The sequence below is a fragment of the Coffea arabica genome, chromosome 10e (assembly GCF_036785885.1).
Source record: "Coffea arabica cultivar ET-39 chromosome 10e, Coffea Arabica ET-39 HiFi, whole genome shotgun sequence".
NCBI classification, from domain to species: Eukaryota; Viridiplantae; Streptophyta; class Magnoliopsida; order Gentianales; family Rubiaceae; genus Coffea; species Coffea arabica.
The window spans coordinates 46,177,490-46,296,193 of record NC_092328.1 but is presented as its reverse complement, the minus strand read 5'-3'; the positions used below and the strand labels follow the sequence as shown (position 1 = coordinate 46,296,193).

General features: G+C 35.2%; 11 protein-coding genes, 2 long non-coding RNA genes and 1 other non-coding gene across 26 annotated transcripts; 10 read left to right on the top strand and 4 right to left on the bottom strand.

The window, feature by feature from the left end:
* The first annotated feature begins 34,328 nt into the window (after nt 1–34,328).
* Nucleotides 34,329–36,857, top strand: LOC113711109 (NAC domain-containing protein 41). Of its 2 annotated transcripts, none has more exons than XM_027234269.2 (3): nt 34,329–34,791; nt 36,215–36,432; nt 36,573–36,857. In XM_027234269.2, exons 1-3 carry the CDS (start codon nt 34,578–34,580, stop codon nt 36,660–36,662), a joined length of 522 nt encoding a protein of 173 aa, XP_027090070.1. In that variant the 5' UTR covers nt 34,329–34,577; the 3' UTR covers nt 36,663–36,857. The 2 variants fall into 2 exon arrangements, with proteins under 2 accessions (XP_027090070.1, XP_027090069.1); XM_027234268.2 differs by having other exon boundaries at nt 34,337–34,791; nt 36,167–36,432.
* Nucleotides 36,858–38,375: 1,518 nt separating this feature from the next.
* LOC140015396 (uncharacterized) lies at nt 38,376–40,612 on the top strand. The gene is made up of 3 exons (XR_011822044.1): nt 38,376–38,757; nt 39,467–39,752; nt 40,102–40,612. It is a non-coding gene; the product is annotated as an uncharacterized lncRNA (long non-coding RNA).
* Nucleotides 40,613–40,780: 168 nt separating this feature from the next.
* Nucleotides 40,781–42,156, top strand: LOC113711945 (uncharacterized). Its single transcript, XR_011822045.1, has 2 exons — nt 40,781–41,538; nt 41,764–42,156. It is a non-coding gene; the product is annotated as an uncharacterized lncRNA (long non-coding RNA).
* Nucleotides 42,157–47,737: 5,581 nt separating this feature from the next.
* On the top strand, nt 47,738–52,271 carry LOC113711767 (uncharacterized). The gene is made up of 3 exons (XM_027234962.2): nt 47,738–50,923; nt 51,300–51,747; nt 51,944–52,271. Exons 1-3 carry the CDS (start codon nt 48,121–48,123, stop codon nt 52,137–52,139), a joined length of 3,447 nt encoding a protein of 1,148 aa, XP_027090763.2. The 5' UTR covers nt 47,738–48,120; the 3' UTR covers nt 52,140–52,271.
* Nucleotides 52,251–62,629, bottom strand: LOC113711768 (uncharacterized). 6 transcript variants are annotated; one of them, XR_003453156.2, is made up of 10 exons: nt 62,363–62,629; nt 61,977–62,042; nt 58,209–58,289; nt 58,044–58,097; nt 57,894–57,962; nt 54,144–54,206; nt 53,867–53,949; nt 53,694–53,759; nt 53,495–53,591; nt 52,251–53,069 (listed from the first exon to the last, which is right to left on the bottom strand). XR_003453156.2 is itself a non-coding variant. In XM_027234963.2 (10 exons), exons 1-9 carry the CDS (start codon nt 62,594–62,596, stop codon nt 53,524–53,526), a joined length of 759 nt encoding a protein of 252 aa, XP_027090764.1. In that variant the 5' UTR covers nt 62,597–62,629; the 3' UTR covers nt 52,251–53,069; nt 53,495–53,523. The 6 variants fall into 6 exon arrangements, 5 of the variants coding, with proteins under 5 accessions (XP_027090764.1, XP_027090765.1, XP_027090767.1 ...); XM_027234963.2 differs by having other exon boundaries at nt 53,495–53,566; XM_027234964.2 differs by having other exon boundaries at nt 52,251–52,855; nt 53,495–53,566.
* A 5,539-nt stretch (nt 62,630–68,168) lies between these two features.
* On the top strand, nt 68,169–71,017 carry LOC113711739 (glycolipid transfer protein 3-like). The gene is made up of 6 exons (XM_027234931.2): nt 68,169–68,586; nt 68,793–68,848; nt 69,314–69,444; nt 70,035–70,170; nt 70,430–70,573; nt 70,683–71,017. The coding sequence occupies exons 1-6, from the start codon at nt 68,412–68,414 to the stop codon at nt 70,716–70,718; spliced, it is 678 nt and encodes a 225-aa protein (XP_027090732.1). The 5' UTR covers nt 68,169–68,411; the 3' UTR covers nt 70,719–71,017.
* A 232-nt stretch (nt 71,018–71,249) lies between these two features.
* On the bottom strand, nt 71,250–74,060 carry LOC113711568 (endoglucanase 9-like). The gene is made up of 6 exons (XM_027234726.2): nt 73,596–74,060; nt 73,178–73,485; nt 72,598–73,086; nt 72,382–72,514; nt 72,138–72,310; nt 71,250–71,968 (listed from the first exon to the last, which is right to left on the bottom strand). Exons 1-6 carry the CDS (start codon nt 73,987–73,989, stop codon nt 71,567–71,569), a joined length of 1,899 nt encoding a protein of 632 aa, XP_027090527.2. The 5' UTR covers nt 73,990–74,060; the 3' UTR covers nt 71,250–71,566.
* A 1,954-nt stretch (nt 74,061–76,014) lies between these two features.
* Nucleotides 76,015–79,630, top strand: LOC113711093 (uncharacterized protein C57A10.07-like). The gene is made up of 3 exons (XM_027234243.2): nt 76,015–76,964; nt 78,498–78,622; nt 79,093–79,630. The coding sequence occupies exons 1-3, from the start codon at nt 76,352–76,354 to the stop codon at nt 79,408–79,410; spliced, it is 1,056 nt and encodes a 351-aa protein (XP_027090044.2). The 5' UTR covers nt 76,015–76,351; the 3' UTR covers nt 79,411–79,630.
* Nucleotides 79,631–79,992: 362 nt separating this feature from the next.
* On the bottom strand, nt 79,993–81,284 carry LOC113711631 (pathogen-related protein-like). The gene is made up of 4 exons (XM_027234785.2): nt 81,049–81,284; nt 80,794–80,926; nt 80,405–80,706; nt 79,993–80,290 (listed from the first exon to the last, which is right to left on the bottom strand). Exons 1-4 carry the CDS (start codon nt 81,181–81,183, stop codon nt 80,135–80,137), a joined length of 726 nt encoding a protein of 241 aa, XP_027090586.1. The 5' UTR covers nt 81,184–81,284; the 3' UTR covers nt 79,993–80,134.
* Nucleotides 81,285–83,131: 1,847 nt separating this feature from the next.
* On the bottom strand, nt 83,132–84,351 carry LOC113712876 (pathogen-related protein-like). Its single transcript, XM_027236488.2, has 4 exons — nt 84,141–84,351; nt 83,892–84,024; nt 83,521–83,822; nt 83,132–83,422 (listed from the first exon to the last, which is right to left on the bottom strand). Exons 1-4 carry the CDS (start codon nt 84,267–84,269, stop codon nt 83,282–83,284), a joined length of 705 nt encoding a protein of 234 aa, XP_027092289.1. The 5' UTR covers nt 84,270–84,351; the 3' UTR covers nt 83,132–83,281.
* A 3,087-nt stretch (nt 84,352–87,438) lies between these two features.
* LOC113711131 (protein LAZ1 homolog 1) lies at nt 87,439–94,946 on the top strand. Of its 3 annotated transcripts, XM_027234299.2 has the most exons (10): nt 87,439–87,821; nt 89,391–89,974; nt 90,140–90,196; nt 91,204–91,312; nt 91,716–91,900; nt 91,991–92,079; nt 92,310–92,565; nt 93,923–94,168; nt 94,268–94,599; nt 94,683–94,946. In XM_027234299.2, exons 2-9 carry the CDS (start codon nt 89,759–89,761, stop codon nt 94,559–94,561), a joined length of 1,452 nt encoding a protein of 483 aa, XP_027090100.1. In that variant the 5' UTR covers nt 87,439–87,821; nt 89,391–89,758; the 3' UTR covers nt 94,562–94,599; nt 94,683–94,946. The 3 variants fall into 3 exon arrangements, with proteins under 3 accessions (XP_027090100.1, XP_071923784.1, XP_071923785.1); XM_072067684.1 differs by lacking the exon at nt 89,391–89,974 and having other exon boundaries at nt 87,440–87,821; XM_072067683.1 differs by lacking the exons at nt 89,391–89,974; nt 91,204–91,312.
* A 1,442-nt stretch (nt 94,947–96,388) lies between these two features.
* Nucleotides 96,389–99,497, top strand: LOC113711750 (uncharacterized). 2 transcript variants are annotated; one of them, XM_027234942.2, is made up of 2 exons: nt 96,389–96,562; nt 97,493–99,497. In XM_027234942.2, exon 2 carries the CDS (start codon nt 97,534–97,536, stop codon nt 98,401–98,403), a length of 870 nt encoding a protein of 289 aa, XP_027090743.1. In that variant the 5' UTR covers nt 96,389–96,562; nt 97,493–97,533; the 3' UTR covers nt 98,404–99,497. The 2 variants fall into 2 exon arrangements, with proteins under 2 accessions (XP_027090743.1, XP_027090742.1); XM_027234941.2 differs by having other exon boundaries at nt 96,390–96,562; nt 97,507–99,497.
* A 4,093-nt stretch (nt 99,498–103,590) lies between these two features.
* LOC113711664 (uncharacterized) lies at nt 103,591–112,722 on the top strand. 4 transcript variants are annotated; one of them, XM_072067898.1, is made up of 5 exons: nt 103,591–103,743; nt 105,124–108,890; nt 109,777–110,310; nt 110,394–110,619; nt 110,684–111,260. In XM_072067898.1, the coding sequence occupies exons 3-5, from the start codon at nt 109,777–109,779 to the stop codon at nt 111,130–111,132; spliced, it is 1,209 nt and encodes a 402-aa protein (XP_071923999.1). In that variant the 5' UTR covers nt 103,591–103,743; nt 105,124–108,890; the 3' UTR covers nt 111,133–111,260. The 4 variants fall into 4 exon arrangements, with proteins under 4 accessions (XP_071923999.1, XP_071924000.1, XP_071923998.1 ...); XM_072067899.1 differs by having other exon boundaries at nt 103,591–108,890; nt 109,786–110,310; XM_072067897.1 differs by having other exon boundaries at nt 103,591–108,890; nt 109,771–110,310.
* LOC113713142 (small nucleolar RNA Z221/R21b) lies at nt 103,694–103,784 on the top strand. The gene has a single exon (XR_003453470.1). It is a non-coding gene; the product is annotated as a small nucleolar RNA Z221/R21b (small nucleolar RNA).
* Nucleotides 112,723–118,704: the final 5,982 nt, after the last annotated feature.

Genomic DNA, 118,704 nt, shown 5'->3' with positions numbered 1-118,704 from the left:
AAGTAAATATAATTAAGTTTTTTTTTTCTTATCTCATCGTTTAAGAGAAGAAAGAAAGAAAAAAGTTCTAGGATTTGTTCAAGGTTACAATATTTTCTCTCCTTGCAACAGTTGCATATTAGTAAAGAAGCTTTTATTGAAGCAAGTTCCAATTTCCAAACATAATTAGAAACTATTACAGGTGTTTCTTCGGTAGAGGCTAGTACAGGAAATACAACAATATTCAATGGCCAATGGCTAGGGAGCGCCTCCCGCGCGCACTAGGTACGGGATTCAAACCCCACCTGTTATATTACAAAGAAGCATTGTGCTTTCTTTGTTCAAAAAATCAATGCTTCTTTTGTTTGAAAAATCCAGAGAGTGTGGAATGTTGTATTTATTTGGTTTGGAGGTTCACTCCACAGTCTCCACACACGTCCAGTTGGATTTCTTTTTGCACATAGTATAGGAGTAGTGTAGATTGTTGACGTTGGACGAAAAAAAATCTCTGCCTAGAAACTTATGCTATGAACTCATTACAAACAATTTTGTAAAAGTCGCTCTTTTATTCTGCTATTGAACAGTATCCGTTTCTGCTTTTCTAACTTGTGCATTATTTAGCGTCTTCTTTCATGAACCTTAGTTAGTTGTATGCTCCACGGCCTGCCGTACTGTACACATTGAGAAGTCTTCTTCCTGCATCAACCACTATTCGTCGAATCAATAGCAAAATTAATGTTATATCAAACAGCAAATGAGAAGCAAATTTTACTGTATATATGACTAGGGCAGTGGTAATATTCTTCCAACTCTAGCTTATATATGGGAGTAATCTTATAGGAAAATATCCATCAAAGAAGCTTAAAATCTTGACTATTCAGAGAATGAATGACTGAAGAGAAAACTACTAAATAGAGAGAAAGAACATCAACTAAAGTCATCGCATACCTAGTTTAATTTCTCATCGGGACCTTATTTCGTCTCTAAAATCTCAAAGCTTGTTATTTTCGCCCTCTGGAATTTCATTTTTTACTTTTTATTTTGTAAATTTATTTGGCGAAACTGGAAACTTGTTTGCCAAACGACTGTCTTGGTACTAAACTTCAGGACCTGCATCTTTTCATTTAATGTGTTTTTTTTTTTTGGGTAAGAAATATGTGGGACTTTCACTACTCCATGTGATAATATGGGTAAAGAAAATAAGATGATTGATGCTAACTTAATTGCACTGGAGCTACAGCAAATCCTCGATGTAGTGATGAAAAGTCTAGCAAGAAGCCTTGACCACTCGACTACCTTAACTTTATGGGATTCCACTAGTTTTTATTTTGTTGAATCTCGAAAAAGATATTATGCTGTAAAAGAAAAGAAAATAAGAACATTGAAAATGTTAGTCAATTTTATACCAGCCTGCCTAAGTATTTTTTTTTTTTTAAGGGATAAACAACAAATCTCTTCACAATCCCCTCAATCCAGCTCACCATTTCTGACATCTAACCTCTCGTAGTGCCTTTTTACTGAATTTTTTTGTCACATGAAAACGCGTTATAAGCAAAACATCAATATTTGATTTAGTGAACAGTTGTAGTACATGGTCATGATTTTGGTGAATGCATAAAATTGATAACAAACGTAACTTACATTTTCTGAGGAAAGCTTGAATAATTTCTTTTGATTGTGTTAAACTAAAAAATTTGTCTTGGGGCTAAAATAATACATGTCTATTCAAAGAATGCAAAGTTTGTATATTAACGGAATAGAGGACGGAGAAATAAAACATATATCCAAATCAGTCTATTAGATGGTAGTGTATTACTATCATCTCACAATGTTATTAGTCACATAGAAAGTTGTATTACTCCTGATTTAACAACTTGTCCTCGCAGTCTCTTTACTCCTACTTTTTATGTTCTTTCATGTATTGGCGGCCAGACTTGAAATGCCATGTCCTCGCTAATAGCATGGTGATCTCTTCAATAATTTTAGTATCATATGATGTGGGAAAAGAGCACTTAGCGGGTTGGGTTTGGTAAACATATCATGGTTATAGTTTAAACTAGAGTTCAAGAATTTCAATTCACAAATATATATTTTGCAGTCCTCAAGTATTGAATTTATAACAGTTTGTTTTGGAACCCAAACAAAACATTAGGAATTTAGTTGAGAAACAATTACTGTAGGAATGAGGATGCAAACCCAAAATAGTTAATCTTGATCAAGTTGACAAGCTAATATTTAAAAAGATATTACGAAGATTGCCTTTTCTTTCTTTATCTCATTGACTCTGCCTGGAACAAGCTAATATTTAAAAAGATATTATGAAGATATATTGCCTTTTCTTTCTTTATCTTGATGAATCTGGCTCGAATACAGAATGCACCATTTTGGCTCTAATGTACGCCTTTATACTCCAATTTGCTCAATTGCCCATATTTCCACAGACAAGGTTTATCTCAAATGTATCCTTAGTTAGTTTTCAGTTTCATTGACACTATACTTTGGTAGAAAAATTGCACTAACAGCTGCGTTAAAAAGGCTTGATAGACTCTATTATGTAAAGGGAACCAATTGAACAACCTAAGGTAGGAGGATGCAGCGTAGTAGGAGCCAGAGAAAATAAGCAACAATTTAGGCTCCTTGACAACTATTTTGGGGTGCATTGACTAGGGATTTTTGAAAGCCGTTTGACAATTCAAAATGATCAGATCCCACCTCAAAGTATAATCCACACATAACACAGGTTGTAATATTTCGTTCTAATGTTTAGCGGCTTGAGCAAAGAAATTAATGAATGTGACAGCATGTACCATGAGAATGGGAATAATTGATTGATAAAGAAGCCAGTAACAGTCCTTTGATTGCTATTTTTGAGTCTATTTAATCATCCATGAGCTTGTTTAAGTAATTGAATGCACAGATCCCTCATGCTAGTTCACTATATTCATTCTCAAAGAAATCCCATTTCGGATCTTTGATCCGAAACTTTAGGTTTCAAGAACATAACTTTAATCCTGTATGCAGGTCCACTTATTTTCACCAATATTCTTCTCAAGGACTTAATTTCATTTCCAGAACTGAGAAGGAAGTGTACTGAGTTGTACAAGCATATGTTGTTAGAACACTTTTGTGTGTAGAACATATGGCTACGATAACTCAGGATCAAGTGGTAATTAACCTTAGAATGCAAAGTGCATAAAATAATATGTCACGGTTCAATAAGAGCAATTGACAATTTTAATATACAGAGTGTCCAAAATGATAGTTAATAGAAGTACGAAGCAAGAATATTTGATGCATCAAGAGTAGAACGTGGAATTCATTATTGAAATCAGACTTCCAAAACTATACAGATTAAAGATCTCTTTTGATTATGTTGATGACTTATAGCATGAAAATAAGGTTTTAAAAAGAAAAAAAGTGAGATATTGTGAGATGTAGTTTGCTATATGACAAAGCGAGTTTATCTCTGTTGCATGTTTGATGTATTTTTTGCTATTAATGCAGATATATCACAGTTAAATTATGTAATTTGTCCAAAAAATTAATCCTCTAACTTCTCATATTTCAATAAATTTTTAGTCTCCTATACTTTGTTCTTGTTCTGATTAATATGGGACCTTCTCTCTTCTAACTTCAACTTATTTGCAACTTTTTTTTTTCAATTATCATTCTAGTATTTTCTGTAAATTCTATTTAAATATCATCGAATATATTTTTATGTAAGAAAGACTAGAAACTATATTTACCAAAGTTGTTTCTTAAGGGAAAAAAAAGAAAAAGAAAAAAGTACTTTTATTAAGATAAGGGGATAATTTCACAAACCTTCCTTGAGGTTTCTAACAATTTCATTGAACTTCCTAAAGGTTTTAAAAATTTCACTTACCTCTCTTGTTCGTATAAAATGACAATATTAGCCTTAACATTTTAATAAAACTCCCTTGTTGGGTGTGTATATACAAAAAATGGAATTTATAATTATTGTTTCTTTTCCTTTACTCTTCTTATTCCTTCTTTTTATATTTTTGCTAGTGAAACCATAGAAGACTATAAACACTGACCCTAAATGTTAAATTACTGACCTTTTTTTTTAACAACTTTGGATGCAGTCCAATTTTATTTGTCGATCTTTTTTTTTTTAATCAAAAGGAACACTAACTCCAAAAGAAATTGTCAAAACTACTACCAAATTACAGTAATTCCAGCAAGTTAAAAATTCACAAACTCTAAAAGCAGTATGACCATGCTTTCTTCTCCAATTTAGAAAGAATATGTATCCTCTGTAAAGTACCATTAAAAGCATTCTATCATTGACGGGTATTTTACATACGTGCAAGCTAAAAAATACCGAATTACACCCGTTCACTGCAAGTATACAGATCAACTAGTAGTTTAGGGTATATATCGGGTCGATCCCACAGGGAAGAGTGAACAATTACCGGTATTACTAAAGTTTCTTTATTATTTAGACTATCAATTAATGATAAGAAATTTAACCTACTGCACTTATACAAGAAATTAACAAATAAAAGCTCCTTAGGTTGTGGTATCCCTAACTACTCATGCAAGTGTTATATTTGGATCATTGAATACTACATCTAGGCTAATTATGGTGTAATTTCCTTATGCATTTGAATCCTACTTTCGTAGTGAATCAATTATACTTATAACTAATCCATACCTATTTTCATGGTTATGAAATTAGCTACAAGTTCATTTCTTCAGTGAAATTACATGAAATGAATCACTAAAAACCACATAGGTGCACCTCTACTCTCGTGAGTGTACTCCCTATGTTTAGCACTTCTTGAACTAATGTTAAATCTCAATTTTCATTGCAGAAATAACACCTTAGATAATCAGAATTAATGGTACCAGATTAATCATGATTTCAAGAGCTAAAGTGCTAAATAACTTGCTCAAATCATAGCAGTTAAATAGCCAAATAATAAACACTAACAATTATAGAAAGTTCAACCAAACCCAAGGTATAAACTTTAAAGACACATAAATAACATAAATTCCAGAACTTGTATATTAACTATATTTAAGAATCCAATACAAAAGATAAAGAGTTGGAGAAGAGATAACCCATGTCACTTGAGCTTCAACTTCTCTTTCTTCATCTCCATTTTCATCCTAATCTAGCCATTATACAAGAATGGATGAACTACACTTACTACACTATCCTACACTAAGGAAATGGAAGAACTACATTTCTGCACTCTTCAAGCTTCTCCCGTATATTTCCCCTTTTTTAGACCACCCAAAATGTCTCTGCATATAAACTGCTTAAGAGCTCCATTTTTCCAAGTCAATTTCCACATTTTGATTCCCAAATCTCAACTTTGTTAGGATAGTCAATAACAAATGTTTTTGACTTGAAAATAAGCCACCTTGTCTGCCCTTTTGTCTTCTGAAGCATGTGCACCGAATTCTCTTGCAACTTATAGCTGGAAAGTGGTATGAACACAAGAGAATTGACTGAGCAAATTGCAGAATTTCGGCCAGAAAACGCGCCTTTACAAAACGCGTCTAAAACTCGCGTTTTGTGCACTCGCGTTTTCACTTTGTCCTTACTTCAACTGCGATTTTCTCCATGATGCAGGCCGAACTGGCTTTTGTGCAAAACACCAAAGTTGTAGATCTTTGAGTTAGCTTTCGAATGCTTCAAGAATCATCCAAATCGGAGCTTTGTAGACTGAGATATGCTCAAAATACTAAACACTGGTCGGAACTCTGTTTTCCACTTTGGACAGCTGAGTTGAATTTCGGTATTTCAACTTTTGGACTATGAAAACGGATGAATTGGACTTTGATGTCTTCATACCAAATGTAGATATATCTCTTAGCTTCAAAATGGTACCAAGATCACCTTGATCCGATCATTGTAGCTCCTGATATAGTCAAAATACGAAAATGTGTCTGAGTTGTCAAAGCTGACTTTTCTTGATTTTTGTCCTCAAATTGCATTTCTTCCTTTTACACTTCATATTTTATTTTCCTCACTTTAATCCATCTTCAATCATCCAAATATCTTCTCAATGCACTTCATTTGATGATTGAATCATTAAACCTACAAAATATGAAGTTTTTCCCATAAAAATCCATAAAATGCAATATTTAGCCACTTTAACATAAAATGTAGATTTTAACCAAAACCTTAGTTATTTTAGTTATAAAACTAAATAATCAAACCAAAATTAACTAATAAAACACACTAAAAATACGTAAAATAAACCCTTGTCAATCATAATGTAGAACTATCATCATACTTGTTTATCAAAAAATAAATATGGTATTGAAAACTTGACATTCTTTCCTTATATTTGTGTTATCAATTGCTTTGTAAAGTAACTAAACTTTATAAGCTGATGTTATTTTGGGGGTATTCATTTAAAATTATTGATCAAATCTAAGTTTTGATTACAAAAGCGTCAAATCAAGAAATGTAGATGTAATTTTGAAATCTTAAGAAAACTCAATGAAATTGTCAAAAATCTCAGAGGAAGTTTATGAAATTATATTAAGATAAGACCAAAACACTAGCAAACGTGACGTGAAGTGATACATCCCCATCCCCCATCCCCCATCCGCATCTATAAGAAGCACCAATCCCCAAACATTTGTGGTACGGTACCCCTATTTTCATCAGCCATCCGTTCTCTCTAGAAACTACAAACTACGAAAAAAAAAAAAGAGAGAGAATTAAAATGAGATCTTTTTCCCCCGCCAAAGTCATAATATGTTTATTGGTCATTTTGGGCCTTGGGGTCCCAAGTATGGCCAACGTTCCTGGAATATACCCAGTTGTTCTGCAAGGACTGAAGGCAGCAGAACCGTCCCTAGCCGTTCCCCCGGAAGTTGCTGTTGGTTCTATTCTTGGTAAGAACACCTGCCGCGCACTTGTCCTTTTAAGGGCGAATTGTATTTTAACTTACATAAATGTTTCGTTTTGCTCACGATTTTATTTTTTATTTTTTATTTTTTATTTCTGGGGCTCAAACTGGTCATACAACTATTATAAGCGCAAGTAAAATATTCCCACTTTGCTCAATTTCATTTATTAGCCAACCAAACTTATGGCCACATGTATAAATAACTATGCGTTTCGAGATGTTTTTGACTTTTGGTTGATTTACTCAACGTAAATACTAATTTCTCATCAAAGCCACATTCTGTACACAATTGAAATTGGTATATGCATGATTGAATTGACGAAACCGCCTTAGACGCGGGGAAATGTTAATCGTGCTCTACTTTTTGTTGATCGCATTATCACTATCATTTTTATTATATAATTTTCATTTGTTAGACTATATAATAAAACAAGTAGTGATAGTGTAATTAACAAGAAGTGGAGTGCGATTAACATTTTTCCTAAAAGTAAGAGTGGATTTAAATGTGAGATTCTTCCCTGACTTAGCTAATCCGAAAATTTGGATGATATAGGCAAAAAGAAGGCAACTATAGATAGTTGGATGACCAAATTCAAACGAAAATAGCTAAGTGACCAAAACCAAGAAGTCAAGAACGTTCACCATTTTAAATTAATCCAGAATATATATATATATATATATATCTGTAATTAAGCTAATCTCATTGTTGTTGTTGTCTTTCAACTTGTATAGTATTCGAAGACCTACGCAGTTGGCCGATTTTCCTGGTCAGTCAATATGCGTACGATTATTGTCTCGTCGATCCTGAAGCCAAACCTCTCTCGCGCCAGGCAGAATTCAAATACTACCTAGCCAAGCCCGGTGACTACTACTTCATAGCTGATCGCTTGAACTGTTATGATGGGGTGAAACTTCATGTTCGTGCTGTTTGATCCCTGAGAAGCTAGCAGCACCGTGAATGAAGTCAGTATCTGTGGCATGCGACAGTTTGTAATGCATTGGTTATGGTCAGTCGTGGTTAAGGGTTTGAAGAAAAAAAAAAGTCGATATATATATATATATATATGTATATATGGACTGATGTTAATTTGGATTTGGCTGCTTGTTAGCCCCTTCATTAATTTGTTCCTGCCTTCTGTAATGTTCTTCTGTTATGATGTATGTTGTTACTCATCTGCTTCTAGTAATGGTTCGTGGTTTTCTTTATATATTAGTCCTCCTGCTGTTATCTTTCTTTTCCATACCCTCATAAAAATGGGTTTTTTTTAATCCCTTAGGAAACAACTTTGGTAAATATAGTTCCTTGTCTTTCTTACATAAAACCATATTTGATGATATTTAAACAGAATACACAGAAAATACTAGAATGATAATTGACAAAAAAAAAAGTAGCAAATACGTTGATGTTAAAAGAGAGAATGTCCCAAATTAATTAGAACAAGTACAAAATATAGGAGGCTAAAAATCCATTGAAATACCAGAAGTTAAGAGGATTTTTTTTGGGACAAATAATATAATTTAATTGCTATACATCTGCACTAATAGCAAAAAATATATCAAAAACGCAATAAATATAAATTGGCTTTGTCATATAGCAGGCTACACCTCACACTATCTCACTTTTTTATTTTTGCAAACCCCATTACAATGCCATAAGTCATCAACTTAATCAAAAGAGATCTTTATTCCATATAGTTTTGGAAGTTTGTTCTCAATAACGAATTCCACATTCCACCCTTGATGTATCAAATATTCTTGCTTCGTACTTCTATTAACTATCATTTTGGATACTCTGTATATTACAGTTGTCAATTGCTCTCATTGGACCTTGACATATTATTTTATACACTATGCACTCTAAGGTTAATTACCATCATAGCCACACATGCAACATGCGAAAGTGTACGAATAACATACGCTTGTACAACTCAGCACACTTCCTTCTCAGTGCTAAAAATGAAATTAATTCCTTAAGAATATGGATTCATCTTATATATACTGTCAGTACATACGTACACTATCACCATTAGATATATGACACACGTGTAAAATTTGAATTTAAAATTTAAAATTTGCTCGTGTGTTATGACTGTTATCTATCTAATCATGATAGTTTATACATTGATAATATATATATAAAATTTACTCTAAGAATATTGGTGAAAATAAGTGAACTCCTATGTTTTCGTCCTAGTACGTGCGCCATTAAGAATCTTGGTGAAATATTTAGGAGAAGACGTTGCAATTTGAGAATGTACCTAAACAAAAGGACTGGAGATGCAAGCAACTAGGTATTACTATAGTATCTTCTTTTTTCGTGATTCAACAACATTAAAAGTAGTTGATTCCCATGAAATTAAAGAGGTCAACAGCTATAGCCTGCTGCAATCTGCATGACCATATATGCCTCTGTGGTCTTGAGGATGTGCTGCTCCTTACCTTCACGGGCCACAGTAATTGATTAGTTAACCTCTTTTTAATTACTGTTCCCTCCGTCCCACTTTAATATTCTTATTTTCTTTTTTTTTTACTAATTACTTTTCAATTAAAGAATATGACTAAATTATAACTCCTCTAAAATACCCTCATTTAGTGTACTTTATTATCAGTAAGTGTTATCTTATTCATTAATTGCTTAAATTCATGTTTTGAATAGTGCAACTTTTCATAGTATTGTTGTTTAATTAATATAAAAGTATAGTGATTAGTCATACTTCTAATATTAATGTAAGGATGTTTTAAAAAAGAATAGCAAGTTAGATTTATTCTTCTAAAAAAATTAACTAAATTTTCTTAAACTGTGTGGAAAATAAACTAAAACTAGTAAAGTAGAACGAAGGGAGTAGTTTTCAGTTTTCCCCCGGTACTGATAAGAATATATTTTACGTATTTTTTAGTGTGTTTTATTAGTTAATTTTGGTTTGATTATTTAGTTTTATAAGTAAAATAACTAAGGTTTTGGTAAAAAACTACATTTTATGTTAAAGTGGCTAAACATTGCATTTTATGGATTTTTATGGTAAAAATTTCATATTTTGTAGGTTTAATGATTCAATCATTAAATGAAGTGCATTGAGAAGATATTTGGATGATTGAAGATGGATTAAAGTGGTGAAAATAAAATATGAAGTGTAAAAGGAAAAATGCAATTTGAATCAAGAAAAGTCAGGTTTGACAACTCTGACACATTTTGGTATTTTGACTATATCTGGAGCTACACTGATCGGATTGAGGTGATCTTTACACCAATTTAAAGTTAAGAAAGAGATCTACATTTGGTATGAAGACATCAAAGTCCAATTCAGCCGTTTTCATAGTCCAAAAGTTGAAATACCGAAATTCAACTCAGCTGTCCAAAGTGGAAAACAGAGTTCTGACCAGTCTTTAGTATTTTGGTCATATCTCAGGCTACAAAGCTCCGATCTGGATGATTTTTAGAGCATTGGAAAGCTAACTCAAAGGGATACAACTTTGGTGTTTTGTACAAAAGCCAGTTCAGCCTTTATGATAGAGAAAATCGCAGTTGAAGTAAGGACAAAGTGAATACGCGAGTACACAAAACGTGACTTGTAACCGCGTTTTGTGTAGGCGCGTTTTCTGGCCGCAATTCTGTAATTTGCTCAGTCAATTCTCTTATGTTCAAACTACTTTCCAGCTACAATCTGCAAGAGAATTCGGTGCACATGCTTGAGAAGACAAGAGGGCAATAAAGATGGCTTATTTTCAAGTCAAAAACATTTGTTATTGACTATCTTAACAATTTCAGATTTGAGAATCCTTAGAGCAGCAAATTTGGACTAGAGAGGAGCTTTTCATCAGCTTATATACAGAGACATTTGGGAGGTCTAAGGACATTCAGGGTCATACGGGAGAAGCTTGAAGAGTGCAGAAATGTAGTTCTTCCATTTCCTTTGTGTAGGATAGTTTAGCTAGTGTAGTTCATCCATTCTTGTATATTGCTAGACTAGGATTAAGATGGAGATGAAGAAGGCAAGGTGATGAGCTCAAGTGACATGGGTTACATTCCTTTCCAATTCTTTATCTTTTGTACTTGATTCCAAATTTAGTTAATATGCAATTTCTGGATTTTATGTTATTTATGTGTCTTTAAAGTTTATACCTTGGGTTTGGTTGAACTTTCTATAATTGTTAGTGTTTATTATTTGGTTATTTGACTGCTATGATTTGAGCAAGTTATTTAGCACTTTAGCTCTTTAAATCATGATTAATCTGGTACCATTAATTGTGATTATCTAAGGTGTTATTTCTGCAATGAAAATTGAGATTTAACACTAGTTCAAGAAGTGCTAAACATAGGGAGTACACTCACGAAAGTAGAGGTGCATCTATGTGGTTTTTAGTGATTCATTTCATGTAATTTCATTGAAGAAATGAACTTGTAGCTAATTTCATAACCATGAGAATAGGTATGGATTAGTTATAAGTATAATTGATTCACTACGAAAGTAGGATTCAAATGCATAAGGAAATTACACCATAACTAGCCTAGATGTAGTAATTAATGATCCAAATATAGCATTTGCATGAGTAGTTAGGGATACCACAACCTAAGGAGCTTTCATTTGTTATTTTGTATAATTTCAGTAGGTTAAATTTGTTATAATTCATTGATAGTCTAAATAATAGAGAAGCTTTAGTAATACCGGTAATTGTTCACTCTTCCCTGTGGGATCGACCCGATATATACCCTAAACTACTAGTTGACCTGTATACTTGCAGTGAACGGGTGTAATTCGGTTTTTTAACTTGTACGTATGCAAAATACCCGTTAGGTACAACCGAATTTGCAAGTACAAAGTAGTATGTGCAAAAAACCAATCGGGATGGCAATTCGTGCTAATCCTTCTTTTGCCACCAAAAAAAAAAAAAGAAAAATTTATCCTCCTCAGGGGTTTCGCAGTGCCGAGCTTTGCTGAGACTCGGTATTATTTTGTTTACTGGAATCAACTTTAAGGCCGCGGATCATATACTCGTGGAGTTGTCATGCGGACAGAAGATATTCTCGGTAATTAGGTTGTTATCATGTTTGACTGTTAATTACTACTGATTACACTTGAATAAATGTCCCGCTTGATTAAATAACACTGTCAAATTGCTTATCCTTGGGAATATTTCTTGTACTAAAATAAATTTGACGGATGCAATAAATATAAATACGTGCATTTATATAGTAAGTTAGGTGTAAGTGTACTAATAAGTGCCCAGAGCACCCATTAGAAAAATTCTCACTCCCTCTATTCCACTTTGATAGTTTTAACTTTTTTTTTGTCACATAGTTTAAGAAAAATTAGTTAAATTTATTGGAAAAATAAATCTAGTCTAGTATTTTTCTAAAATATCGTTACATTAATATATGGAGCATCACTAATTACTATAACTTTACATTAATTATAACAACAATAATGACTGTATATTGTACCATTCAAGACATATATTAAAGCATCACTAATTACTGTACATTTATATTAATTATAACAACAATAGTGATGGTACATTACACCATTCAAGACATGGAGCATACTAAAGCAATTATTGGTATAAAAGTTAACTGTATTAAATAAGGTAGACTATATTTACTGACAACGATGTATATTATACAAGGATAAAGTGGGACATAGGAAGTAATTAAATAATCCTATCAAATTGCTTATCCCTGAGAATATTTCTTGGAGTAGTATTACTTAATTTAATTTGAGAAGGCGGAACCGTCATTGTCCAGGGTTTTAATTTACTTGCCTCGAGCGCCATAATACAACTGCCCTTTCCGTTCTTCAAAGATAAAGTCACTTTCATTTTATGATTGTCTCAAATTATAAGCCTATTTTCTTTTTAAAAGAATAATTAGTTGATCCAATTTACTACCATACTCATATTTAATGTACATCCTTAGCTTCAACATTTTAAACACTTGGCTGATGGAAGCAATCTTATAGAAAAATTTGGCATATCCAAAAATACCCATCAAAGGGGTTTAAAATCATGACTATATATATATTCAGAGAATGAATGACTGAAGACAAAACTACGAAATAGAGAGAGAACATGAACTCAAGTCATTTCATACCAAGTTTAATTTCTCATCGGGACCTTATTTCGTCTCTAAAATCTCAAAATCTTGTTAATCTTTTCCTTGAGGTTTTTATTATTATTTTTTATTTTCTAAACTTATTCGGCAAAACTGGAGACTTAATTATTTGCCAAACGACTATCTTAGTACTAAACTTCAGGACCCTGCATTTTTTTTATTTAATATTTTTTTGGTAAGAAATATGTGGGACTTTCACTACTTCGTGTGATGATATGGGGAAAGAAAATGTGATGATTGATGTTAACATTATTGCTCTGGATCGAGGAACAGAACATCCTCGATACGGTGATGAAAAGCCAGCAAGGAGCCTTGACCACTTGACTACCTAACTTAACTTGATGGGATTCCAGTAGTTTTAATTTTGCTGTATCTCGAAAAAGATATTGTGCTCTAAAAGAAAAGAAAACAAGAACATTGAAAATGTTAGTCAATTTTATAACAGCCTGCCTAAGTTTTTTTTTTCTTTCTTTCAAGGGATAAACAACAGATATCTTCACCATCCTGACATCTAATTAAGCTCTCATCTCATAGTGCCTTTGTACTGAATTTCCAAAACTAAGACAGTTTTTTTGGCACATGAAAGCACGTTATAAGCAAAACTTCAATATTTGACTTAGTGAACAGTTGTAGTGCATAGTACAATTTAAGAAGTGCGGAGGGGTGAGTTTTTTATTTTATTTTATATATATATTTAAAATTTTTTTTCTAGGAAGAGTGGGATGAAATTTAAGATGTGTGTATGGAACATAAGAATTTAAATCCAAAACCTCTAATTACTGACTATATAATGAGTCATTACCCACGAGTCTGTTTCAAGGGTTGGATAAATAGATCTCAAATTGTAATTCAATACAGATTATGGCCAAATTTTTAACAAGGACACCACAAACAAGTTTGTCTTTGTTTTTCATTGATAAACTCAAGAATTTAGATCATTGGGTAATTTTCAGATACATTGACGGTACGCTTTGTGAAAAATTGCACAAAGAGCTATCGTAAAAAAGGATTTTTGAAGGACAATGAGCTTGATATATAGACTCTACTATGTAAATGAAATTGATTGAATGCCAAAAAAAAAAAAAAAAAAAAGATCTAAGATCTACTGCATGCCACTGCACATAAGTAATTCCTCATGCTCTTTCACAACTTTTTTTTAGAAATCCACGAGATGCAGAATATGTCATTTTCTACTGATCAGAAAGATGCTCAAAATATAATTAAACTTATATTTACTAGAGATTTAAAGTATATTCACCATAAAATTCTTCCCCTAGAATTAATCCTACATCAGATCTTGGATCTAAACTATAGGTTTAATAATATAATTATGTATCTTAATCTGATGCTTCAGATGAAACGATAAGTGAAAAGTGGTGAATGATAATGTTTGGGATGTAAATTGTCAACACTATAAGGAACACCTTCATAATCAAGCATGCAGGTCCATCATCCATGCAAGATGCAGGAAACCATGTTTAATTAAAAGCTGTAGGAATTAGCAATGAGCCTCTTCATTACTCCCAATGTTTATAACTAGCCTAAGATGTTTATTTAGTCCAATTAAATTTGAAACAGAATGCATAAACGAAGACGTTTTCCAACTGTGACAGTCGTTTCATTTTCTTCGGCAAATGCATGCAAGATTAGGCTGAACCAGTCACATGTAACTGACATTTATATATCATGGCAGGAAAAAATTGCAGTTTTTGTACCTCGTTTTTGGCATGTATGTCAAATTGGTCTACAATATTTTGATCAGAATTAACGTGGTCCATATAATAATAATTCTTGATAAATAAAAAAATTAATGAAAAAACTATCACGACTAATGCTCCAAATCGAATTGGTGTTAGTCAAAAGTCTTGATATCACATTTTTGGTTCTTAATGTCCAGAGTCTAGATCAATGTGGTCATTTAGATTTCAAATAATTATATTTAGAGTTTTCAAATGAAATAAAAACGAATGGGACTTAATATATAACAAATTTGTTCTGAAAGCCCTATAAAAATCTCTAAAAACATTCACATCAGCACAACACTATCTTTTTTTTTTTTTTACAATTAAAAAACGTAGAGAATTATGAAAAAGAGTATTAGTGAAAGAAAAGAAGAGTTCTGATGTAGAAACATTGCCCTTCGGAGCTTGGTCTGGTGGTTGAGGTTGCTGAAAATGGAGCCTTAGGTCTCTGGTTCGAACTTTGTTGCCAGCAGGTTGTGGAGGGTGCAGAATAGCCTGCGGGATCCATTCCCTGCGGAACGAACCAAAAAGCCAGGAGAAAAAGAAAGGCAACAATTTGGCACTCTTCTGTCTTCGCCGCTAACAATTTAAGTCCTTAGTTTTCAGCTTCATCGACGCCATGCTTGGTAGAAAAATTTGCACTAACAGGTTACAGATATCATCAATGCAAGATAAAGGAAATCAAGTCCAATTAAGTTTGTAGGAATTAAACATTAACCCTCTGATTATTCCCCATTTAATAACTTGTCCTCGCGGTTTACTCTTACTATTTTTTTGTTCGTTCATAGATATATTGGTGACCATACTTGAAATGCATGTCTCGCTAATAAAATGAGTGATCTCTTCGATTTTTTGATATCCGTTCGATAATTTTAGTATCATATGAAGTGGAAAAGGAGCATATAGAGGGTTGGATTTGATAAATGTGTCATAGTTATAGTTTAAACTAGAGTTCGAGAATTTCAATTCACAAATATATCTTTTGCAGTCCTCAAGTCATGAATTTATAACAGTTTGCTTGAAACTCAAACAAAACATTAAGAATTTAGCTGACATACTAAATTTTACGGTTCTGCTGAGCTAAAATTACTGTAGGGATGAGAATGCAAACCTCCAATAGTTAATATTATTTCAAGAGACAGCTAAATTTAGTGTGGACAAAAAAAAGAGTTAGTCTTATAAAATAGTACAAATCAAATTAGGCAGATTGGCAATCAATAAGACATCAAATTATTACAAGTGTCTACAATATAACTTACATCCAACTTTTTTTTTTTAATAGAACGAAGAGATGACTTACAAGACAAACATAGAGTTGAACTTCTGAGAATGAGTAGTCTGGTTTTTTGATTTTCTTTGTGATAATAAAGTCAATGACAACCGATAATCATGAACTTAAGATCCATTTGTTCTGAAGTCATATTTATTTTTTTACTTTTTTGAAACTAATTGGTAGAACTCTCAATGCGCCTAAAGTCATTTATTCGTCAAGTTTCATAATGCAATAAGTGACAAAACTTGTTGGAGTGGAAATTTTCTCGATCAAACTAACAATTAAGCTAATATTCTAAAAGATATTATGAAGATTCACTTTTTTTTTTCTTTATCTTAGTGAATCTGCATGGAATATTTTAAATGTTGTTCGACAAACATAAAGAAGCTTAGGCGCCTTGACAACTATTTAGGGGTGCATCGACTTAACAAATGATTAGATCCCACACCATGAAGTGTAATCCACACATAACACAGGTTGTAATATTTCATTCTAATGTTTAGTGGTTTGAGCAGAGAAATTGATGAATGTGACAGCATGTACCATGTGAATGGAATTAATTGATTGCTAAAGATGCCAGTCATGGTTCTTTGATTGCTATTTTTGGGTCTATTTAATCATCCATGAGTTTGTTTAAATAATTGAATGTACAGATCCCACATGCCAGTTCACTATATATATTCATTCTCAAAGAAATCCCATGTCAATCTTGGATCCGAAACTTTAGGTTTTAATGATGTATTTGATGCTTCTCATGGAACTATGAGTTATGAGAAGCAAGTAAAAATGTATGTGCAGTAAATAAAGGTCAACTGTCTAAAATAACTTTAAATCCTGGATGCAGGTCCACTTATTTTCACCAATATTCTTAAGAAAAGTGAAAAAGCCTACCCAATCAGCCGATTTTCCTAGTCAGTCAGCATGCATACGATGGTTGTCTCGTCTATCCTAAAGACGAACCTCTCTCACGCGAGGAATTTTTCAAATACGAGCTAACAAGACCCGGCGACTACTTCTTCATAGCTGATACCTTTGACTGTATTGATGGGGTGAAACTTCATGTTCGTGCTGTTTGATCCCTGAGAAGCTAGCAGCACCGCGTGTGAAGTCGGTATCTGTGGCATGCAACAGTTTGTAATGCATTGGATATGGTCAGTCGTGGTTAAGGGTTTGAAGAATAAAAAGTCGATATATATATATATATATATATATATATATATATATATGCATGGTTGTCATATATATAGTATATGTCTGGCGTCCATATGTATATATGGACTGATGTTAGTTTGGATTTGGCTGTTGGTAGTCCCTTCATTTGCTCGTGCCTTTTGTAGCGTTTTTCTGTCATGATGTGTGTTGTTACTCATCTGCTCCTTGTAATGGTTTCATGGTTTTCTTTATATATTACTCCTCCAGTAGTTATCTTCTTTTTTTTTCCATACGCTCATAAATATGTTTTTTATTTCATCCCTTAGGAAACAATTTTGGTAAGTATAGTTCCTCGTCTTTCTTGCACTTGATGATATTTAAACAGAATTTACAGAAAATACCAGAATGATAATTGGAAAAAAAGAAACAAATACGATTTTAAAAGAGGGAAGGTTCCAAATTAATTAGAACAAGCAAAAAAAATATAGGTGACTAAAAATCCATTGAAATACAAGAAGTTAGAGGATTTTTTTTGGGCATATGACATAATTTAATTGCAATATATTTGTACAAATCGCAAAAATTACATAAAAAATGCAACATATATAAACTGGCTTTGTCATATAGTAGGTTTCACCTCACACTATCTCACTCTTTTTTCTTTTTTTGTAAACCTCATTTTCATGCCATAAGTCATCAACTTAATCAAAAGAGATCTTTATTCTGTACAGTTTTCGAAGTCTATTTTCAAAAATGAATTCCATATTCTATTCTTGATGTATCAAATATTCTCGCTTCGTATTTCTAGCTATTAACTATCATTTTGGATACTTTATATATTAAAGTTGTTAATTGCTCTCATTGGACCTTGACATATTATTTTATACACTCTGCACTCCAAGATTAATTACCACTTGATCACGAGTTATCATAGCCATATGTGATATATATATATATATATATATATATATGTGTGTGTGTGTGTGTGTGTGTGTGTGTGTGTGTGTGTGCACGCACACGTGTGCAAACAACATACGATTGTACAAATCAGTACACTTCCTCAAATAAGGAAGAAGGAGGGAGGACAAGAAAGGAGGGAATGGTAAGGAAGAAGGACGTGAGAGGAGCGGTGGTGCAGTGGAGGAGGAAGGAAGGGAGGGATGGTGCCAGTGGCGGGTGGTAGTAGGTGATGGTAGGGTGGTGGGTGGTTATGGTAAATTTTTTTAAAAAACCTCAATAAAATTTTAAGTACCCACAAAATACATTTATAGTGAAAGTTTTTGATATATAAAATTATAGTAAAATTTTTTTAAAATACCCTAAAAATATCTAATCAATACGGATCTGTAGAAATATCTGTTGGAAGTAAGAATTGCATACAGTTGATTGCTTAGTTGTTGATTGGCCCAAAATAAATCAATTGGATTTTCCCTTATAGTAGATGGCAATGAGGCCACAACTACCCCGCAGGAAGAGGTATGGGGCGGGACGAGGGCGGCGATGAGGGGAATGTTTCTCCACACCACCTTAAATGGGATGGGGAGTATGGGAGCATAACTATGCTTCATCCTCACCCCATCCCTCATATTAATTAAATATTACTATTGGTAGTAATAACGATGATAATATTAGTCTAATCTAACAATAAAAACACTAATATAATTAAATTTCTTCTCCAGTTCTCCTCATTCCTCATCTTTCTTGTCAAGTTATTTCATCCCATTGGTATACTCGCAATGGATTCTAGGATGCTTTTTGAAAGATAACTGAATGCCCTGGGGATTGGTTTGCATTCAAGGGCTTTTTTAAGCACTTTCTGAGGAAGTGAAGACAAATAGTTGACTCTACCTGCTTGACTCAAGCGATAGCTTTCTTCTATCAAAGACGGATCTAGTCACTCTTTGGGTTGACCTTTCTCGATCCACTAACTGGCTTGGCAAGATAGCAAGAAGTTAGAGCCTTCGCATCCATTTCGAGAGAAGCGTCAGTGAATTGAATCCCAGTCCATTAAAAAAAAAAAGAAAGAGTGCCCCTTGGGCACCTACAGGAGAATGGGGTTGGTTAGAGGGAGCGGGGTAGGAGTGGGGCCAGAGGGAGTCCTCCACTCCAAATTCACTTCGTTGCCATTCTTACTATAGCTAATTGGACTTTGGTCAAGGTAAGTGTCAATTCAGGTCCTATGCTATAATACAATCCTGCTAAGACCCACTACAATTCTCTATAAAAGATGCTACAGTTTCATTTTAATTCAATTTACTTTACATACAAGATCAGCCTGTTATCCCTAGAGTAACTTTTATCCGTTGAACGATGGCCCTTCCACTCGGCACCGTCGGATCACTAAGGCCGACATTCGTCCCTGCTCAACGGGTGGGTCTTGCAGTCAAGCTCTCTTCTGCCTTTGCACTCGAGGGCCAATCTCCGTCCGGCGTTCGAGTGAATATTGAGAGATTCTGATAGAGTGTAAAATGTAGTATATGCATAAGTTACTAGTTAACTCTATTATTTGAATTTTATTTTGAATGAAAACTACTTATTTTTATACTTATATTGTTCTAATAGATGAAAAGTTTAATTAGAGAGAAAATAGACTAAAAAAGTGGCGCGACAAAGCAATGGTAGAAGAAGAAATGAAGAGAAAAGGAATTGGCAGGAATGACATATTTCAGTATTTTGGTGATAATTTAAACTACAAAAATTAGATTGGAATGATTCTTAATACATTTTGAATTTAAGAGAATGATCTACAATTCTTATAAGACATCAAAGTTTAGTTCTCACTTTTTCATAGTAAAAAATCCAAATTACTGAAGTATAATTTCACTATGATGCTCTTTTGACTAGTTCTCAATAGTTTAGGTTTATCTCAGCGTCTAAACCTCCAAATGATATGATTTTTATGGCATTAGAAAATTAATTCAAAGGCTACAATTTTTATGTTTTTGTGCAAGAGATGATTCGGCCTCCTTCATAGTGTAATTCGGCTTCGAAAAGGATCCATGCATGGATCCTTATAGATCCGCTTGCAGATTCGTCATGTCCAGCTTAGGGATGTTGCGCTAGTCTTATTCTATTTCGTGCTTGGTCCAATGATCAGGCCCAGACTTTGGGCCGATTTTCATTGGAAATACGGGCAAAACGTGATTTTTTTGGTTCTAATAAGTCCAATCCTAACCACTGGAATTGTGTCATAGCACTCTCTTTGGTCTAGTTGAGTCTGTATGCCCATTAGCCCCTGCCACAGCTTCCTTAGGCTCCCCCTCCCCCCTAGATTAGGATAATTGGGTTATACAAATGTATCGTTGTTGACAAAAAAAAAAAAGAAGTCCAATCCTACCTTGTTTGGATTACTACTTTAAAAAACTATAAATAGGAGTATTTTAAATCATTTTTAGAAACTAATAAATAAATAACCCCTTTTGTAATATGGTTACAACTAATTCACAAAAAAAAAAAAAAAACTAATTCACAGCGGTGGTATTAAAAAATAAACTTATACATTCAGACAGGGGCACTTGAAATTGGGACGGGTAGACCTTAAATAACTTAAAAGTTGCATTTGATACTTCTTTATCCTTGAGTGACATTGCACATAAAAGTACACTAAACTTTATGTTAGTGATATTTCTGTAATGTCATCTAGAGTAGATTTCCTTAGAATTTATATTATTTTTGTATGAAGGGGAACTATAGAATTCTGAGAATTGCGGTTTGAAGGACTCGAACTCTCACAAGTTGAGCCTGGTAGAGGTTTAAGGATTGTAAGTGCCATATCATATGGGACATTACAAATGGACAACAACCTGGTGGGTTGTCAAGGTCTAGAGCCCAATCTAGTCCAATTAAAGCCTACTACAAATTGTTCGCCATTAAGAAAGCCCATCATGTCAAAAGTTTAATATCAAAACTGGGCTAGATCCACAAATAAGCCTGCGTTTACTGTCTTGAAGAAAAGTCGAAAACAATCTGCATGCAAACAACTGGAAAGACCAGTTAAACCTATTCGTGTTTATCTAAGCAATTTGATAATCTCTTCTTTCTAACAAAAGAATAAAAAGAAAATGTTAAGTTGTCGAATCAATAATAAACTATGTTTATGGTTTATGGCTTGGTGGGGTGGGAGGTGAAGATTTCAAACCTTGCCTCCCATCAATTGCCATAATAAGTGGCTCTTTTAAAACATCCATACTGGTGCGTTATGCACCCGTCTGGTCCGGTGGTGGTTCAGTCCCTACCAGTCTCCCGTAGGTTTAGTTGGATCTCCTCCTAAATAGATTAGGATAGAGTAGGATATAGATAAAATGACGATAAAAAAAAATGTACCCATTTTGTCGAGCTCAACCAACAGAATGGGAAAAAAATGGGAGAAAAGATTTTTGTACTTTTGTCATTCAGTTTGAAATATGTCATTTTTTTTTCATGTTATTGTGCAACTACATCGTCAAATCAAAATTATTTTGAATATTTACTAACCAGTTCTAGACCGAAATGATTTAGTTATTATCCTAAATTGAGATGAATCTCGAATCTCAAGAGACAATGAATATTTATTTATCGATTTATATCATTTTCACTCAATTTCACACATTTTAAAAAAAAATTTCTTGGATGTCATTATTTTTTTCACCCGATTTTGGTTCAATTTTTTTTTTGTTGGAAAAAATTGAAAAAAAAAATACATGATATAACGCGTCGGTGTTACCTACACTTGCAAGCTGCAACCAAAAGTTGGCTCAACAAAAGGAATTCACTACCTGAAAGAAACATTAAATAGGATTGCACTCTTCAGTCTCCACCACTCATTTTCTAAGTTCCAAAAATGAAGATGTTGAGTTCCCACATTCCATTAAATCACCACTTAGCACACACGCAACAAATATTTCACCATCAATGATGCCATAATTATAACCTCCTAATTTCCACAAATAAAAACGTGATAAAATAGCCCAAAAACCCAACTCCTAATTCCCACGTTGTCATCATCATCAACCTTTGCCTTAACCTTTGACGTTAGAAGAAAATGGTGAATCAAGAGGAGGAGGCCACTATGGAATGACCTAGAAATTGCAACAAGTATTAGAGGCGTGGAAGCCATTGGTCCTTGTGTCTCAACATCACTCAAGAAATTGACGTAAAACGCCCACATGATAACATGATATGTGTTGTTCTCATCAATTCTAGGACTTGAAAAAGATTACAACAAGTAACAGATCACCAAGATGTGGCTTACAAAAAACCAAAAAAAAAAAAAGATATGAAGATGTCATTAATAGTGTCAATTAACATTTTAGCCAATTTGAGTTTGAGTTTAAGATGTCTAAAATTTAAGTAATGTTAGGTACACCATGGTTACCATGGTTTTTGGTATCAAGGTCTTTCAATCACTTTCTTTGCTTTGGTTGGAAAATACTATCATGGATATCCTTAGTATGGTAAGCACAAATTCTCTGCTTTGGACAACTTTGTATAACTAACAATGGTTTTTCTACAAGTGTTAATTGGACACTCATTAACATATTTAAATTTTATATAACCTATATATATATATACTCCCTCCGTCCCACTTTGATAGTCCTGTTTTCCTTTTTCATCTGTCCCAAATTGTAGTTCACTTTCCAATTGAAGAATGTAGTTATATTTTAATTTTCCTAAAATACCCTTATTCAGTGTAAGTTGTTATTACTATAAATCCACCCCATTTAATGAGAGTTGATTCTTTTTTTACCATCAATTCAAATTCCCATAAAGTTGTACTCTAATTAATATGAGGGTATTTTAGGAAAATAGCTACCTAAATTGATTGTTCCAAAAAAGTTAACTACTTTTTCTTAAATTGTGTGAAAAAAAAATCAGGACTATCAAAGTGGGATGGAGGGAGTATATAATAACAATTATTACCATTTCTTGTATTTATCTACTGTCACTAATTAATTTTACCTTTTCAAAAATTTAACACTTAAAATTACATCTTAACAAATGTAATATATTACAAAGAAGCCCTGGTGATCTTTACAAGTCTAGAGAGCAGTTGCATATAAGATAAGACAACCAAATTGATAAAGAGGTTGGTCTCAGTTGCTGTAAATTTTGCAATAAGATAAGAATTCAATTTCGTTTAACCAGTAATTTGCAATTCATTAACAACTAAAAAAAGTGTAGATACCAATCCAATTTGCTTTTATTTTTAATTCTTCCAAAGCATATATATTAACTCAACTTTGACTTATAAACCAACATCGTATGGTTGAATCTTGATTAATCCTAGAGGTTGACTTCGAAGCAAACGGATTTAATATACCAACTTTTCGAGAATGACGTTTGGAACACCCCATCTTCTTCCGAAAGATGAAGGATTTGTTAAAATAATCTGAATCCATTATATATAATCTACTTAGTTTAAGGATAATCAATCAATTAACTATTTTATGGGATCCGAAACAGAAGACCTAATACATCACACGTAGCCCATTAAGCACGTGGACTGCAACATGCTCTGGAAGATAATTCGCTGGCTTGATTGCATTTTGTGCTTTTAGTAATAATTCTTTGTTGATCCCAATACAAGCGTAACGTACGTCGTATTTAGTCCAATGTATGCCGACAGATGGTAATCTATTAATTGCATCTTCATTTCCCATATTGCCCATAGATTCAAGAAACTTAGTAAGTGGATATTGGGAATCTTTCATTTGATGACAAGTAAAATATTTTTTTTTTTTTGAAAATGACAGATTCAAGAATTATTAATTATATTCGTAACATGACAAATTTTTTTCCCCTACGTCTCTATCTCAATTTTTTTGGGAGTTTCACGCAATCATGTTCACAATTTTGATGGGATGATAATCTGAGCCCGGTTAACCATGGTACATGTGGATAATCTAGTTCGCAAGGATGCTGAGGGAGGTTTGCGTTAAATAGATGATAAGGTGAAAGAGATTATAAATAGAAGGTCTTGGTTTCAATACCTCTCACTTATAAGAAACATTTTCTTTTTTCAGAATAGTTCACAAAGATGCCTATCGAAAACGCGGATTGAGTCAATTTTGTTGGAGAGGTTAAAAAAAAAACACTTGGAGAGTTCGGAAGTAAATATGAGCAAACGAATAATGGTTGTATGGTGAAATTTGAATGCCCAATAACTGAATATGGTAGTGTCAAAATAAATTCTATACAAACTAAGCAGTTGAACAATCATTCGCATTTAATTGTACTATTAACAGGATAAAGCTGTTAAACAGCATACCATTTTCAGGTTGGCAGCTGTTAATGCAGACTTGTTATTTTCAAGTTATTGAAGGAAGATGAATATCGAACTTAATTTTTGGATCCTATCTGTAAAAGGACACATTTATTTACAAAAAAAAAAAGATCTTAATAGTATGGTGGACGTCTACAAAAAGGCATGGTAGAAAAAGATATATTGGAAATTGAAAACAATTGAAACACTAAATAATTAGCAAACCCTTCAAGAGAGTTAATTTAAAAAGTAAATCTTATATAAACTAATAGTGCATGTATTATCACCGTTGGATCTATAACACATGTACAAAAATTGAATTTCAAATTCAAATTTTGCATAGTTGTAATTCATTTAACGCTGACAGTGTATATACTATCAGTGTAGAAAATGTTAATCCTAATTTAACTGAGCCGGAAGAAAGTTCAAATCCCTGCAAATTAAGATGAAATAAGCAACCAAGAAAATACTCTTTAAGGATACTTTGGTCATTCACGGTATAAAAGAGGAAAATGGCAATGACAAAGGAGGAAGGTTTTGACCAAAAACCATCAATCACGCCCAAAATTAAACACAGAGCCCATGTAAGGGAAGATCAGAAAGTGACACATTGACCAAGTAAACACGTCTAATCCGCCTATGAAACAGTAGAGAAGAAGTGTAGGCTGGGATTTGATATCACATGCAAACTCCTTCCTTATTCCTAACGGCTCGCTAGCCAACCGCCCGCGCATCTTATAGCTACTTACAATTCACACGTTCATGCTCAAGATTCAGCACTTTGCCAAGAGTATGAAAAAATTCTTCGTATGAAAAAAGCATGTGAAATGGTGTGATGTCAAACTCATGTTTTAGTGTTATATCTCGATTTGCTGCTAAAATTGATCTTATACTTTATTGGACTAACTCTTTTATTGGTAAAGTATATCTAGAGACTGGAGTTTATGTTATGTTTGGACTAACTCTTTTAATGCGTAGCCACCTCAAAAATATTTTAGCTACAACTTGCTTAGCATTCGCAGGTATAATGTGGTGTAATCTCCTATAATTTAATGATTGAACTACTATTGGTCCACAGCATTTTGTTTCACATTTATATATTAGCCCTCCTAAGTTTCAAAAATTTCAAAATTCAACACGTCTTATTTCTTAAATTTGAAAAATTTTAATTTTTACATGTGTAAGAAACTTAACCGGTCACATCTTAACATCTAAACTGCTGCAGGTCATGAAAGACATAACTAAGTAATTAGGAACCTTTTTTCTTCATCTAGAACAAGAGTTTAATTAATTCTTACCCATATTTCTCTATTTAGAATCTTCCTTCCTATTCTTAAAAAGGCTGCGCGCCGGGGTGTGTGTTTCCAAATGAAATGAGGGAGTAAACACATATTAGTCAGAAAATAAAGGACCAAAACTGTAATTTGTGCTATATTAACTAAAGCATCCCTACCCCCAACAAATTCTATAAAAGCCCATTTCCCTATTGAATCCTACCTCCCCAAGCCACCACATTCTCCAAAAAAATATTAGCAGCAAGTCTATTTTCTTCAAAAGTTTCCGTCATGTTCACCAGTACTAGTGACCACGCAATGTTTGACTGCCCTTCAAGGCCACCGGTCATGGGGAGAAGATGGAAGTCCAGCACTGAATCAGCACCAAATTGTCCTAGGTGTGCCTCTGCTAACACAAAATTTTGCTATTACAACAACTACAGCATGTCACAGCCCAGATACTTCTGTAAAGGCTGCAGGAGGTACTGGACTAAAGGTGGATCGTTGCGAAACGTCCCAGTAGGTGGCGGATGCCGGAAAACTCGTCGAAGCAAGTCTGCCCGGCAGCCGGACCGGCTGGGCTTAATTTATCAGATGCCTAGCCCTGGCAGCGCTAGTGATGAGTCAAATAATTCAAGCAATGGAGCTGACATTGATCTAGCGGCAGTTTTCGCCAAATTCTTGAATCAAGATAATTCAAGCAATGATCTTGACAAAATTCATGTCAGCACTGATCAAGAATCATCTTCGAGTGGAGTAAGTCCCACATCCCTAGATTTACCTCTGGGCTATTTGGATAGAGAAAATCAAATTGAAGACATGATATTCCAGTGTCAAAAGCCATCTGATTTCATTGATGGGGATCAGATGCATGAAGGGCATCCTTCATTAAGCATAGATGTAGATAATGTTGAAGAACTTCTGGATCAAAACTGCAATGCATTCGAGTTGCAAGCTATTCTTGGTGAAGAGATTGGTGAGGATGCTTGCTTGTCTGATGGGATAAGTTTACCAAATTTTGAATGGCAATCAACCTTGCAATTCCAAGATTTTGGATCATTTTCCACAGATCATGCAATGAAAATCCCATCAAATTTGGCTGATGACAATTGGAACACATTTGATGTGTCGGCAGGTTATGAAATTTTTTCAAGACCTTGGAATTGTATTTAGTACCAGAATTAGCAAATTTTTTTTTTAAAAAAATCTTGTTCAAGCTGTTAGCTGTCACAATCTCATGAAAGAGACATAGGGTAAAAGTTAATTGATCCTTATATATGCTACAAGAGAATAAATTTTTGCCCAGAAGAAATTACAATTGTCTAATTTAGTTGTGAACTTCATTACTTAAGATCGACTATGTGGGAAAAAAAAAAATTAATTCCAGCAGTTATGACACATGGGGCTACGTGAACTTGGGGCAAAGCAACATTTCCACCATTTTCCAATCTTTTTTTGGTCTTTAAACTTATACCGCCTTCTATACTTTCATTGATACATATTCGAAGAATCCTTGTGTAAATACAAAGAGGAGATTGTTTGTGACAGTGCTGGGTGCTGGCTTTTCTCTGAAATATTCTTAATTTTTTTTTAGTTTTTATAATGCAAATGGAAACTTTTATTAAAATCAAGAAAGCAGATTCACGAGCAGTAACAACCACCCTTTGCAAGTATCAAAGAAACAGAGCTGAGGAAAACAAAACTAGGATAACCTACTACATACTACACTACAATGATTCTTAAATTCATTAGCTCTAGAATAAATAAAAGCTTCTCTAAAATATAACCAAACATTACAATATTAAAAGCACTTCAAAAGGAACCCAAAAAAAAAAAAAATACCATAGGAAAATACATTGTTTAATAAGTATGGTACTCGAATAATAAAGGCGTGCATTTAGTTATTGATTATGGTATACAGCCTTAAGACAATCTGAGTGCAATTGGAAGAATAAAAAGATCCTTTGAGGCTATAGCAATGTTTTGAAACTCATACCGTTAATTGAATCGGTGAAGTGATCGGGTCGAAATTCAACCGGTCAGACCGATTCAACCCCGGTTCAATGATATTAAATATAGATATGTATATATATATACACATACACACACATACATATATATACACACACAGACACATACATACACACACACACTTGTGCACAGAATAAGATTATTCTATGGACTAATTCAAGACATCACTTGATAAAAAAGTTAAATATTTTTAAACAAAAATAAATTTTTAAAATTGTAAATTCAAACAAATAAATTCATCTCAACTGTACCAGCTAGAAAAAAATCTTAAATCCTACACAAACCACAACCATATTCTGAAATTAAACAAAATGCATTAGAACTTCTAAAATTAAACAAAATCTAATAGAACTATAAAAGAAAATGATGATCTTTGAGTTTGAGGGTGAGAAATAGAGAGAGTTTGGTTACTCTTTTAGAAATAAGAGTTAGGAACAAAAGATTTGACAGATAAGTTTTATGTTTAAAACTTTAGGTTCATTTAAAGTGGGAAAAATGAAAAAATCGTGGTTCATGGTTCAAGCCGAGTTGAACGGTCCGACAGATTTTTAGCGGTTTTGACCGCTTTTTATAAAAGCCAACAATCAGTAATGAACCGGACCGGAGACTTGGCCGGTTTGCGGTCTGATCAATCGAACTCGCCGATCCAGTCCGATTTTCAAAACATTGGGCTATAACCAAATATAAGCTAAAAACTAGAACTCATTGACCAAATTGACCTTCAACTTTATCAGAGCCAGCTCAAATTCATCATACATTTTTGGAACTTCAAACCGTGATTTAAGAAAGAAATATGATGTTTGACAACGTACTCAAGTAGTCAACTCATAATTGATAGCAAGCCATGCAAATTTACTTTTAACCTCGAACTCCAATTCAAAGTCGTGACATCTTCGTTAAAAGGGAAAAAAAAAATGTCGTCACATCTGGTACATTGCACAGACATCATTTCCTTTTTGTCATCTTTATAGGAAAAAAATTACATTAAACATTTAAATGAAAATAATAAGTATAATCTTTGCCAACTTTTTATGGCTCCCAACTCTTACATAAAACAAAAAAAGATAGACCCCACCCACCAAAAAAGAGAAGAAGAAGAGAAAAACCAAAACAAGGTAAAATGCAGGACTAAATGCAAAATAAATTAAAAATATATTACAGTGCAGAGAACAATTTAAAAAAAAAATATTTACTCTGTCTTAGGTACTATGATATATTAATCACAAATATTTCATATTCGATTGAGGCATTTATCATGTTTAACTAGATGTTTATGTGCTGTAAGAATCTATCACTTAATTAATATATCAAGAATCTCCAAATCTAAGGGCTCAATATCATTAACTTCAGATAGTTTATATGGCTCCTTGAATCTCATGTAATTGCGACATATCTACTTAATAATCTGTTTCCCCATTACATATGTGCACCTCGTTTAATACGCATGCGAGGCCATGCTGCTGCTTTTGACATACCTAGAATCCTAAACCCAAAAAAAAAAAAAAAAAAAGAGAGCACCCACATAGACATAGACACATCTGCACAACAAAACAGGGTAATCTGAATACGTGACCTAAAGGAAACTTTAAATTAAAACTTGAAGTCAGCTAATCCTCCAATTAATTTCATCATGACTCCTGCACATATCAAGGTTAAATTGCACAATCATTTGACAGGATCCCGCCTTCATTAACATTAGCTGAAGACCTGTCTCAACTAAGTTTCATGCTAGCTTATGGTACTTGGGGTTTTATTTGCTGCAAATATTAATGATTCATACAAGGAAAAAAAAACCTTACAAATCAAAAGATTTTCTTCAAATACATCTAACAAAGGATGCTAACAAAGGACGTTTCTTGAGTAATTGAGTTTAGAATAAGGCAGATATTAATTTGAGTTTAACCTAGCCCTGGTCAGTCAAGCTATTTATGTGTCGCAACACTTGAGCATTTTGGTTCAATTCTAGATGATGATACAATACCCCCTCCCCCCGGGTTTTTTTTTAATCATGGATAGTGGTAGAAACGTAACATACAAAATAATCAAAAATTTGTCACCTTCAAAAGAAAGAAAAAAAAAAAAAACAGGTGTACAAAGCAAAGCAAGGTACAAAATTATGCGAACTGTGAGTCTGAACTTATCTTGGATTCTCACCAAGAAGGTAAAAGTAACAAAGTGAAGATTCAGTTCAACGTAAGTGCAAAACATCAAGAACTTTTCTCACAAAGCCACTTAACTTTAACGTATGCTTGGCGTTTTCTTCATGGGATAGTACAAACAAGTTTCCTCAATTCTCAAGTCGTGTACAAACAGACAACCACAACCAATTTCCTCTGTAACTGAAAAGCCCAGCGAGCATTCATTTTCACTATTTTCTTGGCCACAGAAATAGAGAAACCATCAGCAGCTTCAGCCCGTGGAAATGACTATAGTGGAGGAAAAAGAGCCCGTATTGAAGTTCCTGTTGGATGTAAATTTGATCCCGCTGATGAAGAATTGATGTTTTATCTGAGGAACAAAATTCTGGGTGGTCGCGATGATTTGCCTAACTATATTTCAACCGCTGATGTTTTTAGAACAAGCCCTGATCAACAACCCTGAAAGTGGAGGAAATTGATGTTTCAGCTTGCCTAACTATCCAACCAATTGGTTCATATGCAGCTTCAATTTTCAGTTTTTTCCTCTCATCTAAGATTTTGGTTGCGATTCTTCAATTGCATGTCCGTAATTTTGACGGATGAAGTTTCAAATTTTGTCAGCGTGGATGAAGTTTCAATTTCTTCTTCCTTTTCTCTTTTTGTGTTTTTCCAGCATGCATGTTGGTTTAAGTTATCAGAACGACTAATTATGTGAAATTTTTTGGTTCTACCTTGTGATCGGATTAGACTTGATTCTTTCGAATGGGGGCTGTAAAATTACTTTTCTTGGTTGAGGCACTCCTCGATGAATGAATTGAGTGAGTTGGTTTGCAAGTGCTTAAAGCAGTCCCTCTATCTACCTCTTCCCAATTGGTAGATGGATGATTTGAGGTTGATTCTTCAACTACTCGAGCTGCTCTTACTCCCCGCCCATATATTTTTGCATCCCATAGTTTCAACAAATCGTTTAGCTCCGTTCATCTTCGGTGCAAGAGTGCTCGATCAGTGAAGAGTACGGACCCCATTGTGGGTAAATGGAAAACCAACTGTACAAACCCAAGGAAAGGCTGCACAGCAAGTAATAGGGGAATTTTTGGCCGAAAGAGTGTGGGGGCTTGGGGCTGAGAAACCTATCAAATTTGAAGCTCTAGAAACTACAGGGGGACAAGATTTACTGAATTTGTGGTGAAATACATCAATATGACCTACAAATGTTTTTTTTTGGTCAAAACTTCGTTGTTTGGTTCCCAAAATGAACTAAAAAAAATAAAAAAACAAAAGGATACATTGTTAAATCTCCTTGCGTTACACCTATGTGGGACTTAGCAAACATGATTTGGCTTATTAAATGTTATTATTTCTTTTGTACAATGTCTAAAGGTCGATTCTCGATCACAGTTCATTATTATTATAGTTATTATTAGTAAACGTCATTCTCTTTCCGATCTATCACTTGCTGATTGGTAGCCATCCTCTACTTATTCCAATAATACTTTTGAATTAACTCTTCTTAGACCCTTTAAATAATAAGTTAGACTAAAGCGTAAACGTACAGCTTCAAAAATATATATATATTAGAGAGCAGTCCCTATGCAAGTTCTATCTTCTTTTGTCAAGGACAGGTAACATCTGTCTTTTAATTTCTTAAGGATTCTCTTTGCCATCTTTGTTGGATTTCTAATCTGTCAGTTGTTTTGATGATTAGACATTTCCTATATCTACCTGGTTATTAGTTTGCGTCCAATAGATCATGTTCTTGAAAATTATATTAAATGTCATTTCAAGTTAATGCAGTTAGCTGTTAATCATTTCCAAAGCTTTTTTGATAATTTGTAGATAGCTGCGAGTATAGCACCGGAGAGAAATGGTTTTTTAACACCGTAGCGCCAAATGACAATGTGTTCACTGGAGATGGTTATTGGACCCCTACATCTGAAAAAGCCATCTACACTGGTGGACAAGCAGATGGTTACAAGAAAGAATTCATCTACCATCGTGGAACAGAACATCCTGGAAAAAGAACCAATTGGTGCATATACCAATTCAGGCTAAATCCAGATGTGTATGTAGCAAATGCTATTGGCAATACTGTTGAATATAAGGCAATCAATTTTCTTCTTATGTAAAAAACCATTTACATATTAAGATTGCCGTGAGTATGTACAACTCCCCTTTGGAAATGCTATCCTTGATTTTAATGCTATGGGATTAAACGAACTATGGGATGTTAAGGTAATCAACTCCCCTTTGGTAATGCTATCCTTAACTTTAATCCCATAGTTTTGACAAATGTTTGGCCCCATTCATTTTCGGCGCAAGAAGTGATTACTTGAAATGTTGTTGAATATGTACATTACCATTTTGTTATCTCATACTTACATTAATTAGACTTCTAATAAAGTTCTAATAAGAAAGTGTCTTTGTTTTTGCAGATATCAAGTATTGTAGCCTGCATGGTATTCCGTAAGGAAGCTGTTGTCCAGTCGAATCGTCGAAAGAGAAAGAAAAAGAGAAAGAAAAAGAACTAATGAGCTTTTAGACTACCAGAAGATTAAAGTTTGCAATCGAAATATCAAACTTGTAGGAAGAAGTCCTTAGATTGCGAACATTGATGCAATGTATAGATTTTGAGTTGTTTGTATTAACTTTATGATTATGTTGCCTGTCAAAACGTACTTTTGATATATCGAGAATATGTCTTCTTGTTGTTCTCGACATATTTCATCATTGGTGTCTTGGATTTTTCAACTCTTTTGGTACCAAAATCAACATTAGTCATCTTGGCTCCCATTTTATTTCCAAATCCAAACATTTAACATTAGGGCCGTCAACAACTCCCAATGTTTCCTTAATTTGAATGAAGTGGTCAATATTAAGCGCATGATATTGGCCTATTGCAAAAGTTTAACAACGCCTTAAGAAGACACACAAGAAGGCAGGGATTAGCACTGTATATGCATCACGCCCTTATAAGCTAAGCTTAAGTAGTGACCTCCGGGGATTTGATGATTACAGCTTTGGTTTTCAGGGGTTGAATATTTTGTAGACCCAATCTAATGGAACTACAGAGATTGTAAGGTACTTTAAAAGGGTAATATTTGGGTTTGAGGGTCCTAATCTAAAACCCCTACTTGAAACTCAAAATACAAGAGCCAACCGTATATACATTACTTTTTTATGTCTAAAGTGCTTAAAGATTCGGTTGAAGTTGAATTAAGTCCAAAACTTCAAGTACTCACCAAAATGCTCCGCCGTGTGTATTTGGTTGTTTGAGTATGGTATACAACCTTGAGACAATCTGAGTGCAATTGGAAGAAGAAAATGATCCTTTGAGGCTATATAGCCAAATATAAAATATAAACTAAAAACTAGAACTAATTAACCAAATTGAGCTTCAACTTTATCAAAGCCACCTCAAATTTATCATACATCTTTGGTACTTCAACCCACGGTTTATGAAAGAAATATGATGTTTCACCATGTACTCTAGTAGTTAACACATAATTGATAGCAAGGCACACAAATTTTCTGTTTACCTTGAACTCCAATTCAAAGTCTTGACATCTTCGTTAAGAAAAAAAATATTACTGTTTCTAAGTACTATGATATATTGATCACATTCATACTCGATTGAGGCATTTATCATGCACAACTAGATGTTTATGTGCTGTGAGAATCTATCACCTAATTAATATATCACGAACCTCCAAATCTAAAGGCTTAACATCATTAAATTTAGTATTTAGATAGTGTAACTGAAACATATCTACTTAATAATCTATTTCCCCATTACATGTATGCACCTCATTTACCATGCATGTGAGGCCGTGCTGCTGCTTTTGACATACTTAATATCCTAAACACAATCATTTTTTTTTAAAAAAAAACACCCTCATAGACAAAACAAAATTGGGTAATCTGAATCCGTGACCTGAAGGAAACTTCAAATTAAAACATGAAGTCGGCTAATTCTTGAATTTATTTCATCATGACTCCTGCATATCGCAAGGTTAAATTGCACAATCATTTGACAGGACCCCGCCTTTCATTAACATTAGTTGAAGAATTTTCTCAACCAAGCTTCGTGCTAGCTTATGGTACTTAACAAGGGTTTTATTTGCTGCAAGAACCAATGATTTATACAGGGAAAAAAATAACTTACAAATCAAAAAATTTTCTCCAAGCGCAGCTAACAAGGGATGTTTCTTGAGTTGCGAGAGAAATCAACTTGAATTCAGACTAAGGCAGAAATCAACTTAAGTTTAGCCAAGTAAGTTCTAGTTGAATCAAGTTGTTGATGTGTCGCGACTTAGTTACATTTCAACAATTTGGTTCAATTCTAGATATAGATACAACATCCCTTCCCATTTTTTACCTTGGATAGTGGTACAAATATGACATACAAAATAATAATAAATTTGTCACCTTTGGGAAAAAAAAAAAAGGTGTACAAAGCAAAGCAAGGTACAAGATTATGCGAACAGTGAAGCCTGAACTTATCTCAAATTCTCACCAAGAAGCTAAAAGTAACAAAGTGAAGATTCAGTTCAACATAAGTACAAAACATCAAGAACTTGTCTCACAAAGCCACCTAACTTTAACGCATACAACTTGGCTTTTTCTTCATGGGATAGTACAAAAACGTTTCCTCAATTCTGAAGTCGCGTACAAACAGATAACCACAACGTATTTCCTCACTGAAAAGCCCAGAAAGCATTCATTTTCACAATTTTCTTGGCCTCAGAAATGGAGAAACCATCAGCAGCTTCAGCAGGGGGAAATAACGATAATCGAGGAAAAAGGGCCCCTGTTGAAGTCCCTTGTGGATGTAGATTTGACCCAACCGATGAAGAATTGATGGTTTATCTGAGGAACAAAATTATGGGTGGTCGCGATGATTTGCCTGACTATATTTCCACCGCTGATGTTTTCGGAACAAGCCCTAATCAGCTCCCATTTGGTAATTCTATCCTTAACTTTAATTGGTTGATAAGAAACTTCAATTTTCAGTTTTTTCCTTTCATCTGGAATTTTGGTTGCGATTCTTCAATTGCATGTCCGTAATTTTGAGGGGATTTAACGAAATTTGTTTGGAGCCGTGTAATTCTGTCAGCGTGGATTAAGTTTGAATTTCTTCTTTATTTTCTTTTTTATTTTTTAGTGTTTTTTCAGCATGCATGTTGGTTTAATCAGAGCGAATAATTTTGTGAAATTTTTTTTGGTTCTACCTTGTGATTGGATTAGACTTGATTCCGGATTCTGCAAGTATGAATTTTAGAATGGGGGCTGTAAAAATGACTTTTCTTCGCCGAGGCACTCCTCGTTGAGTGAATTGAGTGAGTTGGTTTGCATATGCTGAAATCAGTCCCTCTCTCTACCTCTTCCCAATCTGGTAGGCGGATGGCTCGAGGTTGATTCTTCAACTGCTCAAGCTACTCATACGCCCCTACTGATATATTTTTACATCCCATGGTTTCGAAAAATCATCTTGCCCATTCATCTTTGGCGCAAGAGCGCTTGATCAGTGAAGAGTGCATCATGATCTGTGGCCGCCTGGCTGATGGGGGCGGCTCCTTCAAACTCTACAAACCTGAGGAAAGGCTGCACAGCAGTAGTAGGGGAGTTGTAATTGGCTGAAAGAGTGTGAGGGCATGGGTTTGACTGAATTTGTGGTAAAATACATCAATTTGAGCTGCAAATGTTTTTTTGTCAAAACTTCGTTGTTTGGTTCCCAAAATGAATTGAAAAAACAAAAGGATACATTGTTAAATCTCCTTGCATTACACCTATGTACGACTCAGCAAACATGATTTGGTTTATTAAATGTTATTATCTCTTTTGTACAATGTCTAAAGGTCGATTCTAGATCACAGTTCATTATTATTGTAGTTATTATTAGTAAACGTCATTCTCTTTCCGATCTATCACTTGCTGATTGGTAGCCATCCTCTACTTATTCCAATAATACTTTTGAATTAACTCTTCTTAGACCGTTTAAATAATAAGCTAGACTAAAGCGTTAACGAACAGCTTCAAAAAAAAAAAAAGTGTTAGAGAGAACTTCCTATGTAAGTTCTATCTCTTCTTTCCTTAAGGGCAGGTAACATCTGTCTTTTACTTTCGTAAGCACTCTCTTTGCCATCTTTGTTGGATTTCTAATTATCATCAGCATCTGTCGATTGTTTCGATGTTTAGACATTTCCCATATCTACCTGGTTATTAGTTTTGCATCCAACAGATCATGTTCTTAATAATTATATTAATGGTCATTTCAAGTTAACGTAGTTAGCTGTTAACCATTTCCAAAGCTTTTTTTTTTTTTGGATAATTTGTAGATAGGTGCGAGTATAGTGCTGGAAAGAAATGGTTTTTTTATACCGTAGGGCAAAATGACGATGTGTTCACTGGAGATGGTTATTGGACCCCTACATCTGAAGAAGCTATCTGCATTGATGGTCAAGTAGATGGTTACAAGAAAGAATTCACGTACTATTGTGGAACGGAACATCCTGGGAATAGAACCAATTGGTACATACACCAATTCAGGCTAAATCCAGACGTGTATGGAGCAAGTGCAGTTGGCAATAATCTTGACTATAAGGTAATCAATTTCCTCTTATGTAAAAAACTATTTACTTCGTCATATTGCTATGAATATGTACATTACCATTTTGTTATCTCAAACTTACTTTAATTAAACTTATAATAAAGTTCTAATAAAAAAGTGTCTTTGTTTTTCAGATATCAAGTGTTGTAGCCTGCATGGTATTCCGTAAGGAAGCCGTAGTGCAATCGAATCGCAGAAAGATAAAAAGAAAGAGAAAGAACTAGTGAGCTTTTAGGCGACCAGAAGATCAGAGCTTGTAATCGAAACATCGAACTGGTAGGAAGAGGTGATGAAATTCAAGCTTTGCAGAATCAAGTTCCCTAGATTGCAAACATTCATGCAATGTATAGATTTTGGGTTGTTTGTATTAACTTTATGATTATGTTGCCTATCTTTCACATCAAAACGTATTTTTGATATGTCTTCTAGTTGTTTTCAACATATTTCTTCGTCGTTGTTTTGGATTTTTTGACTCTTTTGGTACCAAAATCAACAATTGTCATCTTTGCTTCCATTTTATTTCCAAATCCAAAAATTCAACATTAGGGCCATCAACAACTCCCAATGTTTCTTAATTTGAATGAAGTGTCAATCTTAAGCGTACGATATTGGCCTATAACAACGCCTTCAGAAGACTTACAAGAAGGCAGGGATTAGCACTGTATATGCATTTCCGGGGATTTGACGATTACAGGTTTGGTTTTCAGGGTTTGAATATTTTCTAGACCGAATCTAATATAACGGAAGAGATTGTAAGGTACTTTAAAAGGGTAATATTTGGGTTTAAAGGTCCTAATCTAAAACCCCTACTTGAAACTCAAAATACAACAAAGAACAGTATATACATTACTTTTCCATGTCTAAAGTATTTGTGATGGCTCAAGCCTTAAAGCTTCTAAAATTATACATAGAATTCTTAACACAAGTATGAGATTGATGAACAAAAATGAGAAATCTAAATCTCATCTGGAAACTGAATATGGCATAACCTTGGTATGAAACTATACAGCAACTCAATTGTATAGAGGAATTGTTGGTGAGGTAAATATAACTATTTTGACTTATAAAGTTAAACATTCAGCTTTTCAAAAATTTCAAGACAAAGCATGCTTATATTTTCAGCAACATTTTGAGTAATCACTTCTTTTCTTTTTGTAGAAAAGAATAACTACAATTTAAGAATGGTTAAATAACAATATCAAGGAGTATTACTAAGTTTCTTAAAATGATAAAATTATAGATTTATTTCTACAAAAATTTTGGTTGAGGAAAAGGCCACAAGAACTCCAATAAATTATGTTTTAGATATACGAATGGTAAAGAAAAAACCACCTATGAACTTTAAAATTAAAATACAAGGTACGCAATTTCTTTTCTTTTCATTTTCCTTTTTTTTTGTGGAAAAATGCACCTAGTCTTTTTGTTTTTTAGATTGAACACTTTGGTGATAAGCAAAGAGAGATCTTACAAAGGTTCAGAGCACCAGCAAATGCACATATTCTTATTAGTGAATGTAGGCATCCATATCTTGGATCCGGCCTGATTTTGATGGTCTGAAAAATTCGTTTGACAAATTATTGCATATGTAGTAAGATGTGTATTAGGATTGTAACCATGTTAGTCATTGACATATTAGTTATTCAGTTTTCACTTAATAATTTATATTTATTTGAATTAACTGTATTTATTTGAAAAAATAATTTGTATTAACACTTTCATTGTAGGGGTTACACATGTTATATATACAGAATTTCGATTTCAAATTCAAATTATTATTGGTTGTCATGTATCTCAAGTTAATAGTGTATAAAGATTAATTTTAAAAAGAATTATTTTTAGACTGAATATTAAATTTACAAATAAAAAGAAAAAGAGAAAGCTATTAATTGACATTCATTACCACTTCCCCGCGAGAAGAAGGTTACAAAACTGCTTAAAGATTCGGTTGAACATAAGTCCAAAACTTCAAGCACTTACCAAAATGCAACACTGCGTGTTCTTGGCTTCTTCTTGCAAATATTTTTGTAACTGAAGCTTCCTGTTCTTTTCCTCCATTCATCTCTACCTCGAGAGAAAACTCACTTTTAATTTCTTCTTCTTCAACTCACAAAAAGTAATGGCCAATCCAGCTCCAGCACCAGCTGGAGGTAATGATGGTGGCAATGGGAACTTAGCTGATTTTGGGGTCTACTTTGACCCTACTGATGCTGAACTGCTTGGTTTCTCGACGAATAAAATCCTGAGTCGACATGAATATTTTCAGGACCTCATTCCCACAGCTAATGTTATTTGGAATTGACCTTGATCTACTCGCATTTGGTAATATGAACTTTTTCCCTTTTTTTGTATCCGTAAATTAACATGCAGTTCTTGTTTGGGGGTTTTACTCATTTTCAGGGTTTTTAATTCTGATCATTGGGTTGCATGTCTATTATTTTAGTGGCATCTCATATCTTGAGAACTTGTTTGAAAGCTTACAAGGTTCTTTACGAGCAATATGTGATTTAAGTCAATTATTTTGATTCTTGATGTTTTTTCTTTGGCATGCATGTTGATATAAATCAACTATTTTAGGCTTAATTAAACTTTTAATTATGATTGCCTCCTAGCTGTGTATAAGAATCCTGGTCATATAAATACAATACTAAATGATTAAATTTGTGCTCTTGAATCCCTTTTCCTTTAGGGTTTGGTTTAAGAATTGGAGTTTTCTTTATTTTTTTTTCTTTAAAAATATTTCTGTTTGTTTATTTCCATTATACCGGCCTCCTTGGACTAGTTAGCTTGTGATTTGTTTTGGAAAACTTGTATTTTTTGTGTGGTAAGATGCATCGTTTGATTGTAAAACTAAAACCCCCTTTTTTTCAAATAGTCCAGCTGGTCAAGTTTTCCTGTAGATTTCATTTGTGTTGATGTTGATTGAAGCATGCAATGTTTTTTCTTTTTTTTTTTTAAATTAGTTATTGTGATCTCTCGACCAAATCTTTTATTTATGTATTTTTAGCACTCTTTTGTTGATGTACTACAGGACGCACATCAGGACTTAGGACAGCTATGTTCCACCTATTGCTGACACATTCACATAGTATTCTTGTAATCCGGCTACACAAGTCTAAGAGGATAAGTATTTGTCAAGATGGAGCAAGAAAAGAAGTTCTAAGTCTAATCCAAAAGCCCTGAAAGTAAGGTTAAAAGTCTATAAGAACGCTGAGAGGATATTTACTATCAAGATCGAGTGGTATTCGGCTGTTGAATCTGATAGATCAGTTCAGAAGTGTATGGATGGGCATGTATATCAGATCATTGCCAGTTAGGTAACAATCTATATTTTGTGGTCTGATTATTTTACTGTTTTTATCTCTAGCTTTTCTTTAGGCAGTCTCTATGTTTTTTCTTTGTCTTTTTGGGGGTTAGTTAGAATTATCTATATGTCTTTGTGAAGGGTTTGCTGGATTAGGATTGCATAAAATTAGGGTCAAAATATTGGAGAGACTTACTATGTTCTGCAAGAACGGAGATTATCTGATTGGTAATTGGGAAGTCTAAAAATCTTTCTTACACCAAATGAGATTTTAGTCTAGTAGATTTCCAGTCACTTATATCTAGTTGGAAAAAGAAAAAACATTGGCATTTTCCTTTTAAGCTTCTTATCTCCTGGCACAGTGTTACAGAACACATAGCTTTACAACATCAGAGCTCAAAGATAGCTTGAGGCTGGAGAAGTTTAAGACACAAGTATCTCATCTGTCTTCAAATCTCTTTTCCTCTTTGTAAGGTTGGAGACTCAAATTCTTTATCTGAAACATCATTCTGTTGCAATTGTTTTTCTTATTTACTTAATTTCTATGTTCTCCTTTGTTTCATTCTCTGTGGATTGACTCCTAGGTCACATTTTTAGAAACCTAATAACAGCTATGAAGCATGAACAGTCACTTTGTTTGTTGAAACTTCTTACCAGCGGAGATGTTCTAGATCATACATGGTAACCAATCTCCAAATCTTTCAAATTTGTCCTGGATTTTACTCTTCCTTAAATTTAGTGGACTCAACTAGAGCCCGTAATAGCTCCAACAAGTATTAGAGATCAATTTTAATGTAACATCTAATCTAATTTTTTCTTGAAGATTTCTTCTTTGCCTTATTTTATGCGTGTTCTTCATTAACTACATTTCATCTTTAGGTTTTTTCCAGCTGTTTATCTTTCTTTGTTAATCAAGCTTCAGCATGTGATTCTTGTTGCACTCCGGGAAGGGAATGATTTTCTGCGAGGACCGTAGCTCTGCAGGAAATATGCTTCAGCTGCGATTGAGGAATAAAATGTAAGAAAAACTTTAAAAGCCCTACAGTCTGATGATCAGTCTCCTGAAAGGTGGCAAGATGATGCTTTGTGTCATTCTTATAACCTCACTTTCTGCTTCCCTTTTTGATCAATTGCTGCAACGTGAGAAAGGGAAGAAACATAGCACATGCTACTTTGTAGAAAGAAAAGTACTAAGAGATATCTTTGGACTATCATAATTAGCTTATGGAGCATCTTGCTCAACTTCACAATTATCTTACATGTTTCATATTTTCTTGGCCATTGAGTTTTCTTGATAATTTACCATTTGAAAGGGATCACATAGGTGGAGTGAGCACCAACTTTGTAACTTTGGCAGTTCCTAAACTCTATATATCAGTGTGCTACATAATTTGGCCTTTCTTTCTTCTTCTAAAACCAATAACAAATTACTTGTTACGAAAAAGAAATATTGAAGCAAATTGGCTTGAACATGTTTGACTAATCATAGATATTCTTTGATCAATGAAAGTTCATGCACTTTGTTATTCATCTGCCGTGCGGGTGTTCGTTTTTATTTTTGCCACTTTTTTCTTTTATTTGTGCAGATAATTTTAGGTATGGTAACGTGAAAAGATGGTTTTCTTACACCATGAAGCCAGCAAACAGTAATCTGTTTAATGGAGATGCTTACTGAGGCCCTAAATCAAAACTGGAAATCCGTGTTCGTGGCATGGTGGAAGGCTGCAAAAAAGAGTTCATATACTATCGTGGAATGCAACTTGAGGGAAAAGAACGGACTGTGCATGCAAAGATATAGTGTAAACCCCACATTTTATGCAGCAACTGCAGTGGATGATCAAATTAAACATATGCTTATCCTCTTCCATGACTTGATGTTTCTTTTTCTATGTCAAATTAGTTCCCTTATATCCAAATTCCAATAAGAAAATGTTTTTGTACTTCTGCCTTTTCCTTTGACTCGAACTTACCTTCAAAGTTGTGCTATATTCTCATAATTAATGGCATTGTCTTTCTTCTTACAGATAGCACAACTTGTGCAGTGCAAGATATTCAAAGGACGACTCCACCCACTCAAAGCAACGGAAACAATAGAAGAAGTCGAGAGCTCTGGGACACCAGATGATCAACCATGGAGATTCTGTAAGGGGATGTTGTTTGTAACGGATGAACCTCAAACCTTTTAGCATAAAACTCCTTTGACTAAGAACCATCATGTAAGTTTTTAGCTGTTAGCGTTGCTTGTCCTACCCTGTGCATCACAACATACAGTGGATATATCCTTACGAAGGTCTTATATTAAAAGGTATGCTGCAGAATGGCAACAATAATGCTATTCTTAGAAAGCAATTGACATGGTTTCTCCTGCCTTTTGTTGCATTAATGCAGTGCTTTTTTCCTGCTGTTTTCAGTTTTAATGTGGCCTTGTCCAATTCTGTCTTGGCAATTTCTCTGCTCTTAATTGCCCTTTCTATCTACCATATATTGATGCTTCATGCAGTTAAACTGCAGATATTGCCGCCCAATATTCCCTTAACAGCAGTGATTGTTAGGGAATACTTTATAGTTTCAAGATTTTGGATGATAACTGACCCTGTAGCACATCAGAGTCTCAACTGATTGTCGATATTTTGCTTTTTTCATTGCCTTCACATATACAAAGGTATTGTTGACTTCTACAGTAACTATTATAACCATCTCTACCTACCTTATCCTTTTATCAGCTAGGGAGCTAGTGTTATGTTTCGATCTTGGTATAGTTTTCCATTCTTGAACTCTTTAGTATTTTTCACTACATTCAAACACAGAAAGGTCTTGTTAGTTTCTCTAATGACCATTAAGTGTCCATAATTCATCGTTAGTGCTACTCAAAAGCTTCTTGTTTAAGGCAAGGTGGGAGGAATAGGGGAACGAATGAACAAGTTATTTTGTATTTCTAGTTTGGTATTATCTATCTATTATTTAATCCAATGTTTGATTAAAATTTAGGACTGTCAATAGGGTTAGGATGACTCGAAATTATCTCATTTGGCCTGAAAGAAAATGGGCTAAACCTATTATAATTCTAAATAAATCAGAGTTTGGGCCTATATTTGAAGCCCAATCAAAAAGTGAGCCAAATTTGGGCTACACAGAATTAGTTCGATTAAAACCCAACCCATTATATATATATATATATATATATATATAGCTATAAATGTAGTATTTTTAAACATGTAATGTATAATTAGACTATTAGTAATCAGTGGAAAAGGAATTAGATTCATTAGATGGATATATTTTTCATGTTTTATTATTATTTTTCATGTATTTTAAAAGAATTAGATACAATTATTGTTAGAAAATTTTGGTTTATGTATTTTTGATGAACTTATTATTGGTGTATGTGTAGTTTTAATGTTGGAGATTTCAAATTAACTTTACTACTAAATGATTATAGTAATTATACTAAGAAAACTAAAAAATAATAAGTGTTTTGGCCTAATTCCAATTTAATCTTAAAATCTGAATGTATTGTGAGTCAAGCACGAGTTTTATATATATTAGCTCGAAATTTATGACCCTAAACCTGAATATCTTACTAACTAGATGAATCAAATCTGAGTTTATTAAAATCCGACTCAGATGACTCAATTGATTGACGGTAATAGATTAAATTAATGCTTTTATATCACCTTGTGATGATGGGTTTTCCTACTTCTTAAGTACATTGCACGTTTTGCCTTCTCTATGTTCATCAATTCCCAGCTTATTGCACTTCCACTGCCCTTTTGGATTTTGGCTAGTAGTGTTTTTGTTCTTCATTCTACAACTATTAGCACTTCACTGACTAGTAATCTTTGGTGGCTGATATTTGGTATTCTCAACAAAAACTTTTGTGCAGTTATAGTGTATTTTTCTTATTCTTTTCTTTTCCTTTTTTTTTTGGGCAATTATACTATCATATGGCCATGGTCACAAATAGACACAGCACCTCTTTCGATGCAGTTGGGATCCTCTGTGCCATTGCTCGGTGCCAAATCCAGTGTCAATCCCACTTATCACGTGTTGATAGAAGAAATTTAAATAAACAACACATGACAAATTAAATAAATATAGAAGTGGCGCTAAATTACCACTGGAAAAGTGGCACTGAGGATCCATGTGCTTTCGATGGGGTTTTCCGTCGCTTATACTCTCCCTCCCCCTAGACTAGGTTAAAGTAAATTACACAGCTATTATCGTTGCGACAAAAAAAAAAAAAAAAACACAAATAGATACAGCAAACAAAAAGCCTTTCTTCTTTTAAAAGAGATGCAAAACCAATATAAAATGTCATCATGGGGAATTTTCTTAAATGACGGATGCTTGCAGTATATATCTAACATCCGATGAAGAAAATTCCCAATGATGGCATTTTATATTGGTTTTGCATCTCTTTTAAAAGAAGAAAGGCATTTTTGTTTGCTGTGTCCATCATGATCAGAAATTATTCCTTCTGCTTCTACTCTGAGACAGAGTCTCATTGGACAAGCTTTATGTGCTGCAAGCACATATGGTTTACACTGATCGTCCACCTTCTGTGCGTTCCATAAATAGCTTGAAGCCATTTTTCCGAGGTTATATCTAGTAGTGTTCAAATCAACATGGTCAAGAAAGCTTTTCAGATGGCTCATTCCATTCTTCTTCTTTTTGGTTCCTATTACGAAAAAGAGTTGCTAGGCACTGAAAATCCTACTGGGGATAAGTAAATTATTGTAAAACCTGGACCAAAATCATTATTGATGAAATGCCCCACAATGTTAAGCTCATTTTCTGTCAAAGTTTTGGCATAAATGCTGTTCTCAGGACCATCCATGCACCATTCTTGCTCAAATTTATGACATGGAAAACATTTGATTCTTGATAAGAAGGAAAAAAATACTCAAAATCTTGACGACTGTTTTGGCTGCTCCTTCACTCGTGCAGTCTTTCTTGTCAAGCGATACAGTAAAATGGAGCTTAAAAACAACTATAGATAAATAATCCTCAGCAATTATTTGGCGTTCTATAACGAAGGGAGGGAATGACAGGGGACTTGCGAATCAATCACTATCACAATGATGGCATATGATCGTTGCATGAGTAATTACAGAGCAAGTACTAAAATAACCTCATAAAGGGTTGCATGAGCTTTTTTTTTTTTTTTTTTTATTTTATTTTTATTGTCTCCGAATGGCTCCTCAAGTCTTAAGGCAGAACAGCAGCCATTAGAATATAGATGTGGCTGAATTTTAATGGAATTAACCTCATCTACCTTTTCTCTCAAAAAAAAAAAAAGGTAGAACAGAATTATTTTGGGGCAAAGAACCTAAGAGCCCTTAATCTATTGACATTGGTAAATTTTTTATCTGCATCTTTTTTTTTTAGTGAAACCTCCAACTTACACTCCCTCCTCCTATACTACTCAACACATCCCTCTCTCCATCTGGCCTGCATCTGTTATTATTTTCAACAATATCAATTGTTGGCATATTATATGAAGGCTCAAAAGTAGAATTTTCATATAATTATTTAGCAGTGTTTTAATAAGTTAAGATTTTAGTAATTCTATTGGAGAGTCAAGTTATGGTAGTTTTATTATTTCAAAATTAGTATTTTATTAGAAAATTTTTTATGGTTATAAGACTTGTTTACCAAATTACGTGATTTATAAATATGGAGTCATATATTATTGTAATCGGTTGAAAAGAGTGAAGGATTAATAGCCTTTTTATTGTATGTGATTCATGATATATTGTTGATTTATTCCCCTTTCCCCCACACATATTTTTTTATGTGTGTAAATTGCCTTCCCATACACGTTTGTTCTATAAAATTTATCTCCTACAGATTTTGGTATAATCTTTGGGTTCTAGATCAATGATCTACTAGAACCATGGTAACTATAACTACTTAATAAAATATATGCTAAACTTGTAAAGACCAGTATTAATTTTCTGATTTCCTTATTCCTCAATTTTCACTCTGTCCACAAGACTACCATAACAATTCCACTGTTTTGCAAGGCGACCACTCACATAGAATAAACACTCACAAAACATAGAAGCTGAACAGTATTTTTAAGACCCAACTCAAGGGATAGAAATATTAGTTAGATAAGCATGAATTCCATAGACTTTCATATCCTCTTCTTACTCCTTCTCCCTTATAGGTCTTAATGTTGCCCTTGAATCAAATATATATATATATATAGGCCAAAAAAAAAAAAAACAAAGAAGAGTTAGAAATCATAAGACTTTGTTTTCCTTGGAAGAAACTGGTGACCTAGTGCTTGTTAAATTGTTAAATAGATGGAGCCGCCCATACAGAATGATTACAGATTGGCATGGGGCCAACTTGAATATGAGGAAAGTATCAACTGAATAATATTTGATGGAAACAACAAAACAACAAATCCATGTCGGTCACTTAATGTATTTTGTGCAGGGTACATTGGCAAAGGGATCATTCGTGTGTGTGTGTGTGTGTGTATAGAGAGAAGTAGATAGATGGATCATTCGTGTGTGTGTGTGTGTGTGTGTATAGAGAGAAGTAGATAGATGCCCTGAATTAATATGTCCACATCAAAATGCTGGTGAGGAGATTGAGTTTAGTGTTATGTGAAAGCAAAAATCTTATCATAAATTCGCAGTAGATAACTGGAGAGAACATGTTGAGCTGCAGCCATATTCATGGTCATCAATTTCCTTGCCCCACCTTCCATTACATTACTGAAAGTTTACCATTCTTGGAAGGAGTTCAAATTACTCCTTTAACCATGCTCAAATGTGGTTGATACTTCTACTTCAAACTCAGTTGTGAGGCACATGGGAGTTAGTTTCATCTGGTTTTACCCATATTAGAAGTCTTTAATCCAATCATTTAACAGTTGTTTGGTCAGTTTTTGCAAATGTGCCTTTAAAAATAAGAATGACCAACTTATTTTTTAGTTAATCTTAGATGATGATTAAAGTAAGGGGATGAATGAGAGTCCAAAAATATGTGAGTGTGGCTTATATATAAAATTTTGTGCTACTTTAGAGGACCAAAATGGAACTCTCTCAACGTTCATATGCTAATTAATCACAGTTGATACTAAAAGTATTGATACTCAGCTTACCCAAAAAAAAAGGGCTAAATATTCATATGTTTAGCCATACTGGATTATCTCCTAGGTTTTTTGTTTTTTTTTTTGGGTTCAGAATATATGCCAGAAGTTTATCTCCAACCAACCCAATCCCAGAAGATGTAAATAAATGAAGTTTCTTAGGTACGTTTGTGTATGGGAGAAGAATGGGCTTCACCTTTTAGGGAATGGTTCCCCGTTGGAAGATAATTGGATTCAATGTCTCATGACACAGGCAACTTTGTCCCAGTAAAGCAGATTTTGAGACCTTACCAACAATTATGATGAGAAAAAGGTGTGGTGCCCTACACAAGTTGAGGTGGTGGTGGTGGTGGTGGTGGTGATGGTGGTTTGTCTCTCTCATTAGTTGTACAATTAGACATTTCAACTTTGGAAAACCAAACCAATTAGCTTAAAACTTCCAAAAGTTTCAAGAATCCTTGAATGATTGCCCAACCAATAATCCAAACTTAGTGGGAATTGCTAAAACAGACATCCAAATTGGGTACATCTAACGTGCATGGATGTGATGATTGTGTAATCAAGCTCAAGTCTCAAACATGGGGTGCTTAAAGTGCATTTATACTCTTCCTTTCTGCAATGATTAGCTGATTACTAGACACAAAGAAAGCTACACTTGTACTTCCTAAGAAAACCCCAAATTTACTATAATTGCTCAAGTATAGAAAGAATTTCACTGCAATGACATCAATTTCCTGATCATCCAAGTTTCTTTGAGACCTGGAATTATAAAGAAAAGGGATAATAAGCTCCAAAGAGTAATGTACATATGTAGCAACACAACTCTTTAACTACAAAGTCTGAACTTTTTTAATGTCTCTCCAAAAGAGTAAATGCCATGCCTGTGCATTGAAATTTTCCTAGTAAAGGTACAAGGTAAACAGTACCATAATAGAACTATAAAACATCCATAAAGGTATGCTTGCACTCCCAACATTTCCACATCATCACATCAAAGCTGAGCCATCTGATATCTCTCTCTCTCTCTCTCTCTCATATGCACTGTTACTGATAGAACTTGACAAAATCTGTGTGGAAGAGGATTTGTTTGCCTTTATGCTGATGCAAAAAGGTTCAAGGACATCAGTTTATTATATAATTCTTGAAAGAAACCAATGGTATTTCAACACTGCTGCCATGATAGAGATATCATTCCAGAAGTTCTTTTGTAAATGCAGTACTAATCCAGAACAAGCTGTAAAAGAATACTAGAGAGTACAACAACTTTCTCATCATGCCAAACAGAGAGATTACCATCCTTCTATATCTGAGTGCTTCTTTATTCCCTGTCATCTTTGCTTTGAACCAAGAAGGTCTCTCTCTCTTGTCATGGCTTGCAACCTTCAACTCTTCCTCTTCTGCCAATTTCTTCTCTTCTTGGGATGTAACTCATCAAAATCCATGCAAATGGGATTACATCAAATGCACTAGCGGTGGTTTTGTTTCAGAAATCACTATCACTTCGATCAATCTTCCCACTTCACTTCCTAGTGAAGTCCTCTCATTCAACTTTCTTACTGTCCTTGTACTCACAAATGGAAACCTGACAGGAGAAATCCCACCAGCCATTGGAAATATGTCGTCTCTGGCCACAGTAGACCTCAGTTTTAATGCTCTAACAGGGATGATACCACCTGAAATAGGAAAGTTACCGAATTTGCGGGTACTGTCATTGAATTCGAATTCGTTGCATGGTGGAATACCTGAAGAAATAGGAAACTGCTCACAACTGAGGCAGCTTGAACTTTTTGACAACCAGTTTTCTGGAAAACTTCCCGTGGAAATCAGCCACCTAAATGCTCTGGAAATCTTTCGTATTGGTGGCAATATTGGAATTCATGGAGAAATTCCAGTGGAAATATCAAAGTGCGTAAACTTAACTATTTTGGGTCTTGCAGATACTGGGATATCAGGTCAGATTCCGCATAGTATTGGAGAACTGAAGAATCTCAAGACTCTTTCAGTATATACAGCAAATCTGACTGGTGAGATCCCACCAGAAATTGGTAATTGCTCAGCATTGGAAAATCTTTTTATCTATGAAAATCAAATTTCTGGAGGACTACCAGTTGGGATGGGAATGCTTAAGAATCTAAAAAGGTTGTTGGTGTGGCAGAACAACCTGAGAGGTTCCATTCCAGAAGATCTAGGAAACTGTTCAAGCTTGACTGTGATCGACTTGTCTTTGAATTTTCTGAGTGGAGAGGTACCTTCTTCCCTTGAAACTTTGATCACACTGGAGGAGCTCCTCTTGTCTGATAATTCTATTTCTGGTGGAATTCCAGAGTACATTGGCAACTTTTCTAGCTTGACGCAACTTGAAGTGGATAACAACAATTTTTCTGGCGAGATTCCAAGAACTATTGGGAACTTAATGGAGCTTAATTTGTTCTTTGCCTGGCAGAATCAGCTGAATGGAAGCATACCAGCCGAATTAGCCAATTGCCAGAAGCTTCAAAGCTTGGACCTTTCTCACAACTACCTCACTGGATCAGTTCCAAAGAATCTGTATAATCTGAGGAACTTGTCTAAGCTGCTGCTGCTTTCCAATCTGCTTTCTGGAGGACTTCCACCAGACATTGGCAATTGTACCAGCCTAAACCGATTGAGATTAGGATCAAACATGTTTGATGGTCAAATTCCTTCAGAAATTGGGCTCTTACAAAATTTGGGCTTCCTCGAGTTGGCAGAAAATCAATTTACTGGAGCTATTCCTTTTGAAATTGGAAATTGCATGCAGCTGGAAATGATCGATCTCCATGAGAATAAGCTTGAAGGCACAGTTCCTCTATCTTTTGTCTCACTATCTCAACTGAATGTGTTGGATCTTTCAATGAATAGAATTTCAGGCAACATCCCCGAAAGTATAGGCAAGCTCACATCATTAAATAAACTTTTACTGAATGGAAATAACATCAACGGTTTGATACCTAAGTCATTAGGCCTCTGTAAGGACTTACAGTTGCTGGATGTAAGCAGAAATAGTATCAGTGGTTTAATCCCAGATGAGATTGGTCAACTGCAAGGGTTAGATATCCTATTGAACTTAAGCTGGAATTTCTTGATAGGGCCCATCCCAGAAAGCTTTTCAAATTTTTCAAAGCTAGCAAACATGGACCTTTCCCACAACATGTTGACAGGAAGCTTGAGAGCACTTGGTAACCTTGACAATCTTGTTTCCTTGAATGTTTCCTACAACAATTTTTCAGGTGTACTTCCCAATACGAAACTCTTTCATGATCTCCCAAATGCTTCTTTTGCTGGTAACCAAGAGCTCTGCATTAACAGAGACCGATGTTACTTCAGTGGAAACCAGAACAGGAAGTCCATCAGGAACCTCACTATCTTAGTTGTTCTCAGTGTTGTTGTGACTATTATAATCTTCACAGTTGGAGCAATCTTCTACATTAGAGGTCATGATGAGATATGCAGAAAGAGTGATGAAGAGACTGGACTCCAGTGGGATTTCACGCCATTCCAGAAGCTGAACTTCTCTGTCAATGATATTTTAGGAAAGCTTACTGAATCTAACATTGTTGGGAAGGGTGGCTCAGGTGTTGTTTATCGAGTGGAGATCCCAGTACGGCAGTTTATTGCCGTAAAAAAACTTTGGCCCAAGAAGATTGGAGAAATTCCGCAGAGGGACTTGTTTTCTGCAGAAGTTAGAGCACTGGGATCAATCAGGCACAAAAATATAGTGAGACTTCTGGGCTGCTGTAACAATGGAAAAACTAGATTGCTATTGTTTGATTACATCAGTAATGGGAGTTTGGCAAAAGTTCTTCATGGTAAGATGATATACTTGGATTGGGATGCAAGGTATAAAATCATACTTGGAGCAGCTGATGGTTTGGCTTATCTGCACCATGACTGTATCCCTCCAATTGTTCACCGCGATATCAAGGCCAACAATATTTTGGTTGGTCCACAGTATGAAGCTTTCCTCGCAGATTTTGGACTGGCAAAGCTTGTAGATTCAGCAGATTATTCGAGAGCTTCAAACATTGTGGCGGGTTCCTATGGCTATATTGCTCCTGGTAAGTAAATAAGCTTCACATATTCAAGTTCTAGTTGACATATTTTCTTCTAAATTTCGACAATAAATTTGAGCATAATCAAGACACTCCACGACCATTTTACATTCTATACATCAAACTGGTTCCTCAATTCATCAAATACACAAAATGATGCTTCTTAATTTTCTCATTAAGAAACTTCTCAGGACAGTTTCTTTGTTTCCGACAAGAAGGTAAAAGTTTCTTCTCAAAAGATACTCAGACGTATCCACATTTGTCGATAACCACTAAGTCAGACTTATCTCGAGTTGTTCATAGATGAAGTTCAAGATTTGATATTATATTATTATCATAACTTTGTGCTTGGTGACTAACTTTATTATGTCCCACCTTGCAGAATATGGATACAGTATGAGAATCACAGGGAAGAGTGATGTATACAGCTATGGCATTGTGCTTCTTGAAGTCCTAACAGGGATGGAACCAAATGATCCCAGGATTCCAAATGGTGCCCACATTGTCACTTGGGTTCAACGGGAGATGCGAATAAAGCACAGAGAATTTACGTCAATTCTTGATCAACAGCTACTTCTACTGTCTGGAACACAAACACAAGAAATGCTTCAAGTGCTTGGGGTGGCTCTACTCTGTGTGAACCCCAGTCCTGATGATAGACCAACAATGAAAGATGTTACGGCAATGCTCAGAGAAATCAGGCATGAGAATGAGGATTTTGAGAAGCCAAATTCTCTGCAGAAAGCAATGGTTTCCAACACCAAAGCAGCGGTTCATTGTTCTAGTTTCTCAAGATCTTCTGAACCCCTAATTAGATCCCCCTCCCAGCGGTCAGAATAGTTAGATCTCATTCATTGTCGGGATTTTTTTTTTTTTTTTGGTCCTTTGATTCTTTCCAAGTTACTAATAAACTGTATAGGTAGATAAAAAAATTTTTCTTGTCAGATTAACACTCCATTTCGTCATTGTATTATGATTTCAGAGTTTCCACCTCCTAATAACTTGATTAAGATTTAATTTGTTTAGGAAGGGAGGATTCAAATCCCATGATCTGATTCCAAGGAGCTGTAACTTGATTGAAGCACTTTACAAAACCATTCCCTTTCTGCCCGAGCACAAATTCCCTCCACCTCCAGAGAGGTGCAAGAACCAATCAACCTTCATGTTCATTTTCTTTTCATTTGAACTCAGACTCCATGGTCAGACAGTACTGATGATTTGATAGTGGACAATATAAGGTATAACCTACTCTCCCTATATCTGGATCTTTTTCCCTCCTCCAATATGTCTCTCCTCTATCAGTTTCTAGGACGGTGATTTAAACAATTTCAAATTCAATCAAGGGCTAAGCAAGCATATCTCTGTCATTGGTGAATTTACATCAATTATTCAAAACCAGAAGGCTAAGATAATGAAATAATATCCATACAATGATTCAGAATAAAGGAAGTCGCTATCAGCAGCTACAAACATCTTTCAAGCCTGCATTAAGTTAAACATGCATACTTTACAATGGGTCCCAGAAATGGAGAAGTAGCTATCAATCCCATGGGTTGTTTTGGGGAAGAGCTGGGATAGACACGAAAGGGACGAAATCTTGGTTGGCCGGAAGCAAATGGAGCTTATAATTAGTAGGAACCAAATGGACCATCACACCTTACCAATTCCTCCAACATTGCTTTCACTAAAGATAAAGGGAGATACAGTTTCATCTTCTGAAAGATGCGTTGCTTTTCGGCATGTGATGGCAAAACTTCTCAGTCCCACTGGTAGGTCACAGTAAGCTATCAAGCTTCAATGGCTAAGGATGCATAACATCTGATGTTTAGGTTGATAAGCACTTCCCTGCAAGGAGAATAAAGAGCCCACGTACAACATAGCAGAGTCATACAAATGTGGTTTTCTCACACTCACTCTTCACTGCATCGGATGATTTGACTGTCAAAACCACAAACTAAGGTACTTTTAAAAGGGTACATCAGAAATCAATTTTACAAATATATGCTAAAGTATGAAGTCCTCCATCAACACTATCAACTACTTAAAAAGTCTCTCTGCACCCAAAAAAAAAAAAATTACACAGTGATGGAGACAAAAGGGTCCTAATAGTGTGAACAGATCCCTTATAGCATCGCTTGCATGTGACTCTCAGCTGGCAGACGAAGGCAAAGAAAAGGACAGTTAATTGATAGCTCACACGTAAAGAAAAAGAATTTAGAAAGAGACTTCAAAATTAAATGCCTAACGTGTTCCATTGATGACAATCCATCTATGAGCATATAAAATTCAGCAAAACGCCTAGTAAAGTTTGATATTTGACAGATCTTAAGAATCAATAAACAACCAGAAACACAGAGTACATGAACACAATCTCATACAAAAAAAGATCTGTTTAGTAATGATGGAATGCGTAAAGACTTAAATTTTGAGTATTAGTTGGAGTAAAATACCAGTTTTTGTCATACAAGTTCATGGACCAAAAGATGGCGGCGAAAGATCGGAGGAGAACTAAAGAAATAGAACAAAAGAGTTTCTCCAAATGGATCTTGCTCAACTAGAAGCATATTTCATAGTTACCTTATAAAAGCTGACTCCAGCAGGAATAATCACAGCTGTGCCTTGGGATGCCACTTTATACTGCACCCAATGCTAAAGTAAAGAGGAATTTAGTATCCTACAAAATGTAAATCAATTTCTATTTCTTTTTGTTTTGTGTTTTCTCACTTAATTATACAAGTAAAATCAGACTTGAAGGAAAAAGAGTTGCAGACATTACCTTGGTTTCTGATCTGAAGACACTGGCTGACCACTAAGAACACAGTCTATTGCAAGGCTTAAGTCCCTGAACAAGTATTATAGAAGTTACTCAGCACAATTGCACATAAAGCAGCAGGTCAAGAGAAAATTGCAGAAACTCGGTATGGCACTGATAGAAGTCAAAGATTCAACCTTCCTGTGACCCGCACATCATTACTTGGCCGTGAATCATCAAACTGGCCATGGTACACTAGCTCAAAAGGCCTACGCCCGTCCTGTAATGAAGCAGGTCTAAATTAACAGTTCACATCAAATAGGTTCACACCTACAGTAAATGAGCATGTATGCCTAAACAATAGAGTGGCTGTAAAAGATATATGGCAGGTTAGTATGAAGGATACTACGAAGACCAAAGCCATAATGGGGACAAGACAATACACTTAAAGGTTCCATAATAGGACACGGGTACCTTTCTGAAAAGGAAAAACTCAGGTGTGCACACAGCTCCAAAATCTTTTGCAACATCTTGAGTCTGTAGCAAAATGTAAAGAACCACTTTAGAGATTAAGATGCCCTTCTAAATATCACATACAAAGAAAAATACTATATCCAACAGCACTACCAATCACGATTTCTATACAAAGAACTCAGCAACACAAAATTACAAAAAGTAAACTGCAGAAGTCAGGAGCATCAAAAAGTTGGGGGAAGAAATTAAAAGGTACATCTGTTCAACAATGAGACACGGATAGTTCTACTTGTTCCATAACACTTGACTTAAACAGAGATGGACCGAAGGGGAGCCAAAAGAAAGCATTGGCTATGAAAAGTTTGATAAGAAGTTCCGGGATTCCAGGGGATTCTTTTGGAGTATGAAGTTATATGTGTCCATTTTAAGTGGCAATGGAGCAAATTTTGAGCTTCCGAGACTTCCAGAAATAGGAACAATTGCATCTCAGAATTTACAGGGATGTCAGACAGAATTTCTTCAGCAGCAAAACGGTTCCTTATCTTACATTTCCAGACTGTATGGAGTGGTTTAAACACTAAGGCCGCACCAGGAATTCATTGGCAATGATACATTGTTAGAACTTGTAATACTTTCAGTGATAAGGTTGGATTCTATAAAAAAACATAGGATCAGAAGAAATGATTTTTTTTTTTTTGGTTGCTGGTTTATGGTAATTTTGACCACTGGGAATAAAATTTAGATTAAGCTACACTCAATTGCCTCCTTCCAAGTTTTATGGTTCAGAGTCAATCAGCAACATTTGATGCAGGAGACACCCCTTGCACATATTCCATTATTAAACTTTCCATCTGGTTATGCCCACATGTCAGCGCAATGCTCCTTCTAACCTTCTTTGCTGAAGGCTGCCAAGGTATAAATGTAAGTGATTGATTTTCTGTTATTAAGGCTTCTCATGGCCATCCTTCAGTCCTCAGCTTATGTAAATTGTTTCGTTCCCCTCCGAGAAACCAACCCCAGAAAACCTTTTCAAACCAAGATAAATATACACACACAATGGCAAAGCAACGAACTTTGACTGCTAATGAGTTGTCGGAGATGGAAAAGATATTTATCACAGAGGCAACTCACATTTTATGCATTACCGCATGAGATAGAGATTGGAATTTAGAATTCTTAGTCTTGATCTAATTCTATGAGTGAGAGAGAGAGCTTCGAGTTTATAATTCTTAAGAATTACTGTTGTAATGTGTCATTTCTGTTTATTAACATACATCTGCTATCAGTTCTGTTAACCTCAGACTATATGGCTCGTAATATTTCTTTACCAGCACAAGCACAATAAGGGGAATTGGTATGAACTCATTTATGATACACACCAACTCATAATCCAAAATCCACAGCATAATGGGCTTACAATCAAAGCAAGTGAATATAAAAGGCTAATACCCACTAAATATAAGAGAAAGGCTATGGAATGTCACATTATCATAAAACAGTTTTCCATGACAGCCACAATCCTAAATGAGCCAGTCTTCTTCCAAAGCTGCTAACAAGAAGCAAAAAGTACTTTACCAACCGAAATAAAAATTATGGGCAGACACTTGTATTACTTCTTTTTAACAAGTTTTCTCTAAAATCAATTGGGTACTTCCACAAGAGATGTAGACCAGTGAGATGGTTTCGTAGTTTCAGCAATAATAAAATGCCTTGGGAATCTTTGTCCCCAATCAAAAATGACTCTTACTCATTCAACAGCAGGTTTATTTAAACAAGAAGAGATTGATTTAAAGATGACTGCCTAGCACAGTGATTTTACAGCAAAGAAGCACCAAGCATTGATAGGAGAAACTACAGGCTACCAAATTATCATTCCTAAGTTTTGGCTGAAAGAATTTGGTTTTATCCCCATTAACACCTGTCTGCACGAGTAAATATTGGGTGGTCCCAGTGCACCAGGTCACACAACATTACCAATCATCTTACCAAGCAATTGAGGTAGGCCATATGTGTATTAGGCTCATATCAATTTGATTCCTAAGGAATATTAGTTTGGCACAGTCAACTCAAGAACTTAGTCTGTTGGATACAAATTTAAAAGGCATCAGAACAATAACTATATAGTTACTGCTTCCTTGAGGAGCAAACGAGGAAACCACAACCTCAACAAATCATGTATTGAAATTCAACTCATATAAACAACCTAATTCAGCCACCAAAATAAAATATAGAACATTGTTCACGCTTTTCTGTTTTAAAGTTTTTGACTGAGGTTCAAAGAATTCTTTACCTGTAGAACTCTTACTTTGAATCAGAAAAACAGTAAACAGACATACCAAGGTTACTTACCGAAATATTGATATTTTTATTGGAAATTAGAGAAATAATGTTGGTTTTATTGTTGTTCCCAAAAGGAAATCGATGTCTTAAAATTGATTTCTCAGAAATAGACTTTAAAGGGTTCTTCTTTTTTCTCATCTTTTCTTTTTTCCCCCAAACTTTATCCACTCCTCCTCTACTCTTCTCCAGATCTTCTAACCAAACAATCCATCCAGTCTTGATGCACACCCACCCAACATTAGTAGTAAAAGTCGTAGTTTTGCAATCATCAACTTCTCACTGCTCTCCATTCTGATTCTTACCCTGCACTTTCTTCTCTTTGGTATAATTCTTTTTAGTTCTAATAGGTTTTGTTCTTACTCATGCTGATGACGAGGAAGGCTAGATTTTTTTTTTCAATGCCACTGTATTTTGGACTCAAAGCCCATGAGGACAGCCTGATGGCCCCAACCCACAGCACTAACATATTCTGCCTGAATCTACTTTACCATCTTTGTGATTGCAATTTTCAGGCTGTCGGGACTTGGTTTACACAAAAATGAAAAAGGCACCACTATGGGTGTAGTTCTAATATTGATGGTGGTTGGAGAGGGAATTATTGGGAGTGAAAGGTGCTGAAGGAGGCTCCACACAAGGTCTGCTTTTGAGGCTGCTCTGCTACTTTATTTTTCCTTCTCGTACAAGTATAGAGAATTGATGAAGAAGGATAGGCAGGAGAAGGAGAAGAGGAAGAGAGGGAGAAAGGGGAGAAGAGTGGAGGGAGTTTGGGAAAAAAAGATGTCACTAAGAGAAGAAGAAGAAGAAGAAAGAAGAATCACTTCAGAGTGATTTCCGAGGAACTGATTTTCCTATTTTCAGAATGCTAATAAAACAAACAACCTTTTTTTTTAATTTGCAATAAAAATATCAATAATTGAATATATGACCGATACAAGTAAACATAGCAATCCAACTAGTTCCTGAGTCTGAAATTACATACTGCCATGAATTAATCAGGACATGGTTTGTCAACCAGTGTTTTGATTCAGAAAAATTTCCTGAGACCCCGGTGTCAACACAAGGTAATAAGTGGCAGCGTCTCTCGAGTCTAACACCATACGAATAAGCAGTCTAGTTTTGATCATCTCTTTTTTGGTTTAATAGAGTTCTTTTCTTACTTTTATCATGGCGTTCAAGATAATAGTCAAATTTTATTAATCAAACATACATTGAAAATTCTATTAAATATCCAACAGAGCTATTTGATGATATTCATATAGAAACTTAAACTAGACACGGCCAAATGTCAACTGTCAGCAATTCACTAAGTGACAACTACAGGAAAGCAGATTACTAATTGAATCAAAAGGATTCAAGATGGGAACAAATAAGCCACTTAGAAAGGGCAATGATAGACTTGCGAAAGCTAACCTCATCATACAGATATGGGAAAGGATATTTAAATAGCTTTGCTTCTTCTCCCATAAATTCAGGTCCATCCTTCAAGGAATAGATCAGAGTAATACATGTAATGTGGAGGCTTTATAATTTCATAAAGCAGGAGGATAAGTTCATCCAAACCTGCGGATGAGTAACTGTAGAATTTGATGATATCGCTACTACTGCAAGCCCTTTCTGCATCAGAAACAAAAAAAAAATAGTTGCTATTAACTCTTAATGTACAGTTCTAGCAATTTGAGAAGTGATTCGAATGCAAGAACACAAGACAGACAGTTACCTTCCTACCTTCATGTAGAAATTCGAGAGCTTTACAATATCCTTTTTCAAGTGTTTAACAAAGGGGCAGTGATTGCAAATGAACATAACCTGCAGAAACACATTTTAAGAGATGAAGTGATGTCAGAGAGAGAGAAAGAGAGAGAGATTTGTTAGGTTATGATTAAGCAGCAAGTTTGCCCGATTCTGATAGGTGTGTGTTTTGTAAATTGAAGAGGAGAGCATACAGCATCTGTTTTTTCATTGTGCACTCACAAGGGCAGTTTGGAAGAAAGTGCAGGTGATGTGTCTGACATATAGACGTAAGTATACTTGGGAGGAGGAATTAGCATGGATTGCAGCTCACTGGACTTCTAAATCCTTTGCGCACCAACTCAAGAGACTCTGCCTAGCTGCTACAATATTCCATATATGGAGGCTGAGAAACACGGTGATCTTTCAGGCAGGACATGCTTCAACTGTTGGGTTGTTGAAGGAAATTATTGAAGCTGTGAGATATGTAACCAGTTCATGGTCAGGATATCCTAGAACTCAAGAAAACTGGACACTATTACTAGAATGGGGAGTAGAATGGAAATGCCTTGTATAGTGAGATAGGAGATACATATGATTGTATATTCAAGTGTACAAATTCAATTCCTTGATCAATGAGAAAATTTATTTTGCACAAAAAAAAAAGTTTGGCAGATTCCTAGTAGTTTGGAGTTCTTTTGAAAGCTTGCATATCTTTTTTTTGAGAGAATTGCATATTTTAGTCCCCAAGGTCTTTGCTTTGTTTCACTTTAGTCTTTTACATTCAACTTGACACAATTTAGGCCTTATATTTTGCATATGTCTAATATTAGTCCCACATTTCAACTTTGAAGCAACTGCTTCATTACATTTCTGTAATTTGCAAAATTTGTTGCATAGATAAATATAGGATACAGCATGCCCTCATGTATTATAGTCATACTCTGTATTGCCCCATATTTTCAATGGTGCTGAATTGCCCACTTATGTTATCAACTACCACAAAATTGGCATTGCGTTAAGGGGTGGACATAATTGCCCTCAAGAAGATTTTCTAATTACCAACCCCCAAAAATTTCCTTACCCAAACCTCTGCCAACTTCTCTAAAACGCCTACAAACAACTGTAAATCCACCCATTTAGCACCCCTACCCTCAAACCACAAGCATCACGTTCAACCCAACCCAAACCACCATATGAGTGTCTTCCTTTCTCTTCGCAGCTAAATTGATTCCTGCTCTTCTTATTTATATCCTTTTTCAAGTAGTGAGAGCAAATAGAAATTGTAACAGTGGTTAAAAGTAGAGGATATAAAGGACTGGGCATTTGGTTTGGCATAGTGCTATGCTTGTGAAAAGGCTGGAGGAGAGTGGGTTGGAATTGAGGTTGGACTGACGAGGCTAAGGATCAGGAAAGAAGGTCAGTGGTGACACTCCGGTGCCAATGAAGAAAATGGGTACCAGCACCTCCAATATCATTGCTGATCCTTCAAACCCCTCGAAGCAAACAACGGTTGCAGTAGTTTCTGATCAACAAAGTTCAGTACTGAAATGGCACTTCTTAGAGAATTGACAACATCGACTTCACAAATTTTATCTCTTAAAAACCACCAATCTAGATAAAGACACAAAAAGAACTCCTTCCCAGATCCTAGGTTCCATGTTATCACAGCCACCTGAAAATTCTATTTCGTATGATATGCACCACTCTGGTGGAAGCAATAAGCTCCATTAACAAGAAAGCATGTCTTAAAAAGAGGGGGAGAACTCTTTTTTGACCATCAGGTCAGTTAATAGCATCTTGCAAAAGACTTAGTGCCCCACCTCAAAGAGTTACTTTTTCCGAGACCTTTCTTTGTGCAACAGAGTCATCAGTTTAATAAATTAGGAAGATTAAACAAGGAAATTCTTGAATGGTTCAAATAATTCTTAAATTTACAACCAGACTCTCTGTCGACTACGGTAAATATATTAATATGGTTAAGGCATTAAACATCAGTTACCGTGCATCACAATACCAGATGGAGAATCAATAGTTCCTTTCAAAAATTAATAAGGACGGCTAACTAAATACGAGATAATCTTATTAAGCATTATAGGCACACCAATTTCCGAACTCTTAATCCCAACTTCTAAAATTCTTAGAGTTCTAACTTAAATATCTGAGATTTACTTATTAGGCATTAAATCACCTGAATACTTTTTGATTAAGAACCATATAGACCACTTAGCAACAAAATTCTTTATTCTTCTTCACTCTAGGTCCTACCTTTGTTATAATCTTAGTCAGCAACTGTATTTTAAAAAAAAATTATCAAGGGAAAACATGAGGTTTATATATCTTGGTATTCATGTCAAAGCCTAGGTCACCAAAAAGTTGAATTAATCACCAATAAATTACAAAGATTTTCAATTTTATGACAACAAGTCAACAATCTCATTAAATCTAAGAAAAATAAAAAATACTAGCACATATAGTTCCCCAGAACCAAGTAAACCAACTAAACATTGAAACTCTTATTCGCTAGGAAATTCAAACTTTTGATGCATAATTTAACTGCTCATGCATACATGATCAAGCAAGTTATTTATGTTTCCCTTACCAATCACTTTCACCATAAAATATGTTCCTAAGCATGTCACCATGTTTCACAAGGTTTTCCTGCATGTAGGCTGGTCCTCAAAGATGATAAAATAGCATAATTCTATCCTTTCTTCATTTTTTTTTTTTACCTCATGATGCCATTTCAAAGATTGCTTGGGTTATTTACCACAACATTGCAATTTTTATTCCAAATTTTTTTAAAAAAATATTGATGCTTTTGTTCCTCTTCCTAAAACGGGGAAGTCAATTTTGTGAGTTGATTCCACAGAAATCAACTTCTAGTATCTGTTCTTCTTCCCAAACTTCCAGTCCATTTCTCTCTTCTCCACTCCTTCCTCTCCTTGTCTGCCTATCCCTTCTCCTCTTCTCCACTCACCCAATAAAAATTTCAAAAACCTAACACACATCAAACCCTTAAAAATCGATTCCTAACAAGTGCTCATTCAGCAATAGATATCTCAACTCACTGAACTGCAACACTTGCACCCACACATGCATGTACGTATTCTTTACTCGAATTCACTTCCCATATCCAATCTTAGTTTGGATCTGGAAATTGTTCATTACACCTGAAGCAGATATAAGGTGAAGACAACTAACTAAATCATCTTTTCTTTTGTTGTCAAAGCTAGCTTAATTTGCATTTTCAATTGTTTGGAAAACCACTATTCCTAATATCTTTGTTCTGGCAATTCTGAGATTAACCATGGGAAATGGGTCAGTCCTTTTATACTATTTATTGGTTCTTATAGAGAGATGTCTAGACCAGACAGGCGATTTTCCTGTGTTCCATGGCATTTGCACCTCATATCCGTGCAGCAGCTAGCAAATCCGAATTTGATGAAGAGAAAATAAACATTGATGTTGATTTTGACAATATCGACTTTCTTATTTTCAGAAAAGAAATAAGCATGTCAATATTTCTTTATGTTGTATTAAAAAGTGCAATACCATAGGAAATAACCCAGATTTCTCAGAATAGCAAATTACTCTAATAAATAAACAGTCACACTATCCTACTCCATGCATATGTTGGCAACCACGATTTCAAAGAAATTGCAACACTCACATCCTTCAGCGCATTGACAAAAAGCAGTCATATGAACATATTTTAGACCATTCTACGGAATGAACCCTTAGTGGGGATGGCCTAGCTCTTACCAATAAAGCAGGATACGGTTCAAAGTCCTCCAATTTCCACATTTTACCCGTAAGCGGCTCCGGAAGCTGCATCCAGCATCCTCAGAGTCATATATAAAAAGGAAAAAAATTGAAATTCAACAATATGCTCAAACGCAAGCATGAAAACTTATGCTCAAAATTTCTGAATTCTATCCTTAAATTCCTTTGAAGTGGAGTAGCTAATGAAAATCATTACCACGCTAGCTTTGACTCAATTGAATGCGTAAACAAGCATTACATCTCAATTTTTTTTTCTTGCTGCATATAAGACATAAAATTTGAAAAATATGAAGCAGTATCAACAAGAACCCAGAAGAATATAGATTACATACTACTAGAAAATTGAAAATAAAATCAAACCGGACCTCAAAATGGGGTGCTCTGAAACCAAGAGAGACGCCTTTGGACTCGGCTCTAGCTGCTCTAATCACTAGTTTTCTTGCTGGGAAATTAAAGCTTTTCTGCAAGGAATCAAACCCCATTTTCGAGAAGGACACAAAAGAGAAAAGGTTAGGCTTGATTATCGGCGGCTGCCGGCGGCAGAGTAGTCGAGGCGGGGCGGTGATGAAAGATTGAGTGGCAGTTACAATACCCGGCATGGCTAACTGTTTTTTCTGGTTCACTGATAAAGTTCCCTTTTTATATTATGCAGCAGTAGAAAATTAGAGAATGGGCTTAGATGGGTTTGGGCCAATGTCCATTAAAGCCCCAAAGGAGAGAAAATCTGAAATTGGACAAAGATGCAAAAATTTTAAAGTGGGCACGGTCGGGTACTCGGTACCCGACCCTAACATAATTTGGCTGACTCGATTCTAACATATCAGATCAGTCATTTGCAACCCCCTAACATAATTTGGCTGACTCGATTCTAACATATCAGATCAGTCATTTTGCAACCCTAACCTGCTTCTAATGTCTCCAGATACTCGCTACTAGAGTACTTAAAAAAAAGGGGCGGGTCATAGGGTGCCCTCCTCTAAAAAAAAAGAACTATTTTCAAATAAAAAACTATTTTTCAATTAATATCAACCTATTTTCCAATATAAAAAAAAATCTGCTTTTCAATTAATATTGATAAAGATATTATAATCACAATCCATACATCAATATTCTAAATCACAATCCATACATCAATATTCTAACACATTTCATTCAACAATCAAACCAATCTAAAAAATTTATATTAAAATTAAGGATAACAATAGAACGGGTTGGGGCAGACGATCCACCCTATTGTTCCTTCCCCCGCCTTCGCCCTATTGTCAAATAACTCCTCCATCCCTCGCCCCATTCCAATCCCAGCCCCCCGCCCCGCGCCTTGTCAAATTAAGCTTCAAGTTCTTTTATTTTTCCCCCCCTCAATTAAGAGCTAAATAAGTAATTACTGCAACTTAGAATTACTTTTACGCACACACAGCATGGTCATGTAAACGATCGGGGTGGTCGGCTACGTCATGTACGTTTGACATCATTGCGTGCAATAAGAAAATGAAAGATAATGAAAGTTATTTCATATTTGTATCGTCTACTCCGCTACAAGGAGAAGGAGAAAGATAATGAAAAGCCAAAGAACCAAAAATAATGCAACTTTCTTCGATATTGTTAGAGAGATGGAAAGAGAAAAGAATGAGATTACGAAAAATTTTATTTAAAACAAAAAAACTTTTTCTCGATTTTTTCCCACGTATGAGAGATGGAAAGAGAGAAACTAAACATGAGCCATTTTGTATTGATCAAATATCTCTACTTCTGAATCCTTGTTCTCTCTTCTTTCTCTGTATTTCATTCTCTTTAGAAAAGTTTCCTAACCAAACCTTTTTTCAACTCTCCCGTGGGAAAGAGGGATCAGATTTTTTCTGATATTTCCCTATGGAAGGAGGCTTCACTCTAGTTTCTTTTCATTCGTGCTAATAAAAGTCTCTCTTACAATTTTTTAATGTGAGTTTTTTTTTTTTTCTCATAGGTTGTTGTCTATTGAGAGTTTTCTTCTTTTTTAAACTTTTCCAGTGAGAGTTTTCTTCTCTCTTAAGGATTCCTAATATGGGTTTTAGGTAGTTTTTTCATTTTTCTTTATTAGATCTGAGTTTTTTTAGGTCTACCCAACAAATGTCACCATAATATCTGAATTGAACTTGAAGCAGTCACCATAATATTTGAAATTAAATTAGATAATTAGCAAATCTAGTAATTAGAAGTATGCACAGATGTTCATGGGGTAAAAATTATTTTATCTCATTTTTTAAAATATTTTTTAGACATTTACAATGTAATTTTTATCTATTCGTCAAATCTGTAGTATCCATTTTTCATATTTATTTCTTGATATCTATGCATGTTTGATGACGTAACTTCTACCATTAATGTAGATTTTAATAAAATTATGATGTTTTCTAAAAAAAAAAAGGAAGAAGTATCTCTATTTCTTTTCATTTTTATCTAACTCAAACTTTGAAATGATTGAAAGCGTAAGCGAAATAAAAGAGAGAAAAAAAATTATAACACAGTTGACAAATCTGCTTTAGTTACGTGACAGGCTTACGTGTGTCGCACGTCTTACAAGTTATAGCGCTTTAAATTTGAGAAACAAATAAAAGCAGGAAGATGATGCTGTAATCTTGGGAAAATTTGTCCAATCTTCCCCTAACATCATATATCACAATCTCTCAAGTCTCAGCAATAAGAAAAGCAAAAGGTTAGCAGAGTCACGTCAAGGATAAGAATGTATGGTTATTTGTCAAGATGCCAGCCACTGATTGCTAATTAAATTTCTTGATTACGTAATAACTCTTTTTTTAAAAATTGTCAAATCATGTTATGATTGATAAAGTTTTTATCTTTCCAATGAGAAACAAGCATATCCCTGCCGTCTCCAGAGAGGTTCATAATTTATCACAATAGTTGTTGGAATGGTAATTTCTTGACGGTATAGTTGTAAGCACTCTTAATGATTAACATACGAATTAGTCCAACCAACTCAAAACTTTGTATTAAAAATTTCTGTATCATATGTTCATCAAGGAAATATTATGATGTAACACCCTATTATCGTACAAGTAACATATTAAGCTACCACTAACTCCTTCGTATAGAACTCGATAAATTACTCTTTTTTTTCAAAAAAAAAAAAAAAAGAACTCGATAAATTACAACATTAATTCGAAGAAAAATGAAAAAGAAGCCAATTGGTTGAACCTGAGTATCATCAATTGGTCACACAGGATTAAGAAATTGGAAGACAGTGTCAATTTCTTTTCTTTTTTTGGTATTAATCAAGTAAACTGATAAATACTACTAATTGCCTATCTAAAGGCGAGAAAAGCAGCAAAAGATGTTTCTTGGAGAACGGCCTGGACCACGCCTTTTTGGGAAATATATTGTATATTCAACAATTATTTTGTCATTTGTGCTTTTAGTACCTTTTGTGATCTAGACCTAGAAATCTAATGACTCTTATAATAATGGGATTATCTGACCAAAACTTAAGATAATGTTTCCATAGATTCCTAATCCTTGGTGGCTGGAAATGGTTTTGCTAAGTGTATTATGACCGAGGATATGGTTTCTTCTTTTTTTGTTTTTTTACATAAGAAAAAGGTTGGGTGGGTTCGCATCCAATTATGACCACGAGTCAGAGTATGTCTCCAAACCATAGGTCGTTTATAGATATTCTGACTGGAAATGGTTTTGCTATATGCATTAGGACTGAGGATGTGGTTTTTTCTTTTTTTTTTTATGTGGGAAAAAGTTTGGATGGATTCAACTCCGATAATTGCCATAAGTCAGAGCATGTTTCCAGTACCATAGATCGCTTATAGAGATTCTAACTAGAAATGGTTTTGCTAAGTGTATTAGGACTAAGAATGTAGGTTTTTTTTATGTAGGAAAAAGTTTGGATGGATTCGACTCCGGTCATTGTCACGAGTCAGGACATATATTTTTGGGACTATCGATGGTTGTAGAGATTCTTATAGATCATCCATCAATATAGTTTTCACATTGGCACATTAACAATAGGATTCAAACATACGATTTTTGTGAGAAAATGTTTCATTCTTGCCAATTGAACCAAGTTGTGTTGTCTAATGAGGACGTGGTTGTATACCCTATAAAACTCTTTGTGTGATCAACATTCATTATATGAATCAAAGGAAAACTAAACTAGGTGTTATTTGACATCTGACATTCACTTTCGTTTCATTAGAAGAATTATCAACTGATTTCATCTTCACACGCTGTTAACTTCAATAATAAGATACATATCTCACATACAAATTATGGATACAAAGAATGTTGAACATACTAGTCCATCATGATGCCCAATGGAACCTTAGAGGGCACAAAAAGAAGAGGAATGGAGTGTTCTATTTGAGGGTAATATATCACTAGCTTATCCCAAGAATTACATCAACAGCATATAATGTATGTAGAATCAAAATATCATTCTACTAATATAATAGTCAATTATGCAGCTCATGAACCTAAAGCGACCTCACTTGGCACAAAGTCTATGTATGTGAATATGAATCTAAAGCTTGGCAGTGGTGGGCGTATAAATGTTACATGTCTCAACCATAAGCGGCGCAAACAATATGAAGAGTTTGTCAGCTAAGTGCCCTAGCTACCTCTATTAGTTCAAGATAAGTGAAATTAATTCGATAAAAATACGGGTAAATTATACATAATTCCTCTGTGATTTTTTATATTTTTAGATGGTTCCTCTAAGATTTTAAAATGTCCCTACGGTTGAATTGAATGCACTCGAAAAATACGTGTGATGGAAATATAACATCTATTTAACACTTTATGATTTGCATAAATATCTACTTTAGCCCCATTTAGTTTTTGTATTTGTCTATATAATCTCTTATTGTTTTCAAGTAAGGTGGTCAAGCCGTTACTCAATTTAGTGATTAAATAAGAGCAATATTAATATTTAAACTAAGACGTTAAGGAGTCTACTTTCCGTCAAATTTTCACTTTACATGAAACCATAAGGGGTAATGTGAACATTTAGTTACATTAGAGAGGTCATGTGACGACATGTAAATCCACGGCGGATATGTGTAATATACCCAAAAATAATAATGGTAAGTTTGTTCCTTTGTATGAGAAATTATGTGTTTTAATCAGACAAAAATCCAACAATTATAAATACCTTGGCTTACAACCGAAAAAAGTAATGATAATAGCTCTTCAATTGTTTAAGAGACAACCTTTTTAAAGCTAGCCATAAATGCATTTATTAGTCATTGGACAATATCCTCTAGCATTATTACGAGAAAATTTTTAGTTCAATTTGGCACTTTTGCTGTGCAATACGTGCAAGTAACAACAATTCTATTATTAGTTAGCTTCAAATTAATACTCTGTTGTCTAACCAAAGATACCACACATTATCAGTAAATTGGAGTCTATGGCGGGCTAAAACTCCCACATAACTATATGAAAATGTTCTCTCTAATTTTAGGATACATTTTCCAACTCTGGGTTGATAGTTTCAGAGAGTGATGTTCTTTTGTAGCCTATCCAACAAGTGATGATTGATATACCAAAGTGCTATACATTGGAGACATCCCACACGATAGATTTTATTCACATGTAAGAGGGTTATTCCGATTGCATTTCCTAGAGAGTTTTAACGGGAAAAAAATTACTGTAATATTTTTTAGAATGTGATGTATGTGAAGTAAAATGTATTAAAAAAATCGTGTAAAAGAACAAATTACAAAAAGTGAAAAAAAAAATATCTAAAAAGCAGCGATTCGAACAAGACCTAAATTTCCAAATCACTATCTTAGGCTTTAAATCAAGCGCCTGACCATAAGTATATACCATGCCGTCTGGATTAGCAAGAATCCAACAGCTACAGGACCAAGTCATTTCGTCCAAAATGAGACTTAGATATTATCCATTAGTTACAAGATATTATTCATTAGATCGCAGGTCAAAAAACCAATAAATATACCGATTGGACAGTTGAGATGTTTCCAACCTAATAAGCTTCATCATATCACAGCTTCATTTGGTAGAAATAATCAGAGTAATTATTAAAGATTATTAGGATGAGTGGAAGTGATTACTCTAAGGTCAAAAATGCAAAGGGTCGCAATCATATTATGTCTGCAAGATTAAAAAGAATTACAAATGGCCCATTTAAAAAAAACATTGGAATAAGTGAAGAGCTCAAACTTCAAGAACTTGGAAGAATACAGAACTTCAAAACACCAGTGCAAATTGCAAGGCCTCAAAGACAGCCAATGAACAACAGTTTACAATTAACATGTATATTTGCTAGGGAGTCAACTGTGGTATGATTTTCTTTGAATATGAAAATCAACTCAGGAGCTATATACATATAAATAGAATCTTTGATCAACAAGAAAGAATCAAGAAGCCAAAAGGGTCATCAGGGAGATGAAGAGAAGAAGAGAGTTAGAGATGGGGTCAGAGATAAGGTCTGCCATTGATGAGCTATCCATGGTGGTTCTCAAAGTCAAACCTGCTGGTGGTCCTGAGCAACATAGTACTTGTGCCTATATCCCCACAAAGCCTTTTCTCTCAGTCTGCAACTTACTTCTTCAAGTTCTTGGTTTGTCTCTCCTTTACTTCTCAAGTGATCACGGACCCTTCATCAACATGAATATGCTGGAATTTTAACTGTAGTTTCGTGAAATTGTTCTTACCTCTATAGCTCCTTTTTTTCAATTCTATTTCCTTATTCATTCGTATTCTTAGATGATTTTGTTGTGAACATGGTTTTGATTTTGTGGTGATGTTTCCACCCCTTTTTTGTAGATAAGATAGGGCCAACAATGGCTGTTTTGAGACAGGATGTACATCAGAACATCCAGGTAAATGATTGACATCCACTGTAGGTAGATGCATGGTTCATTATAAAGATTGATTCTTTTTTTTTTTGTCAAAAAACTCCATAAGTGCAAGGTCGAGCTAACTACCAGCTTATTTGTCATTTTCATGTTACGTGCAAGACACACGCCTTGGCCTCTCCTAGTTTTAAGAGGCAGGACCCTATCTGAAGAAAAAGCCAAGCACGAATCTTGACTTTTGTGCATGATTATGTCTCAAGGATGGATTTTGACATTTTTTTTCTTTTTTTGGTTATTTCTTGCACTGATAAGGTGCAAATTGGTATTTTAGATTGGCTCTTCAGCCAATCTATACGTTTAAAAAAATAAAATAAATTGAATACCTTATCATGCCATTTCTAACATTCTGTAGGTCCATCTCCAGTAAATAACCAGAAAGTTTCCTACTTTTGGTTAAGCTGCTGATTTTTCAATTTTTATGAGCCGCAGAGATTGGAGAAGTTCTATGAGTCCGAGCCTTCTGTGTATTCAAATGTGGTGGAGATATTGAGTAAAGAGGCCAAAGAAGGCAAGGCCAAAAAGGGTCCCAGCTGCAGCAAAGCCTTTGTTTGGTTGACCCGGTGAGGTTCTTGGCATGTTCTAGTCTTCTATTACTGTGCTTCATTAGACAAGTAAAGAACTACTATAACAGTATGTACCACCAAAACATTGGGTGTGCATCAAATTCGAAATCGGTAATTCAGAACTTTGAATTCAGAATTTTTCGAAAGTTTGGTATTAGAGAGAATCCGACCGAATTTGATTTCGAATTCACCAATTTTAAATTCGAATTCGTACCGAATTCAAGTCGAAATTCTGTAAATTCCGATTTCACTGAATTTGGGAATTTTGATATATTATTATATAATATAAATTTTATATAATATTATAATATATAAATTTTATATTACATATATAAAATATATATATATTAAAAACGAATTTGAAATCAAAATCGGAAATTCCGATTTGAAAAATCCCATTACCGAATTCGAATCAAATTTGAAATATACGAATTCGGAAAACCCGAATTCAATTCCGATTTCCGATTTACCGATTTCGAAAATTCTGAATTCAATTCGAATTCGATTGATAAATCGGAATTTTTCAATTTTGCACATCCCTACCAAAACATATCATGGAATATAACGTTCAAATTTACCTTGTGCAGATCCTTAGATTTTACTGTAACTTTGCTGCAATTGTTGGTGGAGGATTTTGGTAGGGATATGGAGCAAGTAGTGGATGAAGCATATAATATCACTCTGAAGCCATGGCATGGATGGATTTCCTCAGCTGCATACAAAGTAACTACCATAATATGGATTTAAATCTATCGCTTAGTGTTCTGATGAATGATTACTTATTATACTATAACTTTCAACCTAAGATTTTGCATTTAATCCATGCATGACCATGGGGAACACAGATGAGAGGAGTAATCTGTTCAAGCTGTTGTACCATTTTAAGTTTTGAAAACTTAAATATTCAGCTAATTTAGCTGGATAATATGAGCTTTAAACATCCTGCAGACTGATTGCAGAATTTCTTGGTGTGTCTCTGCAGGTAGCACTTAAACTAGTGCCTGACACCAAAGATTTTATCACAATTCTCATGGCGGAAGATGAAAATCGGGACATGCTTAAAGAAGAAACACGTACCTTGATTTCATTATTTCTTCCAGTTTTAGAAGGAATACGTACCATTCTGGTGAGCCATTACAAGTAGCACGTTATCTGTTTGATCGCTTATATAACTTCAGCTGATCAGAACAACAACTTGATCAGCAGTAATGTTTAATTTTTTTCCCCTCTCGCAGAAAACATTCGGATTGGATAGGTTAAAGTGTACCTGAAGCAAAGCATGAGGAAATGGAAACTATTGTACAGGGTGTTCTGTTCTGTGACTTCATTTTGCTCTTCAATGTACATATGTAGCTTACTTCTGTAACTTCTTCTGTAAAATTGAGTCCATAATCAGGCTATGCCCTGTGTGGCTGACATGCGTGAATTAATCAGGTTCTCCAGTTTGTTGAGAAATGAATGTAATTTCAAGTTGATTAGATTAACAGGACTTTGTGTCTTTGGGACACATCAATGTTTTGCCAAGAGTAATGAAACCGATTGCTGCAATTGGACCTCTGATTCATCCCCAGTTTCTGTCAGCAACTCAGCACTTTCTCCTATAAGCCTAATTTCCTGAATAGCTGTCTTATTTCAGGAAATTCAGGAAATGAGATGGACTACTTTTCTTGACTCTATATTATTTTACTAAAGAGGAACAGAGATGAAAGGTCACTGGTTTTTTCCAATCTTTTGATCACTTATCAAAACCAGATTTAGAAAGTATAATAGAATACAGAGACAAAAGGAGAATCATAGTTTTCCCAAATCTTGAAAATTCACATTCTGGAAACTGTGGATAGTTTAAGTCAACTTTTCAAAATCAGTACAAGTATTCGGAAGAGCAAAAGACTGAAGCTAATGGCCAACAGGGCGGGGAGTGGAAATCATAGACAGCTCTAAAGAATACATTTGTCCTTCCCGAGTCATGTATGGAACTGTAGGACTCTAGGGGAAACTAATAAGGATTTTCAGTAGAACTGACCAATTCAGCCATTCTTTGACATGGTTTTCTTTTGATTTTTCACAGATGTAGCTCTTCCATATTTGTCTGTTTGCTGGAACTTGTTTAAAACATCTGCTAGGATGTAGATGGAACAACCTTGATATTATCAAACAAACCTGTTTTGTCTATGCCTGAATTGACTCCATTTGGGTGAGAAGAGCCACTAGGAGGAGCATGCAGTGCGATAAGAGCTGCAACCAATCCAGCATTACCAGATATGCTTGGCTCTGTGAACCAGTTTTTACTTCTCTTATCTTCAAAAATATCATTTATGTCCGGCCCTGCAACCATGGCCCCATGGAGAATATTTGGATTTGCTTCTTTTCTGTTAAGCCAGTATTCTCCATCTCTACAAGTGTGCCGATTGTTATCCCAAGGGATGGATGCACCCCGATGATGAACTTGAGTTGGATACTGATCACCATATCCTACCATGTAGCTTATTTTCATGGGATTATCTCCCAATATGTAATTAACCTGAAAAGATGAGAAAACCAGTGAAATAAAAAATCAAATAATTGTAGGCACGTCTCAAATAGTATAACTTCAATTTGTGGCATATACTGATCAAATCCACTCTGATCAATGGGCAGTTTTAAGTTACAGGTTTTTGAAAATCTTGAGTAATGTCATATGAAATGCTCACTTGTGACCAGGAAAAATCCCTTAATGTTTCCAGAGAAAAGACAGCAGCACCACAGCTGGTACGAGTTCTATGCAACAGACTAAGATAGTCACCGTACAATTTTGTAAGGAAAGATGCTGTTGCAGCATGCTGAAGGGGTCCACTAGTATCTGGTTTTAAGAGGATCAATCCACCTGATCATCGAATATCCTTCTGTTAGTGCAAATAAAAAGAAGAGGAGATAAGAATTGGCAAAGACATTCACCTTCTGTCTTGGGAAACTTCAAAGTGGAAGTGTAAGAGCACATGAGCAAGTCAGTCCTGTTTGTTGTTGATGCAAATGTGGTTTCATATGGATAACCGAGATCCAGGAAAAATCTAAGTCGTGTTAACAAAATCTGCAGAACACCAAATAATTTATCAGAAGATGAAATGAAAAGACTAGCACATGCTCCCACTCAGTAGATTAATGGTTGAGTACCGCGTTAGCAGCAAGCTTGTTATTCCAAGAGAAAACTTCCTTATCAGATAATAATTCTTCCTCCTCAGCTGTAGCAAAATTATCATTTGCATAGTCAAGGTAACTGCTATTACCAGTAGCAAAGAACAACCAAGTTGCTCCCCAAACCATTTCGTCTCTGTAACTTGTTGAATTATAAAAATTCTTTGCTTGTCCACCACAATCATCCATTGATGTGTATGTCCCTGGTTTTAGCGAAGGGTCTACATTTCTAGCTAAATTAAATAGTTCCTCTGCTGCTTGTACTAATTTACCAGAATAGTCTTTCTGATCTTTGAATACTAATGCTGCAGCTGACATGCCTGCAACTGTTTCCCCTGCAAGGTCTAAGGCAGTTGCATCACAAACTGAAACAGGTCTTGGATAGCTCATATCTTCTGGCCTTTGCCAACAGCTAATATCATTTTCCCGAGAATTTTCTCCACTGGGGTCATTCCCAGGGCTGCCAACCTAAATCAAACAGAATAAGAAAACTTTTCGAGACTGCAAAATAATGAATTCTAGGGAGGATAACTGAAGAGATATTAAATCCTTAGCCTACCTGAGAATACAGGATAGCTGAATTAGTTGTATTTTTAGGAATAAATAGCTTAAGCAAGTAGTCACTTCCCCATTTGATGATATCCTTGACATGATCAAGTTCCTTAATATCAGCATACTTATCATGATACTCAAGTACAGACCAACTCAATAGAGTAACTGTATAAGCAGTAGGAAAGCTGAATTTCATATTGTTGCCTGAATCATAGAAACCTCCAACTAGATCAGCTTGTGTAGTTGCCATGTTCCCATCACCTAAGCCAGAATCTCCGCGGAAAGTTATAGCACTGTCATTAGGGTAATGCCCCGCTACAAAAAAGATTTCCAGGCATGATCATGACAACTGGTTACCGCAATAATCTGATACCGAAAACTCTAAAGTAATCAGTTTCTATAAGAATGATATTATGATATCTTACATTTTTGTGCATCAAAGAAAAGGAGAGCTTGATTCAAGGCAAGTGTAAGGTCCTTGGAGGGCTCATGATGGTGCTTTCTCCGTGGCAGAATACTTAGTAGCAGAATCAGTATCAAGAAGGTAATAGTTATGGAGGCTGCAAAAACCAGAAAACGGTAGAAATGCTTCTTATCCCCGATTGTAAGATTGAAACTGATTGATCTTGAGTATCTAGGAGGGATTGAATCCCAAGCATTGGAAGATTGAGGGAGGACATTGAAGTCGAGTTCAATGGAGTTCCAACGACTAGAGGAAGGGAGGAGCCGGCCAGCCCCTGGTACAGTATGAACAAACCTGACAGGAGTTGGAATTCTGTCAAGTTCTGAATAGCCTATAGAGTTTCTGGATCCTTGCATTCTTGGCTAATGAGGTTCTTTCCAATACTAAACTACAAGATTAATTAGCAAAACAAAACATTCATTCAATATGTGTGTGGAGACATTCCCAATGCATGATTTTCTTCTCCAAGCATAGTAACCATCTATTTCAAGTTTTCATAATATTAGTTATGTCTGGACTCAATAAAGGCAATTATTTACGGCAAATTTAAGGGCAAAAGGTTGTTTGTTACATTTGTCAACACACTAGGTATTAGGGATAATACGTTCGTGGTCCATCGTTCATCAACCTTTAATGGCTTTTGTGAATATTAAATGAGAGGACACGTGTCACCCTAATATATGGTGTAACAAAGAATGTAACACTAAAGATGTGATAAATAATTTATAGCTAAATTTAACACACTTTGTTTTGCGTTGGTTCATGGTCGCGGGAAAAGGGGTGTAGTCGGGAAATTTACTGCCAAAAAATCTGTAATTTGCAAGTTGTGAAAACTTTTCAGATCATGTACACATTTTTTTTTTTTTTTTTTTTTTGCATATATCCAAGAATTTCCTTCAAAATATGGAGGGTTATGGAAAAGTACTAACCTTCTCCAACAGATCAAGTCTGGTCCAGTTTATCATGTCCATTTTGCTTTAAGAGTTTACATGTTTTAATCCCATTGGCTGAAATTTTTGCAAAATTGCTTCAACCCTGAGTCTAATTGCTGTCAACTGTCAACCAGATTTCCTTGCACTTTGCTTGATTTTAAACCAATATTTTTATGCAAAACCTTATTAACGATGAATTATTTCAAACAAAAACTATGAATATTTGTTTTTCATGGAAAATGGTCCAAATTAGAAGGGAAAAACAAAGGAAAAAAATTACCATGCTTAACTATCATGATGACCATTTCAATGATGAATTTGCTCTTACGTTCGTTTTGTGTAAGAGGAAGAACAATTCTGGACTCGGGACGGCCAATTTACAGCCCAAACTGGATCGTGGCTTATGAAACTCGATCAGTCAGTACTCTAGTCGGCCCACGCTAGCCAGGCTGCGTTTGGCCCGCCAATCCATCTCTCTAGTGTTACACTTGGAAGAGAAAAGGATCTCATTCTGATAATTTTTGTGTAATTGTGCTTCAACACCAACATTTTGTAAGTAAATAAGATGTCTTGACATTAATGCCACAAAACTTTTATTGAGTCACATTTAATCCCCAAGAAGATGTTGCAAGATATAGATTGGAGCTAAAATATCTCTAGTGCAACATGTGAAGATACTAATCCTTCAACCTGTTGCTTGACAAATCTTGGTGAAATCTGTTGCACCTTAATCTCAAGTGATTCTAGTTTAAACTCTAGAAGATTGATCATAATTTTGTCTAGGATAATGGCATTTTCTGAGAAAAACTTAATAAGGTCATTATCACTTGTATGACTGCAGTAATCCAATATCTTGAAGACATTAAGAGGTTGGAGCAGATAATTTATAATTTGTAGCTTTCTCTAAGTTTTTGCACCTCACAATTATTTTACTGTCCCCTTCCAACCACAAAAAAGAAAGGTACATCAAGATGTACAAACATAAATGCGAGAAAAAACATGTGGTACAAATAAGAGAGAAATAGAGAGAGGGTAGCAGTAGCCGAAAATATGAGTAAGGGGCTTAGGATGGTTTTTTTTGTTCATTTTTTTTTTTTATGATAGCCCACTTAGTTTCCTATTTAAAGGTAAAGTAGTCCTTCCATTTCCATCTTTAGAATGGTTTCGGTATTAGTTTTAAGGGATGAATTACTTGTTTGAATTCAGGTCAGGGGTAAAGTGAAACTATCCCTAACGTTCAGGGAGTAGAGAGAAATTAATTCAAAACTTTTTTTTTTTTTTACCCAAATAACTATTAATCCAAATGGACATTCTGCTTCTTCCTGGCTTCAAAATCCTCACAAATTTTCAATGCTCAGAAACCTTTTGATTTGAAGTTCCAGCAAATTCATGGACTAAAGCTTTAGATAATTAGCATGCATTATCTAATTGGAGATATTTCTTGTTCTATCTCCTACCATTTCCAATCCTGAAATCCTTTTTTAAAATCTGTTTTGCTCTGAATCCCATTGTAATACTCGATTGGGTATTCGATTCTACCTTGTTCTGCTTCAGAAAACCCATATGCGTTGACTTTTGAATGCTATTGAATTTCGAATTTCCAAAAAATGGGCGTGTTTGAAGCCAAATTCGTGATCTTTATGCTGAATTTCCGTATGGGTTCTGCTTCAAATTCCCAACTGAATCAATTTTCACAGTAACGTTTATTTATTTATCTTGGGTATTTATCGGGCATGCTAAAAAATTTCTCCCCTTTCTTGATCTTTTATTTGGCTTGATCCAATCTATGAAGATAAATTACTCGAATGTGTCCAACAGTCCCAAGTCCTTTCAGGCCTATCCAAGGAACATTGACTTTGACTTAGAATCAGGAACCATCAAAAAATCCAGAAAACCAAGAAGTTCCAGTCTTTTTCATCCCAAAAAAATGATTAAATCCCTAGGCAACAAAATCCAGTACTACTACAAGCTTCATCCTGTGCTGATGTTCTTGATTTCTTTATCAATTGGGATCACAATTCTTGTTTTGTTATCTTTATATGAAAGCAAGTATAGAATGACTAGCAATTATAATGGTATGTATAAAGTGGATTCTGGTTCTTCTGAATCATATCCCTTTGCTAGGTTGATGAATCTTGTGATGGTTGCTGGGCATTCTGTTTATACTAGTAGTAGTTGTGAGAAGGTTGATAAGGACGATGCTTGGTTTTTGGAATCTTATCAGAAGCATAAGGGTCAAGCTGCTACTTTTGTGAGTCATATAGAGAAGGGAGTCGAGATTACAGGGAAAGATAATGCAGCATTGCTGTTGTTTAGTGGAGGTGAGACGCGGAAAGATGCCGGTCCGAGGAGTGAGGCACAGAGTTATTGGACTGTTGCTGAGTCCAAAGGATGGTTTGGTGAGTGAATCAGTTTCACTTTGTTGAATTGAGAATTTGGTTATGCTTCATTATTCTAAGAATGATTTTTTGGCTTTGTGTGTTTTTTTTCTTTAGGTATTACTTCTTCACAAAATGTGGCTAGGTTGAGTTATTTTAGACATGAGTGGAACAGTATTACATAAACAAGTTCACTATCTCTACTACTGTCCCAATTACAGTGAAACTAGTAGCATACACACTAGAAGCAGTGTAATCCACTATGTTATTACTATCTTAATTTAGTGTGTCATTTTGTAGAATGTAGGAGAAAGTGTAATCCACTATGTTATTATGTAGAAGATGGGACACGTTGGTCTTTAATCCTATTCCTTTGGAATTTACTAGTATATGTCAAATGTGGTAAGTTGTTATTCAGTAGTTGTAATTCTAAGAAACAAAGGGATCTTGGAGTGTCTAAGAAAAGCATAGTGCAAGGAAGACAACTCCCTTTCATGGATGTTCTGACACATAGGTTCTTGTTCTATGGCTACAGAATGCAAGAGAGGTTGTTTATAATTATGAGTATCATTTGAGTTTCCAGTCTGTACTTTTTATGCCTCCTTTTATATTGGTAATTCTTTTTTTGGTATGCTAGTTGTATGTAAAGTTGTTGACTTTTGACTTCTCACAATATATATATATATATGGAAACATCTATGAGATACAAAATTTAGCGGACAGCATTCCTTCCTGAGACGAATGGTGTTACCTTAGTCCCTTCAAATTGCATCTCATTCAAATGGTTCTTGGTGGGAGTAATTTGTTTGATGATAGTTACTTGTCAAGTTAATGTTGTCTAGATCTTACGGTTAATTTATCTGATAGTTAATTGTGTAAATTAAAAAGGCTAACATAAAAGAGTTAAATATGGTTTCTCATGAAATGGCTTTTATCCAGCCTGGTTGTTGCTGTTTATATGGTTATTTATTCTGCTGCAACTCCTCTTGTGCACCAAATGTAGAATATCCAGTTGGTTGCACATTGTCTTGAGAGGCTAAGGATGTTTCCTTTTCAGTTTGTTTGGAAGCAATCTGTTCTCTCTCCATACGCGTGTCCTTGTTTTCTGTGTCAACATGTTACACATAGTATGTGGCACAATATGTCTATGTCATATGTATGGTACTTGATAGTTTCCATCTCTTGGCTGCCATTGTTGGGTTCTCTATCTTCCTCGTGGTGTTTATATATGAAATGTGCTTTTTCACCTAGTGTTCAGTAACTTCTCTTTCAAAGGTGGATAAACTTTAACGTGGTAATTATTAGACCTAGAATCCAAACCCCCCACCCCCCAACAAAAAAGAAAAAACCTCGCCAGTAAAAGAAGGGAAAACAAAGAAAAAAGAACAAAAATGAAATAGAGAGATCAGTAACAGTAAGAGTTTGGGACTTGATTGCTCTATCCATGGAAACCACTGTCCGTCTGTCAGTAGTAAATCTTTTAATGCATTAATTGCTTTTATAAGCTTTGAGTAATCTAATCCTGGTCTTATGATGGCTATCTTATCTCCATAGGCAAGCAAGATGAAGTTAGATGGAGGGCACTTACAGAAGAACATGCAAGGGACAGCTTTGAGAATCTTCTCTTTAGCGTGTGCCGGTTCAGGGAGCTCACAGGCACTTATCCACTTAATATAACTGTAAGGCCCACTTTCTGGTACATTCTCTTTATGGCTTTTTTTTTTTTGGTTGAAATCATCTGAGTTAATGGTTGGGAACCTAGTAGGACATAAATTAATCTTTGACTTGTCAATGGGAAAAGGAGGACGGAAATATCATCTCAAAGTCAATTTCTATCATAATTTTGTAATATGTGTAGATGGTTAGGGTCCACTATTATGTGTCTAAGGACTCGTATATTCTTGATCTTTCCTTATATTTTCAGTAGATGCACATTTATCCCTGCTTGATACAGATAAAGACAGTAAAATGACCTGATATTCTGTTGGTTCTTCATCTATAGTTCTTATATTGGTGACCAATTTATGTCTTCAAATAATGTGCTAATACGATTGAGCAGGAAATAATTGTTTGTGTTAAGCTTGGTGAACCTGGTTGACTGCCTCTGTAAACAAATCTAATTGATATACCATGCTTGCATCTGAAATAGGTTGTTGGATATGATTTCAAGGAGGAGAGATTTATGCATCTGCATCGCTCTGCAATTAGGTTTCCAGACACAAGGTTCTTTTACTCGGGCACACCCTCTTCACAAACTTCAAGGGAAGCTGCTTTGAAAGGTGAAGCATTGGTTAGAACACAATTCCAGGACGATCCTTACGGATGTTTAGGTCCACTTCGTCGTAAAAAGTTTGGGCGGGATCCTTTTCATCGGTCAATTCCTTATCCTAATGGCTGTCCTGAAATTGAAGGACTGTTTAGATACTGTGGAAGAACACCATATTCTGGTCCCCTTCCTTGGGCCTAGCATACCAAGCTTTTCTTCATATGTATAAATTGATAGGACTAGCCAGGACAAATACGAAGATGTCACTAGTAGTTAGCATAGAGTTTTGCCGAAATAGAAAAATATGATGCCATGAGATACATGACTTAGTGGCGCAGCGAAATCTGTGTAAGACTGTTGCTAAGTGGCATGTTAATTTAACTCAGCTTAATTAATAGCATTATACAATATTTGTAACCAATTTGTTCCCTCGTTCTGGATAGGATTTTTTCTTTTCTTTTATTTTTTTTCAATAATATGAGTTTGTGCATATACAAGGAATGCTGGACTCCGGCATCCTATTATTGAAAGTTTGTGCAGGAGATGATCAACCTCAGGATCCCAAGTCTGGCAATCTTGGTAATGAGGTGAAGGATCAAGAAAACGATAGTATGATTTCAGGGTTTTACACCAGCGTGGTTCTTGGCTTCAATTTTGGATTTTGGGAAGAGCCTGTGATGCCTTACAGCTCAACATCAAACTAGATAGGAGGTTGGCTATCTATAAGCATATTGTCAGTAAATAAAACTTGAGAGGCAAGGGAAAGGGTAGAATACAAGAAACTTGGCTCAAACTCTCAACAGCTGAGAAATTTTAATTAGTATAACTAAAGTAATGGAGTACAGATGATCAAAGGGTCCTGATATTATCTTTACTCTGATCTGACTTGAAACTCAAAGAAATGCACTTCAGGATTGATTCAAGCTCATTTGTCTAAGTTACTCTGCTGTAGCAAAAATGGGCAGGTAGAAGGTGCCTCAATCTTATATTCATCAGATGGTTTGCCCTTCAGAAGGCCTTCAAGTAGTTGTCCAGGGTCGTAGAAGAACTGCACCTTCACAACCTTGGAGTTCTCATTCAACTGTTCCGGGACCATAATTTGAGAACAAATCCAATTATTAGGATAGTATTAGTTGGATGAAGAAAACAAAGAGAGTAAAACTGGAAGTTGGATAAATGGTATTAGCACAGGTACCTCAAAAATGGCCATCCCAAAAAATTCAACCATTTCTCCGGTTGGGGAATTTCCTTTAAAAGGACCTTCCATGAAACCCCAATGCCTGAACTTGTATACTATCACCGGCGGCCCTGAATATACGTGAAGGATCTCCAGAGCGAATCCACGTGGAAATGTAGTCCTGAAAACCTTGAGAGCTGATTCCATGGTTTCTTTAGCTGGATCATAAGCCCGGAATTCCTCTGGCAAGGCGGTTTGCAATAGCACATTGTAGCCTCCCCCTAGTTTTCCTTTTTCTTCTATGGTTAGAGGTTTCCTTCCTGAAAATTCATCAGTTGCAAAACTATGAGTCTTACTGGCATCTGTAGCCTAGTGAACAATAACAAGATTTATTGTCTGTTGCCTACCATTGACGCTGATAGTATAATTCTTTGTATCTATTGTCTTATACTCAGCAGGGTTGGCTTTGTGGAAAACCTCCATTTCCCATGTTTTCACCAGCCTCTGCACTTTGTCTTCGAGCGATCCAGCAGGCCATATCTACCAATACAATAGAAGCAGAAGCAACAAGAGTAACATAGTTTTAATTTCATAAACTTCCAGAGTAGTTATTAGGAGTACATTTGTATCTTGAAGATATAAAATAGTATGAATAACCAGACCTTAGTTCGGCCTTCTTCAAAGAGCTTGTCTACAAGATCATAATTAGGAGGACCATATCTCCAGTGGATGTTCTTCACCTCTTCTTCTTCACTAAGATAGGACCTGTACTTAGTTTTTTCTGCTTCAACTGCCATTTTTATGACTGGATAAGGTTACGATGTTTGTGAATTACCACACTATCATCTGTTGCCACTCGTATATAGAGCACAAGTTGTGTTTTTGCGGGTCGTATTAGCTTACCATTTTCAACGATAACTTTGATCGGAATAATTTAAGTATTACAACTACTCGATGCAGTGAATATCAAAGAAGTTTCAAGGCAGTTTCACCTAATCAACGAAAGGAGAACATGTTGAGAAACATTTTTTTTTTTCCTGTTATGGACCAAATTCGATGGATGGTAGTGTTTAATTAACAAATTATTCAAATCACTACAAGATCCAATCTTCTTTCAAAATGAGATTAGTGCAGCATTTTAATCGGTTTTGGGGAATATACCTGTGACACACAGTACTGACACTTTGCAGCTCAACAGTCAAAGAGGTACTCATTTTTTAACAAATTCCATGAAAATAACGTCCACCAGCAGAGGAACATAGAAGAGGGGAACATGATATTTGTTCCAAATGTTTTAGTGCTTGTTCCATTTTATATTGGAGTCAGAAAAGAAAGAATACATTCAATTTAGTTGGTTCGTATTAACTCTTTTCATTGTATATGATTTAAACTGCAGTATGTGGCTTAAGTTCAGTCCTAGTGAAACACTTCCACACTTCATATCCATTTTGTCAGATCTAAGTGCGGAGCAAACAACTATTGAAATATCAAGTACATAACAATTTAATAGCAAACAAGTCACAAGCATGAAAGATAGACAACACACAATATTTAACATGGTTCGACTCCACCATTGAGCCTACGTCCATGGAGAGAAGAAAATCCAACCCTTATACAACACAACAACTTGAACCCAAACCCAACCCTTGTATACCATCTCTCATCTCCCAAAAACCCCCTCGCACCCCATGTGTAAGGCTACATGTTGCTCTTGTGTGTCCTTGTGTGTCTCTTATGTAGTATGCCAACCCACCTATTTATAGAGAACATTATTTGGCCAAAAATCAAATAATAATTGGAAATCAATTCTAATTCCTAGTTTTATACAGAATAGGAAATAACTTCTAATCCTAAACAAAATAGAAAATTCGTTAGCTACTATGTTAAGTAACTAAAACCAATTAGGAAACTAGTTACTTCCACACAATACAAGAAATCTGTTTAAAAGAAATTAAGCTAATTTCCTAACACATTTAGTCTTAGTGAAACAGTTGCACATTTCATGAAACTTTATTCAAAGTTTTGTTATTTTGTTTGAAGCAGAGATAGACAGAATTTAGAAGTCTATAAGAATTGGTTCTACGTTTTATTCTTCTAGTAATTACACTATCAGAAGAAGAAGGGAAAAAAAGAAAAAAATGGTAATGGTTGAGCCATGTTCATCACCACCTATGTTGTGATGTCCAGGTTCATAAAAGAGCTGCACCCTCACAATCTGAAGAGTGCTGATCAAGCTGTTTTCAATACAACAGTTTTAGATCATCCTAGTGTATGCATGGTCAAAGTGACACAAAAATGTAACTGGTCCTTCAAATTGACCCTCCATAAAACCCCAGTGCCTAATCTGTATACCTGGTTGCCATGAATACACTTGAAGGATCTCTACCGCGAATCCACATAGTAATTGGTTCATGAAGGAGCGACAAGAAGAATGTGTCCCCTTTGTTCTAGTGTTTTGTTTGAGTCACAGACTCACAGTCGAAGAACATTATTTGCTCTCAGAAGCAAGGCCAATATCAAATTTTTGACTGATAAAGAAATATCTCGAGTCCTTTAGATGCACACAAGAAGAAAGTGTTGTAGTTGTAGGATTGAATGAGCATGATTCTTGACTTTGTCACTGGATATTAGGAAACCTGTGGTATCTTTGTGAATTTGAACCGCACAATGTAGCAGAACCAAGGAAATACAAATCCGTTTTACTGGAGATGTCCTGTTCTTTTTATGATGCAGATAAACAGCATATCAAACAATTATTGGCAATGTCTTTATTAACAGCAAAAGGAGTAGTTGGCCATTTTATTCTGCTCTCATTTCATTAATAGGAGTACAATTATACAAACGAAAACAAAGTAATCAGCATGGGTCCAATTCATCAATTTTCCTAGTTCACAGCTAAGCTGTAGTGAAGAAAGGACAGCTTGAACTTGTCTCAGCCTTGTGTTCATCAGACATTTTGCCCTTCACAAGACCTCCAAGTAGTTGTCCAGGATCATAAAAGAACTCCGCTTTCACAGCCTTAGAGTGCTCATCCAACTGTTACAACACCATGATTTCAGACAACACAAAAACCAGGAACACATTGATTGGAAAGCAAAATCAAGAAGGGATCTGATTTGTTTGAGAAGTAGTACCTCAAAAATAGCCAAGCCAAAAAATTCAACCATTTCTCCTGTTGGAGCATGTCCTTTAAAAGGACCCTCCATGAAACCCCAGTGTCTGAACTTATACACGATCACTGGCGGTCCAGAATACACTTGAAGGATCTCTACAGCGAATCCACGAGCGAATGTAGTGGTGAAAACCTTCTGAGATGATTCAGCAGTTTCATTCGCAGGATTGTAAACGCGAAAGTTCTCTGGCAAGCCTGTCTGCAGGAACACATTGTAACTTCCTCCAAGCTTTTGAGCTTCTTCCAATGTCAAAGCTTTCCTCCCTGAAAAATTTGTCCATGTCAATACTACTACAACACAAATTAGAGAAGATGGATGTCGATTGTTCCTACCGTTGATGCCTAGAGTAAACTTCTTTGCATCAAGTGTTTTATACTCATCAGGATTGACTTTGTGGACAATTTCCATCTCCCATGTCTTGACCAGCCTCTGCACTTTCTCTTCAAGTGATCCAACAGGCCATATCTACAAACAAAATATTAGTAACCAACAATTGCTAAGCACTGTTTATCATTTCTCATATGATGATCTTCGTGGGATTTTGGCAAATATGAAAAGGTAGAAAGAAAATATATCCTGACCTTAGTTCTGCCTTCTTCAAATAGTTTGTTAACAGCATCATAATTAGGAGGACCAAACCTCCAGGTGGTGTTCTTCACATCCTCTTCAGTAAGGTAGGACCTGTACTTGTCTCCTTCTGAGGCTGCCATTGCATGACTGAATAAGATTCAAGATATTTTTGCAAACTATCAAAGTGTCATCTATATATACAAATCAGATGTAGTCTAATTTCTTGCGGGTCGTATTATCTTACCCAAGCAATCTGATATTAAAAAACTGTGAAGAACGAGGACATTGAGAGATGAAAGATTCCCCACTCCTTGTAGCTCTTTTTTTTTTATATATATGTCAAAATCAAGAATAAATTAACCATAATCATTGCCGAACGATGGTAGTTTCACTATTCAAATTCAAATAGTTCACAAGATTTTTTTTTTAAAAAAAAGATGATACTTTGTTCTTTATCTTAAAAAGAAGGGAAAATGACCTGTTTCATCCCTCACATTTCACAAAAATATTCTTTTCGTCCCTCACTTTTAAAATGAAGCAATTTCATCCCTGACATTTAAAAATTAAAACTATTACATCCCTGAACCTAATTTTCAATTTGAATCAAACCATCCAATAACCCAGTAATAAATTTCGGAGATAGAATTGATAGGTCACTCGGTCAATTTCATCATATTCACATGACATTTATCAAACCAAAAAAACAAACATTATAACATAAAGGCCATTATTTGTCTTGGAATAGTCGGATTTTTCTTTTGGGTAAATCTTTTCATGCATCGTTAGTATATTCGCTTGCGAGTCTAGATGTGTATCATAAATACAAAATTTGGTGTTTAAATTTAAATTGAAATGATATGGTAAGTACATAAAACCATCAGTGTATACAATGACAATGTAGGAATTCAAGTTGAGTTATATTCAAGTTGAGTTAACCAAGTGATCTACCAATTATACCTTCAAAATTTGTAATTGGGTTGATAGGTGGTTTGATTCAGATTGAAAATTGGATTCAAGGATGTAATAGCTTTAATTTTTAAATGTCAGGCACGAAATTGATTCATTTTAAAAGTAAGGGACGAAAAGAATATTTTTGTGAAATGTGAGGGATGAAATAGGTCATTTTCCCTAAAAAGAATCTATTTTTCCGATAAAGTACTATAAAAAGTAGCTATTATAGCGATAGATTTATTATTATAATTGATTATCAAACAACAATATTGGCGTGAAAAACTCATTTCTTTGTAATTATGCCAAATTACGTTACAAGAATAAATTAAACTTTGCAAGATAAGGGCATTTTAGGATATTCATTAAAATTTTGAACCTATTTTAAGTTTTGATTACCAAAGTGTCAAATCAAGGGAGGTAAGTGTAATTTTTCAAAAATTTAAGGGAGCTGAGCGAAATAGTCAAAAACCTCAGGGGAGGTATCTGAAAGTATCCCCAACGTTAAATATCCTACGAGCTGGCCAATACTACATTACTAACCGATGATGTTTCTTTGCAGCAAATGTAGAAGAAAGATAAGTTGACAACTTTGACAAGAATATTCTCATCAGTTTTTAAGTCAATTAAATTTCTGTAATTTTAAAAAAGAAAAAAGAAATGACAATTCTGAGAAGTAATAAATCAACTTCAACAAATTTGACCTGAAGAGTCTGAATATTAGCATCACTCAATCTGACAAACTTTCATGAAAGTTTTTCTGGCTCTGCTTCTCCCAAAATTGAAAGTGTTTTGCAATCATAGGATATTTTGGAAACTAATACCGACATTAAAACAGCCGTGTGGTACAAGCTCACTAATCCTTTTCAGCAGTGACAAATGATAGAATCGTTGTCAAATTTTGTTCAGCAAGTTGATACATGCATGACATATGGTTCATGAGTTGAACTTTATTTGTCTGAGTAATATGCCATGAATCATTTCAAGAATCCTCGTTTACTTGAAAAATCAAAAAGCATTTCTGATTCCGGAACTTATCAAAAAGTTGATTTTTCAGCAAGCCTTTTAGAAAGGGATAAGTTGCAATTTGGGTAGTTTGTAAAATACCTTCCAACAGTCTGTATGGCTCAATTAAAAATGTTTCAGCCACTAAGTCATTCCAAATCCATTTGAATATTCAGAGATCAACCAAACTCAAATTTGTTAACAGTCTGTATTTTGACAAGGAAACCCAAATCAAAATTTTTTTTTTTCTTCTTTTTGTCGACCGACGACTCCTATTCCTAATCCAACACATGTTAGGGAAGGATCCAACTAGATCAAAAAAAGTTAGAAGGAGATGATCTGACCTCTAAACTAAAAGGGTTTACTAAATCTCTCGTCTGCAATCAAATCTGCACTTTATGCTTCACCTGGTGGCCGACTCATCTAAGCAGGTCCGGGCTTTTTCCAACTGTTCAATGGCCCCGAGAACATTGGAGGAGTGTATTCATTGTCGTGGACTGATTGACTTGGGGTCTACAGGGGCGGCGCTTAGGGGAGTTTGTTGCTATATAATTGTAGTCAAAAGTGATCCATTTGAATATTCATGAACATACTACCAAACAAGGGTATGTCAAATCTTTATATTTGGAGAGATAAACAAAAATTAAATGTAGGACCAAAAGACGAACTAAATTATTCAACAGTTGAATCAAATTGTGAATAGAAGAAGTTCATTCGAGTTTAATTTGTAAACTAGTCAAATTAAAGTAACTCATTTGAATATTCATGGATCATCAACCAAATTGAAATATGCCAAATCTTTGTATATGGGCAAACACTATCTAATGCAGGTGATTTGTTTTGAAATAATTAATTCGGGAGTAATTAAAGCGTCTGACTATGATTTTTTTCCCTCATCTTTATCCATCATCTCTCTACTTTTAAATACATCAAATACACATATTTCTCAGGGGAAAATTGTTTTTAGAAAATTTTCCAAAAATGCTTTCACCCCTCTTTTTATCCTAATATTTCTATATCCTAAAAGAAAACAAACTACTACACTAATATTTTGATGAAATAACTCCTTCAAAAAAGTGCAATTCTAATGGAAGACTAAATTTACAAATAAGGAAGCACGCCAAGCAGTCAATTGCCAATTGTTGATGGAGTTGCAATATTTGCGCTTGTGCCATATATGGAGCCTTTTTTTTTTTTTTTTTTGGTTGGACATCGGTGAATGGGCTTCAGGGCGAGCTCCATTGAGAAGCCCAAACCAAAACCTGCCCAACTCTCTTTCTGACTTGGACGCCATATTCCTGAACCGTCAGCCACGTCTCCAGCTGACCTGGTAATCCTTCCACTTCCCAGTCGGCCCATCTAACTCTTCAATCTTCATCCCAAAGAAACCATCCCATCAATTTGACTGCAAACAAAACTCTCCACTCCACAATCACAAAAATCACAACCGTCCGATCAACACATCAATTCCAGGACCGGCTCAATTTCATCAGTGATTTTGATAATCAGCACATCAACCAGTAACTTCCACCGCACCAGTGCCGTAGACGATCTAGCTTAGAATTTCCCATCCGCCGAAGCCCATACATATAAATAAAACCCGCGCTCATATCCATACGGCCCCCTATTTTCTATGAGACTTGAGACTTCCCGATCAATTGGATTCCCAACCTTTTTCTTTCCAGCTTTTTCATCGCTTTTTCTGCCAGATTACTCAGAAATTCAGAGATATAAGAGAGGTAATTTGTCAAAATTGTTACTTCCGAGCTTTAATCACATTATTTTCCTCTTTATTTTGTTCTTTTTTACGTTAAATTTTACCGTAATTACTTTCCTCGAGCGAGCTAATGGATTGTATTAGGTTTTTTTTTTAATTTTATTTGCTTTAATTTGTGTGATTTCCGTGTAAAAATTACAGTGTGTTATTGTGGTTTTGGGAAATTATAGTGCTTTTTCCAGCTAAATGTGTTCTTTGTTTATTTGTTTACTTATATATGTGGTAATTTATTGTGGTTTAGTCTAGGGCTCCTGTGTATATGTGCCTCTGATTTCAGTTGGTGCGAATTTGGTTTATTACAGTAGTGGAAACTGGCTACTGGTAGCTTATTAGCATATTCCTTCCTGAGTTGTGTCGCATTAAAGAAATTGGTTGCGATGCTGAGATTATCTGTACAGATGCTATAGAGGGAGGTTGTTGTAATGTTTATAGTAGCAACACTGCAAAAAAGGGAGATTAATGTGAAGAGAACCTTTTTGAACTACATGAGAGGGCTTTCCAGTATATTGTATACACTGAAATGTGGATTAGCTTCTAGAATTTTGGCATTTGGATAAGAAGTTGGGCTTCTTTTGCCAGGTGGAATGATGTTAGTTTGGATTGCAAACTACAGAAGATACCTTATATTGAGCAAATGGAACTTCATGTAAGCTTTTGGAGTGGTAGAAATTTTAAAGATGTAGGCTGGAAGTAATCTCCCTGTTCCTTTCATTTTCTCTTTGAATCAACTAAGCCTTAGATCAGGTTCTTGATGGTAGCATGAAACTTTTTGTTGGGAAAACAGAAGTCAACCCCATTGCATCGTATCATCTGTTGGGGCGTGGTTTTCTAACTCACATTGTGAATAGCGAAGACCATTTTAGGCACATAGGCATGTTGCTTATTTAGTTGTGGTTTACATATTCATCAAGTTATTCTATAATACTTATGATGATTTGATCAAAAACATATTTGACAGTTGGAATATTCAAAAAGAATGCTTCTCATTTATAAAATTTTATTGTACTTCAGTAGATTCATGACATTATATAAAGGTGCTTAATGTTCTAAGTGAAGAGTTATGCTGAACCAGCATGTTATAGTACAGTGTGCAATATGTTCAAGTTGAGATTTTATTGTGAATTTCTGAAAATCTTGTTTTTTCCCCTAGAATTCAAAAGCTTATATGTTTTCACCTTCTGTGTACGTTGGGATATTATTAAAGTGACAATCATGCGGTATAGCTCTAAGTATATCTGCTGTGACTCAGCTCAAACATTACCCATGGTCAGATATGCAAACATAAACTCCAAGGCTATCTTTGAGGTCTTGATTATTGTCATCTGTTTATCCTGATAACAAGTCAGACAAAAATTAGAGGATTTGACAAACAGATTATTCCATAGAAAGGATTTCCTTGGCAAAATGTACTTGGATTGTATCTCTCCCATTTTTTTTTTCATTTCAATCCTTTTTGTTGTAGTAATTTTTTAGCAGTTCTTTTCAGGTTGATTTTGTTTTTTACACGGTGTGTATGTTGTTTCTTTCACAGGTCATTCCTGTTGACTCGTTCGCTTCTGTGTGATAGGCTTGCTTACGCTGAACCTTCCTTTATACTGGTGGTTTTTTTACTAGTGCTGATTAAAACGTTCAGCAGCCATTCAATTAAGCTGCCTGCATTACTGTGCAGTACTTTGCACTTGTCAAGAATATGCTTCATCTATCTTCCTGCAGTACAAATAATAATAGGATATGGCATGAGCTGAAGTCAAGTATATGTGATAGTTTTCAGAGCTCTCTAGTCTAGTTCTGGAAATAGTTTTCAGAGCTCTCTAGTCTAGTTCTGGAAATTGTGTTTGGGATGTTACTCAGTTTAGGTAGGCATTGTGTTCTGAGGTGTGCAAGAGCATCGTTACTTTAATGGAGAGGAAGGCCGTGATAGTTTTGCTGTTGTTTTTAACCAGCCTTGTTGACTCAACTGAGAGATCAGGGATAACTCAGTCCAATAATGTGGGTGCTGGGTCGTCCTTGGTCTATGGCTGGACTATATGCAGCGCAGGAGTATTTGTATTGGCAGCTCTTGTCCTATCCATGTACCTTATCTTCGAGCACTTAGCAGCCTACAACCAACCTGAGGTTTGTTTGGAAAAACTTGAAATGTTACTTAGTTGCTGGTCTTTTATTAATGTCCGAAGGATTAATATTTTGCGCTTTCTAATTCTCTTGCGTTTAACTTCATAAACTTTCTTTTCTTGCTTCATTTGATCTGTTCTGTGTCTAATAGACATATTTAATTTTCAGGAGCAGAAGTTCTTGATTGGACTCATTCTGATGGTTCCTGTTTATGCATCCGAATCGGTGAGGAAGTGGTCAATTTTTCGCAAATTTCCTTGCCTTTTTGGCATGACCTTTAATTTTGTAATAAATTTGCTGTGAGCAATGGTTTGTGAGATGCATGGACAGGAAATAAAATAACTTACCTTCAATCTGTTCTACTTGATTATGCTGTCAATTCATACTTGAAGTTGAATATGTTTGTTTTTCCGCTAATGTGCATGTGTATGAATGGAACATTGAGATAATTTTTATCACCATAAGTATTTTTTTTTTACTTTCATTGTGGATAGCTAAAGAAGTGATTTACTTTGTTTGTGGTTGAATGTTGTCCCTTTTGTTGCTTTCGTCCCCAAAAGAAAATGCACCCAATAAAGATTGAGTATATTAGGTTGTATGTTGGTCAGATTGTTTGAACTTTGAGGACAGAGGTCAATGTGTTCAGCATTTAACTGCTGGGAATTGTGTTAATTCTTGTTGCATATGGTGACTCATGTCAATTTCTTTGTAATATATGTCCGACATAAAAAAAAGATTTTAGGTAAACTTCTTGGAAAATTAATGGTGGTGGTTATTTGATATGCAAGAATTTGGACCTTTTATTACTAGCAGTAGTATTCCCTCTTTCTTTAAAGACATGGTCTATCTGAAGGTTCTGTAATCTTTGTACTAGCCATCCAATATATGGTCCTTAACATCTGTGACAGAAAGAATAGGGACTCTAATTGGGTCTTGGAGAAAGTAAAAGTTTTGCATGCATCTAAAACAGAAATATTCATGCAAAAGTTCAATCAGGAGGTGATATCAGAAACTGTTATTTTTGGAGAATTTAATTACATTTATCTAAGTTGTCTGTACACTTTGGTAGTCTACAAGTTAAGATACTTCCTAATTTGCTACTAGTTTATGATATTGAATTTATTTACCAGATATTGCTTTCTGCTCCCTTTTCACTTTCTTTTTTGAGTGCTTAGAGGTTTTTTTTATTGTTCTATTTTTCTTTTAATAACAGTCTGCTGCTTTTGGAACAGTTTTTGTCATTGCTCAATTCCAATGCTGCTTTCTACTGTGAGATAATACGGGACTGCTACGAAGCATTTGCACTTTATTGCTTTGAGAGATATCTCATAGCTTGCTTAGGTCTGTGGAATAGCTTTTCTTTTTGCCTTTGATTGATATTCATTTTATCTTGATGTTGTTATCTATGAATTTCGTTGGGGTGCCATAAGTTATGCTTACTGGTTATACTCTTATAGAGCTACATTGTTTGCTTGGAAATTCTTTATCATGCTCTGGTCTAACTCTTAGTCATTAAACAAGTCAAAATTCTTATTTGATACATCTTTTGTTCGGGATTGGAAGATCAAGATGTCTATCTTTAATCCTGTCCCAACATATTTTCCTATCAAATAGAAGTGATAATGCTTCAATGACACATTATACACCATTCTCTATAAACTTTGATATATATGTGTGTGTGTGTGTGTGAAAATTTTGGTTATGTTTATACAAAGATAATTTTTTCCTTCTGGTCAAACTGTAGGTGGTGAGGAAAGTACAATCGAATTTATGGAAAATCAAAGCATGTTTTCCTCAAGCATACCTCTCATAGATGAAGCTTATGCTTATGGGGTAGTTGAGCATCCTTTTCCACTGAATTGCTGTCTTCGGCAGTGGAGTCTCGGTCCTGACTTCTATCAAGCAGTAAAAATTGGCATTGTTCAATATGTAAGTCCTTCTGTTGATATCTAAGGATTACCAAGATCATTTCTTATGCCAATTTCTTAATTATTTTCAACGGGATTATTTGGTTTGCAGATGATACTCAAGATGATATGTGCACTATTGGCTATGTTTTTTCAACTTTTTGGTATTTATGGTGAAGGGAAGTTTGAGTGGGGATATGCGTAAGTTATGCTATTGAGCTGTCCTACTTGTTATTTACTATGTGCTCCATATGATTTTCCTTGATAAAGAAGTAAATTTCTACAGCCCTGCTCCAACCATCCCTGCTCTCTCTGTTGAACTTTTGCATTTATATAGTTAACGTATTAAGCAATTTGACTCTCTGATGTACTAGAACTATATTAAAGTCATGTTTAAGCATATTATCTCTGACTCTGTTGTTTGCTTGCAGTTACCCATATTTGGCAGTTATCCTAAACTTTAGCCAGACCTGGGCCTTATACTGCCTAGTGCAATTTTATTCTGTTACCAAGAATAAGTTGGCACCCATTAAACCGTTGGCCAAATTTCTGACGTTCAAATCGATTGTATTTTTAACATGGTGGCAAGGTGTAGCTGTTGCCTTTCTTCTCTCTCTGGGAGCCTTTAAAGGGTCTTTGGCACAGGTTCTGCAATCACGCATCCAGGACTATATTATTTGTATTGAGGTGCGTGGTACATGTTACTAGCGTTTTGGAATTTCTCGTTGCTTGCAGTTTTGTTTCTCCCACTTACTTAGAGGTCCGTTGTTTTTGAGACCACACATTTCTTTATCATATTGGTTTCTTTGTTGAGGAATGTTTCTAAGTTGTACAGGGCAACATGCTTAATCTTCTTCTGTTTGAATAGCAGTGCACTGAATGATTGTTTATTTTGAAACAAGAATAGTGTAGGATAAAGCTTTGGCTTTACTTGGGGCCAGATGGAAATTTTCTAAGAGGGGAGGGAAGCATTTGCTAGTAGGAAAGTATTCATTGGTTAGAGGAAACTGTCTGACTAGGCTTTCATGTCTTCCCTGAGGTCATAAATAATCAGGTCATTCATGCCCCTAGCAGAATCAGAGACATCATATATTTGGTTGTTGTGTTTTGAAAAATAAGATGAATCTGTGACAAAATACATTTAGAAGTGTCATGAAATTCTCGATTCAATCATGAAAGCCAATATTATTAGAGATGGAGGCACAAAACGGATACTGAGAAGTTACAAACTTCTTGTGAAATCTTCACAAGGAAATAATAAATAAGTAGGAAATGATGGGTCGTTACATAAGTTTTTGGTAAATATGGGAAGACCACAGAGATGGTGAGTGTTGCTTGATAAGCAGAGATTGCCATTTTTCAGAAGCAAAGAACAAGACTGAGAGGGTCATTATAGTTTCATTAGAGGCATGATGCTTTTTTAACCTGCTGAAACTGTAGGGATGGTCGGTCTGTCATTTTAGGTTTTGAATTTACTTGGCCCTGTGTCCTTGACCACATATGCTTTGATGTTGGACCAGGATATATTTTTTCCCAACAAGAAGGATAAAAGTTTGCAGAGGCACTTTGCATATATTCTTTCACTGATTTAACTTTCTGCATGGTAATTATTTATAAAGTGTGCCAAACTCTCTCTCTTACTGGCCTTAGTTAGAAAGCAAAATTGAGTTCATGGCAGTAGTGTTTGGCATTCTCCAATTCTATAAGCATCTATTTTTGCTACATTAGTTGATTGCAATTTTGATTGGAGAAAAGGTTGAAAGAAAATGCCATACTAAAGCAGTAGCTAAGATATTCTAAGCCACCAGTTGTCAGAACATGTGAAGCAGTGAGAACAAGTAGAAAATGAAGAGAAGAAATATGCATATGTGCTGACTTGATATCCTGTAGATAGATAGTATAGTCATTGGCAATAACATGTTGCCATGGATTTGATAACTTGGATGCAATAATGTGCTTCGTGATTAATATGTCTACATCTAATCAGATGAATATTTGTCTTATGTGACTCTTTAAAGGCTTTTACTTCTTTGCCTTGAACCAGATGGGTGTTGCTGCAGTGATACATCTTTATGTCTTCCCAGCTGCACCTTACAAACGAGGAGAAAGGTGTGTCCGTAATGTTGCTGTCATGGCAGATTATGCATCCCTAGGATCTCCATATGACCCAGAAGAGGTTAGGGACTGTGAACGATCGACAAAGGTGCGGATTGGTCGCCAGGAAGAAAGTGAAAAGCGGTTAAAATTTCACCAAAGCGTCTGTGATGTGGTTCTTGGAAGTGGTGAAATCGTGAGATCTACATATCCTGTTGTTCAATACCTTATACTAGCATCCGGACCTGCTCTGACCTATCTGGCATGTTGTTGCTTTGTGCTTTTTGTTTTGCAGATTGTAGATGATATGAAGTTCACAGTTTCACATGTCGTCGAACCAGTTGAAAGAGGAATTGCAAGCATAAACAGAACTTTTCACCAAATATCGGAAAACGTGAAACGGCATCAGCAGAGGCAGAAAAAATCTAAAGATGACAGTTACATTGTCCCCTTGAACTCGTGGACAAAAGAATTCTCAGATTTGCATGAAGATATACCAGAAGGGAGTTTCAGTGATAGTGGATTGCCCAATGGGAAGAGAAACCATTACCAGTCTAAAGGCAGATCATCACGATTCAGGAACAGATAACACACCTTGTATAGAATGTATTTGATAGCAATCTAACTGTGAGTATTTTCAAATTTGTTTCTAAACTGACAGAAAATAGTAAGATTTCATGTTTGGTATGCTGACGCATGTACTATTTCAGTGCCAAAGGATATACTAGATCTGACGCCAGAAATTTTTTCAAGATTGCGAGGAGCTTTGGAGCGTTGACTGGTTGCGGGCATTTGACTTCTTGGTAACTACAGAAAACCATCTTTAACCATTGGTTTGAATTGCAGTTCGAAATGAGAGAACTAATTTTGGTTCGTAACAAAGAATGTAACAATAGCTGACAATTGATCACAATTTAATGGTAGAAATATGGTGGGGTGGTATGCATATTTCAATAGAGTTTGTATTTGGTGCCTTTCTTGCCTTTTTTTGTCTCTGCTTTAACCGTACGGGAAACGCTTGAACTTGGATAATTGTATGAGACCGTAAAATTATTCACAAGCACATGAAGCAGGGTAAAATCTAGGAGTGGTGACTCCAATGCAATGCGATCCTGCAAAACAAGATGTTTAGCCTCCTCAAGTAGGAATGTTGATAAAATGGCGCCCAGGCTTTCATTATCAGCTGCTGATAAACTTGTATTCATATCCAAGCTTCATGGTGTTCATATTAACCTCTACTTTTTAACCTAATTTAATCTAAAATAAACGTAGATTTATAAAGTTCATAATAACTTTCTTACGTAAACTTAATATTATCTCATGAAAACCTAAAAACTTCCGTTTTTTTTAGATGCCTCGAGATGGTAATTGGAAATCAAATATGCAGGGCTAAGAATAACATATAGTCAAAATAATAATTTTTCCCACTCTAAATCATTGCTCAACCTTATTAGCATAAGTACCCCGTTGATCATGTGTGTTCAACCTCACAAGTTGAGACTCTTAATTCTACTGGAATGGGACCGCTGTGGACTATTGGCCCAAGTCAAAAGTGTCCAATTTCGAGTCCAAACTCCAAATTCTTGCCCAGCCCGCAGCTGCACACTGCATGTTACGTATAAACACACGTGTTAGGATTGGTATTATTTGTGTAAAAATTATTTACTTGTATCACAACAAATATATTTTTTAATAATTTTTTTATCTCTTCAATTATCTTTTTATCCTATATATATCGTATCACAAATAGTGATATAATAATTATTTTAAATAATATTTCAAATAAACTCCTATCCAAACAGCACATGCTATGTTACAATTACTGTTTACATCTTTTCATTTTTTAAGGCTTTATATTTATTTTTTTCATTCCAATATGCTTGTAATAAGAGAGAATTACAATTTTAATCCCAAATGTTTAGGACATGAGCACTTCTAGTCCCTACAATTTGAAAGAAAGCAAATGTAGTTCCAAAATGTTTTAATCTATAAGCACCTTTAGTTCTATTACGTATTGGCAATTAATTTTAAAAAAAAAATTAAAAACTTGAAGTAAATATTATTGGCTATAATTTATAATAAAAGATGACTAATTACTCGCATGGCAATTACCTGAGTAATTAGCCTTTAGCCCAAAAATACAAAAATTTAGTTGACAAAACAAAATTTTAGGTTAAAGACTAATTATTCACATTACAAACATATAAGTCATTAGATATTTTTTATAATAAATTATGATTAGCAATTTTTGTTAATTTTTAAATCTTTTTTAAATTAGCTGCTTGCACATGAGTAGATTCCGGTAGTAATCGATAAAAAAAAAAAAAAAATATGACTAAACGTACATGAAAATTGAAACATTGGATTCTATTTGCTTTTATCCAAACTTTGGGGACTAAAAGCACTCATACCCTAACCATTTGTACCAAAACTGCAATTACCTCTGTACAGTTCCGGTGTCATTTCCTTGGGCTCTATCAGTCTCAAGGTATCTTTCTATTCGTTTTTCCTGGATTTGTTCTGGGGTTTATGACATATTTGAAGGGCTGTAACGGAAATTGGATTCTTGAACCGTTTTGACAGTCTCTAGGTAATGATCAAATTTCTTATTACCCATTCATTTTCTGTGCTTTTTCCATCCATTTCTTGTTTTATCTTCTGCAAATTTATTTCCTTGGCTAAGAGTAATCATTACTTTCTTTCTTTTTTATTTTAGTACCATAAAGCTAAGAGAAAAATGGAAAAAGGAAGTTAGCCAGTATAACTGACGATTATATCATTCAAGGATTTAAGTGATATAGAACAGCCGATGCTTGTGGGAATACTCAGTTTAGTTTATTTAAATTTGATTTTTTTATGGGTTTTTTCTTCCCTTAATTTTTTTGAGTATCTGGTAACCCAAATTTGGAGTAGTGATTGATACATTTTGAAAATATGTGAGGATTTTTGAGCATTTGGGAATTGGGGAAAATGGAAAGGATGTAAAAAGAGTGTTAGGAAGAATGTGGAGGTGGTGGACCATAAAGATTTGTGTAAACCACTGAAAAAATGTAATTGGATTCCCTTTTTTTTTCTGGTGCAGTGACTTTTTAGTGAATTTGATCTTCCCAAGTCAAGCTTCCCTAATTTTGAATTATTCCTTGACAATATTCAATCTTGAATTTTGAATCATTCCTGCATTCTGATATCTGATTAGAGTATTATGTAACTCCATTCATTTTTTTTGCTTCCCCCTCCCCTCCTCCTCCTCCTCCTCCTTTTGGGTCTGTAAACTTTAATTGCATCTGGCATTTTAATCTGTTACGATTGTGTCTGAATTTTCTATGTAATTTACTGTTGGATTGCTTGAATAGGAAGAGCTTAAAAATGATGCTCTAATCATGTTTGATAATGTTTGTTAGTTCCCATATATATCTAGTTGCCGGATTGACTGATTTGGTGAATGTAACCTGTTTGTGAGGATATTAACTCTTTCATTATTTGTGTTGTGTTGGGTCCTGTTTTTCTTTCTAATAAACAGAATTGGTCAAACAGGCAACAGGAGGTATTAGACTGTTTAAAATGGAGAGGGGGTCGCGGTGCACACGTTCGCAGGCGGCACCAGATTGGAGTGCTTGGGAGTGTTTAACACTGGTGAATGAGATCAATGCGGTTGAAGGGGAGTGGCGACAGACACTGGCGTCATTCCAGAAGTGGCAGCTGATAGTGGAGAACTGCAGTGCTTTGGGTATGAACAGGAGCATGAACCAGTGCAAGAAGAAGTGGGATTCCTTGAGGAGTGAGCAAAAAAAGGTCAAGCAGTGGGAAGCAGCCTATTGGTCATTTGCCACTGCTGAAAAGAAAGAACTGGGGCTCCCTGAAGAATTTGATAAGGAACTATTCAATGCCGTTGAGAAGCATATGAACCAAAGAGGAGATGATCCTGCTGCACCCGATACTGAACTAGATAGTGATCCCGAAGCCCGACCCATTGCTAGCAAAATGTTTTTGCAAACTGGTCCAAAGAAGCAAAGGAAGAAGAGAATACCTCCTCGTAAAGATAAATTTGAAGAAAGGTTCCATCCATGGAAACACATCTTAAAAGGAGTTGTAAAACCTGAGCCATCTGCCTTAGATGAAATTCCAGACCAACCCCCTAAGAGCACAGTCCAAATGGTGAAGCCTGAGCAGATAAGCGAAGAAGAAAAACAAAAGATCATGACCGCAAAACTGTTGGAAAATGCACAATTGATTAATGCAGTACTTCAAGGAAACCTGGCTGAGGATGTCGACTACAAGTTGGCTGACTTGAAAAATAATGAGGCTATGCAGACTGATTCAACTAGGCGCCAAGGAGACAAGATTATTGATTGCCTTGGGAATATTGTTAGCACACTCAACCAATTTTGTCATCTTGTCGAAGAGTGCAATTTGCGTCCACAAAGGAATTAAGCATTTGGATCTTCATGGGGAGTGCAACTGGTTCTATGTTATGGATACAAGCAATGATATTCTTAGTTGTCCCGAGTTTGTCTGAGTATTGGTACATGGATTAGGTAGACACAGATGTAGAATCATCCAGAGATCATTGCTGGAAGTTACCAGTAAGGAATTAGGAAATGCATAGAGGGGATCATCTGAAAACTTAAAAGTAGTACCATAGATCTGATCTTGCTTGTAACTTTGAAGATGATCCCTCAAGCTGCAATTAAATTGCAGAAATGTTTTATCTATCAAACTAGAAGTTAATGCAAGTCAATCACTCTAAAACAGTGCATAAGCTCTTTTCGGGCTTACTCCCCGGTGACTAACCCTTGGTGAAGTCCAATTTTTAGAATAAAGTTTCCTTTTAGTGGGGATTCAGTCTTTTTTCAATTCTCAACAATATGTACGAGTTCTGAGTATGCTGGAATTGGCTGAATGGGTAGGGTGATGGAGGAGCTTTGTTGGTTTTGCTGATGTTTGTGGTTATTGAATTTGCTTAGTGATGGTGGTTTTTGGAAGAAACTGAAGATAATTTTGCCGTGGTGTAGATCATCGGATTGAGGAAGGGGAGGAAAGGTGGACAAGTTGATGGTACTGGAAGTGGAAGGGGGTCAAAGGGTGGTGTCATGGACGGCAACCAGCAAGCAGATGGGGCTAGCTCGTGGTATATAGGCTGGGGGTTTTTGGGAGGGATTATGCCTTACGGTGGGTGCAAACTGGGGAAGAAGGGGCCGAGGTCGCCCCTTGTTTGGGTGGGGGAAGGGGTGGATGGATGTTGTTACTCAGTGCATATCTGCAGATTATGTTCTTTTGTTATTTGCCATGTTCTATTGATTCTTTTCCCTGTGTTTTCATTATTGTACCTAGCGTTGAATGCACTTTACCCCCCTTGACTCTGCTACCAATTGTACTTTATTCCTTGAACTCAATGAATGAGCACTTTGGTCCTTGCTAGATGTTTTAGGACAAAAAGTGCCCTTTCATTAGGGAAAGTACTGATATCTACAAGTTGTCAAACTTCAGTTTAGCAATAAATGAACTCGATACCGACCTTTAACCTATTTACTATGACAATTAATTGGTCACCTATTTATGACTTTTTGGGATTTTTGGTTTCTAATCGTTTAATCTGGATGTTGGTGATTAGTATTTTACGACTTAAAACACTAGTTTGATATTTTGATTATGTCATTTCTTGATGTGGTTAATCATTTACTATCTATCTTGTGTAACTATTTGTCTTGAGAGGCTGGTGATTATATAAATTCTAATTGTGGTTGGTTATATAGTTTTTCTCAATATATAGGTGATACAAGGAAGACAAAAGGGAAAAAAAAGATTAGATTTTCTCAATATATAGTTACTTCGAGTCATGTTTGGGTAACCCACAAAAACAAACAGTAAAACTTTGATAAAGTTTCTCATTGTGCAAGCGAGGCCCTTTTGGCCGAGCTGATGTTAGCCGTAAGACTTATAACACCTGCGACACAATAAAATTGGAGGTGGGGGTTTCCTCCTCCGTGATCACTATGATGTTTAAGTTAGAGATGGATCTAAAGAAACCAATTCGAAAGGTTGAAAAGGCATATCTTAGGGACAGAAAAATGGGAGGCACATTTTTTTTTTTTTGGTCAAAATGGGAGGTACTTGTACTAGAGGAATGTAGGAATGGAATAATGACGGTTATCACTATAGCTGGATTTTTTAGCGTAGGGTAGACCGGTGGCGTTAGAACCATAGAATGCCAAGTTGAACTTCTCACATCAATCATGTCTATGCAAATTGGGTCTGCAACTCAGTCTCAAGCTTGGCTAACCAGGTTTCGATAAAAGCTAGTTGGGTTCATTATGACATCGGCTAAGGAAAGGAGAACCAAGATCACTTCGTTGAGATTCTTGAGAACTGAGTTGGCCAAGTGCCCACACTCATCTTCTATGTTTCGGCACAACCCAAGATTGTAGTTTTCTCTTATTTCATCCTAAGATGTCAAAGAACTTGATGGATTGCATTTAAACTAGCTAGAAATCTAGGTTGAACCGGCTTTGGCTTCTTCCATTTAAACGTTCAAAAGCAGTGTTTTGAAAATTGGATCGGATCGGTCGGTTCGATCGATTGAATCGCAAACCAGCATATCTTCGGTCCAGTTCAATTACAAAATCAAAGAATTAATTGAACAAATCAAAAACAGGTCAAGAATTGGTTGAACCCATAAAACCAGTAAAAACCGAAAGGTTTAACCAATTTTTATTAAATATTTATTTTCTAAAATAAATATTTTAGTTTTATTCAAAATTTTTAATACTAAAATGAATAAAAAAATATTAAACCTTTGAACCGAGATTGAACCGGTCGAACCGTGAACCGGAAGGTTTTTCGATTCACTTTCCAGTTCGAGTTTAAAAACATTGTTCAAAAGGTATTTAAACATGCACAGGTGCTTGCAGAATTGAATACAGATCCCAGACCTTGTATAAACTAGGGTATTTAGGCATTGACCTCACACATTTGCTAGAATAATTAAGCATGGCGGCTGGTGAGTTAAAGCTGGCATTAAGAGGTGCATTCCATTTGGATTAGAAATAGCAGTACTGTAATTAATTCTTATTTGGCATGCTTTTCTTGTTCTTTCTTTCTTTTTTTTTTTTACCGCGACAAAGAATGGTAGACATTTATACAGTGACAAGCACTAAGAAATCTAGAACAACCAAGATTGATGTTTCAAGAATTGGAAGTTTTAAGTCTTAGTCTCGTGCAATGTAAGTTTATAATGTATTTATCCCATCCTTTTGAAGATTGGATCCAACGTTGTTGAATTATATAGTTTTGTTTGTAGAATCCACCAGTTTACATTAGTTGTAATCACAAAAGATGGCAAAACAGCAGGCAATGACCCCAAATAGATCTTACCATCTTGTAAATGATTGTATTGAACATTACTTCTGGAATGACATATTCTTCTGTCTTGTCCAAATCATATACATATATATACAGAGACGGGTTATATAAATGATCAATCGACTCAATCTTTGTCAGCCAACAATGTTTATTCACTTCTCTGCTGCTGCCTTTTCTAGGTTTCAATTTACAGAAAATGGTACCAGCAATTTGCACTAATTAACAAGCAACTCTTTCTTAAATTGGATGATTACATGTATACTAGACTTGAAGTTCATTGACTCAAAAACCGTTTAAAGTATAATCCACTCATATCATGCACTCTAGTTTTATATAGGTTTGGGCAGATAAATGACAGCAACGTCACCAGAAAATCAGTAGAAATCTCTTTTGACAGTTGAACTCGAATTCAAACTTTTCCTTTTCTAAGTCGAGTCGAGCTTGAATTTCATTTTTTGGCTTGATAAGTTCGAGCTCACACATTAACAAGTCCAACTCGACTCGATAAGTTCAAAACTCGACTCGTTTGCAGCTCTAGGTGTAACGTTCATGTTATACCTTCTAATTGATTAATAAATGTCTTTTTTGAATTATCATAATTAGATTTCTAATTAAGTTGATAACTCTTGAAAGGCACACGCGTCAATACTTCAAGATCAGTAATATAAGTATCGCATCTTAGTGTGCAACAACAGAGGATCCACAGCCCTACAGAAGCAGGTGAAGTAACAACTTTGTTTTCACTAAGCAGAGTCAATATCAAATGTATTGGTAACTAAAATATTTGGCACTATGTATTAGTGGTGGTAATTGTTAGTATTACTAGACCATAGGATATTCCTCAAAAATTTACACCTTTGGATGAATGGCGTGAATACAAACAGCTTGGAAGCTCGGGGATAATGGAACAGGAATAAAGGATGATACAGGCCCAACAACAACAGGGCATGAAGAGCTAAGAGCACTTCAGAACCAACACTCCTGTGCTTATACATGCAGATGCTGCCTCTAACAAAATCCAGAACAAAGGGGGTACTGGTATTGCTGTGAAGAATCACAATCACAGCCTCGTTACCATCTGGGCATTTCCAACAACAGTCAGAGATGCTGCTGCTCTCTTTGGAAGCTGAGGCAATCAGGACTGCCCTGCTCAAGGCAATGGACGAGCACTGGACTTCAATTCTAGTTCAGTTCACTCTGATTGTAAGATATTAATTAGTTGACAGGATTAACTTGAAATGTAATGGAATTTCCTTTCCTTAGATGTGCTGGTAGACGATATCCTACGTCTAAGTAGGGCCTTTTGACGATGTTCGCTCACCTTTGTTGAGAGGGAATGTATTAGTAGTTGTCATGGTTTGGCAAAATTCGCAGTTAACTTGTTGATAATACTACTAGGTGAAAGGAAAGCTTCCTCTTGTGTGGCTTAAGAAAGAAAGAAGCACACCCTGATTCTCTAGCATTTGCCAATTTTATGCAAGTATATTCTAACTATTAATCCTTTGATTTATACAATGACAGACATTTTGAGGAAAAGAAAATATTAGCCCTTCCCTTTCATCACTTAAAATTGCAAGTTTGTTTGGATTGCAATTTTTCTATACGTTTTTCGTGAACACATTTTTAATCACCTTTTCATCCCACATCTATCAAATCGTTACAGTAATTATTCTATAAAAAATCTAGAAAAATGCAATCCAAACAAAGCTTGTTTTATTTTTCTATTTTTTTTCTCTAGCCATCTAATTTATGCTTGATATATATATATTTATATATATTTTAATTGTAGAACAAAACTTGAATAAATATGATTTTCAAAGATTCAACGGTCTAAGTTGTGTCACACCATTTTAATGGGATGTGAACCATTAAATTTCTGAAAATCGGATCTACCAAGTGTGAATTTTAATTGTATTAATAAAAATATTAATCTAAATATTTGATGTGCAAGGTTCGATTCCCCTCGTACCAATTACTAAGAAGAAGAAAAGGATGCAAGGTTCGAATCTAATTTTTTTGTGCAAAACAACTAAGCAATTCTTGGATCCCTTTAATAGAAAAGAAAAAAATAAAAATAAAAAACCAACCAATTCTTGAAGGCCCAGTGGCCGCCCTAGGGCAGTAAGTGATAATTAAAGAAGTATGCAAGGTCAAAATAGTCAATTCATTGAACATAGCCACCTAGGGTTTTCCTCCAGCACTCCTTTCCGCTGTAAATATAACCCCCATGGTTCCCATCTCATTCTGCATCCCCATCTCTCTCTCTCTCTCTCTCTCTCTCTCTCTCTCTCTCTCCTTTTTTTTTCATGTAAATTTCTTTCAATTTTTTTTTTCTAAGATTTAGGTTTATGATGAATCCGGAGGGCTGTGATGAGATATTGAGAAAGTCATGCACCACTCTGATAATCTCAGGTGTTGATAAATTTCTCTTACCCACATAATTTTCTGAGCTCTTTTCATCCAGGGAAAAAAAAAAATAAAAATCACACTTTTTTCTTTGTCATTTTATTTCTTGAGAAAGAAAACCTCCAAATTCTGTTTCTTTTTTTTTTTCTCCAAACAAAATAGGAGCCAAGTGATGTCCAAACCATGATGCGGACCGTACAACAGCTAATTGCTTTTGGGGATAATTTTTTTTGGTTTCTGATGGTTCCGTGTTAATGTTTTCCCTTGATTTAAATCAATTATCTGTTTCCTAAATTTTCTGGGTTTTTTAATCGGTTTTATTTTTTTATGCCCTTTTCAATCACAATGCAGAAGTGAGAGGAGCTGATGTGATATATTATCATATTATATGTGGAAAGATGTTAGTATTACTGGAGAAAATGGAAAGGGAGCTAGAGAGTGATGGGAAGCACGTGGAGATGGTAGTTTGGCAAGATTTGAATGAAAACATTATTATTATGATATTAATTTATGGTTAAAAGATATGAGTTTCAGAGGAGTGATTTTGCCAGACCTCCCATCCCATATGTTTCCCATTTCTCCTCCCTCTCCTTAATCATCCACTATCAATCAATCAAGGAGACTGTTGATCTTTTAGCGTTAGCTGGAAAAATTGTTGTGGCAGCGACTTGCCTTCGCAGCTAGACGGCCGATTGTGGCAGTTAGTTTCAAAATACTGCCTTTTTTGGTTTTATATGAGTATCCTTTCAGCTGCCCCGCTGGTATAGTTTGGTTCCCTTTTTTCTTTTTTGTGCCCTCTCTTAAATCTATACTAACAGGTTTAAGCGTGCTGCTGCTATGAAGGTTTCCTATTTGTACTATGTTTTTGAACGATTTTTTTTTCTTTTTTGACTGCATCTCTTGTTTAGAATGAATATGTATATCAAAAGAGCTTTTTATTAGCTCTGTTTCAATTTTTAGAGTGATTTTAATATACCTTTTTAATTTCGTGCTTAAGCTGGATTAGGTTTGTTTGAATTCAGAGGTGATTTTGTCTTGTGGAGTTCTGTTTTTGTTTTTTTTTTTTGGGGGGGGGGGGAGGGAATAGCTCAGGAACACAGTTTTACTGTTTAGGGAAAAATGTTTTTTGTTGGTATTTAGTTCCATCAACGTATAAAAACCTCCGTTGGTTTTAAGGGGTTATGAACTGGGAAAGCTTTGTACTTTGTCATGATATTTTGTATCATCTACTCTCCTTCTCAGGAATTTGAAGATTCTTTGGTTCACACAGAGTTCTCCGGATTAATATAAAGTTTTTGCATAGTAATTTTTTTCTTTTTTAATGTAGTTCATTGTTATTCAATCTTTTTTCTTGTTTGTAACTTCGTTTGCCATTTGGGAAGGAAGTTTATACAGGGAAAAGGAGCAGAAAGTTAAAATCTTGATAGGACAAAGGACGAATCTTGCCTTTGATTTTGGACTGAGGAAGGTGAGAACAAGGTTCAGTCTACCTCACAGGAAAGTGTCTGTTGTTTTAGACACTTTCTGGAGCTTTTCTATTTTTCCTATGATTTTGCAATGAAATTACTGTATATTTGCTGTGTTAGTGGTATATTTTTTTCTTCCACTCTACGTTTGTAGTGTGCAAAAAGAGGCCAGCCTCTCAAGGAACAAATTAATTACTCCAGTTCACTTTGATGTTTTCCTGAGTGGTTTTGCATTGATTACGTTTACTATTTTTTGAGAATATGGAAAAATGTGTTCACTGGTAATTTTCGTTCATAATTGTGTGCGAACAGGCAGAAAACGATCATGAATGATGAGCTTAGTCAGCTACCTAATGAATTTCTTGTTTATATCATATATTTTCTAACACTTAAAAGAAGCTGCTAGAATGAGCGTACTGTCAAAGCGCCCTCGATTTTGATGCCTCTAAAGTGTTAAAGAATATGATAAGGATAGGCAACACTAAAAAGCACGATACTTTTCACGAAAGAAAAGGCATAACTATGTTGACTGGGTTAAAAAGGTGCTGCAATTGCACAAATCCTTGTCATTGGATGGGTTTAGGTTGCTTTTGATTTGGACATATCTTCTCTAAACGAGATTGACAAATGGCTTCAGTATGCATTTGCAAGTAGAGTGCAAAAAACTAGGATTGAACTTGTCAAAAGATAGCAAACTTCCTGCTGGAGTCTTAAAAGCCTGTACTTTTGCCTGTGGACCCTGTGGCCTGAGCAGTGAGAGATCTCGACCTGAATGTTATGTCATTCATCCTTGTTCACTGATTGAGTTCAAGTCCCTGAGAATGTTGAGTTTGAAAAGTGTGATAGTGACTGGGGGAAGCTTTGGAGTACTTCCTGCGCAATGCCCATTTCTTGAGCGCCTAGTGGTGCATCCTTCTTTAGATTTGGTACACACTGAAGTTTGTGGTCCATCTCTTGCATTGCAACATGTGGAGATATGCTACTGTTTCAATTTAAAATCAATCACTGTCTGCAATACAAATCTAATCTCACATAAAGTTGCTGGAGCACATTGTCTAGTGCTTCAGAATTGCCCCATGCTTGTGGAAGTATGGGTTTCTGGGCTGTCATGTAACTTAGTCAGGGATGTGATTTCCTGGCTTTCCTGCTGCCTCTCAAATCTGGAATTTCTTATTTTATATGCCTCAGATCTTGCTGGCTCAAAGGTTAGTCTCAACTTACTAAGTGGAATTTTGGCAAGAGTTCCTGTTCCAAGTACTGTTATATTTAGCAATAGGATGTTCCATATTTGCTTGATTTTACCTACCTTGTCGTTGTTTGATCATCCTGGGAAAAAGGAAGGCTTCATGATCTTCCTCAACTTTACTCATTTAAAGCAGTTTATCTTTGTTGCTCCTGCATCAAAATATGACAGTTCGATTGGATTTTACTTCTTTGATTCAGGCTTCACCCAACTTAAAGAAGTTTGTATTGAAGGTAGGATATTTCATACTACTAATGTAGCTGAGTTAATCCTCTTCTCTGTTATATCTGCTTTTGCTTCATGCCATGGCATTATAAACTGAGTCTTAAAATATTCTTATAAAATGTTTTGAATGCACTCTAGGCCCCAGTTCATTCTCAGAAACAAGAAATCAGTTACAATGTTAATCCTTGGTCTTCAAAACATGACAGCTTCAGTTTAATGCCATGTGATTTATGTTTGGCATTGCTGTAGCTAATTCTTCTCGCAAGGTTGATATGATGTTTTTGTCTATAACTGTAGTGTATATAGAGGTGTTATGTTTCTGAGTTGTTAGTGATATGGCTAGGAAAGATAAGAGAGTCTGAGAAAGCTGTAAGCTTTCCACTCCAACATCTTAGAGTGGTCGAGTTGCTTGGATATCATGGTCGCAGATGTGAACTTGAACTTGTCGAGTACTTCCTTAGAAAATGCAGTTGCCCTGGAGATAATTGTAATTGATCCTCGTGACAAGGAGGAGACCGGTCACCCTAAAATGACCAAGGAAATTAAGGAGCATGTTGCCCGAATTTATGCCAAGGCAAAAGCTCGAGGGATGCTATAGCTCCAAGCGGCAATGTGTGGCTTCTCTCTTTAGGTTATGTGCAACTAATACGGCTAATTACTTAGAATATTTTTTTTAAAAAAAAGAAAAATCGGACACTTAGGGCTCTGACAGGGGTATGGTATCAAATTATTGTCAGTCCTGCATCTGACACAAATTTTTTTTTTTTTACACAGTCTAGCAGCCAGTCAAAAGTTTTCTTTGACTGTCAGCTCAGCACCACCTGCAAAAAAAAAAAAAAAAAAAGCCTGGCCTAACTACATAAGCCGACAAAAAAAAAAGGTTGGAGGAATCTAACTAAAGTGAATTTGGTTTAGTTTCAGCATTCTGTGAGCAAATGTTTTTCACGGGTTGTCTTGACCTTGTTGGTCTTGAGACTCTTGATCTTGTTGATGAGAAAGCTGATTCAAATGCGTGTAAACCCGAGAACAGAAAGGTTATCTTTAGTTCGCAGTTAAAGGTTCATATTCCTCCCCTGCCTCCAACTGCTGTTATTTCCCCTGTTGATTCACCAAAATCCCCTGTTGATTTTGGTATCAAGACTAGGAATTTTGTAGTGGGAAAGTTGGAGTCAAGAGGTGTTATTGTTAATGTACACTAAGAATTCCTAAACCCTAGATTCTGCCGGCCTTTTTTTTTTTTTGTCGACTTATGTAGCTACTAATGACTTTTTTTTTTAACTTTTTGCACTGACACAACCGGCTGTCGGGCAGTGATCTTTTTTTAAAAAAAAAAAAAAATTTGTATCAGGTGTCGGGGTGATAATAGTTTGATACTACAACCCTGTCAGAACCGTAAGTGTCCAATTTTTTTTTTTTTTTTATAATATTCTAAGTAATTAGCCAACTAGTACAAGTTATTTTCTGGTGCTAAGCTACTGATATATATATATATATATATATTTACCAGGTAGACTGAATTTTTTGGTTATCCGTAAATATATTTTGTTGGCATAATTTGTTCTTGTAATGTTCATATTCCCAGAACATAATCAATGTGAATAAAAGGTATTCTTTCTATGGCCGCATTATGAGGCAAAGTCGTAGCACCTAGCTGTGTTTCTAGGCACTTTGGATCCTTAGTTTCACTGTGGAGCTCTATTATTAAGCCTCACTTTTCAACACGGCACGTGAGGTTATTTAGATCATTTCTTATGACATGATTATTACACATGTTAGGATTTGAGGAGTGAGCCTTGATAAAGGAGCTCTATGGTGGGACTAAGGCTTCATTTGGATAGGGTGAAATGGACAGAAAAGAAAGTATTCAGAGAGAAAGGACAACCATTTCTTTCCTTTGGGAGTTTAACAAGTACAGAAAAGAAGTGAAATGAACGGATAAAATCTCCCTCCAATTGTTGAAAATTTTTCCGCCCAAAAGTGGGAAGAAAAGGACGGAAAGATGATGGGGCGCCAAAAGACATTTTTAATATGACAAGTTTGTCCTTTAGAAGCTGATACAAAAATTCATTATTCCCAATATATCCTAAAACTGATTTCTAAAAGCACTATGAAGCTTTCTCGGTGGTCCTGTGTCATATACTTTCACTACTTCCAGCAAGTTGCGAAATCAGAAAACTTGGCTTTCATTGGTTCTTCACCCATAATTCACCAAACAAAAGGTATTTCTTTAACTCAATCTCTCTTTCTTTCTTTGCTTAGTCTTCACTAGAGCATTGTGAAAAAAATATTTTTTTTTTGTGTAGATTCTTATTGTTTATACTCTAAATTTTTTGTTCGTTTTCTGTCATAAAATTCTTGTTAATGAACTCTTGATTTTATATTATTGATTTGTGATTATATCTTGCATGATTATGGTACATGACAGCTTTAGTGGTGATAAATGGATATGAAATTTGAATGCATACAATCTGTTTGTTTATTTGCCTATGTAAGATTCAAATTGTAAAATAATCCATCTAGAGTTCATAAACAATACGTTAGCCTCTTTTTATTATAATAATGCATCTTTCTTTGAAATGATTAACAAGATGATGATACTAGAAGTATTATTTTGAATGGTGGCTGATCGTCAAAACCAAAATGAGGTCTAACAAGATGGTGGCCATATGGCAATAGAATAAATCATATTTGGTTACGTTAGTTGATATCAGTAAATCTCCTAGGCTATAGCAATTCTATTTATATTCATAGAGGTGTTCCTGGCTGAGACCAAAATAAAGACATAAAAAATCAAATGCTTGATCAACTTAATTTAAAGCATGAAGAATTTTTCAGTAAAGTTTGGGTAGACAAAATGATATTTATATCTCCGTATCTTCATTTAAAAAATCTTTATTTATTAGGATGTTGGATTATTTTTATTTACTGTAAATTATGTCAGCACTTTAAAAACATTACTATTAGAAAAATACTTCTTTTTATATTGATATTTAGAATTTTAACATTGTATTTGATAATGACTCCATAACCCTTGTAAATAAATAAAATTTGTTTTTAATTATTTACTCATTCGTAAATTTAGTGTTCTAATACAAACAGTTTTAGATGGATAAGGAACAAAATGAAGTCGATGGAGAATATGACATTCAACAAAGGAAGCGACAATTGGTTGCTACTGAAATTGTTTGTCAGGTAGTAAACATGATAATTGCTCGAAAACTAAGCCATGCAAATTATGTGGATCGACCCATTGGATATTGGTCTGCACAATGTCATTTAGTACGAGAGGAATTATTGATGCAACTCAGTACAAATGGATATTTGAGTAAGGTTATCCGTATGGGACCAGAAACTTTTAGGCGCTTGTGTGACTTGTTGCAAACACATGGTGGTCTACAACCTACTCAAAGAGCCACGGTGCAAGAGCAAGTTGTTAAATTTCTCCATATATTAACAATTCCCTCAAAAAATATCACAATGTCATACTTTTATCGGCGTTCTGGAGAAACTGTTAGTCGTCATTTTCATAGAGTTTTACGAGCAGTTATAGCATTGGAGGATCAATTTCTTCAGCAGCCTACGGGAGAACAAGTTCCTCCGGAAATACTTAATAGTACAAGATTTTATCCATATTTTAAGGTGATATAAACTTTTTGACACCTTGTTTTAAAAATTGTAAATTCATATAGAAATTATATTTTGACATAGTGTATAACTGTCAGGATTGTGTGGGTGCAATTGATGGAACCCATGTTCGCGTTAAGGTGCCTAATATTGATGCGGCAAAATATCGTGGTAGAAAAGAGCATCCAACACAAAATGTGCTTGCTGCATGTTCTTTGAATATGAGATTCACATATGTTCTACCTGGTTGGGAGGGAACTGCATCGGATTCAAGGATCATAAAAAATGCGCTCACTAGAGAAGATAAATTAATCATTCCTAATGGTAATACTTAGTTAATTATTCTTAGTGCATTTAATTAAGTAGTAACTATTTGATATTTGTATAGGTAAATATTATCTTGTTGATGCTGGATTCATGTTGAGAAGGGGACTTCTTACACCTTATAGAAATGTAAGGTATCACCTGAAGGAATACTCAAGTCAACAACCGCAAAACTTTCGAGAACTATTCAATTTGCGACATTCATCATTGCGTAATGCAATTGAGAGAGCATTTGGTGTCTTGAAAAAACGGTTTCCAATCATTGGAGATACTCAACCAACTTATAGTGTTGAAACACAATCACAAATTGTGCTTGCTTGTTGTATATTACATAATTTTCTCATGGAGTTTGACCCTGACTTGGAGTACATTAATGAAGTGGATGAAGAATTGGCAAATCAATCTCCATCGGAGGAGGAAAGTGGAGATATAAGTGCTGAAAAAGATCATGCTCAAGGAGAAAGTTTAAGGAATGAAATAGCAATGCAAATATGGAATGATTACATACTATGACAACTTGACTTGATGCTGATTTCTTTTGTTTAAGTTGAAATGTGATCCTTATTTTGTTAACTTGTACTCTTATATTAGTAGTATGAGTTTATAAATACAAGTTGCCACATGAATCTTCTTTTGTCTAATAGATTCTGTATGTTTTTGGATCTATAAAACCATGTATTCATAATAGAATTAATCTAAAACTTTTATTTTGATGTAAATTCTGTTCTTGTTATGTGTTTTTCTACAAATATAGTTTGTGTAATTGGAAAAGCATGAAGAAAGATCCAAGCATCATGAAGGAAAACATGAAATGGACTCTAGCAATGGATGAAGTCTTCATTCAGGCCCTTTTGGATCAGCATTACAAAGGATTTCGCGTGGATGGAACTTTTACACCAACTGCATACAATAATATTATCAATGAGTTGAAGGAGAAACTTGGAATGGAATTTACCAAAAGTCATTTGAAGAATCGACTGAAGACACTCAAGGAACACTTCAAAGAGTCCTATGATTTCTTTAGAAATGGAAAATTAAGTGGTTTTTCCTGGAACCCATTCACAAAAACTTGGTGTGCTGAACCTGAAGTTTGGGAACAACTTCTACAGGTATATGTTAGCTAGACTGTTTTATTGTCTTTATTGTTTTTATTTATTTTATCATTGAAATTATGCTTGTTTTTCATTTTTCTTTTCATGTTCTTAGGAAAAACCTGAAGCTATAAAGTGGAAGACTAAAGTTATCAACCATTATGACAGTTTAGAAGAACTTTTTGCTAAAGATAGAGCAACGGGACAAGGTGCTGAAACAGCAAAAGAGAAACGCATGCGTTGGATGAATGAACCAAATGGAGTGCAGTTTGAAAATATCATTGAGATTGATAACATGCTATCTCAAAATGAGATCAGTCTAGAGACCTTCAATAATTCAAGTAAGGAGTTGGATGCACAACGATCAAAGGCATGTAACAACAAACAATCTCAAGGTACAACAGCAACACAAAGTAAGAAAAGAAAAGTCACATGTGATGAAGAATTTGAAAGTTTGAAGGGTGCACTTCACAATGTTGCTGATGCACTAAGAGAAGGTAATACTATTCTTGAGAAATCTAGGCCACAGGTATATTCAGAGAAAGAGATTTATGATGAACTTGTTAATATTGGAGTTGAGATAGACCTGATTGATGATTATTATGTGTTCCTTTGTCAAAACACCGAGAAAGTAAGAAGCTTCTTTGGATGCCCATCGGAAAGGCGTAGGAATATTTTGAACAAATTGATGAATGGATTTTAGCCACTTTTGGCTACATGAGCGTGTTATCAGATGTTCGAAATACTTTTGAAGATATAAGCTAGTTTTGGAAATTGGGATGATTCCAATTACCCACTGGACATTTCTTGTTTTGAAAATATGTAGATCATTGGGTGTATTTTTGTTTAGAAATTGATAGAATTATTTTGTATCAGGAGTAAATGCTCATGTGAACTCGAAAATCTGAATGCTACAGGAAACCTAGTTGTATTCCATGTAAACCTGGTTTATGTATATTTTGAGTTCACTTGGTTGCATGGCATTTTATTGACTTGGCTTGCATTCGACGTATATCTTGTTTATGTATTTTATGGTACCAGCTCAACTCCAGAGTAAACACACTTAGTAATATTGTCTTTCAACCAATAAACACACTTATTGGTTCTTGCTAACAACCAAAGTCTCTTTCTTTTTTGAGTAAAATATTTTATCTATGTTTATATGTTTATATGTTCTTGCTAACACACTTATTAGTGAATTAATGAAAACTAATAAAAATCAGAAATAAATAAGAAAAAGTGAGGGGATGGGTATGGGAATCCTAAAATTTTACTTATGGATATAAACAATTGGGTAACGCAACCGACCCAATTAACCCATCTACCACCACTCAGGTCATTTCACAAATACATTCATCAGACAAAGCTTTCCTCTTGTCACAAAAATTCAAAGCAATGTGGTACATGTTTACAAGCAAGCAGGTTAAAATCCCGCCTGCATAATAACGTTGAAACCCGCAAGCAGGATTCTGTGTTTTTTCTATTTCAAGGTTAGCTCGCATGCGGGTTAATGTTATATTTGAGCGCGAGAAGAAAAAATTGGTAATTAGGCTCTTTGGGCATTATAAGTAAATATTTAAATTAATGGCAGTTTTATTACACCAATATTATTGTATTATCATTATTATGATTATTGTATTATTTCTTATGCAAATATAACATTTAATTATTTAAATTTGATTTTATTTTTACAATTTATAAAATTTTTATCACTTATATAATATTTTTAAAACCCTAATACATCTAAATTTGATTTTATTTTTCAAATTTATAAGATTTTTATTTAAAAAAATGGGATACGGATAAGATATCCGGTTGGTTCGATATGCATAGGTGCATATGAGAATATCCGAATACTCTTTAAACCCGCATGCGGGTTTAAGGAGATTATGGCAACTCTCTGACACACTAGTTACCCGTCCAACTTGTGTGTATTAAAATATATTTAAATATTATATTTCATATTTTTGTTATTTAGAGTTTAACAAATAGAAAGGGCAAATAGAAAGGGCAAATATGTAAAGTTGTATTCTCATAAAATCCTTTCTTTCCAAATCTCTCCAACTCTCAAATGAGAGAAAGATATTTCTTTTCTTTTCTTTCATTAAACTCCCAAACGAAATATGCATCTTTTCCCTTCTCTTCTTTTCTTTCCTAAGCTATCTTTTCTTTTCTTTTCTCTTCCTTCATAAACTCCCAAACTAAGCCTAAGAATCCGAGAGAGTTAAACATTGTCGAAGCTTACTTATAACTACTAGTTAAAGTACCATACAGTTGATCCTCCTGATTTGGCTCCTGGATCCGGAAGAAATTTCGATGGTCCGCAAGAAACCTGGGCTCTCCGATTTGTCCGGATGGCTCAGATTTCCTTCGGACCCTAATGACAAAAAATCTAAGCCGTCAACTGTTGTCATTGGTTGCACATGCAACGCTAAACAGCCTAGTGCAACCATGGACAACCCAGATTCGATCACTTTGGAAAGAACCCCACAATGTTGGGACTGCTGATGGTGCCAACAAGAAAGGTTAAGGTTACTGCTCACTCTAAGGATTTTGTTTGAGTTTAACTTGGTGTTCAATACATTTTCTTGCTATTCATATAAATCCTCATGGTAGTGATCAAAATTAAAAAGCCAAGGAAACTAATTCAAATGCAGCAATTCTGTACTATTATATGAATTAATCTTTTCTACACAACGATGCCTACATTATCACGGTTGGATATACGACACATATGTAAAATTTGAATTTTTTTTTACATAACAAAATTTGACTTTCAAATTCAAATTTGGATTATGTGTCGTACATCTAATAGTGTGTATACACTGTGAGTGTATAAAAGAGTAATCCTATTATATATTACAAATATAGCACTTCCTATAAGTGGCGCATATAGCTTCAAAAGCAATATCAGATAAATGCTTGAAAAATCTATGAAGAGAAAAATGCCATTTTAAGTGGCACTTTTTTTTTAATAAGTGGGAGGAATTGAATATAAAATTTCTCACTTATACTCTTTTCCTTGAACCATCTAATCCGTTGCTCTCCCATTTAACCATCTTATCCGTCCCTCTCCTATTTTAAGTGGCACTTGAGAACTTAAACATTTAGATATGTTTCTATCTGTACCAAAAAAAAAAAAAAGGTGATAGTTCTTCTTTTGAAACTTTCACTTAAAATTCATGGTTTGTTAACTTATTTATTTGGTCCTCAACATGTTGAAGTTTTATTAGGTAACTCAACTTGTAAAAGGAAGTGTCTTTTAGTAGTTCTAAATCTTATTTAATTGGTTGCTACATCCAATTGAGAAATTTTTCATTTTTTTCCTCCATTAACTATGACTTTGTTTAATTTTAGTTTGACCCCTTCCAAGTTAAAAAAGAGGCCAAATAACTTTCAACAGCGCAAAGAAACACACACATACAGAATCTAAGGTAATTTTACCAGTTTACCCAAAAGGCAATTGCTGACTTCTGGGTAAATTCACGGATCTTAAATCCTACACACACACCTCTCATAACCGATGTGGAAACAAGGAGTTGGGGGAAAGGGAACGCAGGAAGCTTAAGAGCCTTGACGAAGGACCCATACTCACACTGACACTCCTCTCCTGTTTTTCCTTTTTCTTTCAACAACGCAAAGAAACACACGCACATAATCTAAGGTAATTACACCAGTTTACCCAAAAGGCAATTGCTGACTTCTGGGTAAACTGAATTGCTAAATAACTCAATTGCTAAAAGAGGCCAAATAACTCAATTGCTAAAAGTTGAGTGATGATTAAAGTAATTAATTACATTATTTAACACAAAAGATTTTTTTTTTCTAAGCATCATTTTGATAATTCTCTGATACCTTTCTGATGTCAAAGCTTTTCGTCACTTGCACTCGCCCGTACTAGGCTGAGAACAGCAGTTCAGACTGGTGGTGACAACGACTCGGCTTCCCAGCTCGACGGCCGCTGCCTGCTGTCAGTTTCAAACTTCTTCTCTTTGTTTTATTTGTATGATATTTCAGCTGCCTCACTCCCATGTGTGATTCTTTTCTGTAACGCAAGTAAGTTTTAGTTTGTCCATTTTTCTTTGAATGATCAATTTTCTTGCTTTTCAAGACATGGCGTTCTTTGATTTTCAGTTCCTTTTCTTGTTTGTGAGTTGGGTTTCTTGTTTAGGATGGAAATTTAATAAGCAGAAAGAGGGCAAAGTAGCAGAAAGCTTTTAATCTTGATGGATAAAATGGCGAGCATTGCCTCTGATTCTGGACTCATGGGAAAGGTAAGACCAGGGCTCATCCTACCTAAGATAAACTCTTTTGCATTTTTACTCAAGACAAACGATTTTGCTCTGAATTTCACTGTATCTATTCGCTGTGGTTATCGGCTGGAACTATCGAGCTCGAGATGCCATTCGAGCTCAATATCAAGCTCGAGCACTCGAGCTCGATGAATCATTCCCTTATTAATTCGACCCTTTCCTGCATAATTACTAATATTCTGAAGAATGTGAACTTTGAATATGAATTCCAGCGCCAATAATTGTACTAAACATTAAACTAAGTTGCACTAAACATTCTAATTAAAGTACATTAACACCGATCGAACAAGTAGAATTGCAATGCAACACAATGTGAAACAAGATGTGCAGCCAATTAAAGAGAAAAATCCAAGCAAATGGACAAGACTTAGAAGCATGTAGTTGCTTCTTTGAACTTTGAAGGACAATTACATCTAGAATTCAAGTTTCCAGCAGCTTAGCTTCACTACATCCAGCAGAAACTCAACAAAATATGGAACATTAAACTTTTGTGGAGATACAGATCATACGGTAAAGTATCAAAATTCTACTCTGGTCTGTTATCCACATCTCATTTGTGCTCATACTTGTACCAAGGCACAGTTCTTGATATTCATTTCCTTGTGATATTTTCTGTTTTTGTTTCCTTAAGCTGCCCATGAATCCTGCTATGAGCCCTGTGGCTGAAAACTTATCTTGCATTGCCTGATTGGCTTTTCTCTTTATGCAATTTTGTTTTGATAACTTAGGCAGTTCATTTATGTATGAAAGTACAAAACGTCTGTTGCATTTAGTTGCCAAATTGGATTAGAGTATGGATTCAAGTACAGCACGTTAATAACCAACTTGTTACTATTTCTTTATAAGCAATTTGGCTTAGAATGCAGAACCAGAAACCAACATGATTTGCGTAGCATGTCTGCAGAAATTAGTAATCTGCTCATCATGTTTCTTCTTTATGTCAAGAGTACGTTAATGCACTTATAGTAAGTGAGCAACTTGTCTTAATCATAGAACCATGACCCAACAGGCACATAAACACGACAACATCTAATTATACAAGCTTGTTTACCATTGCAACTGAGATATATAAGCAAATTTTGAAGTCAGTGCACATTCACATCAACGAACAAACAGAAGGCATGTTTAGAGCCAATTCCAACAAACTTACCAACTCTCGCTGCTGTCGCACCAACTAGTGAATCACTTGTTGAAGGAATCGAGCTACCCTCCATTTCTTCAAAGTCCTAGTGAGCTCAGATGATATGCAAATTAAGTCTATTCAATTGCAGCCCCCAATTATTTTTTTGGTTAGGGTTTGGGGTAACAATTAATACCGAGTTTAGAAAATTTAACCTAATAATATGCATATTTACTACACAAATACACAATAAATGCCTCAATTTGTCAAATGCAGCTGCTGAAATTGGTGGGTTTTGATTTGATTTCAAACCCTAGCTCGAAGGTCGGCCGCTGCAACCTACTCGATTCTGAGCTTGCAGCCTCCAATCCAGGAGAAGGAAGAAGAAGATTAGCTGAAGTTGAAGCTCGAAGTGTTGGGGATATTGTTGTTTTTGTGATTTGTGAGAGTTGAGACTTGAGAGAGGATGAACTAAAGAGTGAAGAAGAACGAAGAAGAATGAGCTTCTGTTTTTTGGTTTTCATCATTTCATCATATTTCTCCAGCAGAAATTACTTATTCACCCTTCATTAATATTGTAACATAACTGGTTAAGATCATAAATATTATTACTAACAAACCTAAAAGAGTAAATTAATAATTAAAATATATATTAAATAAATGCCTACCGAGCTCGAGCTATGCGTCGAGCTTTCAATCTTCCCTAGTAACTACTCGACCTTAACTCGTTAGCTCAAGCAAGTAGCCCGGACTCGACTTGAACTCGACTTTGACCAAGCTCAAGCTGAGTAGCTGACCAGGCTACTCGCGAGCTCACGTCAAGCTGCTCGATTTCGCTGCATACCTATTACTGTCCCTTCAGGATCAGATTCATTACTTGAGTTCTGTTGTTTTCCTGATTGATTTTACATTGATTACAGTAGCTATTTGCGGAGATACAAGGAAAGATGTGTTTACTGGTAACTTTCTTTCTTAATAGTGTGCCAAGAGACAGAAAACCCTCAAGAGTAAGATTTGTCAGCTACCAGATGAAATTCTTGTTCATATCCTATCTTTTGTAACACTTAAAGAAGCTGCTAGAACAAGTGTACTTTCAAAGCGTTGGATGGATGTGTGGATGTATGTTGCTCGCCTCAATTTTGATAGTTCCGAAGTGTTAAAGAAGATGATGATAAGAACATGCAACTTCGAAAAGCATGACAGTTTTCGCAAAAGGGAAAGGCACAGATATGTTGGATGAATTTAGGATTGCTTTTGATTTGGACATATCTTGTCAAAATGAGATCGACAAGTGGCTTCCGTATGCATTTGCAAGGAGGGTGCAAAGACTAGAACTGAACTTGTCACATGACAGACTCCTACTCCTCTCTTGAAAGCTTATCCTTTTTCTTATCAACCCCTTGACCTGAGCAGTGGGAAAGCTTCACAGAAATCTCAACCTGGTTATGGTGATATCATCCTTGTTCTCTGACTGACTTCAAGTCCCTGCAAACATTGAGCTTGAAAAGTCTGAAAGTGACTGGGGATGTTCTTGAATGCTTCATATGCAATTGCCCATTCC

Bases quoted from the DNA above. Each gene is read 5' to 3' on its own strand.
- LOC113711767 (XM_027234962.2), top strand. From the start codon at position 48,121: ATGCCAAACAGAGAGATTACCATCCTTCTATATCTGAGTGCTTCTTTA. The intron at 50,924-51,299 runs GTAAGTAAATAA...CCCACCTTGCAG, and splicing joins CTATGGCTATATTGCTCCTG to AATATGGATACAGTATGAGA. The intron at 51,748-51,943 runs GTCAGAATAGTT...TAATTTGTTTAG, and splicing joins ATTAGATCCCCCTCCCAGCG to GAAGGGAGGATTCAAATCCC.
- LOC113711739 (XM_027234931.2), top strand. From the start codon at position 68,412: ATGAAGAGAAGAAGAGAGTTAGAGATGGGGTCAGAGATAAGGTCTGCC. The intron at 68,849-69,313 runs GTAAATGATTGA...TATGAGCCGCAG, and splicing joins ATGTACATCAGAACATCCAG to AGATTGGAGAAGTTCTATGA. The intron at 69,445-70,034 runs GTGAGGTTCTTG...TACCTTGTGCAG, and splicing joins GCCTTTGTTTGGTTGACCCG to ATCCTTAGATTTTACTGTAA.
- LOC113711664 (XM_072067898.1), top strand. From the start codon at position 109,777: ATGGATAAGGAACAAAATGAAGTCGATGGAGAATATGACATTCAACAA. The intron at 110,311-110,393 runs GTGATATAAACT...TATAACTGTCAG, and splicing joins GATTTTATCCATATTTTAAG to GATTGTGTGGGTGCAATTGA. The intron at 110,620-110,683 runs GTAATACTTAGT...ATATTTGTATAG, and splicing joins TAAATTAATCATTCCTAATG to GTAAATATTATCTTGTTGAT.
- LOC113711109 (XM_027234268.2), top strand. From the start codon at position 34,578: ATGGAGAAACCATCAGCAGCTTCAGCAGGGGGAAATAACGATAATCGA. The intron at 34,792-36,166 runs GTAATTCTATCC...GATAATTTGTAG, and splicing joins CCCTAATCAGCTCCCATTTG to ATAGGTGCGAGTATAGTGCT. The intron at 36,433-36,572 runs GTAATCAATTTC...TTTGTTTTTCAG, and splicing joins GCAATAATCTTGACTATAAG to ATATCAAGTGTTGTAGCCTG.
- LOC113711750 (XM_027234942.2), top strand. From the start codon at position 97,534: ATGGAGAGGGGGTCGCGGTGCACACGTTCGCAGGCGGCACCAGATTGG.
- LOC113711768 (XM_027234963.2), bottom strand. From the start codon at position 62,596: ATGCCGGGTATTGTAACTGCCACTCAATCTTTCATCACCGCCCCGCCT. The intron at 58,290-61,976 runs GTAAGAGCTAGG...GTGTTTCTGCAG, and splicing joins AACCGTATCCTGCTTTATTG to GTTATGTTCATTTGCAATCA. The intron at 58,098-58,208 runs GTAGGAAGGTAA...TTTCTGATGCAG, and splicing joins TCTCGAATTTCTACATGAAG to AAAGGGCTTGCAGTAGTAGC.
- LOC113711131 (XM_027234299.2), top strand. From the start codon at position 89,759: ATGGAGAGGAAGGCCGTGATAGTTTTGCTGTTGTTTTTAACCAGCCTT. The intron at 91,901-91,990 runs GTAAGTCCTTCT...TTTGGTTTGCAG, and splicing joins AAATTGGCATTGTTCAATAT to ATGATACTCAAGATGATATG. The intron at 94,169-94,267 runs GTGAGATCTACA...TTTGTTTTGCAG, and splicing joins TTCTTGGAAGTGGTGAAATC to ATTGTAGATGATATGAAGTT.
- LOC113711631 (XM_027234785.2), bottom strand. From the start codon at position 81,183: ATGGCAGTTGAAGCAGAAAAAACTAAGTACAGGTCCTATCTTAGTGAA. The intron at 80,927-81,048 runs GTCTGGTTATTC...TTGTATTGGTAG, and splicing joins TTGAAGAAGGCCGAACTAAG to ATATGGCCTGCTGGATCGCT. The intron at 80,707-80,793 runs GTAGGCAACAGA...ATGAATTTTCAG, and splicing joins TTATACTATCAGCGTCAATG to GAAGGAAACCTCTAACCATA.
- LOC113711093 (XM_027234243.2), top strand. From the start codon at position 76,352: ATGAAGATAAATTACTCGAATGTGTCCAACAGTCCCAAGTCCTTTCAG. The intron at 76,965-78,497 runs GTGAGTGAATCA...TTATCTCCATAG, and splicing joins TGAGTCCAAAGGATGGTTTG to GCAAGCAAGATGAAGTTAGA. The intron at 78,623-79,092 runs GTAAGGCCCACT...CATCTGAAATAG, and splicing joins CTTATCCACTTAATATAACT to GTTGTTGGATATGATTTCAA.
- LOC113711568 (XM_027234726.2), bottom strand. From the start codon at position 73,989: ATGCAAGGATCCAGAAACTCTATAGGCTATTCAGAACTTGACAGAATT. The intron at 72,515-72,597 runs GTACTCAACCAT...GGTGTTCTGCAG, and splicing joins ACAAGCTTGCTGCTAACGCG to ATTTTGTTAACACGACTTAG. The intron at 71,969-72,137 runs GTGAGCATTTCA...TCATCTTTTCAG, and splicing joins GGGATTTTTCCTGGTCACAA to GTTAATTACATATTGGGAGA.
- LOC113712876 (XM_027236488.2), bottom strand. From the start codon at position 84,269: ATGGCAGCCTCAGAAGGAGACAAGTACAGGTCCTACCTTACTGAAGAG. The intron at 84,025-84,140 runs GTCAGGATATAT...TTTTGTTTGTAG, and splicing joins TTGAAGAAGGCAGAACTAAG to ATATGGCCTGTTGGATCACT. The intron at 83,823-83,891 runs GTAGGAACAATC...CAAATTTTTCAG, and splicing joins GTTTACTCTAGGCATCAACG to GGAGGAAAGCTTTGACATTG.